The following is a 144,179-nucleotide window of genomic DNA, read 5'->3' on the forward strand; positions in this document are numbered from 1 at the left end:
TTCATCAGTGAAGATCTGTGGATACAATCATAACCTTTTGTGAAGTCTACAAAGGTAATAACATGTTTTTTGTCTTCTTTGTTAGTAAACTGTTAGCATTTTCAAAGTAATTATCTGTTCTGGGCAACTTCTCGGTTATTGTTCATAATCATCTATTTAATTTTTTCCACGATTCCAGCGCCTTATGCTGTGCTGGGGTATCCAGGGCGTTTGTCATCTTGAACATTTTTATGGCCTTCTTCGAAATGCTTATACCACTAGTAACCCTTTTTTTTTCTTATAGCAGAATTAACGTTTCGGAAATTTTGCTGCACTTTATTTCTTTCATGCAGCAAAATTTAATACAAATTCCGTATTCTATTTTTAAATGAAATAAATAACCTCCCATACTATAAAGCAACATTACTGACAGCTGACAACACAATTAACAAGTAGTCATTTACTGCCAGTACTTTCCAGACATGTTTACCAACATAACAATGAAAAAATCGCGCGGATCGGACTAATACGCGAAAACACAAAATTACCGTCAGAAACAGTATTTTCCCCCGCCAAAGCCACAGTTTGCAGGCCTGTGTTCACACTGTATTGCTTGATGAGTACCGGTAGCCGGCCGCGGTGGCCAAGCGGTTCTAGGCGCTTCAGTCCGGAACCGCGCGACTGCTATGGTCGCAGGTTCTAATCCTGCCTAGGGCATGGATGTGTGTGATGTCCTTAGGTTAGTTAGTTCTAGGGGACTGATGACCTCAGATGTTAAGTCCCATAGTTCTCAGAGCCATTTGAACCATTGATGAATACCGGTAATTTAATGCACTCATTGTTTTTGTATTGTGTAAATTGTAATATGGTCAATGGTTTGATTGTTTGCTGTTATTATTCTTAAATTGACTCAAAATTGTTAAGGCTTTCGTGGCCACTTGACAAATTGTCTTTCGGCTTCTGTCCCGGGTTCTTCGCCCGACATTTGTTTGATGATTTTGCTGACGTTTCGCCAGTACGAGTGGCTGACACTGTCAGAGCTACTTCAACCATTGTTGGTGGTGAACTGGAGTCGAGCTGAAGGCCGCAGAGTATACATCTGTACCCAAGGACTTTTCCGTGATCATTGAAATGATCGTATGGCATTGGTGGCCGGGAGGCCCTATGCGGGAAAGTTCAGCCGCCTTATTGCAAGTCCTTTTTTAGTTGACGCCACTTCGGCGACTTGCTAGTCAATGATGATTAAATGATGATGAACACATAACACCCAGTCATCACGAGGCAGAGAAAATCCCTGACCCCGCCGGGAATCGAACCCGGGACCCCGTGCGCGGAAGCGAGAACGCTACCGCAAGACCACGAGCTGCGGACTTCCGTGGGCATTAGATCTAATGCCCACGGATAAGTCCTTGGACGTTGGCGCGCCAGGTAAATATTGTAATCCGCGGCCGCGAGCTCGACTCCTGTCCACCACCACCAGCGCACGGTGAAGCTTTGACAAAGCCAGCCACTCGCGCTGACGAAACGTCAGAAAAATCGTCAACCATACATCGGCTGAAGAACACTAGACGGAAGACAACAGGCAATTTGTCTTAAATTAAGGGGAGGCCCGAAAAAGTATGTTCTTTGGGATTTTTTTTCTCGGGATGTGTCATAGATATCAATGTCAAATTTGGTCAAAATGTTTATTGATATTTCCTCCACAAACTGGAACAGGAGATGTCTAAGAGCAAAGGCGGAAGTGCCGTCGGAATGAAACAAAATTTAGATGTAAACCTCCAAGCGCGGTATGTCACAGGTCAAGGTGGATATGGTGTTATGGGCGCTCAACAGTGTAGTCTTTAGCGTCCGAACGGAAACGATAACGGACGAGTGTCACTAAAATGCAGCAAGTGCAAAAATAAGACTAAAATTAAAGGTGACAGTCTACATAGGCAGTGTGCACGTCAACAGTAGCAAAGTGGAAGGCAGCATGTAAAGAGGAGAACTACAAGAGAACGTAGGGTAAGGGGTTAAAATGAAACACATAGCACATGTTTGGAACTGGCCTATTACAAGAATAAAAAGGAGTGGTCAGCCACTCGGCAACACACTAAAAATTCCAACCTAAAATTTTAGGCTGAAGTCCTGAAACGTCACAGTACCTTAGAACTTTTTGACACTCGCCTCGTCATCGGCTAAAATCGAGGGCAGATACCCACTAATATTAACTTCCACCCTGACAGAACGATATAAATCACACGCAACTAAAACGTGGCGTACAGTGGTTGGTACGCCACAGGCATCACACAGCGGGGGTTCCTCTCGCCTAGTAAGAAGGCATGCGTAGCAGGACAGTGCCCTATGCGAAGACGTGTAAGGGTCACTTCGTCCCGCCTAGGTGATCGGCAGGAGGAACACCACGGCTGGATGGTGGGTTTCACCAACCGCAGCTTATTTTCCCTCACCGCCAGCCATTCCTCCTCCCACAATTGCATATACTTCCGCCGCAGCACAGAAACGACACCTTGCAAAGGAATAGAACATTGTGTCACCTCCGGTAATCTGCAGGGGTCCTTGTCAGCTCGATCAGCTTGTTCATTTCCTCGTATGCCCACATGCCCTGGCAACCAGCAAAAGGACACTTGCTTGCCCTGAGCGTTGGAGGATGTACAGTTGGTCGTAAATCAGCTGTTCCAACTTCTCCGCTGCGTACAGGTTCTGCAGTGACTATAATGCACTCAGTGAGTCAGAGCAAATTAGAAAGCGTTCGCCCTGAGTACACCGTATCTGCTCCAATGCCTTCAGGATCGCGTGAAGTTCTGCGGAAAAAACAGTGTATTCCTGGGGAAGGCGAATCCTGATGACACGTTCGGGAAACACTACTGAGCAGCCAAGAAAATCCCCCTGTTGGGATCCATCAATGTAGACTACTGTAAAATCATGATGCCTATCCAAAATATTAAAAAACAAAGATATGAAAGTAAAATCTGATGTACTGTCTTTCTTAAAATTTGTCAAATCTAAAATCAGTCTGGGCCTCGGAGGAGCCAAGGTGGATATCTGCTCCAACCTCGACGTGAAACATTAAAATTGACCGCACCCATCTCTAAAATGCAATCCTTTGCACGAATCCCATAGGGCCTTGTTGCTCGCTGCCGATTGCGAAAAAGCCTTTCCAGTGGAGGCCGAGCAACAGTGTGGTATGCAGGTGTGTATGGTGTGGATAATGTTTTATAGGCCTGGCGCACCATTAGTAGACGCCGCCGGAGGTGAAGTGGCGGTTCACCTGCCTCTGCACAGAGGCTCGGTATGGGGCTCGTTCTGAACGCCCCAGTGGCCAACCGAATCCCCTCATGGTGCACCACATCCAACAGCTTTAAATAAGTGGGTCTTGCAGACCCATACACCGTGCATCCATAATCAAGCCGGGACCGCACGAAGGCTCTGTGAAACCGGAGCAGACAAGTCCTGTCTGCTCCCCATGTGTGGTGACTAAGACATTTTAAAATAGACAGCGCCTTAACAGACAGTTTTTTCAGTTCCTTAATGTGTGGCAGCCACGTAAGCTTAGAATCAAAAGTGAGGCCCAGAAACTTCACCGTGTCTTTAAAATTCAGAACGGTGTCCCTCATCCTCAACTCAGGCAAGTCAAAAATGGAACGAGAACGGTTAAAAAGAACACACACTGACTTATCAGTTGAAAACTTAAAACCACTATTCGGTGCCCATTCATCCAAACGTCGCAGAGTGATTTGCAACTGACGGGTCGTCGTTGCAAGGCTTGAAGAAGAGCAAAATACAGAGAAATCGTCCACAAACAAGGAACACTGCACAGGACTTTTCACGACAGACGTAATACTATTAATAGCAATGGCAAAGACCGTCACACTTAAAACACTACCTTGAGGGACACCGTTCTCTTGTTCAAAGCGACCAGACAGTACGTCTCCGACTCGGTACCGAAAATAACGTGGCGATAGGAAGGACCGAATAAAATTGGGAAGACATCCACGAAAACCCCATTCGTGGAGCTGCCTGATGATAAGATGCATCCAAGTAGTGTCGTATGCCTTTTCAGTGTCAAAAAATATTCCCAACAGGTGGTGCTGGCGCAGCAAAGCCTGTTGTACAGCTGCCTCCAGGAGGGTCAGGTTATCAAAGGTGCAGCGATACCTCCTGAACCCACACTGAAAGCGACTAAGGAGTTGTCTGGATTCTAACATCCAGACAAGGTGGCAGTTGACCATCCGCTCCAAGGTCTTTCCAACGCAGCTAGTGAGGGCAACACTATGGTAGCTACCCAGGCACGTGCGGTCTTTCCCAGGTTTTAAAAGAGGAGTTAAAGTGGCTTCACGCCACGACTCAGGGAAGTGACCGGACAGCCAAAAAGATAAAAAAGTCGGAGGAGGATTTCTTCATTTCTCCCTGTGAGGCGCTGAAGCATGCTATAGTGGATTCTATCCTGACCAGGAGATGTATCACGAGCCCCACACAATGCAGAATCCAGTTTCCACATGGAAAATGGGCAGTTGTACTCTTCTGTATTTGGTGAGCGGAAGTCAGAACAGCTCCTCTCAGCAGCCACTCTGTGGGGCTGGAAAGCTGGATTCTCACTGGCGGTTGCCGTAATAGCTGAAATGGGCCGCCATAGACTGGGCAATATCTTTTGGGGTCGTTTGGAGAGTACCATACTACATTATAGCAGCCATAGGGCACCTCCCACCTCTCCCAGAAATCCTCCTGATGGTCTCCCATACAATGGAACTTCGTGTAGAACGATTAATGGTGTTCAGGAACTGCTGCCATGACCTCTTCTTGCTCTCTCGTATAATCCGACGACACTTTGCCCTCGCCACCCGAAAGGCTGCAAGGTTCTCTACAGTTGGCCGGCATTTAAACCTAGCCCTGATTGCAGAGCGGCATTCGTCGCTCCACCAAGGGACAGGCTGCCGCTTCAGTTGTCCCGTAGACTGTGGGATGGACGCTTCACTGGCGCGGTGGATCACTTCAGTAATATGATCCACCCATTCCTGGACACTGACCCGATGTTCAAACTGGGCTAGCTGATTATACAGTGCCCAGTTGGCTCTACCGAGCACCCATCGACGCGGTTTCCTTTCCGGTTCCACTGCATGTGGCAGGTGAATCCAGATGGGGAAGTGATCGCTGCCGTGTAAGTCATCAACAACTTCCCATTCAGCAGTGTGGGCGATGGCTGGAGAGCAAAGGGACAGATCAATGGCAGAGAACGACCAAGTTGCAATGCAAAAATGCGTGCTTTGACCTGTATTTAGCAAATAGGCACTGGAAGACAGAAGAAGCCGCTCGATTGCTCTACCCTGGAGCAAGTACTCACAGAGCCCCAAAGCATTTTGTGTGCATTAAATCACCACAGAGGATGAATGGGTAGGGGAGCTGCGTAAGAAGATCACTGAGAGCCTCTTCGTCGAGCACATCATGTAGGGGCAGGTAAAGCGAACATACTGTTAGCATATGACGCAGATGTACTAATATTGCAACTGCCTGTAAATTCGTCGTGAGGGAGAGAGGCGAGGAGTGGTAGTCGGTGTTGACGAAGATGCCTACTCCTCCTCGAGCTCTCTGTCCACTCAGATCGCCCTTTTTGTGGAGGACATAACCACGTAGCTCAGGGGTGTATGTTTCACTAAAATTTGCCTCTTGCAGACATACACACATAGGTCTATTCTGAATCAATAGACGTAGTTCCTCCACATGTGTCCTGAACCCTTGCAGGTTCCATTGTAATATGGGAGCCATCACGGTGGTTGTATTTTCTGCCTCTCTTTCCGCCGGGGTGGGGAGACCGCAGCGGGTGGAGGCTCAGTCTTGAGGCGAGACGATTGCCCCATATTCTCAGACTCTATCAGCTCTGGGGAAGAGTCTGACGAAGCGTCTGGTGGGACCACATTAACATGATCCGAGGGTTTACCAGCCGATTTTATCTGTTGGTGCTACTTGACGTGTGCTTTCCTTTGTTTAGGGGGCTTTGCTTGAACTGGAGCTGGGGTGCTTATGACCATTCTGGACTTTGGAACAGCCTCAGCCATCTGAGATGCCTGGGGCTCTTCCATGTTAGCTACTGTACCTTTCTCTGCAGTTCGAGGAGGGGCTACAGGCTCTGATACACTTGCTGCCTTGCAAGTGCACTGACATGTGCAGGTGTTCGTGCCAACACTAACAATCTCCGTCTGTGTAGATGCATCGACTTTTGGAGGTGGCTTCTGAATAATGGAGGCAAAAGACGTAACGAGTGTGGGGGGCTGCATGGCCTTAAAGATCTTTTTGGCTTCACTGTAGGGGATATGATTAGTTGTTTTTATTTATTGTATTTTACGTTCCTCTAGGAAGATTCTACAGTCCCTACTCCAAATAGGCTGGCTTTCAGAACAGTTTAGACATCTGACAGGAGACGAACAGTCAAGTCCGTCATGGGCAGCCTTACTACAGTTGCCACACATCGCTTCTCCTTTACACCCTAGAGTTGTATGCCCAAAACGCTGGCACTTAAAACAGCGCATTGAGTTTGGGACATACGACCGTACGTTTAGGCGAAGTAATCCTGCCTTGACGTGTTCTGGGAGTTTGTGGGGTATTGAAAGTAAGAATGAAGGAGTCAGATTTCACCAGGTTCCCATCCACCCTTTTCATGATGTTCTGAACGTCAACAATTCCCGCCTGAGCCCACTCACTCTTTAATTCTTCTACAGGAATGTCAGCGAGATCCCTACAGGTCACAACACCCTTACTGAAGTTCAGGGTGCTGTGAAGCTCTGTATCGGTTGTGTATTCCCCCAAGCTTTTAGCTGTTTGAAGGTTAACTGCTTGCTGAGAAGTTGATGTTTCAACAAGCAGTGTCCCATTCCGTAAACGCTTCACTGATTTTAAAGTTCCAGCTATTCCTTCTAGACCCTTTTGGATATAGAATGGCGAAACCTTTTCAAAGGAACCCTCTTTCCTTTTTATTAATAAAAACACATTCTGGTTGTCAGTATGTGCTCTGTTACTCTGAACTGCTGTACGTTTGCTGCGCCTGAGTCAGGAGGACTGGCTAACCTAGCCCTCTTGTTTGATTGGGTGGTAGTGCCTACCAGCGGTCCACCCGTCCCACTGGCCAGTGAAAAATTAGAAGGAGAAAAAGAGGAAGAACTCGTGGTATCCATGGTCGTCCCACGAGCAGCTAGGGACTCTTATGTCCATCCAGACAGAGCACCGCATGCCTGGATAAGCCTTGTACAACTGAGGTGCGGCAGGCTCCCCAGAGGTTGCCCGCTAGCAACTGTTCCACCTCAACAGCCATGCATCTTATCGGCGCGCAGCACACCTTAAGATTGAAGGGTTTTTTATAGAGGTATGTACCGTCCTCGCGATCCAGGCAATCAAGCCAAGATCCCAGGTCCCTGCGGCACACAACGTTCCACCGTTGCGCCACACGGTGGTCGCTGAAGCATGCCCAGAGCTTACGGTGTCAGAGGACTGGCGGCGCACACCAGTCCACAGCTCAGGGACCCCGGGTTCGCCAAGCCCGTACCCAGCAAATGAATGCTGAGTCCCCTGAGGGGGTCACAGGTCAGCCGGCTCATCTGAAATCAAAATTGAGTTGACATTAGCGAAGTATATAAGATTCTTCAGTGGTTGTACCTCGCTTAAGATATTTGGACCATAGGAAACAAAATGGCGGCCATTTGAAAAAAAATAGGGTTTCTTTCATCGATTTTTCGACTTCGTCGGCCAAGTAAAAATATTTATAGTTGATGGATCGGAATAAAAGAGGTACAATTCCTAGACAATTTAGTTAGCTTCGTCGGAAACAAAGAAACATGTCAATCGGTTCAGTAGATTTAAAGTTACCCTACCGCGTGATAAAAAAACGTCATTTCGAGAAAAACGCATTTGAAGATTTGACTACATATAAATGCAATATTATGCAACGTACGTTCAGTCTGCTATTCCGGGTCCATAAACTAGTCCTTCCTCTCCCTCACAGAGGGCGTTCTGCTCGATCTGGGCCATCCTACGCTGCTCCAGAGCCTCTCGTACGGCCGGTGACAAGCGGTTTTCGGCCACCTGGATCCCCAGTGGTCGTCCGAATGCTTGACGAACTGCGTCGAACAGAGTCCCAGGGTGACGTCCCTCGTTGTCATGGTCTACAGAATTGCTGAATACCCTTCGCTGAAGCTGCTCACTGCCAGGAAAAACGTAATCTCCACAGTCTTCGCACCAGAATGCAAATGCTTGGGGGCTAACTACCAAACACGCTGGTTCAAACTTTCATTTGAATTTTGTGTGTTTCTTCCAAAGCACCAGTACAATAACTCGTCCTCCGAAAGAAAAAAATGGTGCTTGAAAAAGGCCGATTTCAAGCAGGTGCATTTTTTTGTTCAACAGCGAATAACAAACATTTCCGTTCCGTATTCGGAAAAACCTTTTCAGGGGTGGATTCTAAACACTTTCATGGACCAATAAATGCAATTTAAAACAGATCGATTTTTTGAACCAAAAAATAGTAAATCTCCCCTTAATTGTATGACACATGTACTTCTCAATTTTTTTGGCTTAAACTTTTCAAAGGCTACACATGTACTTCTCAAATTTTTTGGCTTAAACTTTTCAAAGGCTTTATATTTTTCTGAACTGCAGTTTCTTAGTTGTTATGAAAAAGCAGTGTTCTAATTATTGACGTAAATAACTTATTATTACTATTGTTTTATTATTATTTGCATTAAAATACTGTATATACTTTATGGCAATTAAATAATTATTATTACTATTGTGTTGAAACATTTTGTATATTTTAGTATTATTATTATTATAAACATCCAAACTTGGAATCCCTGTCCTGAACCAAATCCCAGAATCCACACCTGCATGGCAACAGGCAGTGTGTGCGTGTTATCTGGCCACGTTGTGTTATGATTTCCACCTGAAAAGTTCAAGCAACATATTGTTTTACAGGTCAGGCAACCGCAGCCGGAGTTGCACATGCGGCAAAAATCGTCCCCATAGGCTGTTAAAATACTTTTATAAAAAAAGTCACGACCGGTTTTGCTTCAATGGAAATGCATCTTCAGGTGATGTGTGCAAGAAACTGAAAATTAAAGAATTGCAATGGTTTCAAAAACAGCTATGCCATACCAGAAAGCGCCATACATCAGTGAGAGCTGAGTACTCAGAAGTTTCCCTGTCTTTTTGAATGGTCATTTCGCGGCAGAATAAATGCTACGAGGCCGTTCCCATCGTTTATCACCAAGATTCATTTTTTTCCCTTTATTGTTACTTTAACACCTTTACAGAAGGTGGGCTGGCAGCAGCATCCTACGCCGCTCTTCAGCCACAGGTTTGACAATGAAAAAATATAAAGAAGACACAGAAAGGGACTGTGCAAAGTGGCGGGCAATAAACAGTAGACACAGAAAACAAAAAACACGAAGCCGTTCACACTTGACGAAAAACACACTAAAAGCTGTCGGCACGGCACACAAACACTGATTACTTCGACGGCACAGGTGAACCATCAATATTCTTTTTTTTTTTCTTTATTGTTATTTTTAAACCCGTACAACAGGCAGGCTGTCAGCAGCATGTTACGCTGCCCTTCAGCCATAGAATAGACAAAGAAACAACAGAAAGAATACATATAAGTTACATAACAATGGTTAATAAAACAGTAGACTCATAAAGACAAACACGGAGCCATTCACACTCGACGATAATCCACACTACAAACTGTTGACACGATGTACAAACACTGAAGATGTCGATGGCACAGGTGAACAATGGAGTGCGACGGTGAACACTGAACACTAAACACAATGGAACACAAGAGACACTGATGGCGACGATCTCCGGCGCGCGAATGTCCACGTAGCATGTGCGAGTCCGGGGACCTGCCAAGAGGGGAAGAAGGGTGAGGGGGGGTGGGGGGAGAGGGGAGAACAAAGATGCCAATGGCTAAGGAGATGGCAGGAGGAGTAGAGGGAGAGGGGAGGGGAAGCCCGGAGGAGGAGTGGGGAGAAATGGAGGAGTGAGGGAAGGGGGAGAGATGGGAGGGAGGGTGCCCAAAGGAGCAAACACAGGAAAAGGGAGGGAGGATCAAGGTTGGTAGGAGGGGTAGATGGAGGGGAGGAGGGCATCATCAGGGAGGGGGAGCTGGCGGAAGCCACCTTGGGAGAGGGTAAGGAGGGTGGAGAGATGGAGACCAGATGGGACATGGGAATACAGGCGTAGCAGCGGGCGGGGGTGGGAGAGGATGGGGGAGACAAGCGGGTGAGGAGGATCGAGTTTACGGGAGGTGTAGAGGATCCGGATCCGTTCAAGGAAAAGGAGGAGGTGGGGGAATGGAATGAGGTCGTACAGGATCCGCGTGGGGGAGGGGAAACGGATGCGATAGGCGAGGCCGAGAGCATGGCATTGAAGGATCTGAAGGGACTTGTAAAAGGTAGGGGGGGCGGAGATCCAGGCAGGATGGGCGTAACAGAGGATAGGGTATACAAAAGGTACAGAAGGGGGGAGAGGACTTGGGGCACACTGGCGGAGGGAAAAAAGGTGTAGGAATCCGTGTTATGGATGGTGACGTAGGAAGGACGGTGGCAGAGGAAGGAGCCGATCAGACGGACGTAGTTAATGGGAAGGGCGAAGGTTTGGAGCTTGAAGAGGAGACTGGAATGCCATACGTGGTCATAAGCATGTTCGAGGTCGAGGGAGAGGAAGATTACAGAGCGACGGGAATTAAGCTGTTCGGAAAGGAGATGAGTGAGGTGAAGGAGAAGGTCGTTGGAAGAGAAGGACGGCCGAAAGCCACACTGGGTAACGGGAAGGAGGCGGTGCTGGCGGAGATGCTGTTGGACGCGGCGGGTGAGGATAGATTCCAGGACCTTGCTGAAGACCGAGGTAAGGCTGATGGGACGGAAGGAGGAGACGGCGGACGGTGGTTTACCAGGTTTAAGGAACATCAGGATACGGGAGGACCAATATTCAACCAACAGCGCGCTAAAATAAGTTGTCTGTGGTCAAACTAACTGGGATCGCGCCGCACCTATAAGCGAGAGGAAGCCAGATAAAACTGTTTAAATTTCTGACTTCAGTGTAATGAACGAAACAACTAAAAACGCCACATTAGCGCATCTTTTCGAGAGAGAAGTGTAAAAGGGCCTTGAATGTCTAGGCATGCGTAGACATGGAAGTGTGCACGACGCCATTGCAAACAGTACTAGCCACTTGCGCAAGGTGGCGCTAGCGCGAGAATCGGTCCGAACTGACGCATCTATGGCAAGAAAGGTGGGGGTTGGCTTACATGTTTATGGTCATTAGGAATTTTTTTTTTAAACATTTATAGTTAAAAACCGTTAAAATACAAGTTAGTACACTACTGAAAAAACCTAGTTAATAACGTGAATGTTTTAAATGCTACATTGCGCCATATATTTTAGAACCAGCAAGCGTATAGCGTATCCGTACTATTGCACAGCACATAAAGAAGTTTTTGAAGCCAATTACGTTAACTGAAAATAAAAATAAACAAAACAATTCTTACGAAAGCAAAGTTACAACAAAGAATAACAGTCTCCTGTATGGATGCAACAGTTAGGTGAGCTAACTATTATCTATCAAAATTAGATAGTAGACGCCTGTGGCGCAGCTCCGTATGCACGTTAAGAGTAATTTCGGGGAACGTTTTTAGTGACCGATAAATTTCAGTCTTCTCTAAAACGTTGAGTATAATACCCTTATTTTCACAGTGCAGCACCTGCAAATTTGAATAGAGGCTACTAATTGAATGGCCTGTTTCACACAAATGGACTTTGAGCTGACCATATAACACGTAAAGTCAGCCCCCACCTCTGTTGTCATAAACCGCATCAGTTCGGTCCGTGACTCGAGCTAGCGCCACCTTGCACACGTGGCTCGTAATTCCGACCCTTCTGTACTGTTTACGCTGGCGCTGCGCACTCTCCTACGCAGTCTAGGCAAGGCAAGGCGTTCAAGGCTTTAATGCACTTCTCTGTCGAAGTTGAGAAATTCTAATGTGGTGTTTTTAGTTCTTCTCATAACTATACAGAAGTCATAAATTTAAAACGATTTGAATTAACTAGACCGCTCTGGACTGTTAAAATTCTTTATTGGAGAACACCACCTGTTTCGCAAATTGAAATTGAATCTTCAGGTGCTTCAAGACAAAAGTTTAAAGATTCTGTTTAAACTGGATAAAGCCACTCCCAACATTTACAGCCATGTATTTAAAACTTCTGACACACAAGTCTGCGAGCCCCCGCAACAGCATCGCTTCCTCCCCAGGCTGTCTACAATATAGGTTAGGGTTGGCCTTAACCCTTAACACATTTTATAATAGACGATCGCACTTTTGTGAGTCAGAAGTTTTATATACCTGAGATATAAATCTTGGGAATGGCTTCATCCGGTTTAAACAGAACCTTTAATCTTTTGATTTGAAACACCTCAAGATGGAAATTTAATTGGCGAAACTGGTCGTGTTCTCCAATAAAGAGTTCTAACAGTCGCAGCTGTCTTATTTATTCAAATCGTGGTATATTTCGGCTGTGGTTGCCCTTCATATAAAGTAGTGTGTAGAAATTTAGAAGTTTTACTCATCTTTCTCTCCCTTATAGGTGCGCCACAATCCCAGTCAGTCTGATGACAGGCAACAGTTGTTAGCTCGCTGTTGGTTTAATATTGACGATAAACGATGGTGATTGGCTCGTACCATGGCTGTTTAAAAAGATAGACAAACTTGTGAGTACTAAGCTGTCACTGATAGATGGCGCTTTGTGGTATGACATATCTATTTCTAAAGCCAAAGTAATTCTTTAACATTTCAGTTTCTTAAACAGATCACCCAAAGATGCAACTCCACTGATGCGGAACAAGTCGTGACTTTTTAATGAGAGTATCTTAACAGCCAGAGGGGAAGATTTTTTCACGATGTGCATTTCCAGTAACGTTCTGCACACGTAATAACAGGTATATACTCTGACCATCCGTAGGAATGTTTTTCTCCGTATTGAAACTGATATTACGTGGTCTTCATGCAGAAGACTGTTTTGATGCAGCTCTTTATGCTAGTCTATTGTGTAAAAACCTGTCCCGGCCGGGTTGGGGATTTTCTCTGCCTGGGGCTGGGTGTTTATGTTGTACTCATCATTTCATCATTATCATTTGTGACAGTGATTACATTGGACTGTGAAAAGAAAATTGGACTGTGTAAACATTGGGACTTTGTACGGGCGCTGATGACCAAGCAGTTGAGGGCCCCAGAAACCTAACATCGTCAAAATCATTGTGTAAAAACCTCCGCATCTCTGAATAACTACTGCTACCGATATGCATTTGGACTTGTTGCAGTATTCAAGCTTGGTCTCCCTCTCCACTTTTTACTCTCCCCCCTCCCCCCACTAATTAACCACTCCTTCATGTCTCAGGATGTGTCCCGTCAACCGATCTTTTCTTTTAGTCAAGTTGTGCACAATTTTTGCGCAAGTGTCATTCAGTATCTTCTCGTTAATCATTAGATCACCCATCTAATCTTCTGAATTCCTCCAAAGCTTTACATTTCCAAAGATACTATTCTCTTATTGTCCGAACTATTTATCCCCGCCGGCCGCGGTGGTCTAGTGGTTCTAGGCGCGCAGTCCGGAACCGCCGGACTGCTACGGTCGCAGGTTCGAATCCTGCCTCGAGCATGGATGTGTGTGATGTCCTTAGGTTAGTTAGGTTTAAGTAGTTCTAAGTTCTAGGGGACTGATGACCACAGAAGTTAAGTCCCATAGTGCTCAGAGCCATTTGAACCATTATTTATCCCCTATGTTTCACTTCCGTACAAGGCAACACCGTCTCTAGGCCCGAAACGACTGCATGTTATTCTGTTAAGTCGTAGATTTAGCGTCGCTGCGACGTGAAATACTATGACTTCAGCACCGCTACGTGCAATAAGCTAGGTTCATTTGGTTAGCATATTGTTGATGAAAAATTACGTCTTCGCTCCGGACCGCGGAGGCGATTTCCTGCAGTCAGGGCAGATAAGAAGCTTTACAGAACATTGCGGTGATAGAGCATACAAGCTATTACTCTGTGGCGCTGGTCACAGAATTTTGCTATGGATCTACTGCTCCAGAGAGCCTCGTCCCAACTTCTGCTGTGGTTCAGGCGTTGTGAAATAGGACATTGACAACAGCTTTTAAGGTGCCGCTGACGTCAATGTAAATGGTGCACCACTCCAAATTTCACATCGACCAAGCCTTCTAAAACCGTAACTACTGAAACAGTTACGGTGCAAGGTTCCAAAGACACAGTTTTATGAAAAGAACGCAAATACTCGTAATCAAAATCAGTGTACAATGCAAGTCTGTATCTGTCCTGCCAGCGACCAAGTCCAATTAGAAAATGCCACCTCTATCATGTTAGAAACATTGTCGTAGAGTATCAGTTCTTTTTCAGTCCAATGTTCGGTATGGCTGTCGCTGTGGCGGCTACTGCTGTGGACACTCTCGAAGACTCTTCGCTGGATAACACAAAAACACCGCTTAGGCCGCAGAGTACGACCTATACAATAGTGCGGAGTGATACTTCAGCTCCTTCTTATTCGCTGCACGTGCCAGCGACACAGGACATAGTCCCTGAATGTTGACGACCTCTGCAGAAGTCGGCTGGAGTACTGACGTACTAGTTTCGTCTGCCGTAAATGCAGTCTAAAAACTCCTCCCATGGCTGAAGCGTAATTTATGTGCGACTCGGGGTCACAACAGCTTTAATACACTACGGTGATAAAACTCGAATGATCACGATATGCACATACACAGATGGCGGTACTGTAGTGTACACGATGTATAAAAGGGTAGTGCATTGGCGGATATGACATTTGTACTTACGTGATCCATGTGAAAAGGTTTCCGACGTGATTACGCCCGCAGGATGGAAATTAACAGACTTAGAACACGGATTTGTAAATGGAACCAGACGCACGGGGCAGTCCATTTCGGAAACCGTTAGGAAATTCAATACTCCGAGATCCACAGTGTCAAGCGTGTGCCGAGAATACCAAATTTCAAGTTCTACCTCTCACCGTGGACAATGCAAGGGCTGATTGCCTTCACCTAATGACCGACAGAAACGGCATTTGCGTAGAGTTGTCAGTGCTAACAGACAAGCAGTACAGACCGCAGAAATCAACGTGGGACGTACGACGAACGTATCCATTAGGATAGTGCGGCGAAATTTGGCGTTAATGGGCTATGGCAGCAGGCAACCGACGCGAGTGCCTTTGCTAACAGCACAACATCGCCTGCAGCGCCTCTCAAAGGGCTCGCGACCATATCGGTTGGACCCTTGACGACTGCATAAACGTGGCCTCGTCACTGGATCTCGATTTCAGTTGGTAAGAGCTGATGGTAGAGCTTGAATATGGCGCAGACCCTGTGAAACCATGAACCCAAGTTGTCAAAGAGGCACTGTGCAAGCTGGCGGTGGCTCCACAGTAGTGTGGGCTGTGTTTGCTTGGAAAGGACTCGGTCCTCTGGTCCAACTGAACCAATCATTGACTGAAAACGGGTATGTTCAGCTAATTGGAGATCATTTGCAGCCTTTCATGGACTTCATGTTCTCAAACAACGATGGAATTTCTATGGATGACAATTAGCCATGTCATCGGGCCACAATTGTGTCCGATTGGTTTGAAGAACATTCTGGACAATTTGAGCAAATGATTTGGCCAACCAGAACGTCCGATATGAATGCCATCGAACATATGCGGGAGCTATGCGGGAGGTCAGTTCGTACACAAAGTCCGGCACCAGCAACAGTTTCGCAATTATGGACGAAAAATGGTTCAAATGGCTCTGAGCACTATGGGACTTAACAGCTATGGTCATCAGTCCCCTAGAACTTAGAACTACTTAAACCTAACTAACCTAAGGACATCACATACGTCCATGCCCGAGGCAGGATTCGAACCTGCGACCGTAGTGGATGCGCGGTTCCAGACTGAAGTGGCCTCAATATTTCTGTAGGTGATTTCGAACGACTTGTTGAGTTCATGCCAAGTCGGGTTGTTGCACTGCACCGGGCGAAACGAGGCCCGACATGATATTGGGAGGTACCAATGACTTTTGTCACCTGAATGTAGGCATTTAGACAGAAATAAAATGCAATTTTATAATATATTTCCTTTCCATTATCCTTAATCATCTGGTGTTTCCAAAGTTACGGAGAGTAGTGTACATGTAAAGAAAACACATTCTGATAATGTAAATCATTGAAATGGTTTCTGGTACCAGTATTCTTAAGTACATGGAACCAATTCAGAGTGTAAGCACTGTCTTAGAATTATTTTTCTTCTGCTTCACGCTGTGCAGCAGAACAGAGTATATTTGAAATAACTGGGGGAACTGTTGAACTACACGATTTGCTGAAACAACTGAACCTGTACTTGCCAGGCCTGAATACTTACCATGTGACAACGTTGAAAATAAATACACGCTTTTTTAAAATACGATATCATGTGTTAACAAATGATGACGATGAAGGCGACGGTGAGGGCACGGGTTGATTTCACTTAAATTCGCTATCGATGATTTCACAGTGAACTTTCCTAATTTTCCATGAAAAACAACCTCAGATATTTTTTCTGCAGTGCAACGTTGAACGTCATACGGTTCTCGTAGCTGCAGGCTAACAGCCCGCCAATAGACCTCAGCTGTTTTGTTTTTTTCTTTTCTTTACATTTTTTGTGCAGCTGAAAGTAACGACTGTGGCATCTCGATTAATCTTTTCCTGAATGTAAGGCAATGAGTTTTCTTCTTCTGAGGTTCAGAAAACTGCAACTGTTTTTAATTTCTGTGCAAGGATTTGTAATGCCTGATTTCCGGCATTCGTGTTGCAGTACTGCTTCTCCCCACAAACTTCTGAAGTCCTTGTGTAGTTCCAAGAACTCCATAAAGACTTGTCGCTCTGTTGCAACAGTCACCATTATGACGCACAGGCGCACGACCTTCTGGCAGTGAAGTGCGGAGCACAATTGACGAGCGTTATCATAGGACAGAGCTATGGTGCCGTCAGGCGGTCGGGTGGCGCGGCCGTTCGACAGTGACCCGACTAGGTACGAATGGCGGTTATCGCCGATACAACCAAACTGAATGTTAAAACCGCTCAAAATGACCAGTTTCTAAAGTAACGATCTTCGATTTTTTTATTTCTGCTATTTTCTGTAATAAATGTAGAAATCGAACAAACACTGAAAAATTTTGACTCGCTCAGTTTCAAGATACATAGAATCGAAATACTGAATTACTCGTAAATAGGCAATCAAAAGAAAACTTAGTCCGCCCACCGTTCACAGGTTTTCTGGAAAAGTAGGAAGTGACTGAATACTACAAATAATCACCGGTATTCTCCTACTGATTCTATTTTTTTAACTCTGCTCAAAAATCGTGTTCTATTCGGGGATCTTATTAGTATCTGGTCATTACGAATAGTCAGCATTAAAGGGTGAAAACTGATTCTGAAGAACTATTTCTGGTGATCATATGTCCGTTTTCAAAGGCTACAAGCAGATAAAGCCATACTGTGTACACACACCAGTAGATTAGCTACTTTATATTTTATTGTATACTATGAATTAATTGTTGTCAAATTTTTAATGTATTATTGATACCATAATATCCTTTCTCTTCTATTATTTTATAGAAATGGCAGACAAATCTAATCTTTTCAAGCAAATGAAGCACTGTACTTAACTGATACGTTACTTCATAAAATATTTCCAGTCGAGGGTTGGTGCCATTCTGCAACATAACGGATTTCCCGCGATGACCGTACAAAACTACCGTGCAGACTAGGTGTGGGCAGTCACGCACATTGCACGTACAAGCTTGCCTTAATCCATGACTCGCGGAAACATTGACATTATTGTCTGGGCAGAGCTGCACCGATTTTTACGCCGTGTTGTTGCTCGTTTCCGTCGCCCTTGTTATTAAAATAGAACGGATGGCTTTTCCCATTTTTTTAACGCAATACATCAAACTAATGCAAGTTTTATGAATCAAAATCACTCATTTAAAAAAAAATGTTTTATTTAAAAACGAAAAATTTTAGAATGCAGCTATAGCTAGCTGATAATTCGATTTTTTACGCGGTTATTAGTAAAAAATAAAAAAAAGTTTACTATAACCGAGGCCAAGCAAATATCTAAACATACCTGTTTTTCAGATTTAAAATGCCGGCATCAGCTTTAACTGGTTGGTTTTACCCATACCTACAACACAGCTACACACGACCCGACAATGCGTCTGTCTTGACCAAATGCGCCCCAACATCGTGCAGCCCGCCTCCAGTAGTGTCGCGACAGGCGTGAATGGAGGGACGAATGGAGACGTGTCGTCTTCAGCGATGAGAGTCGCTTCTGCCTTGGTGCCAATGATGGTCGTATGCGTGTTTGGCGCCGTGCAGGTGAGCGCCACAATCAGGACTGCATACGACCGAGGCACACAGGGCCAACACCCGGCATCATGGTGTGGGGAGCGATCTCCTACACTGGCCGTACACCACTGGTGATCGTCGAGGGGACACTGAATAGTGCACGGTACATCCAAACCGTCATCGAACCCATCGTTCTACCATTCCTAGACCGGCAAGGGAACTTGCTGTTCCAACAGGACAATGCACGTCCGCATGTATCCCGTGCCACCCAACGTGCTCTAGAAGGTGTAAGTCAACTACCCTGGCCAGCAAGATCTCCGGATCTGTCCCCCATTGAGCATGTTTGGGACTGGATGAAGCGTCGTCTCACGCGGTCTGCACGTCCAGCACGAACGCTGGTCCAACTGAGGCGCCAGGTGGAAATGGCATGGCAAGCCGTTCCACAGGACTACATCCAGCATCTCTACGATCGTCTCCATGGGAGAATAGCAGCCTGCATTGCTGCGAAAGGTGGATATACACTGTACTAGTGCCGACATTGTGCATGCTCTGTTGCCTGTGTCTATGTGCCTGTGGTTCTGTCAGTGTGATCATGTGATGTATCTGACCCCAGGAATGTGTCAATAAAGTTTCCCCTTCCTGGGACAATGAATTCACAGTGTTCTTATTTCAATTTCCAGGAGTGTATATACTATAACTGACATGTGATTACATTTTCACGCAATTTAGATGCATAGATCCTGAGAAATCAGTACCCAGAACAACCACCTCTGGCCGTAATAACGGCCTTGATACGCCTGGGCATTGAGTCAAACAGAGCTTGGATGGCGTGTACAGGTACAGCTGCCCATGCAGCTTCAACACGATACACAGTAGTGACTGGCGTATTGGGACGAGCCAGTTGCTCAGCCACCATTGACCAGACGTTTTCAATTGGTGAGAGATCTGGAGAATGTACTGGCCAGGGCAGCAGTCGAACATTTTCTGTATCCAGAAAGGCCCGTACAGGACCTGCAACATGCGGTCGTGCATTATCCTGCTGAAATGTAGGGTTTCGCAAGGATCGAATGAAGGATAGAGCACGGATCGTAACACATCTTAAAAGTAACGTACACTGTTTAAAGTGCCGTCAATACGAACAAGAGGTGACTGAGACGTGTAACCAATGGCACCCAACAGCATCACGCCGGGTGATACGCCAGTATGGCGATGACGAATACACGCTTCCAATGTGCGTTCACCGCGATGTCGCCAAACACGGATGCGACCATCATGATGCTGTAAACAGAACCTGGATTCATCCGAAAAATGACGTTTTGCCATTCGTGCTCCCAGGTTCGTCGTTGAGTACACCATCGCAGGCGCACCTGTCTCTGATGCAGCGTCAAGGGTAACCGCAGCCATGGTCTCCGAGCTGATAACCCATGCTGCTGCAAACGTTGTCGAACTGTTCGTGCAGATGGTTGTTGTCTCGCAAACGTCCCCATGTGTTGACTCAGCGATGGAGACGTGGCTGCACGATCCGTTACAGCCATGCGGATAAGATGCCTCTCATCTCGACTGCTAGTGATACGAGGCCGTTGCGATCCAACGGCGTTCCGTATTAACCTCCTGAACCCACCGATTCCATATTCTGTTAACAGTCATTGGATCTCGACCAACGCAAGCAGTGATGTCGCGATGCGTTAAACCACTATCGCGATAGGCTGCAATCCTTACACGAAGCATCACAACATCGTTTCACCAGGTAACGCCGGTCAATTGCTGTTTGTGTATGAGTTGGCCTATTCGGTTGGAAACTTCATGTCATCACGTTGTAGGTGTCGCCACTGGCGCCAACCTTGTGTGAATGCTCTGAAAAGCTAATCATTTGCATATCACAGCATCTTCATCCTGTTGGTTAAATTTCGTGTCTGTAGCACGTCATCTTCGTGGTGTAGCAATTTTAATGGCCAGTAGTGTAGTTCTAAGTTCTAGGGGTTGATGACCTCAGATGTCGCCGTAGTGCGTGGGTGGATGTTGTCCCTGAGTCCTCTATCCAGCGTTTTGCATGAGTGTGTGACAATTTTGGAAGACCTGAGATCCAAATTTGACGTCGAGTGGCCAGACAATGGCAAACCGTCACGTTCGAAAACCCTTAAGTACTGCGGTTACTGCAGGAGGGCCTGGTTTCTAAGACATCATTATGTGAAGGCCTTTCCTTTTCGTGTGAAGATGCGTCGAACACGATTCGCCATATCACGCTTTTGTGTTTCTCCGTTATTACTATTCGGTGAGGCTTATAGAAGGCGTCGGCTCAGTTCTGTGGTGGGCCAGTTCGATGTGTTCGTTTTGGATGTAGTTTGACATTTGAGCCTCGTATGCGACACTAAGGGCGTCACTCTTCTCCAGACGTCACTGCAACGCAAGGAAACGTTTCTCGGTGTTACTGAGGTTATTTGGAAGAATGACTTTCGATTTTCGCGGAAGACAGACTATGTATTTCGTTGATCCTCGACAGAATAGAAAGCGTGAAATTTCTCGTTGGTGTTCTGAATCTTTCGCACTCATTTTGCGACCTTGATCGTCGCATATCGCTATTATCCCAAAAGACCCTGACTGTGTTGTTAAATGCTTGGTATCATGGCAGGTTGGCGAGGTTAACGGGCTTAACCGATTTCGCTAAGAATCCAAACGATTTTAGAAGGTATTAAGGCTAGAGATATGCATGGCACTCCGTGGGAAGATTATCATATTCTTCTGCCAAGTCGACCAGTTGAAAATTAGTAATGTGTTTCGTTTAAAATTCTTGAGGTACGGCGGATAGGTTGAAAAGGAATCAAAACTCTCAATCGCAGTAACATCATTATGAGCATGGCGCCATGAGCTTCTCAGGGTCAGTCAGACAAAACGCCAAGTGTGTGTGTGTGATGTAGCAAATGAAGACTCAAATGTATCGATAGTTAGTGGATGATTTCCAGTGACTTCTAGTTTTAAGTAATCGATCAACAATCTACTGATAAAACTAGACTGGTTGCCTCGTCTAGAATGCAGCATGTGAGTCTACATACTCTGGCGGGCCCTATTACTGCATGCATAAACAGATGAGTCAACATTTTGAACATAATAATATACTCACCTCCTCACAGTATGGTTTCAGATCTAGCCTTTCTACAGTCAAAGCAGTTGAGAATATGATAGCAAAAATATACAATTGTTTTGAAAATAAAGATATTATCTGTGCAACATTGTTGGACCTCAGGAAAGCTTTTTATATGGTCTCTCACAATATTCTAAAAATAAATAAATAAATAAATAAACTCTACCGCTATGGAGTGAGAGAGAATGCTCTATGTATAATGCACTCACACTTGGACAATAGAAAACCGTTAGTTAAGGTAAATAATCAAATGTCAGAATGTCTCCCAGTTGTAAAGGGTATATCTCAAGGCTCTGTTCTTGGACCTATCCTTTTCATTATTTATATAAATGATTTACCTGCAGTTGTATCATGTGATGCAGTGCTATATGCTGATGACACAACACTCATCACGTGTGTTATCAATCTTGAAAATGTGCAACACAGCATGGCAGTGGCAATGGAGAGGTGCACTACTTGGTTTAAGGCAAATGTACTGCAGAAGAATGATAGTAAAACTGAAGCTATTGTATTCAAACTGAATGCTCCCAGTCATTGTAACACAACAGTAAAATTATTAGGATTTCATATAGATCATAAGCTCAGCTGGGATATTCACACGGGGAACATATGTGACAAATTGGCAAGTGCCATATATCTACTATGCGAGCTGAGGAGCAGTGTCAGTAAAGAACTTGTGTGGTATGCATATCACCTAATGGCAAAGAAGGGAGAAAGAGAACGACCCATGGGAGGAATATGTATCCTACTGAAACCCTGGATGACGCCCACCAAAAAAATCATAAAACAAGAAAATAGTATGCTAATAGAAGCGGCAAACATAAATATAATTGCAGCCTATTTTAAACCGCACACAAATGCTGTAGAAATAATTGACGAAATAGTCACACTCATCAAACAATGCGACAACAAACCCACCATTATTGCAGGCGACCTCAACTGCAGAATAGACACAGAAAACTATAAAACAAAACTAGTCGTTGAAACCCTAGAAGAAGATGGTTTCACCCCACTTAACGATAGACAGATACCTACATACATATGTCACAATGGGAAGAGCACCATTGATATCGCATTAACAAGAGGAGACATAGAAGGAAGTATTCTACCAATATGGCATGACTCCATTACTCCTATACGAAAGCACATACCAATGAAGATAAAAATAAATATCGTCACGTCACCGCCAGCGAGAAAGACCACCGAATCACACAAAGAAGAATTGATATAGAAAAATTAACAAACGAGCAAGAACAATTAACAGAAATAGAAACTTTCATAGAGGAAGGAGCCCTTGAAAAAGCAACAGACCAAATAGAAGACGTCCTAAAAAATTCAGTGATACAAACAATCCCCAAAACAAGGACGGCCAAAAGATGGTTCGATGCTGAATGCTACAGCAAAAGGAACACTGTTCTAAGAATCCTCCACAGACTAAGAAACCAGCATGACGAGGAAACATACAAACTGTACGCAGAAGAGAGGAGAATCTACAAAAAAACTAATAGAAGGGAAGAAAAAAGAATACATAGAAAGCGAGGCAAAAAGAGAAGCGGATGAAGCAGAGAAAGACCCATACATAGCAGCAAGACCAAGAAAAATGGCTCATACACCAAATATAGACCTGAAGGAATGGGAAGACCACTTCAGTAAGATACTGAACAAACGAGGACTGAAAACACCCCCAAAGAAAGAGAAACAACATCAAACTAAGGAAAAAGACGATACATGGGTACCCCTAAATGAAGATTATGTGGAAGAAGTAATAAAAGCACTGAAGAACAAGAAAGCAGCAGGACCTGATAATATACACTCCTGGAAATGGAAAAAAGAACACATTGACACCGGTGTGTCAGACCCACCATACTTGCTCCGGACACTGCGAGAGGGCTGTACAAGCAATGATCACACGCACGGCACAGCGGACACACCAGGAACCGCGGTGTTGGCCGTCGAATGGCGCTAGCTGCGCAGCATTTGTGCACCGCCGCCGTCAGTGTCAGCCAGTTTGCCGTGGCATACGGAGCTCCATCGCAGTCTTTAACACTGGCAGCATGCCGCGACACCGTGGACGTGAACCGTATGTGCAGTTGACGGACTTTGAGCGAGGGCGTATAGTGGGCATGCGGGAGGCCGGGTGGACGTACCGCCGAATTGCTCAACACGTGGGGCGTGAGGTCTCCACAGTACATCGATGTTGTCGCCAGTGGTCGGCGGAAGGTGCACGTGCCCGTCGACCTGGGACCGGACCGCAGCGACGCACGGATGCACGCCAAGACCGTAGGATCCTACACAGTGCCGTAGGGGACCGCACCGCCACTTCCCAGCAAATTAGGGACACTGTTGCTCCTGGGGTATCGGCGAGGACCATTCACAACCGTCTCCATGAAGCTGGGCTACGGTCCCACACACCGTTAGGCCGTCTTCCGCTCACGCCCCAACATCGTGCAGCCCGCCTCCAGTGGTGTCGCGACAGGCGTGAATGGAGGGACGAATGGAGACGTGTCGTCTTCAGCGATGAGAGTCGCTTCTGCCTTGGTGCCAATGATGGTCGTATGCGTGTTTGGCGCCGTGCAGGTGAGCGCCACAATCAGGACTGCATACGACCGAGGCACACAGGGCCAACACCCGGCATCATGGTGTGGGGAGCGATCTCCTACACTGGCCGTACACCACTGGTGATCGTCGAGGGGACACTGAATAGTGCACGGTACATCCAAACCGTCATCGAACCCATCGTTCTACCATTCCTAGACCGGCAAGGGAACTTGCTGTTCCAACAGGACAATGCACGTCCGCATGTATCCCGTGCCACCCAACGTGCTCTAGAAGGTGTAAGTCAACTACCCTGGCCAGCAAGATCTCCGGATCTGTCCCCCATTGAGCATGTTTGGGACTGGATGAAGCGTCGTCTCACGCGGTCTGCACGTCCAGCACGAACGCTGGTCCAACTGAGGCGCCAGGTGGAAATGGCATGGCAAGCCGTTCCACAGGACTACATCCAGCATCTCTACGATCGTCTCCATGGGAGAATAGCAGCCTGCATTGCTGCGAAAGGTGGATACACACTGTACTAGTGCCGACATTGTGCATGCTCTGTTGCCTGTGTCTATGTGCCTGTGGTTCTGTCAGTGTGATCATGTGATGTATCTGACCCCAGGAATGTGTCAATAAAGTTTCCCCTTCCTGGGACAATGAATTCACAGTGTTCTTATTTCAATTTCCAGGAGTGTATATAATGAACATATAAAAGATGCAAAAGAGGCCCTCCAACACATATGGACCAAACTGTTTAACAAATGCCTGGAACTTGGAAGAATTCCGACACAATGGAGACACTCGACAATAAAAGTTCTCTACAAAGGTAGAGGAGACCCAATGGACCCAAACAAGTACAGAGGCATAGCCCTGGAAAATACTCAATTCAAGATGTTTTCAAAGATAATAACACAAAAAATCCAAGCCTCTGTGGCAGTCATCTCCCAGAACGACAAATGGGTTTCAGATCTGGAAGATCAACACTTATGGCAGTCAGGCTTCTTCTAAACAACATCGATGATGCGCTACAAAAGAAACAAATGTTCTACACAGTGTTCATAGACTTTACCAAAGCCTTTGACCTATTGGAAAGAGAGCTCATAGTCCGAAAACTGGAAAACACAATGGGAGAAGATAGCGTATGGGCAAGAATGATCAAATCAATCCTCGAATACAACTTAATTACAATATCAGACAACCTCTCTTTTTCGAACCCCATACTGCAATCGAACGGAGTCTTACAGGGTGACCCAATAAGCCCTTTGCTGTACATTCTTGCCACTGAAGAAGTACTCCAAATTGGAGAAAATGAAGAAGATGTGTATGTATGTGCATACGCTGACAACATAGCCATAGGTTCAACAGATATACAGAAGCTGCAGAGAATCATTGAGAAAATAGACAGATGGTGCAATGAACACAAACTACACAGAAACATAACAAAGACAGAAATGGTAACTTTCAGAAAAGGAGGCAAAACACCCAAGAATGCGGAAATCAGTATCAGAGGACAAAAAATAAAAATCTCATCAGACTTTAAATACCTAGGAGTGACATTGCAACCAACAGCCAAATGCTTCGCAAAACATACAACAGAACGTGCAGCCCAAGCAATAATAGCAATACAGGACATCAAAAACATCCGCCTACTCAGTCTAGAAACAGCCATGAAATTATTCAACACAAAAATCTTGCCAATCCTGGCCTATGGGATGGAGGTTATATGGGACCACCTGACAGAAAAAAATTTAGAAATACTAGAAAAGGTAAAATTGACCTATCTAAAAAGAGCACTAGGTCTCTCAAAGACAACAAGATCTAGACTAGTGTACCTGCTAGCGAGAGAGACATTCCTAATTGAAGACATCATCAGACTTCGATATATGATGCCACACATCAGGGCTTCCAGAAAGCAACTGAAGATCATGGAGGACAAACGAGAAAAAATATGTCCGGAGTTTTATGGCACCAAAGCAATGACGAACCACTCATGGACAGCACCAAACTTTGAACAGCGACATGTCGTAACTAGACTTTCTATTCACGGCTTTCATCATCTAATCTGCAAAAACAAAACTTATCACGACCCAACCACAACATGTGTATGTGAACTGTGTAACGAAGCCTGTGAACGATATCACATAGAACTGTGCAGTAAAAGAGTGAAATCGAGAAATGATTATACAAAAATGTAAAATGTAAATGTAAAATGTTAAGCAAAGTAGTAGACTTTCTATTCACGGCTTTCATCATCTAATCTGCAAAAACAAAACTTATCACGACCCAACCACAACATGTGTATGTGAACTGTGTAACGAAGCCTGTGAACGATATCACATAGAACTGTGCAGTAAAAGAGTGAAATCGAGAAATGATTATACAAAAATGTAAAATGTAAAAGTAAAATGTTAAGCAAAGTAACTGTATATGGCTATTTGGCTGCAATTGTATTAAATAAAATATTTTGCATTCTTCCATTCACACCTGAGTTATGGAACACTATTATGGGGCAATTCCGCAGGCTCAAAATTAGTGTTTCAATGGCAAAAGAAAGCCATAAGGTGCATAGTAGAACTTAGCCCATACGAATAATGTCGTGGTTATTTTATGAAACTAAATATAATGACAGTGCCTGGCCTGTACATTTATAACTGACTTGTCTTTGTTAAAGAGAATCTGAGTAAATTTGACTTAAGGAGAACAGTTCTTGACCCTAACATAAGAAGTGGACATACAATTAATATGCGATATGCTAGGCTTGCAAAGACACATAACAGCTACAAACATCTTGGTCCTATCTACTTCAACAAATTACCTGAAAATACCTACACAGTGCCAGTAAATATATTTAAAACTAGTCTATCGAGGTGGATCAAAAGTAAAGTAATTTACACTGCTCAAGAGTTCCTTGAGTACGTGACAAATGACCCACTTTCCTTATGAGAATGAACTATAAATTAACTGCAAACTACACGTATGCCACACTGTGCAACTATTTTATTACTGTTTCATGTACTTATCATTAATGATCTGTTTGATTATTTATTTCTCATTCACTGAACTATGTAGTTCATTCATCCTGTAATTGATCTATTAGGAAACTTCTTGTTGGTATTTACATTTGCACAAATATGTATTGCATCCAATCTGGATTATTATATTGTAGTTAATAACATTTGTCTTGTCGAAGCTTATATTGTTATGATTATTATTATTATTATTATTATTATTATTATTATTATTATTATTATGTAAACACTGATGACACCAGTCACATGTAAATATGCTCAACGATGGAATAAAACACCTGAATTTATGTGTATCCTAGATATCCAATGTTCACATTTCCGACAAAAATTTTTTTCGGATGGAGTAACTGGCGAAATAGAATGTTCGGTATTTGTACAGACTGACATTTGATAACGTTTCTTGCAAAAGAGACAAAGCGATTTTCCTTTCTATCTCTAGTCTTTTGCTGTACAGCCCTTGTCGAGGAAAAGAAAACACCTATTAATCGATGTCAAAATTTTGAGGCGGTCCTGAACAAGCTTGACTGCCTCCCAGTGACCACGCTGCTTGGAAAATACACAGTAGGTTCCTACCTCCAAAACTGACTTACATATTGTATCTCCTGACTTAGAGTGAGCACTGGGGCTTGTGTATCACATGAAGTAACCTGGGAGTTTCCCTTTGAATGCTTTGTACCATCAGCCCTCCATTCACCCCATCTGACAAGAAATTCATTAGTTTTAGAATGTTTCCTTCAGACAATAGTACGCTTTTGATATGGATTGTCCAGCACGAACATTTATCCTCTGGAAGGCACGAAGTATTTTAAGGACTAGCTCTCAACCATAAGATTCTACACTCTCCCCAGGCGCCTATAGAGTTTGGATGCACCAGTTACATTCAATAAATAATAAGTTCAGAGCTTTCAGGGAATCGGATGTTACCAGATGTTTCATGCATGTTGGCTTCCAGGTAATCAAGATATACCTGAATAATTCTGGCCTTGCGCCATAACGTGTGAACAAAATTTCTTTAGTGCACTTGTACTCAGCTGTAATTCACAAATTACTTCTATCAAACTCTTGGGTTCCTCCTCAAGAGAGCCTCAAAGAAACACCTGATTATTGACAACTGTCAAGTTTGAGTCTGCCTCAATGGAAGATTCAGACTGTTCCCAGAAGCGAGCCCAATGCTGAAGTTCTGGAGAATGACTCTAGTTAATCTGTGGTAGTCAAACACTGTTCAACGACTGTGCAGAAACCCCCAACATCGCCCTGACAGCCATGACATCTGAAATTGCCCTTAGGATAGCTCGCTTTTCCGAGTTTGTGTAATCTTCTTACGCTGTCTCCTGCAGACAATTGCTAACATGTTCCACCTCATTGACAAAGGGGTAATGTCAGAATGCTGTGTTCCTCATCTACATTTTAGCTTGGAGAGACAATCTGCTGTTTCAGTATTCATGGCCATGATCCGTGACAGTACTCTGCAGGCTTCTGTATTGACCTTCTCACTAGAGATAAGCTATGCTTGTCACAAATCAATTATCTCCAATGTTCTACTCAACTATTACTTCAACTACTAGTACGTGGGCAGTAATGTAGTATGTTTCAGTAATCAATAAAGGAAAACAGAATGCCACAATATGTGAATGACTTAGCTGGAGGAGAGCACTGCACATTACGTGAGAAGAGATGCTGCTGTGTAGTAAACCGCGTAGTCACTTGGAACTGGTGCATGCTCGCTCAGTAGATCTTCGACATCCCTGTGATTCTGAAAATTCTCTCTTTGTTGTGGCCTTCCTATGTTTCACCACCAGAAAATGTTCAGGAACAGTAAGCGAATTTAAACATCAGATACATGTACCTTTATTTGCACAAAGCATCTGTATCACAGAGATTACATAACATGTAATTGACAATTCACAGACATAAGGCAATGTGTAAGCATCATTTCAATGATTCTCCATATGGGGAAATAGGACGTACAGTTTAACATGGAATCTGAATCATGTGCAGTTTCTAGTAACTCCTCTCATCACTGGGAGGTGAAGGATTGGTTAAAATGAAGACTGAAAAGTCTGGCCAAGATTCAATCTCACAACCTCTTGGTTTCCATGTACATGCTTTACTGCTTGTACACAAGGACCAATAAATATATACATAATTCATCTACAGGTTTTGATGAGTAAGTTTGCAAGTATCAAAATATGTGACATAAATGACCATATCTTTTGATTGCATTGCTTTAGGCTTAAATTATTTGCACCCCCAAGGTACCTTAGACCTTATTATTTGACAGATTTCAATTTCATACCTCTATCCATTCTTGCCAAAAAGAGGTCTTCTGATTGTATTGACTTTGAAGCTCAAATTTTTTACACTGCCAAGGCCCATATAACTCAGTATTTCACATAAATTTCAACTTGATACCTCTACCCATTTCAGGGGAAAAGGGGTCTGAACAGACGGGTAGACAAAGGGAGACAGAGAACAAATGGTAAAAAATGTGATACAAACACAATTTTCAGATTTTTCCTTTACTTTTACCATGAAACCTTACTTCTTGCCAAATCTTATGACTCTAGGTCAACAGGAAGTACCCTATAGGTTTTGATGAGTGTCTTTGTGAGTATCAAAATATGTGACATACATGGCCACATCTTTTGATTGCATTGACTTAGAAGCTAAAATTTTTGACACCATCAAGGGATCATATACCTTAGAATGTAACACAAATTCCAACTTCATTCCTCTACCCATTCAAAATGGAATCTTAACAATTGGACTGACGGACAAACAGACAGAAGGACAAGAAAGTGATCCTATAAGGGTTCCATTTTTGTTGAATAAGGTATGGAACCCAAAAAGAGAACAACAGTATACACAGTGTGAAATACTATTTGTAAAATTGTATCTTCACTTTATCAATGAATTCAACTAAAGTGGAGAGACATTATGAGCAGAATTTCATATTAATTTTTTACATTCAGTTGTATATTTCCAGTTTTGTGGCTTCTTGTTGGTTATCAGTTCTATGAATGATCCTAAGTTTTGTTTTGATTCTTCACTGTGACTCAATTATTCTTCCCTGTCCAACATGCTGTATTACCAACATAGGAGCCTAGAAAATAAGAATATAAAATATAGAACAAAATAGATAACTAATCAGTGACAGCGCAGTAAAAATGTTCAAAATTGAAAAAATAACTATTAATACTGTTTCTGAAACAAGAAAGGGCAGGCAATAACAATATACTAAATAGTACAATACATTAGCCCTTGCTAGAAATGTTTGAATTATACACTCCTTGACTTCATTCTGGCTGAGCAGACTGATTACAGAATGTGTACAGAATACCATTATCACTTATGGTCTTCCAAATTACTGTTTACTTAAATAAGAGATGCTAGATCATGAAAGATACCTTACCTCCAAAATAGCAGGCTGTGAGAGTACATACACAACAGCATCTGCAATATGTTCTGGTTGAAGATAGGAAAGTTTGGAATAAATCCTTTTCTTGTCAAGTATCTTCAGGTTATCCATTATCTCAGTTTTCACTAATCCAGGACATATTGACTGAAATAATGACAAATTAATTGCTCTCATAGAATTAATCATCAGTTTACTAAGGTAGCAAAGGTCTTATAAAAACAGTTATTCTTTGCATGTATCTAATGAAGAAATAAAAATAAAACCAGAGGTTGCCATTGGTGGGGAGGCTTGCATACCTCAGCAATGCAGATAGTTGTACCATAGATGCAACCACAACAGAGGGGTTCTGTTGAGAGGCCAGACAAGTATAAGGTATCTGAAGTTGTTACAGAGCCAAAACTCTGGATGATTGACTGATCTGCCCTTCTAACATCGACCAAAACGGCCTTGCTGTGCTTGTACTGTGAACGGATGAAAATGAGGGGAAACTACAAACTATAAAGTAGTGCATGCAGCACTACTGTATAGTTCAAAGATGGTGGCATACTCTTGAATAACATATTCTGGAGGTAAAATAGTCCCCCATTTGGATCTCTTGGTGGAGACTACTTAGGAGGACATCGTCATCAGGAAAAACAAAACTGATGTTCTACAAATCAGAGGGTGGAATGTCAAATCCTTAATTGGGCAGGTAGGCAGAAAATTTAAAAAGAGAAATGGGTAGGTTAAAGTCAGATTTAGTCAGATTTTGTGAATTTTGGTGGCAGGAGGAATGGGACTTCTGATCAGTTGAATACAGGGTTATAAACACAAAATCAAATAGGGGTAATGCAGGAGTAGGTTTAATAATGAGTAAAAAATTAGGAGCATGGATAAACTACTATGAACGGCATAGCGAATGCATTATTGTAGCCAAGATAGACAAGAAGCCCATACCCACCACAGTAGTACAAGTTTATATGCCAACTAGCTCTGCAGATGAGGAGGAGATTAGTAAATGTATGATGAGGTAAAAGAATTTATTGAGATAGTTAAGGGAGCCAAAAATTTAATAGTCGTGGGGGCTGGAATTCATTAGTAGTAAAAGGAAGAGAAAGAAAACTAGTAGGTGAATATGGACTGGGGGAAAGGAATGAAAGAGGAAGCTGCCTGGTACAATTTTGCACAGAGCGTAATTTAATCAGAGGTAATACTTGGTTTAAGAATCGTGAGAGAAGGTTGTACATGTGGAAGAGACTTGGAGACACCAGAAGGTTTCAGATTGATTATATAATGGCTTGACAGAGAGTTAGGAACGAGATTTTAAATTGTAAGGTATTTCTAGGGGCAGATGTGGACTCTGACCACAAGTTATTTGTTATGAACTGCAGAGAATAACTGAAGAAAATGAATAAAGGGAAAAAATTTCAGGAGATGGGACATGGATAAACTGAAAGAACCAGAGGTTGTAGAGTATTTCAGAGGAAGTATTAGGGAACAATTGCCAAGAACAGTGAAAAGGAATACAATAGAAGAAGAATGGGTAGCTTTGAGAGATGAAATTGTGAAGGCAGCAGAGGATCAAGTTAGAAAAAATCTGAGGGTTAGTAGAAACAGTTGGGTAACACAAGAGGTATGGAATTTAATTGATGAAAGGAGAAAATATAAAAATGTAATAAATAAATTGGGCAAAAGGAATACAAATGTCTAAAAAATGAGATTGACAGGAAGTGCAAAATGGCTAAGCAAGAATGGCTAAAGGGCAAATGTAAGGATGTAGAAGCATATATCACTAGGGTTGAGATAGACACTGGGTACAGAAAAATTAAAGAGACCTTTAGAGAAACGACAACCACCTGTATGAATATCAAGAGCTCAGATGGAAAACTAGTCCTAAGCAAAGAAGTGAAAGCAGAAAGTTGGAAGGAGCATATAGAGGGTCTATACAAGGGACATGCACTTAGGGCTGTATTACAGAAATGGAAGAGGGTGTAGAGGAAAACTGGGAGATATGATACTGAATGAAGAATTTGACAAAACACTGAAAGACTTAAGTTGAAACAAGGCCCCGAGAGTAGACAATATTCCATTAGAGCTACTGATAGACTTGGAATAGCCAGCTATGACAAAACTCTTCCATCAGGTGAGAAAGATGTATGAGACAGGTAAAATACCCTCAGACTTCAAGAAGAATATAATAACCACAATTCCAAAGAAAGCAAATGCTGACAGGAGTCTAAATTACTGAACTATCAGTTTAATGAGTCACGGCTGCAAAATACTAACATGAATCCTTTACAGAAGAATGGAAAAACTCATAGAAGCCAACCTCGGGGAAGATCAATTTGGATTTCAGAGAAATGTAGGAACACACAAGGCAATACTGACCCTATGACTTTTCATAGAAGGCAAGTTATTGAAAGGCAAACCTATGTTTATAGCATTTGTAGACTCACATAAAGCTTGTGAAATTGTTGACTGGAATATTCTTTTTCAAATTCTAAAGATAGCAGTGTTGAAATACAGGGAGCAAAAGGATATTTACAATTTGTACAGAAACCAGATGACAAGTTATAAGAGTTGAGGGGCACAAAAGAGGAGCAGTGATGGGGAAGGAAGTGAGACTGGGTTGTAGCCTATCCCCAATGTTATTCAATCTGTATACTGAGCAAGCAGTAGGAATTGAAGTCCAGGGAGAAGAAATAAAATTTTGAGGTTTTCCGATGACATTGCAAATTCGTCAGAGACAGCAAAGGACTTGGAAAAGCAGTTGAACACAACGGACAATAACTTGAAAGAAGGATATAAGATGAATATCAACAATAGCAGAACAAGGATAATGGAATGTAGTCGAATTAAATCTGGTGATGCGGAGTGAATTAGATTAGGAAATGAGACACTTAAAATAGTAAATGAGTTTTGTTATTTGGGGAGCAAAATAACTGATGATGGTCAAAGTGTGGAGGATATAAAATGTAGACTGGCAATGGAAAGAAAAGTATTTATGAGGAAGAGAAATTTGTTAATGCTGAGGATAGATTTAAGTGTCAGGAAGTCCTTTCTGAAAGTATTTGTATGGAATGTAGCCATGTATGGAAGTGAAACACAGATGATAAACAATTTAGACAGGAAGAAAATTGAAGCTTTTGAAATGTGGCGCTACAAAAGAATGCTGAAGATTAGATGGATAGACCACATAACTAATGAGTAGGTACTGAATAGAATTGGGAAGAAGAGAAATTTGTGGTACAACTTGACCAAAGGAAGGGATCTGTTGGTAGCACACGCTCTGAGGCATCAAGGGATCACTAATTTAGTACTCAACGCAGGCTTTTAGGGAAATATCATAGAGGGAGACAAAGAGATGAATACGGCAAGCATATTCAGAGGGATATAGGTTGCAGTAGTTACTCGGAGATGAAGAACTTGCACAGGATAAAGTAGCATGGAGAGCTGCAACAAACCAGTGGCTGGACTGAAGACCACAACAACAATAACAACAACATTATAATGGTTGTCCTACTTTTACAACCGCTTCAGCCTTTATAAAAACTATATCAACTTATATCCTATTAAATACAAGGTCAGCTTTATACATAATTCACTTCTGTGAATTTGGAAACTGTATTCCCATGCATTTAAAAGGTAAAAGTAGATTTTAAACCATTTTCTTTCTGTTCCAGCATATCCACAAATGCCGGAATGAAAAACCGGCATGCAATAGCAGAGAAGGCAGTGAAGAAAGGGCAGCCAATGGTGCATGGAATTGTACTGCTCTGCACCAGACATGTCCCCTGCAGCAAGTGAATATAAACGCAGCTCCTGCTAGCTTCAGCCACTTAGATCAGTCCAAGTCTGCAGCATGTTCAGTGCTTCACTATCAGACTGTATTGTTTTCGTGTCACCTTACACTAGCAACATTTGCTATAGTCAAGTTAAGAATTGTTAATTTGCTTTTTGAAAATAAAGCTACTAATGTTATTTGATTGAATTGTTGCATAGCATTCCGAGAACACTGCATCCCGTAAGCACCCTATTAGCAACATGTGGGCAAGACACCACACTTTCCTGCCATTCTCTTCCCTCTGAAGCACACATAAGCTAATTTGTAATGATTTCTGTATCTAAATGCATTAAAAACATGTGAAGGAAGCAGAGACTCCATCCACCTACTTGAACTTCCTGTGTTCCACATTTAGCTGGAAGAAGGCAGAGGCCCTGAATAAACTGGTGCAGAAACTCTACCCATCTGCCTCTGTGACCAGGTCTATTGCATATATGGCCCGATATACTGTTAGAAGTAATGGGAGTAATGTGTCAAATCCAGTCATTCAGCCAATGACAAAATTGCAGTAAGTTATAATTAGTATAGAGCTATTTCATAATAAACATTCCAGATATGGTCATAGATGGAGAAGACTGTTAAGACTTTTTATTAACAAAAAGTTAAATACAATTTACATCTGTCTTCACACAGCAAATATACTCAAAATATCAAACTGGCTATTATACACTCATGTATGCTTATTGTTAAGAACCCTCTTGACACTGTCAATATTATTGATGTAAATGTACCTCATTCCAACATGCCTCCTTACATTTATATTGCAATCAAATTACATCCAACATTTCTCAAAATTTTACAGATTTACTCGTGCACATGAATTTTGTTAAAGTGTCTGCTACATTGGTTTCTAAATCCACTGTGCAAATGTCAGTAATTCTGTTCCTGTAACATTCATTCTAAAAATGGTAGTGTACTTCAACACATTTCAGCTTTTTGTAAAGTTACCATATTTAGCAATACCAACTGCCCCTCAGTTGTCTTCATATACTTTTAAAGATTCATCAGACTTTGCATCAAAATATCCAGAATCAACTTAATCTCAGTGACAGCTTCTGTCAGTGTTACTTACTCAGCAAAAGTAGAAGATTTTGTAACACTTCCCTGTTTCTTACATTTCCAAAATATTACATTTTCAAAAATCTAATTACATGGCCTGGTGTAGACTTATACTATATAACTCCCCAATTTGCATCTACAAAACAATCTTTGATGAATATTTTCAGTTCTTCCATATGTTAATTTCAGACCTTTTGGTAGATACAAATATTTGGTTACTCACAAAGCATTGTAACAATTTTGAAATATACTCAAATGGTTTTTTTGTCAGTAATCTCTGTCTTGCTTATTACCCTATCTCCCACCTTTAAGATCTCAGGTTTTCAAATCTCATCCAGTGCATTCTCCAGCAATCAGCCTTTCCTTCTCATCCTATCTGGTAAGTCTCCCCTGACCAGAGTTCTGGGCAACTTTTCTGAACTCTACCTATTTCCTGAACCTTTCCAGTCATTTTCTTTCATCTCCCATCCTTTCCCTTCAATTATTCTGCCAGAAGAAGAAGCCACTGGCTAAGAAAGCTTGAACATTTCTCTAACCTTCATATATATTTTCTCCTGCCATTACTTGGTGAATAGATTTTGTATCTATTCAGTTGCATTATATTTTCTAAAAGATAGACATTTAGAATCTGTACTAATTCAAAATAAAATTTTAGTTGCCACTGCTAACATACAAAATTGCAAATTATCTGGCTTCGAGAACTGAATGCTCCTGTTAGCTGCATGTTAAGTTGCAATGTTTATTATAAACAGGCACCTTTGTTAAAAATGATGATAGTTCTTATTCTCTTTTTTGATATCAAATTAATTGTCTCTTGTCAGTGTACATGCTAACTTGATGTGCAGCCCTGAAGTTCTCCTTTATGGTGGAATCTATGGAACATGATAAATGATTTAAATCAAACTAGCCCACATTATGAATGTCACCAGATTGAACTGCTGTGAACAATAATGTATTGAGGAAAAAAGTCACAATCACCTATCATATATTTTTAACACTGATACAATATTATAAAGTATTGGATGGAATGTAAATAGTGAAAGTAGTAAATGTATTCGCTTACTGTATAGTTTAGACTTTACTAATAAACACTGCCTTAAATTTAATAGAAATAAACTTTTCTTTTGTAACTAGTGATACACAGATATTTAACATATATTTTTCTTTTTGAGCTCACATGTTACAAATTTTTAATTAAAATTTCATCTGCAGAATAGGAGTTTTGGAAGAAATGAGTTTAGTTTTCCCATGACACCCCTGGCCTCAGCATTCACTAGCTACATAGCCTTTTTCTCTTCTCTCCTCTCTCAATCTCCCTCCTCCCCCCCCCCCCCCCACCCCGCAACGCAACCCAATGATTCACCTCCCTATCCTGCCCCCACCATACTCCTGCACACTTCCTCAGGCAGCACTAGCATGTTCCCTCATGTCTACACTGCTATCAGTCTCCCTCTCCACCTCATGCCTCTTAATCGCCCAGCTACCCAGCTAGATTTCTGCTCATGTTAGATGCAGTTGCAGTCTGGCCTTAGTGCCTGGTAACAGTGGCTATATGTGTGCCAGTTGTTGTTGTGTGAATGTGTGTGTTTTTTCTACTTCTGAAAACGGATTTTGTCCAAAAGCTGAAATACAGTATTTCTGTTACCATGGCATGAATGAAAAATATAACATTTTTGCTAATAAAGTGCTTACCTTATTCGAACACTGCTTTCTCCCAAAACTTACCAAGGTTAGAGCAAAGTCTACAAAGAAGCCATGGATTACTCGAGGAATAGGGGTATCTTGTAAAACCAAAAGAAAACTGTATCTGTCAATCCGAAACATTTCCAATGTTGATGCTATAGCACATTATAAGAAATACTGCAAAATATTAAAGGCTGTAATACGGATGTCAAAGCAAATATATTACAAGGAAAAGATAGTCATATCAGATAACAAAATAAAGACAATATGGGATATAGTGAAGGAGGAGACCGGTAGAACCAGACATGAAGAGGAACAAATAGCATTAAGAGCAAATGATGCATTGGTGACAGATGTGTATAGTGTTGCAGAACTTTTTAACAAACATTTTATAACTGTTACTGAAAAGATGGGGTTGTCAGGTTCGGTAGATGCTGCTATGGATTACCTTAGACCAGACATTTCAAGTAACTTCCATAATATGAATTTGACCCTCACTACCCCAACAGAAATAATGTCCATCATAAAATCTTTAAAATCAAAAACAACTAGTGGGTATGATGAAATATCAACAAAGTTAATTAAAGAATGTGATTCTGAGCTAAGTAAAATATTAAGCTATCTGTGTAACCAGTCGTTTATCAGTGGAATATTTCCTGAATGGCTGAAATATGCTGAAGTTAAGCCACTGTTTAAGAAGGGAGATAAAGAAATAGCATCAAATTTCCGTCCAATTTCACTGTTGCCAGCATTCTCAAAAATTTTTGAAAAAGTAATGTACAGTCGTCTTTATAACCATCTTATCTCAAATAACATACTGTCAAAGTCACAGTTTGGATTTCTAAAAGGTTCTGATATTGAGAAGGCTATCTACACTTACAGTGAAAATGTACTTAATTCATTAGACAAAAAATTGCAGGCAACTGGTATATTTTGTGATCTGTCAAAGGCATTTGACTGTGTAAATCACAATATCCTTTTAAGTAAACTAGAATATTATAGTGTAACAGGAAATGCTGCAAAATGGTTCAAATCTTATATCTCTGGCAGGAAACAAAGGGTGTTATTAGGAAAGAGACATGTATCAAGCTATCAGGCATCATCCAACTGGGAACTAATTACATGTGGGGTCCCACAAGGTTCCATTCTGGGGCCCTTACTTTTTCTTGTGTATATCAATGACCTTTCATCAGTAACATTACCAGATGCCAAGTTTGTTTTGTTTGCTGATGATACAAACATTGCAATAAATAGCAAATCAAGTGTAGTCTTAGAAAGATCAGCCAATAAAATATTTGCGGACATTAATCACTGGTTCCTAGCCAATTCTTTGTCACTAAACTTTGAAAAAACACACTACATGCAGTTCAGAACTTGTAAGGGGTGTCCCAAGAGTATATGTCTAACATATGATAACAAGAAGATAGAAGAAGTGGACGGTGTTAAATTCTTGGGATTACAGCTTGATAATAAATTCAACTGGGAGGAGCACACCACAGAACTGCTGAAGCGTCTTAACAAATCTCTGTTTGCAATGAGAATTTTGTCAGACATAGGGGATATAAAAATGAAAAAGCTGGCATACTATGCTTACTTTCATTCCATAATGTCATATGGGATTATTTTCTGGGGTAATTCATCAAGCCAAGCTAAAGTTTTCCAGGCACAAAAACGTGCAGTAAGAATTATATGTGGTGTGAACTCAAGAACATCCTGCAGAAGCCTGTTTAGGGAACTAGGGATACTAACTACAGCTTCCCAATATATTTATTCCTTAATGAAATTTGTCATTAAAAATATATCACTTTTTCAAACCAACAGCTCAATTCATGGAATCAATACTAGAAATAAGAATAATCTTCACAAGGATTTAAAGTCACTTAGTCTTGTACAAAAAGGTGTGCATTATTCAGGAACACACATTTTCAATAACTTGCCAGCAGCCATAAAAAGCTTAACAACCAATGAAATTCAGTTTAAGAGAAGCCTAAAGGATTTATTGGTGGCCAACTCCTTCTACTCCATTGATGAATTTCTTAGTAAAACCAACTGATTTGTATATAAGTACAACATAACTTCTGCACAATTTCAGTGCAGTAATGTGTTCACTGAAAATTTGTGTGTGTGTGTGTGTGTGTGTGTGTGCTTGTGTGTGTGTAAGTGTGTAAGTATAATCTAACTTCTGCACCATTTCAGTGCAGTAATGTGTTCATTGTAAATAAGTATTACAGTAGTTGTATTACATGTTTCTTACCTTATAAATAAATAAAAAACTTTTTTATTTTAAATTCAGTGCAATAGTATTTGTAAAATGACTCTTAGTGTTCATTAAAAAATGACGATCATTCCACTTGGGACCTGTGGAATGGTACATTAGCTTATTTGTTTTAGTTGTAAATATTTGTCATGTATTGTTGTTTTTCTGACATGTTCCACATCCTGGAGGACCTCCTCACTACGGATCAATTGGAATGAAAGTAAATCTAATCTAATCTAATCTAATTTCTTCATTGTGACTCTTTGAAACTCAACGTCTATTCTATGTTGTGAGTTGCAATCTAAGCTATCCATGTTGTTGTTAGAAATTAGTTTTATATTACAATATGATTTAATATTATTAAAAACTAATATTATTGGGCAACTGATCAAAGAGTTCTGTGACTATATTCTTTTCCAAGCCACTGACAACTACAGCAATGAGTAATAAATGTTATTTTTTATTTTACTGTTGTATTACAGGATATTAATATTCTTGCCAAGTTTTGATGGATTATTTATGATGAATTCCAGAAGCAAATATGTCTATTGTGAAGGACCAGCTAAAATACATAACTCCTTGGTTAGGTGACAATTTTCTGTGAACATCACATGTTATTCTGACTGCTCACTTTTGTCTAATCAGTACTTTCATTCCACAAAATATTTGATCAGGTGAACATCACCAATTGAGGAAAGTATTTGTAGAATAAAAATCCACTTCAGTTGCTTCTAATTTTCTAAATTTAAGCCACAAGCAGTTTCAAAGCTTGAAGCTTCACCTTCAGGTGCAACGAAATAATTATGAAAACATAAATGTGGGGCAATTGGGCCAGTGAGTCATTGGGGATCACACCCACATCAAACAAATCCATGGAGCACAGGATCAGGAACCATAGCACTCACTTGACATCATATCAAATCTACTGCAGTCCAACAGTTCTGTCATGCCAAAACACCATTTGATATTGCAATGAACATAATCCAATATGCAGTGCATATACACAACATTTTTGTCTGAAGAATGCACTGACATGCAACCTTCACAGCTTTTCCAACACCTCTGTGCCCTTACAGAGCCCATCACAATGCCCAAACAACTATTATTCCCAAACTAGCCCATGCACCTGGCCACCACAATCTGCATGGCACCTGGCCACATATGATTTCACAAGCACTGATGAGGCAGACACTTTAAAAGACAGAGTCTTCTACATGATCGCCTGCCTGCCATGCCAATTCAGCTAACCATCATCCACAAGCATTGTGAGCTTGGTATGTACAGCTTTCTTGATGCCAACACCCATGATGGTTGTCTGCCTGATAGCCCCCAGTGCACATGCCTGCAAAAGGCACACCCTTCCCTCCCCCCAATCCTTCCCCACCCCCACCAATTAAGTGGTGTCTACCAAGACATTTGTGACCATTGTGGTCTCTGCTATTCTCTGCTCTACTGATACCCCAAACATTTCAGTAGCAATGCCACACACTGTTCAGCACTGTGCTCATGGGCTCCAAACATTAGTGGTGACCAGCAGTAGGCACCGCTACTTTCTCTCTATTCCTCACTGCAGCTAATGGCTCAGTTATCACCACCTACTGTACCCACACCTGATCTGTTGACCTAACCCTCAGTCAAAATTTCCTATGAAATTTTCACCACTGACAATAGCATGGGCCCTATACTTGGTATCGATTTCATTTCCCACTATGTCCTGCTCCTCAACCTGGTGATCTGCCGCATTGTGGATGGCACATCCCACTGTCACATCCCCTGTGAATACTACACAGCCACTCACTTCACAATCCAATGGCTATCTTACTCTGGTCATTTTGCCAATCTTCTCACAGAATTCCCTCTTGCCACACACACTTCCTGCCCCTCCCTAAGAGGTGCACCGTGACATAGTGTACTATATAGCAACAATGCTGGGCCCTCCAGTTTTCCACCATTCTCACTGCCTCCCACTGGACAAGTGATGAGCTGTTTTTTCACACAGATCAAGGCAGTGACCATCAGTGGTATGCTCCACCCCTGTAAATGTCCATTGGCCTCTGGCCTACTCATGGTCCCAAAAAAAGATAGGACATGGTGCTGTTACACTCCATGCACCACCTTTGAAACTACAGTGACAACCTCTCCAGCACAACAGTCTTCATTAAGATTGATTGTGCGGAAGCATTCAAGCAAATCCTGGTCACCCTGGAGGATTGATAAAACAGCAATTATCACACCGTTCAGCCTCTATGAGAAATTTTTATGCTGTTTTGGTTCCACAATGCTGCTCAAATCTGGCAGTGATTTCTAGATAACGTTCACCATTGTGCCCTGCAATGCTATGCTACCCTTGCAGTCTCACAGAGCACTGTCGACACTCCATATATTACTCTTCTGCTTCCGATGGCAGGAGTTATAATTAACCTGGAGGAGTATGTTTTCGGAACTCCAGAAATTGAACTTCTGGAACACACCACTCGCCAAGAAGGGCTAGGCAATAGCTGACTTTCTGTGCTTCACAGCCTTCAAGGAACTCTATCGGTTCCTCGGCATGGCAAATTTTTCCTACTGTCATGTACAAAATGCTGCAAGTGCACAAGAGCCCCTCACTGCCACTACCAAGCAAAAGAAAATAAGCCTGTGCTTTGGAGTGTCCAAATGATGGACAGTTTTGTGTGAAGGAAGTGTGACCTGTTTGATATCACCCTTCTGACCCACCCCCACCCTACCTGCAGTCATCACTGATGCCTGATAATCTACCTTAGGCACCATCCTCGAGCAACACATGGATAAACCTGGCAGTTGGTAGCCATCTTTTCAGTGAAGTTGTCCAAGCTACAGCAAAAATGGGCCATATATGACCGCAAGCTCCTCATAGTTTATGAGGTGGTCAAATACTTCTGTCCCTAAGTTGAAGGATGACCCTTCACAATCTTCACTGACCACCACCATCTTATGATAGGATTTTGTCAGAAGGAAAGTCCCCAGACGTCCCCCAGATTGTTGCACCAGTAAGAGTACATGGTGCAGTTCATGTCAGACATCCAACACATAGTAGGCATTGAAAATACTGCTGCTGACTGCCTCAGCCCCTCCTGTGTCCTCATCTCCCACCTAAACTATCCTGGCCTCCTCCAAATCTTCTGACCCTGAGTTGCACAAGTTACAATGTGACCTGAACATTGGCCTTGTCTTCCAACCACAAGAAGTTGCTACCACCAACCTTCATATCTGATATGACTTCCTTACAAACCTTGATCAGTCAGATGGCTCAGCAGACCAGATCATAACCGTCCTTACTCCCCCCCCCCCCCTTCTGACTTGTGCAAACTGGCCTATGACTATCTCTATGACCTGTCACACTGCAGTGTCTGTCTGTCGGTGGCTCTCATGCTGAACCACTTCCTCAGGCCTTGGATTCAGCAGGATTGCGGTAACTGGGCCTGTGACTGTTACTGTGCCAGTGCACCAGAGTTAGCCATCATATGCATGCTTTGATTAGGCTGGTTTTCCCCCAGTGGAATAATGTTTCTCGCATGTAAATGTTGACAACATTGGCCCACTTCGATGGTCTAATGGCTACCGATACATGCTCACCATAGTCGACAGGTTTGCTCACTGGCTGGAGGCTGAGCCAGTGCTGGGCATCTCATAAGATATTATTGCTAGGTCTTCATTGAGACATGTGTCTTGCTTTTCGGTTTTCACCTGTCACTTAACTGCAGACTGCAGTCGACACTTTACGTCCTGTATTTTCAAACCACTGAGACTTGTGGCACTTTAGTTCACTTAACTGCAAGCTACTACAACGCCACAGATGAACTGGTGGAGTGGTTTCACATGACTTCAAAAGCTGTCCTCACCTGCCAGACTGTCACATGATCTGCCACCCTGTCACTGGTTCTCCTTGGTTTGCTTGTGGACCACAAGGTCAAATTGAGGAGATCCACCACTAAGTTTGTATTAGGGCATCTGCTTGCTGTGCCAGGTGGTTTTGTCAAGGCACAGCCCTTGTCTATGGCCACCTGTGCTTATGCCCAATGACCCCACAGCACACAGTCTGTTTGTACAGCAGAATAGTTGTACTTGCTTGTCATGCTCCCCACAGATGCCTACCAGCCACAAGCAACTCACAGTACTTGGGCCCTCACTCATTCTCAAGCATCGAGAAAAGACCCATTTTCTGTGCTTCAGTGGCCTCCATTGACTGGTTTGAGCTGGTGTATACTCCCAGTCTCCCTAGCCTCTCTGCACCTCCAGTCAAGGTCAAGTTGGCACCAGACAATGACGATACCACCACCAATGCCACCAGCCCTGCTGGTAGCACTGACCCAATGGGCAGCTCTTGAGACATGAGTATCAAAGCCACCCTACCATTCAGTCTGCCACTACCTGTCCCAGAGGAGCTGCCAGCAGTATCTACCACCTCACCCCACCACCTGACCTGACCCCAGATGCCCCCACCCACAGTGTGTCATGCTGCCCCTGCACCTTCAGCACCAGTGTACCAATCACCTTCTCTGCAGTGCCATTTGAACCCATTGGCACACTAAACCCAATATCAGCACACAACCTCCACAGTGACATGGGAAGAGATCTTCCAACAATATGCAAAACAGCAGCTACCCATGGCACAAGTATGCACCGATACACATTTAGCACACACACACCAGTGCACTGCTGCCCATGCACAACCCGCACAGGTACTAGCTTACCAGCCCACAACCCCCACATGACTCTGTGACTGTGTTGCCATGGACCTGCCCATACCCCTGGCCACAGGACAACATCAAACCCTGCCACAGTTGGCAGTGTAGAGTGGCACCGCCCCACATCATCCTGCACTTTCTCCACACTGCACCCATGCCATGCACCAAGCTTGCTGTGTGAGGTATACAAGCTCACCACATATGACATCACCACCTCCTTTGTTGCAGTACTGGGCCACCAGCCTACACCACTGGCCCTGACCTGACAGTGCTGTTGTTATCATATGCCCTGGTTCACTGCCAAGAACTCTACTTAAACCTACACCCCACCATTTCCTTCTCACAGGGAGAGAGGAAAGGAATGTGTGGTGACATGCACCCTCCAACATTCACACCTGCCACTCATTTTCCCTTCAGATGAAGCAAACACTTCAGCAGAAGATGCATGGGCATGTGCCAAATATGTAACCAGCACCGTGGCATCATAGACTCTCTCCCTGGCTGCCTCTTTGCCATAGGCAGGTTTTTCTTGGGCCAGGTGTGGCTGTAAGCTTTTTCCCCACTGCGGGCACTCTTTCTTGTGGACACCGATCAAATGAGTTCAGACACCACTGCTGAATGATGTACAGTGTTTCACCATATGACAACAGAACTTACAGGCTTGCTGTATAGTGCTACTAGATAAGTGTATGAGCAGCCAGAAGGCTACATACTAGTAAGTTGGGCTTATGTGACTACATTGCGCAAGCATTGCAGGCTACTTGTATAATCAGTGAGAGCCACTGGGCCTACCCCTCTTAAATGTAAGCAAGCACCTGCAGCCACTCTTTCCAGAAAGTTATTCCAGGTGCAACTCCAGGAATCGCTTCTTGATTACTGCCACATTAACATTAGCCGGGACGGAAGATCAGTGTTCCAAGACCTGCCAAATGGCACAGCTTACAGGCCCAAGCAAGTATGTTTGAGAGTCCTCACATATTTTTGACAAGTCAAATATGTAATTGTGTGTGGGCTATGAACATATGAAATAACATCATTGTATTAACCCTTTCACACAAAATTATAGTTAGAATAATTCACTATCTAATGTGTTTATGGCTGAACAGTGTGTCCTTTTGCTCTGTGTAAATTAAATTCATGTAGAGATGACCCCCCAAAAACATTGTGAGTGAAATATTGTATATAGTGTTTTCAGTGTGTAAACGCAAGTCATGTAGGAGGTCTCATTCATAGCACCAGTTTTGTTCTCTGCCCTGCAAGAGTGAACTTGTGACTGTGCCTTTATTTCAGCTCTTTAGTGATTTTGTTTCAAGCCAAGACATGGTAGTTCAACCATTTTACATGTGTCTTTCCTTACACTTTGTATAATCTCTTGCTGACATCACGAGTAGGATGCCTGCATGTTAATTAATTTTATATCCCCTGTAGTAGCTATCTCTTATTCAATAAATACTGTTTACATGTCAGTGCAGTTTAATTGTATTTCCTCTTTCCCTACCCACAAACTTGCCCTTGAGGAATCCAACTGTGATGGCAAGTAGAAAATCAATTCCTATAGTTTGTATCAAAGTTTTTAATATGTCAATGTTCCTCCAGGTACTGATGGAGTATCCAATTAACCTTATTGTCTAGTTTGTTTGTTAGGCTAGCTACAATATCATGACAGGTGATCTGTGCCTTCAGTAAGAAAAGACTCCACCCAATCTTGCCCAGATTACTTAAGAATAATTTGAAGAGCAGTCCACAGGCTTGTATGGTCCCTCTGGTTACCTAGTCTCAGTCGCATTGAGCACATCCGTAATGAGATGGAGCAAAATCTGTGAACATTGGTCCCAGCCCTGACCAACACCGTGAATTTTGAGGATGCAAGTAGTATTAAATGGTCTTCATTTTTATTTTCATAGAAATTTTATTGTTTTAAAATAATTATTTTATTTTTAGAATATATGTAATTTGCTGAATAATTTATTTGCTATGAGTTTACAAATTGTTAGGTGCCCACATTAATTAACTCATTGTGCCACACAATAACAACAACAATAAGCTCTTTGATTACAGCAATAATAAATTGGGATAAAAGATACATTTGATGAAAGATAAGAAGTCCTATTGGAAATAATACTGAGAAATGAGTACAGCAGCATAATCTTATTTACTAACCAGACTCATTTTTCCACTCTTTTCATACTTTTTTTTTTTTTTTTTTTTTAAAAGTATCCTCAAATAGTGTGTAGAGCTTCTTTATGGTTAATAACTTGTAAATAACATCTTTATCCATGATAGTTCGAACTTAACAGTGATAAAAAAAAAAAAATACAGCAGCTATGTACAATTTCATGATTTACTTTCCTTTAAATAATTTTCAAGTCTAGTTCCATCCCAAAATGGCAGCCAAAATGTAAAAGTTGTATAACAAAAATATGACACACTCTGAAGATGCTATTAGACCTGAAAGAAGTTACCAGAAAAACATCATTCATATAGAAAAATTATTGTCAATTGTTAGGTCATTTTTAATTGTTATATAATTTTCTAACATTTTCCATTCGTTCGTTCAATGTGTTCCATTGGTCTGATCAAGTAGAAGAACTTTCCCAGATGTGCAAGAAATAAAGGCAAGGTAGAAGCAACACTTGATAGCCAATTGGGAGAATATCAGAGTGGATTTAGAAAGGGAAGATCTTTCTCAGAACAGACTTTCAATCTGAAGTCCATAATTAATCACAGACTTACGAACTCCAAGGATATAGTTGTAACTTTTATAGATTTTAAAAAGGCATTTGACTCAGTTGATAGATCAAGTGATCAGAGAATTTGGCATCAAATCTAAATTAGCAAACCATATTCATGAAATTCTCACAGAAACCAAATCAAAAGTAAAGTTTCAGGGTGAAATATCGAAGCCATTCAACATAAATCCACGTGTAAGGCAAAGTGATGGCCTGTTTCCACTCCTCTTTAACTGTGTGCTGGAGAAAATAGTAAGAGAATGGAAACAAAAATTAAAAGAACAGAAGCTATCACCAATCAGACTGGGAATTAAAAACAAAGGTACTGAAATTCACTGTTTAGCACTTGCAGATGATTTTGCCATTCTTTCTGAAAACTTAACAAATGCTGGAATACAGATCAATCTCTTAAACAAAGCAGGTTTAATAATATATGTAGAAAAACAAAATTTATGACAAATATAAAAAATGCTCCTGAATCCCTAGCAACAGATATTGGCCCGATAAAGAGAGTAAATAAATTTAAATATTTGGGAGAAATTATCAAAGAAAATGGCTTCAAAGAATTTGCTGTAGAAGAAAGAGTACATAAAATGGAGAGAGCTTATGGAATAACTGGGAATGTCTACAACAAAAGGCGTCTGTCTAAAAATTTTAAGAAACAGCACTACAACACAGTAGTAAAACCAGAATGACTCTATGCAAGTGAATGTTTAGTACTGAACCACAAATTACACAAACTTGAAGTCCTAGAAAAAAAAAATCATTCAAAAAGTACTTGGGCCACCAAAAAATACAGAGGTATGGAAATTAAGAAGCAATGAAGAAGTAGTTGTCATAACATATGTAAGATAAATAAAACACTAAGAAAGAGGTGACTGCTATTTTTTGGACACTTATACAGAATGAACAGCAACAGGTTAACCAAACAGATTTTTAAATATCTCTGGGACAATAAGTCAACAATATCCTGGATTCAAGAAGTTAGGAAAGATTTGGAAAGAAACAATATAAGTTAAAAACATACAACAGAAAGAGAGATTTTCAAAAGGAAAACGTTAAAAATGAAAGGATTACAAGGCAGGAGGGAGAAGAAGACAGGGTCAGAATGAACCAAAGAAAGAAAAAGGATACATAGTAGAAAAGATGGAAGAATACTAGAGGAAAAAGGAAGAAGAACAACAAAGAAGGAAGCATTGAAATTGGTGCAAGGTCCTTAGATGACCCAAACAAAGAAAGCAGAAGAAAGGCATAAATTTACAAAAGACAAGAAAACCCTAGTAGTTTAATTTGTATGCTGTATTTACAAGAAACTGTCACTATATTGCCTAATGTTATTCATGCTTATGATATCTAAATACAATCAAGTGAAGTACAAATAAAGCTGCCATTTTACAAAAAGCTGCTGATTCCTTAGCTACACGCTACAGCTGCTGTTTAATTGCCATCATTGGGTTTCATATTTACTTGCTTATATAAAACCCACTCTATGGAAGAAACCATATTTGACCTCAGAATAAGAAAAATTATTGCAATGACACATTCTGTTACATTCTCTATATCTGTCCTGTGACAATTTACACAAATCTCTCAAACAAGTACACAAAGGCTTGCAGTAGCAAAAAATGAAGCCTGTAGTAACCATTTTCAATTAGAACTAATACACTCCTGGAAATTGAAATAAGAACACCGTGAATTCATTGTCCCAGGAAGGGGAAACTTTATTGACACATTCCTGGGGTCAGATACATCACATGATCACACTGACAGAACCACAGGCACATAGACACAGGCAACAGAGCATGCACAATGTCGGCACTAGTACAGTGTATATCCACCTTTCGCAGCAATGCAGGCTGCTATTCTCCCATGGAGACGATCGTAGAGATGCTGGATGTAGTCCTGTGGAACGGCTTGCCATGCCATTTCCACCTGGCGCCTCAGTTGGACCAGCGTTCGTGCTGGACGTGCAGACCGCGTGAGACGACGCTTCATCCAGTCCCAAACATGCTCAATGGGGGACAGATCCGGAGATCTTGCTGGCCAGGGTAGTTGACTTACACCTTCTAGAGCAAGTTGGGTGGCACGGGATACATGCGGACGTGCATTGTCCTGTTGGAACAGCAAGTTCCCTTGCCGGTCTAGGAATGGTAGAACGATGGGTTCGATGACGGTTTGGATGTACCGTGCACTATTCAGTGTCCCCTCGACAATCACCAGTGGTGTACGGCCAGTGTAGGAGATCGCTCCCCACACCATGATGCCGGGTGTTGGCCCCGTGTGCCTTGGTCGTATGCAGTCCTGATTGTGGCGCTCACCTGCATGGCGCCAAACACGCATACGACCATCATTGGCACCAAGGCAGAAGCGACTCTCATCGCTGAAGACGACACGTCTCCATTCGTCCCTCCATTCACGCCTGTCGCAACACCACTGGAGGCGGGCTGCACGATGTTGGGGCGTGAGCGGAAGACGGCCTAACGGTGTGCGGGACCGTAGCCCAGCTTCATGGAGACGGTTGCGAATGGTCCTCGCCGATACCCCAGGAGCAACAGTGTCCCTAATTTGCTGGGAAGTGGCGGTGCGGTCCCCTACGGCACTGCGTAGGATCCTACGGTCTTGGCGTGCATCCGTGCGTCGCTGCGGTCCGGTCCCAGGTCGACGGGCACGTGCACCTTCCGCCGACCACTGGCGACAACATCGATGTACTGTGGAGACCTCACGCCCCACGTGTTGAGCAATTCGGCGGTACGTTCACCCGGCCTCCCGCATGCCCACTATACGCCCTCGCTCAAAGTCCGTCAACTGCACATACGGTTCACGTCCACGCTGTCGCGGCATGCTACCAGTGTTAAAGACTGCGATGGAGCTCCGTATGCCACGGCAAACTGGCTGACACTGACGGCGGCGGTGCACAAATGCTGCGCAGCTAGCGCCATTCGACAGTCAACACCGCGGTTCCTGGTGTGTCCGCTGTGCCGTGCGTGTGATCATTGCTTGTACAGCCCTCTCGCAGTGTCCGGAGCAAGTATGGTGGGTCTGACACACCGGTGTCAATGTGTTCTTTTTTCCATTTCCAGGAGTGTATTTTAATTTAGATTATGAACTTCCAGTTATGATACTGATAACAAAAATTTCATGCATGTCTAAATAGTGGTGCCTATGACCTGTGATTTGAGCAGCTAAGTGACGTAGACATTGTGAAAAAAGTGTGAGAGCAAATACAAGACAGTTAAAAAATTCATTATAATGAACCCTGAGGTACTGAAATTCATTGATCTGTTATGAGTACATGCAGGACAAAATTAATTTGACAATACTGATACTTTGACTCACTGGCGAATGAGAACTGTCTCACCAGAGAAAAGGTGAAATAAAAACAAGAAGAAAGAAACCTACAATTTTCCCAAATGCGGATCAAAAGCAAGAGATATGAAACACATTGTGCATTAAGTGTAATTTTCTAATTAAGTTGTTTGTTTCTGGCAAGTAACCTGTAAGTAACACAGTGGGCTTTCAAATGTGACTTGTAGCTTGTTTTGGAAATGCAGTAATTAGCAGCTTCCAGTAAACACATGTATGTTTGGAATTATCCGTGTTTTTTGTTATCTGGGATGTCTTGGGTCCACCTTAAGCTTGATAATCTGGAGTGTGCCGTAACATTTATCATTTATGGAGTAAAAACAAAAACCCACTTAATAGTTGAGGCACTGGGTCTTTGGTAGATACATAAATAAGACTGAGGGCTTTGTTATCTTTTGGATGAGACACACACACACACACACACACACACACACACACACACACACACACACACACATTATAGTGCAACACACAGGGTTAAAAGATGCTGGCCAAATTCCTTATCTCAGCAGCCTGATCTGTAATAACAGGGGTGTAGATGATGCAGACATCACCAGTAGAATTAGAAAAGCTTCAGCGGTCCTCCAACAAATGTGATTAACATGGCAGTAAGACTCTACAAGTATGTGCACAACATTTTGGCTGTACATCTCTATCATCCTACTGATAACCATTTATGCATATGAGACCTGGAAAATGTCACAAAACCAGTAAATAAACACAATGTTTTTCACCAAATGTGCTTGAGATAAATTTTGGATGTCAACTGTCATGACTACATTTCTGTTCTGAAAAGAAGTGCTCTATGCAGCCTGCATAAAAGCATTGCTGAAAGAAGACTGGAGCTTAAGGGGCATGTTATATGCATGGAAGAAGAAAGAATCCCCAAAACAGCACTGTTTTGGAAACCAACAGATGGATACAGGTGTACAGAAAGACCTCACAACACCTGGAAATAAACTTTTGCAAAAGCAGCTGATCAGGTTTGCAGAAGGAAACTTGTTGCTCAATATGCTACCTCGCATTTGAGGAACTAAGTAACTGTCTAGCTTGATAATAAGTAATATTGTATATATAATTAATTTAAACATTTATCTTTTATCATTTTCTGGATTATTTTCTGTATTTACATTTTATACCAAAAGGATGAATGTCTAGTTCCAAAAGTTTAAAATTGCATTGCCGTTTCACTAACCACATTCATTAATCATAGTGTTGTCTCCTGTGCTATGACACTTTTTCTTAAAGTCTTTAATTTTCCATTATACACAAATGTGTGCTTTCAAATTCTACACAAGGGTTATATCAAAGACATTTGTACTGTTTATGGACTCCCAATGTACGAGTAATAAATGTTGCTGAAGATTTTCGGGTATTGCATTTAATGATGTTTCTCAAGCTTTGCAATATTTTGACGTAACATTTGGTCATAATCCCCAGATGGCGGTATCAGTAGTTGTACTTTTATTAACAATTAATAACACCACCCACTTAAGCACAGGTGCCCCATTGAAATATAGCAGTCTCTCAGATTTTCATGTATTATACTGCCTCAGTATATTCCAAATATCAATAAAGCTGCAAAACCAAACCAAAAAGGCTTCACTACTTACTTCATGATGTGACATTACTATGTGGAGCTATAACCCTTGGTATTCTTTCCCCTACTTTGCTCTGAAAAGAATTCAACTCATAAGTAAAGAATGTTTGAAGCTCTAAAGCTGATATCATACCGTGACTCTGATTCCAGATTTTTTGTCAGCCAAGTCTTTTCTGAGGCCTTCAGTGAGCACCTGAACAGCATGTTTACTTGCACTATACATGCAAAGGCTTGGAGTAGATGGTGAACGAAGACCACCAGTGCTAAAAAGTTACACAAATCTTGGTACTACAGGTTAAATATTAAGTGCATGAAAATTACAGTGGGCTATAGAAACTAGGTTAAGACACTTACAGCACTGAACATTTCAGGACAGAAACAAGAAACAATTATGAAAATTCCACATTGGATACAACAAACATTAATAGAAATTCCATGATGGAAACAATAAACAATATTGGATATTCCTACATGGAAACAGTAAGCAAAATTAAAAATTTTAAAATAGAAACTATAAGTCATGTTCGAAATACCCAGATAAAACCAATAAACTGCAATAAAAATTTCAAGAAGAAAACAGTCAGCTGCAATATAAATCTCAGATGGAAACAATAAACAATAATGGAAGGTGCAGAAAGGTTACAATAAATTGTTGTTGTTGTCTTCAGTCCTGAGACTGGTTTGATGCAGCTCTCCATAATAAAGGAAATTCCACAATAAACGCAATGGTCACTTTTCTGAAACCCCATCATTTTCTTCCATGGCAATGCGGAAGTGTGAAATTTGTCTCAAAGGTGCCTTAAACCTCCCTCTATATTGTGCAAAAGCATGGTGCTCTGTGCTTTTACCCTCAGGCTCAGCAAGATGTTGGGACATGTGGAAAGAAAGCTAGAGCTCAGAAGTTCACATGAGGTGTAAGGTGCGTTGATCACATCACATTGGCATCAAATTCCACCACAATTCTTCCCAATGTCACCATGGATATGTCACGTGATGGGAACATCATCACACCCCTCCCCTTACCCACACCCACCCCTTCTCTTGGCACCTCTGTGATGGAGGTCATAACTGTGATGCCCAGCACTGAAAAAGGTGGTTTTTTAATGGGTGACTGAGGAAAACATTTCAGACACACTGCTGCCCAGAATCAACACAAATAGGCCCCAGGAGGGAGCATAAAGGGTGTCAATGAAACCACCCCTTCCTTGGAACCAAGCAAGGTGGCACAGTGCTTAGCACACAGGACTTGCATTCGGGAGGATGAGGGTTCAAACCCACTTGCAGCATCCAGATTTAGGTTTTCCATGATTTCCCTTAATTTCTTCAGGCAAATGCCAGGATGGTTCCTTTGACAGGACAGGGCTGGTTACCTTCCCCATCTTTCCCTAATCTGAGCTTGTGCTCCATCTCTAAAGACCTCATTGTCAACAGGGTGTTAAACAATAATCTCCTTCTCCTCCTCCTTCCTTGGATTATTCTTTTAAACATATTTTGTGATAAAAAATGACAGCTTACAGTACCATGTGCACAGAACACTTTTCTTGAAATCCTTTGGTGCTGTTGATGCCCTGAATGATTCAACCCTTCTCCAAGCACATTGTGAGGCTGCAACACCACTGAATATGATCTGCCCCTTTAATGTGTATTGCAACTGCAATTTTTGCTCTGGTATACAGTGTGGAACCACTAGGGACTGTTCAGAACCACTTGACAAAATCTGAATATGATCCAAAGCAGCAAAGAGTGCTTACACTTTTTCAGCCATCCTGTTTTGCACTCTCCTGTGGCCTGATCACAGTGGGATGTGACACTGACATGTGCAAAGAGTCTCTCTAAGACTTTCCAGTTTGGCAATGTCCTCGGTGCCTTGTATGCTCCTTTGTTGAGAACTTTACAAATTTGTCTATACAGAGACAACCTGTGACCAATTGTTAGGCACCTGCATGCAGGGAATCACTTGAAACTCTTCCTTCAAGTGGTACTATGCTGTTGCTCTAGTGCCTCCTTGCAGATATACAGAATCTGAGTGGTGTCAAAGAGATTGTCTGTTTGCAGGTGCATAGGAATCGATCAACAGTTGTCTGTGTGCAAGGACGTTTTTTAAAATGCTTGACAAAGGTGTATGGGTTGTACTGAGGGTGCTAATGAATTGAGGGGTCTTAGAGTGACCCTTTTCTGTTTTATTCTTGCAGTGATTATATCACAGGAAGGTGTGAAACAGGAAGCTTCAAAAGCATACTCATCTTTGCTGCTTCAGATCACATTCAAAGTTTAATGTATGGTATTGTAAAGTCCACAGTGATTCCACCCAGTATACCAGAGCAAAAATTGTGGTCATACTACACTTCAAGGGATTCAGATCACATTCAATGTGGTTGCAGCCCCACAGTGTAAGGGTGGATATGATGGCCTTCCCATCATGTGACACATTGTGGTGGCATTTGGCAGAATTATAATGTGACATCATTAACTCACTTAACACCTCACATGAACTTTTGAGCTATGCCCTTTTTTCCCAAGTTTTGACATCTTGCTGTTTGAAGACCATTGAGCTCAAGGATACAATGCACAAATTTCAGGCTACTGCATAACAGCTGAAGATAATGACTGCATTTCGAAAAAGTGATTCAACAAGTCTTTTGCACAGTGTAATAAGTTAATAAATTTCAGTAACAAAAGTAGAGATTTTGAATATCTTGTAAATGGTATGTGTTTGAACAATACTGAAAACATACAGTACAAAATATAGTCATTACTTTCAGAGCCCTAGTCAAATGCTGAGCATCTCAGGGAACTAGGTCATTTGTGGCTGCGTTCATGTTTAAGGAATTCAGAGAACATGAGCTGGGATCTTTTGGCTGTTGAGGTAGCAGTCTTTCTTCAGATTAGCATATTTCTCTCTAATTTGTGTGATTAAATTCAGCCTGCATGAGTGTGACTAGTTTTAAGTGGTGTAGTGGAAGTTTCCTGTTAATATGTAATACATATTAAGGTTTTATTATTTCCTTGGCTTTTCTTAAGTATACATTGACTTGTTGCACATCCCTGGACATCCCCCTTCTTGATGGGGTTTGTGAAACATGATGACTGAACATATAATGCTCAACTGATGACAAACCTCTAAAATTTTAAGCTTTGAATATGCTTTTGTGACCCCATGTGCCACAACAGTGAATTGCTTGTCATACAGTACATGTCGCACGAATTAATGGAAAACAAACTATGTTCATTGAAACTGGCTGTCCAACCAGGACACACAGTTCCTTTCAGTGACTGAGAATGGTGACTGAAGTCCAGTTATTTCACCTTTCAAGACAACATTGCATGGTTTCCTCCTCTGGTGAGATGATCCTTCAATGTTTCATGCCTGTGTGGGAGGGGTACACATTAATGGGAGAATGAACTGGAAGGGAGAGATTGTATTTCAGTTTTACATTTTACAAATATATTAACCAAATTTATATGGAAATATTTTAGTAAAGTCATCAAAAATCAGCTACTGAGCACCCTATACCTACAAGTAATACCCTGATATGTGGAAGCTCTTGTGTCTGCAGAGCATCTCCAACCGACACAACTGATAAAACTAGTTACAAGGTTCCAAAAGTTATATTCCATAGCATTCTCAGGAGCAGGGTACAAAGATTTGTTTGCTGATGGAGACAGTTTCTATACTGGCTTTCATTCTGATTGATAGCTTGGTAGTGATCATACCAATACAAAATTTTAGATAAAATATTTATGTCATGTCAAAGATTATATCTACATTTTAAACAGGTGCCAAATGCCTGACTCTTTATGTTTTGTCAGTGCTGTGAGGGAATATGTGATACTGATGTACTACATATAATTAGGTTTTGTAATGGAGTCAAGACTTACAGGCTGTAGCTAAAATGAAATAACTCTGTGATTCACAGATTGCAGTTGTGGGAGGCAGTGTTCCCATGTACATTCAGACAAGCTTGGCCAAGTCTGAATTTACCTGTAAATCTGGCAACACAATGAGCATATGCCTCTAAAGAAAGAACTATGACTGACTGGTGGTTGGCCCCTACCACTCCACTCACTAAAATGTCAATTACAACATCGTTTTAACTTAAGAATAAGAAGACACGATCATGAGTGTGGTATGGCATAACAAATCTGCCACAGGTGAAAGCATATTTATGTGCCTCTGAGACTCCTGGTAAAATACATATAGCAAATAAAGATTTGTTTCTTCAGCAGCTGTTGTCAGAGCATAAACATGCTGTGGTACACCACTTGCGCAAACAATGATTTGAAGGATAGTGATAATTAATTTTGCAGAGTGTTATAAGGATGTTTTGTACAGTTGACTTCATCTCAGAAAATTATTTGAATGTAACTAACTTGATATGTGCTCTGATTATTTTATTGTATGTTTAGAACAGTGTATATTTACAAATATTTATGGAAGTTCATTTATAAGCTTTATAAGCACAGATAGACTTCAGAAACTTCTCTTCAACAATATATACCTGTTAGAATACAGTACTTAAATTGTTTCTGATAGATCTCTATCTCTGAATATCTTGACCTATTCACTTTCTTAAAGGTTGATCTCTTTGGTAATATCTACATACTATGATGTTTTATTGATGAATGAAAAGAATCTACTTTATAACAAAGGTCTACACTTGTGCTAGTTATTGGCAAGGTTAAAAAATAATTAATAAAGAGGGTTTTGTGATATTTGCACTTCAAAGTTGATGATTGTACTCAGTAACCTAAATTGCTTACCTACTTATGTTTATAATGAAACCATCATTGACACCCCTCTGGAACATTCCTTGTACAGCCTCCCTTGTACAAATGCTTAGTCCGAGGACATTAATTTCAAAAGTTTTTCTCCACTCTTCTGTTGGTGCAGCTGAAAATAAATATTATTCTACAAAACGAACATGCCAACCAGCACTTGCAGGAATAAATAGAAATTAATTTAATGTTTACTATGAAAGAACTGCATTCTAAAATAATTTTACTTGAATATTTTAATGAAGAAGAATTTAGGACCATTTTTACAAAACTCGCTTTACACATTTTTCAATTTTTTTTCTTAACAAATACTGTTCAACTTTCTCTACAAGCCTATGCAGCAGATTTTAGCAAAACATGTTTTATTCCACACTCACAGAACACAAAATACCACCTGTTTTTGCAAGGGACTGATGACCCTTTAGTTTGGTCCCGCTACACACCAAATCAACCAATCAAGAGGTATAATCATACATTAAAGGTTCAACATAAGAAGTCATGTATTAAAGTTTGACACTGAAGTTTCTTGCAGATCAACCAACCAGGTTTTTGCAAGTCTCACCTCATGCATATGTAATGGTACTTCCAAACCTCACTTTATGCTACTTAGCTTGCCAAATCCATTATAGGTATTCCTGAATATATACTCTGAAGACACTGAAGTTGTCTTTGACATACAACAAATTAATCTCTGCCACAGATCTCTGTTGGAGAAGTCTTTTACGCATGACAGGTATGGTTCTATAACCTTACTGAGTTGATACATGAACCAAAACAAGGTACTCATAACATTTCTCAGTATATTTGGTGTGAAACAGAAGCTGGAAGAGGTGCAAATGAAATTACATCTCTGCTACAAAATTTTCTCCTAGATTATTTGGAAGAGGGGATTAGAGGTATTGGTAAGAGAGACCTGAAACCTGAGCTGTTTTCAGACCTGTGCACCAACCAGAACAAGAATTCTATAGTGCTCTTTATGCTGCCACATTTTATGGAACACACTACAGTCTTCTCCAAATTTACTCACTACTTTTCTATTCGCAGATATAGTTTCATGCTATTGGATCATACAGTTGGTACAGTTTGGATTGACTATTGGAAGAAGGAAGAGATCAAATCACATTGTGAAGCTTGGAAACTCACTGGTGTGGAGAAAAGACTGATATTCCTACAACTTCTAATTGAATCTCTAAGGAATTATTGAAATCTACCTTGCCTTTTAAAATGATGGATGTACAATCAATAACTTACAGAGAATGTTAAGATTCAATGTGCTGTTAAAATTACATATTTATCTGGAGCAGAAGTATGATGTGATGTTTCAAGAAGAACTTTCATTCATTCAAAACCATGAAACATGCTGTGATTATTCCCAAGAGAAATAATTGAGTGCAGAAAAGGATATAATGAACCTCATGCATTTCTTTACCATTTCTAAGGATGCAGCAAGTTTCTACAGTGATACACTCTCTGCAGGTGGTGAAGAGTATCAAGATCATAACAGCTCATAGGGAATTTGAGGATGAAAGGTCCATTGAAGTGGTGCAGAAGAGAAAAAAGAAATATTATTTAAAAACTTTAATGTAAAAAAGAGGCATTTAATATTCATACATCACTGATCTAGTTTGATCATAAAGTGAGTTTTGAAAAAGAAAACTGTTTTTCTACACCCAGCCATTGATAAGCTATAAAAATTTTGTGTATATTCAAAGACTATCTTAAAACATATTTGAAACTATACAAAATTTGCTAATTGTAAAAAAAAATTCTTCTCAACTTGCTTCTTAATTAAATAAATGTGTCTCCCATAAAATATTTATTTCTTGCATAAAGGAAGTGTTGCAAAAATGGTCCTCAATTTTTCTGTTGAACAGAACACCAGGTCTTTCTACTTCCACAGTTTTTATGCAGTAGTAATGGGACTGTATTGCCTGTGTTAGGAGCACATTATAATTTGTCACTTAGTTTGCTGTCATTACAAAGAAGAATAAAATATATCCTGCAGAATAAGATGAAAAAGGAATCTCTTAATTTCACCAAAAGCTTATCCAATGTAATTTCTGACACAAGAAAATGTTTTAAATCTGCCATGAGTAGAGATAAATAGGCATACACTACAAAAACCTCTGATAATGAAATTCCTAAGCATCCAAAAGAATAAAAGTCTATGTTGGCACCAGCATGTAGATAAGTTAACCAAAGAACGTAGTTCTTCCTGCTTTGCATTTACAGTTCTCTCTTACTGAGATGAATTGCAGACAAAGTGGCTAATGTGCTTTTACTTGATACTATTTTATTCTGTTTGAATGTAGGTAATGCCACAAAAGCATTTATTTTTACAGAATCTTGTGATAAGAATATTGTGCTAACATCTTGTGGAACCTTCTTCAGGAACCTTGAAATTCTTACTACCATATCACATGCCAATATGTTAAGTTCCTAATGATATTTGTCATTAATAGTTTTAGTGAATTTAAAAAGAAATGTGAAATTCACAAACACAATATTAGAAGAAAAGTTGTGTAGTGGCAGTTAAGGAGCCCAACGGATGTGACTGGCACAGTAGTAGAGTTTTCTGTTTTATACAAACGAATTTACTTTAGCTCCTGTTTTTCACAAACTTCTGTAGGGAAGTGAATTGTTTCAGTGTATTTTGTTACATAGACTAGTTTTTACTAACTTACTATAAGCTATCTGCATAAACTTCAGTGCATTATCTTTGTGTGAGCTGACTTTGGAGTGCGGTTAAAAATAAAAGTAGTGTAGTAGCTAACTTAGATTGCAATCAGTGATTTCTTGGGCTAGTGTTACATTACTTGTGGTACAGACAAAAATTAGTTAAAGATGGGTAGGACTACACCTGTTGTGTATTTCTTGGGCTAGTGTTACATTACTTGTGGTACAGACAAAAATTAGTTAAAGATGGGTAGGACTACACCTGTTGTGTACAGACTCAGGGGGAAATGGCCATGGTCTGTAAACAACTGAATACTATGTTGGCCATGGTTAACAGGCTTCAGGCTGCTACCCTGGACTACAGTGGAATTGGGGCACCTGAGATAAATGCTTTGACACCTCCATCACCTATAGCATAGCCTGGGATCTCTGATGCTTTCACATATCCCGGCCAGTCAACACTTACCTGCCGACAATTGGTGAACAGTGGGTACTAGCCATATGACTGTCTCCTTGCATCTTAAACACAGGTTTGAGATATTGCCTACTGCTGAAAGTACATCTGAGCCAGGATGGGATGCACTGCCTGTTGGAATGGTTCGATCTTCTTGAGAGGTCCGGACAAGCACAGAGAGTAGACTGCCTGTCTCTGGGATCTCCATTGTCAGGTGTGTGATGAAGATTGTCACAAAAATTGTGGGCAGTTTGGTAATGAAGGCCAGTGTTCATTCTGTTTACTTGCTGGAGAAGAGGGGGGAGGTTAATTTCATCCAAGTTGGTCAAAGTTGTGGAGAAGACTCTGTTGGCAATGATTGAGCACACTGGGTGCACCCAGCTGCAAACTGTGGCTTGTGTAGGTATGAATGATGTCAGGCACGTGGGTACAGAGACCATCCTCAATTCTTACAGGCTGCTGGCTGATTTGGTGATGACAGATAGCCTTGTCTGTGGGGTGGAAGCATAACTATCATTTTGTATCACAATCCCCAGAACTGATCATGGTCTTTTAATTTGGAGCCAAGTGGAAGGCCTAAACCAGAGGCTCAGATGACTCTACGATTATCTTGGATGTGGATTCTAGACCTCCACTGTTGGGCAGAGAGCTGTAGAATCCCACTTAACAGGTCACACATTCGTTACACATAGGAAGTCGCTAACAAGTGAATCTTTTAGGACTGTGATTCCTCTGCAGGCCCAGTAAGATAAGTTCTGTTTTCAGACAGGATAGCATTCATCACAGCAATTTGGAAAACAAAAATGCTAATACAGTATTAATTAACTGCAGGAACATTTTTGGAAAGGTCCCAGAATAGTCTTGCTTATAAATAGTGACAATGCCCACATAGTACTATGGACAGAAAGCTGGCTCAAACCAGACATTAACAGTAATTAAATTTTAAACACTGACAGGAATGTATATCACAAAGATAGGATGGATCCTGGTGGTGTAGGTGTGTTTATAGTCAGAAAAATGTGATATCTAATGAGAGAGTAGCACAGATTCTGAATGTGAAATAATTTGGGTGAAAACAAGTATTAAAGGTGGCTCATAGATGTGTTTCAAATGCTTTTATAGATCCCCGTCTCAAGAGCAGTAGTAGCAAAACATTTGAGGGGAAACTTGAAATTTTCATGCAAATTTCTCACTCATGTTGTAGTATTAGATGGGAATTTCGACTCAGCAGATATAGATTAGGAGACTCAAGAAATTGTGGCAGGTAGTAGTCACAGGAAATGAGGTGAAATTGTTCTGTAGGCCTTATCTGAAAATTACTTTGAGTAGTTAATCAGAGAACAGATCTTACATCTGCTGGTGACAAACAACATGAACTTCGCAACTCAGTTAGCATAGAACAGGGTATCAGTAACCATAAGACCATTACAGCATCGCTGAATTTGACCATATATAGGAATACAAGAAAAGGTAGGAAAATCACTCTGCTTAGCAAGAGTGACAAGAAACAGATTTCGCATTACATGAGCAGCCAGCAAAAAAAAATTTCATGTCTAGCTGTAACAATATTCAGTATCATCAGAAAAAGATAAAGAGCATTGTAAAATATGTTATACTTTAGCCAGGTATTGATGAGCAAAGTTGTGAGGCATGGCAAAGACTGGCCATGGTTTGACAGCTGTGTTAGAAAGCTGTTATGAAAGCAAAGAAAGCTGCACTGCAAATTTAAACATAGCCAAAACCTCACAGACAAATAAAAACTAAATGAGGCCAAAATCAGCATAAGGAGAGTCTAAGCTCTCTCCCCATAATTTTAAGAGAAGCGCCATCATATATTTTGCTCACTATTTTGTCAGTAACTCCTCAAACAGTACATGCATTGAGTATAATTTCTGATAAACCCTGAGCAGTTCTGTCTCTACAATCATTGTGAAAACCAATAAATCTTTCTACCAGACTGTCCTGTGTACAAAATTTGAGAATAATACTCATTTGTGACTTACAAGGAACAGCCAGTCTTTCATCTACCTGTACGCTAACAAACTCTTATGACTATAACTTCTTTTAATGTTATCATTAATAACATTGGTAGCCAATTCAGTTAATTCTTCTGAATTGTGCTTGACATTCCTTTAAAGCCAGAAGTGCAATGCAAATGAACACACATAAAAACTGTTCCTGTCAAGACAAAAGTTCCACTAATTCAAGGTAATTGTCTTTGTTGTTGGAACTTCCATCTTCAAAGTATCCTCTGAATGCAAGCTCTTGCTTGGCCAAGAAACAATTAAAATCAATTGTCTCTCAATTATGAATCTATTTTGTTTCACATTTGCATTATGTTTTATGGCTGTAGGTCTGGCTCCTTCAGAAATTGAATGTTCAGCATGTCCATGACACAACAACTGAGAACTGTCTTGATTCTTAAGGTGCCTTTTGAATTTTGGATTAAATCACAAACAGGCAAAAATTCTCAAATCCTTGGACTGTAAGGAAAACCAAGGCCCAGATACAGACTCAGATCACAACTTAGTTATGATGAAGAGTAGACTGAACATCAAGAGGATTGTCAGGACCAATCAATGTGGAAAGAAGTGAGATACTCAAGTACTGAGACATGTCTGATGTTCTGTAACGCTGTAGGAACTGTGACAAAAGATACCGTGGTTAGCAGTTCAGTTGAAGGAGAGTGGGCATCTCGAAACAGGACAGTTACAGAAATAGGACTAGCTACCAGGAAACACAGAAATACAGCAGTCTAAGTCACTTAGGAATGAAATAAATAGGAAGTGCAGTAAAGTCAAGGTGAAATGACTGTAGGAAAAATGTGAAGAAACTGAAAAAAGAAAAGGGATGTTGGGTGGGCTCATTCAGCATATGGAAAAATCAAAGAAACTTTTGAGAAAATTAAAAGCAAATGTATCAACATTAAGAATGTGAGATTAATTTGACTGTTAAAAACAGAGCAGAGAGTGGAAAGAGTTCACTGAAGGTCTCTAGAGAAAGAAGGAACTGTCTGATGATGTGAAAGATAAAAAAATGTGTGTTGGTATGAAAGGCATGGGGGATCCAGAATTAGGGCCAGAGTTTAAGAAGATCTGGAACACTTGCAACAAATAAGGCAGGAAGTATAGATAATATTCCTTTATAATTTCTAAAATCATGGGAGATGTGGCAACCAAATGACTGTTCATGTTGGCATGCAGAATGTGTGAGACTGGAGCCATACCATCAGACTTTTGGAAAAATATCATCCACACTATTCCGAAGATACTAATGGCAGATAAGTGCAAGAACTATCATACAATCAGCTTAACTGCTCATGCATGGAAATTTATGATAAGAATAATATACAGGAGAATGGAGAACAAAGTTTAGGGGTTGTTAGGTGATGATTGTTTGGCTTTCAAAAAGTTAAAAGCACCAGAAAGACAGCCCTGACATTGTGCTTGATAATGAAAGCAAGGCTTAAGAAAAATAAGACATGTCAATAAGATTTGTCAACCTAGAAAAAGCATTCAATGATGTAAAATGGTGCAAGACATTGGCAATTCTGAGAACCAGAGGAGAATGCCATACGGAAACACAGGTAATATACAATACGTAGAAGAACCAAGAGGGAACAATAAGAGTGGGGGCCAAAACAAACTGATCGAGTTAGAAATTTGGTAAGATAGGGATGCAATCTTTAATCCCTCCTGTTCAATCTACAAACTGAAGAAGGAATAACAGAAATTAAAGTTTCAAGAATGGTGAAAGGATATCACATTTTAAGAGTGATGAAAAAGTAGCAGTGCAAAGATCTGCTGGTAACCCTCAGTGAAAGTGAAGAAGAATTACAGAGCACACTGAATGGAATGAAGAGTCTATGAGTACACTCTACAGATTGAGAGCAAACCTGAGAAAGATTGAAGCAATCAGGAGTAGCATAAATGAGGTTGTTGATAAATTTCAAAGTTGGTGACCAAGAAGTAGATGAAGTAAAGGAATTCAGATTGTGAGGGAACTAAAAAAGTAGAAAATTAAAGTGTTTGATGTGTGGTGCTCTAGAAGGATGTTGAAAATTAGGTGGAATGATAAGGTAAAGAATGAGGATGTTCTCCACGGAATGAGCGAAAGGAACACATGGGAAACAAAGGCAAGAAGAAGGGTCATGATGACAGGATATATGTTAAGATATCAGGGAATAACTTTCATGGTAGTAGAGAAAGCTATAGAGTGTGAAAATTGTAGGGAAAGACAGAGAATGAAATACATCCAACAAATAATTGAGGACATAGGGAGCAAGTGCTACCCTGACTTGACACAGGAGAGGAATTCATGGCAGGCTGCCTCAAACTAGTCACAAGACTGAAAACTTCAGAAAAGAAGGAATTGGTCAGCTGATACAAATACCTGAGCTTAACAACCTTAGGGGTAAGAAATAGAATGATCACATGGCTCAGCTGTAGATAAAGTGATTGACAAACTTGTTCATTGGTAGCATGATATATAAATGCAATCAGTCTATAAAGAAGATAGCTTACAAGACACTGGCATGGCCTATCCTAGAGTATTGCTTGTGGAGTGCATGGGTGCCACATCAAATAGGACTAACAATGGATACTGAACATTTACAAAGAAGAGTGCCATGAATGGTTACAAGTTTGTTTGACATATGGGATAGCATAATGGAGATGCTGAAAAAACTGAATTGGCATGATTCAACTAACTACAGCATGCTTGGAGACATTTTAGCAATCATTCTACCTGCTCTCCATTTGTCAATGGAATGGAAAAATGCACTGATATCTGGGAATTACCCTTTGCTATGAACTTGACATTTGTTTGCAGAATATGGATGTAGATGCAGGTGTAGAATGTTAGGTTCTGGGCCTAGTTCTGTAACTGTTCTCAGGTGGATACTAACTTATTACATTCTTTTTGTAGTGTATTAATTTTGTAACATTTATATAATATGTAAATATACTTTACACATACCCGTAAAATTTCTAATCTCCATGTTGAGTCAGATGCAATTGAATGATGTTCATTGTACGTTGCACTGATCTATCCACATCCTATGCTTTCACTGTAATGTAACTGACATTTAGCCCACAGCTATCTATTTCTAGTTCAAGGATTTCTTGGGATTTTAAACATAAACAGTTTCCTGGACACATTCAAAGGAATGTGTATTTTATAGAGTGATGTAATGGGTAGGCAGACTATTACCTGTAAGGTCTGAATCTTGAGCAACACCAGCATTATTAATCAGGATATCAACACCACCAAGGTGGTCATTTATCCATTTGAAAGCACTGAGAATCTGTTCTTCATTTCTTACATCACCCTCTAAGGCATACAGTTTCCCAGGTGCATCATTACTTTCCAGAGCCTACAACAGACATTTACTGTAAATTAATGTCTACATATGTGCAAAAAATAATTTAATATGAGCTTTTAATTCTGAATATATTACAGTGGTTGCTCTTCACCTCTGGATACAAAAAAGGTTCATGGAGAGTCATGGTAGGATAATCACTTCAGGCATACATAAAAATAATACAATTAACTTTGATTACCATAAAAAATTGTATACCAGTTCTAACCCAAGAATGCTGTAACTTATTGCTCAAACAGTAGGTCCTATACACACATGGAAGAGAAGGTACAACACAATTCGTGATACACAAGTTGGTAGCTGAGTATTCTACGATGGCCTATATAGTAATTAGTTCCAACAGGGGCTGCAACCAGCAGGCTTTGCATGCAACTGCTGTCATATTAGCAGGCTGAATGGCTTCTAGTGATCAAATTAAGCGCAAACTTCACATGTGAACTATGAAGTGGCACACACACCGAACTGGTAGTTACAGCACTCCTCTTCCTTTTCATGGGAGTGAGCACTGTGCTTCTGTCCATTTGTTTTGTGGTTCATGTAGGCTGACAAGTCATTCAGCACACTGCCATCAATGTGTAGGGTCGGAAGTGGGGCGAGCACAGACAGGTGCGGCCTCTTCTTAATACAGCAGTCAGGCGTAATAACATGAGACTTGGGGGTGCGCTGATGACAGAAAGCATGGGTCACATTTCAGTGGTGTCGGTGGAGTCTATCAGCAGGACGGGTTTCACTAGACATGGCCTGCACCTCAACAGATATGGGAAGGGGAGGTTGGCAAAGCTTATTGGTGACAGCATAGGTGGGTGTTAGAGCTGCACCTTTTTTAGATTGAAGTCAGCTGATAGGTATTCCTGCTTAAGGGAAGTCTCTCTAACAAAGGAACCACTTTTGACAAAGCTTAGGTATCAACGTAATGAGGGAATTAGTATATTTCATCAAAATATACAAGGTATTAGAGATAAAGTTAGTGAACTGCTTATAGATGTTGACTCTGAAATTATTGGTTCATCTGAACACTTCTTAAATAAGGAGATAATTCAGAGGATACAGGTTGGCTGGCAGCTTTTCGAGGAGCTCTTTGCGGTGTGGAGGAGTAGCCATGTATGTGAAAAAGGCATCCCTTTTGAGTCAATTGATGTTTCAAAGTACTGCACTGAAAAGGTGTTTGAACATTGTGCATGTGTGGTTAAATTTAATGGAGCTAAACTTCTAACTGTTGTTATTTATAGATCCCCAGACTCTGATTTCACAACATTTTTGCTAAAGCTAGAGGAGGTTCTTGGTTCACTATATACGAAATACAAAAAGTTAGTTATATGTGGTGACTTCAATATTAATTGTATAAGTGATTGTGCAAGGAAGAGGATGCTGGTAGACCTCCTTAATTCATATAATCTTATGCAAACCATATTCTTTCCAACGAGAGTGCAAGGGAACAGTAGAACAACCATAGACAAAATTTTTGTTCATTCCTCATTACTAGAGCCACTGTTAGCAAAAAGGTGAATGGCCTTTCAGATCATGATGCACAACTTTTAACTCTAAAAGATTTTTGTGCTGCAACACGTGTTAAATATAGTCATCAGCTGTTTAGGAAAGCTGATCCAGTTGCTGTAGAGACCTTTGTAAACCTTATAAAGGAACAAGAGTGGCAAGATGTTTATAGCAATGATACAGTAGACGATAAATATAATGCTTTTCTCAAGACTTTTCTCATGCTCTTTGAAAGTTGCTTTCCGTTAGAACGTTCAAAACAGGGTACTGGCACAAACAGGCAGCCTGGGTGGCTGACTAGAGGGATAAGAATATCTTATAGAACAAAGTGGTAATTATATCAAAACGTTAGAAACAGTCAAAATCTAAATGCGGCAGCCCATTACAAACAGTATTGTAAGGTGCTTAAAATGTTATTAGGAAGGCAAAAAGTATGTGGTATGCAGATAGAATAGCTAAGTCTCAGGATAAAATTAAAACCATATGGACAGTCGTAAAGGAAGTGGCTGATCTGCAGAGACAGGTCGAGGATATTGAATCAGTGCATAGTGGGAATGTCCGTGTTACTGATAAGTTGCATATATGTACAGTGTGGTGTCACTGCCAGACACCACACTTGCTAGTGGTAGCCTTTAAATCGGCTGCGGTCCGCTAGTATACGACGGACCCGCGTGTCGCCACTGTCAGTGATTGCAGACCAAGCGCCGCCACACGGCAGGTCTAGAGAGACTTCCTAGCACTCGCCCCAGTTGTACAGCCGACTTTGCTAGAGATGGTTCACTGACAAATTACGCTCTCATTTGCCGAGACGATAGTTAGCATAGCCTTCAGCTACGTCATTTGCTACGACCTAGCAAGGCGCCATTATCATTTGCTATTTATCTTGTGATGCATGTACCGTCAGACCAATGTTCACCAATTATGGATTAAAGTTAAGTATTCCAGCAGCAACGTACCTTATTGGCTATATTAATTACATTGTCCTGTTCCAGACCTCACGCCAGCCTGCGTGAGCTTAAACGCGTGCTTTTCGGCTACCAATCATAGTGGCTTGGCTATCTTGCCAAGTCACAACATACAGTAATTAATAATCATTTTCTGAATATAGCAGGTGAACTAAACAGAAACCTAGTCCCAACAGTGAATCGTATAGCGCTCTTAGAAAAGAGTGTTCCGAGACTGTTACCTGAAATGCTCCTCCATGATACTGACAAGTGGGAGATTGAGTTAATAATTAAATCACTAAAGACCAAGAACTCTCGTGGATATGACGGGGCATCTATCAGAATACTGAAGTATTGTTCTATGTATGTTAGCCCAGTACTTAGCAATATCTGTAACTTTTCCTTTAGGAGTGGTCTGTTTCCTGACCGATTAAAGTACTCGGTAGTGAAGCCACTTTATAAAAATGGAGGCATTGATAATGTTGACAATTTTAGACCTATTTTTACGCCATTGGTGTTTGCTAAAGTTATCGAGAAGGTTGTATATACAAGGTTACTGGAGCATTTAAATTCACATAATTTGCTGTCAAATGTTCAGTTTCGTTTTAGAAATGGTTTAACAACTGAAAATGCTGTATTCTCTTTTCTCTGTGAGGTTTTGGATGGATTAAATAAAAGGTTGCTAACGTTAGGTGTTTTCCTTGATTTAACGAAGGCTTTTGACTGTATTGACCACAAAATATTACTGCAGAAGTTGGACCATTATGGAGTAAGTGGAGTAGCTTACAATTGGTTCGCCTCTTACTTTAAGAACAGAAAGCAGAAGGTAATTCTCCGCAATATTGAGAGTAGTTGTGATGTTCAGTCCCAATGGGGCACTGTTAAGTGGGGCGTTCCCCAAGGGTCGGTGCTGGGGCCACGGCTGTTTCTTATTTATATAAACGATATGCCTTCTAGTATTACAGGTGAATCAAAAAGTTTTCTGTTTGCTGATGACACCAGCTTGATAGTGAAGGATCTTGTGTGTAATATTGAAACAGTATCAAATAATGTAGTTCATGAAATAAGTTCATGGCTTGTGGAAAATAATTTGATGCTAAATCACAGTAAGACTCAGTTTTTACAGTTTCTAACTCACAATTCAACAAGAACCGATATTTTGATCAGACAGAATGGGCATATTATAAGCGAGACGGAACAGTTCAAGTTCCTAGGCGTTCGGATACTAAATGCTGCTCTATTTACCATTAGAACAGAATCTGAAATAAGTGACACTTCAACACGAAAAGTAGTCTACTTCGCATATTTTCATATGCTTATGTCGTACGGTATTATTTTTTGGGGGAATTCTTCTGATTCAAAAAGGGTATTTTTGGCTCAAAAACGGGCTGTTCGAGCTATATGTGGTGTAAGTTCGAGAACCAATTGTTGACCCCTATTCAATAGTCGGGGAATTCTGACATTGCCCTCACAGTATATATTTTCTTTAATGTCGTTTCTTGTTAGCAATATTAGCCTATTCCCAAGAGTTAGCAGCTTTCACTCAGTTAATACTAGGCAGAAATCCAATCTGCATGTGGAATGCACTTCCTTGACTCTTGTGCAGAAAGGAGTGCAGTATTCTGCTGCATCCATTTTCAATAAGCTACCAGAAGAACTCAAAAATCTTAGTAGTAGCCCAAACTCTTTTAAGTCTAAACTGAAGAGTTTCCTCATGGCTCACTCCTTCTATTCTGTCGAGGAGCTCCTGGAAGAGCTAAGAAATTAAGCAAATTCCAGTGTTACATTGTTGATTTTCTTTATTTAAACTTACGACTTGTCACCTGAATATGTTTTTTTAATATTTCATTTTATCTGTTTCTAATATCGTGTTATAATTTTATGTATTGACTCGTTCCATGACCATGGAGACTTCTCCTTAATTTGGTCCCACGGAACAATAAATAAATAAAAAATAAAAAAGTGAAAAAAAAGCGGTTCTAGGCGCTTCAGTCCGGAACCGCGCGACTGCTACGGTCGCAGGTTCGAATCCTGCCTCGGGCATGGATGTGTGTGATGTCCTTTGGTTAGTTAGGTTTAAGTAGTTCTAAGTTCTAGGGGAATTATGACCTCAGCTGTTAAGTCCCATAGTGCTCAGAGCCATTTGAACCATTTTTTTGCATGTACATATAGACATATGGCAGGCCAACTGCTATACGTATATCTAGAATTAGTCAATAGATGGAGGTGATGTTTCAGCTAATTTGTATTGGACAACGTGGCAGATTTTTTAACGGTTATAGGTGTCGAATAGTCACACAGAGGTTTTGTTATTGGAACTACTACAGGGCTATTACAAATGATTGAAGCGATTTCATAAATTCACTGTAGCTCCATTCATTGACATATGGTCACGACACACTACAGATACGTAGAAAAACTCATAAAGTTTTGTACGGCTGAAGCCGCACTTCAGGTTTCTGCCGCCAGAGCGCTCGAGAGCGCAGTGAGACAAAATGGCGACAGGAGCCGAGAAAGCGTATGTCGTGCTTGAAATGCACTCACATCAGTCAGTCATAACAGTGCAACGACACTTCAGGACGAAGTTCAACAAAGATCCACCAACTGCTAACTCCATTCGGCGATGGTATGCGCAGTTTAAAGCTTCTGGATGCCTCTGTAAGGGGAAATCAACGGGTCGGCCTGCAGTGAGCGAAGAAACGGTTGAACGTGTGCGGGCAAGTTTCACGCGTAGCTCACGGAGGTCGACGAACAAAGCAAGCAGGGAGCTAAACGTACCACAGCCAACGGTTTGGAAAATCTTACAGAAAAGGCTAAAGCAGAAGCCTTACCGTTTACAATTGCTACAAGCCCTGACACCTGATGACAAAGTCAAACGCTTTGAATTTTCGGCGCGGTTGCAACAGCTCATGGAAGAGGATGCATTCAGTGCGGAACTTGTTTTCAGTGATGAAGCAACATTTTTTCTTAATGGTGAAGTGAACAGACACAATGTGCGAATCTGGGCGGTAGAGAATCCTCACGCATTCGTGCAGCAAATTCGAAATTCACGAAAAGTTAACGTGTTTTGTGCAATCTCACGGTTTAAAGTTTATGGCCCCTTTTTCTTCTGCGAAAAAACCGTTACAGGACACGTGTATCTGGACATGCTGGAAAATTGGCTCATGCCATAACTGGAGACGACAGTGCCGACTTCATCTTTCAACAGGATGGTGCTCCACCGCACTTCCATCACGATGTTCGGCATTTCTTAAACAGGAGATTGGAAAACCGATGGATCGGTCATGGTGGAGAACACTATCAGCAATTCATGTCATGGCCTCCACGCTCTCCCGACTTAACCCGTGCGATTTCTTTCTGTGGGATTATGTGAAAGATTCAGTGTTTAAACCACCTCTACCAAGAAACGTGACAGAACTGCGAGCTCGCATCAACGATGCATTCGAACTCATCGATGGGGACATGCTGCGCTGAGTGTGGGAGGAACTCAATTATCGGCTCGATGTCTACCGAATCACTAAAGGGGCACATATCGAACATTTGTGAATGCCTAAAAAAACTTTTTGAGTTTTTGTATGTGTGTGCAAAGCATTGTGAAAATATCTCAAATAATAAAGTTATTGTAGAGCTGTGAAATCGCTTCAATCATTTGTAATAACCCTGTATATAGGGGAGAGTGGGGGAAATACACGCACCTAAGGAAAAATCGATGTGAACCATTATTTACGTCATTAAAACCTACGAAAATAAGTACATACCATACAATGGACATTTCTCCACATATTCCAATCGTCTATAAATAGTTATAAACAGTAGCTTAATTTTGAACATTAAAATAAAAAAAAGTGGAAATGCGTGGTATTCCCCACCCCTGAGGGTAATGACACGCAAAAGTACTGGGTAATAACATGTTAAACAAACAAACCTTAAAAATGTACATTACTTGCTATTTTATTTGTTTATTAGTTACTACAAATAGTAAACAGTATATTTAAGAACGAAATAATGTAATTCTACAAACATCTCTTATAATTTTCGTTTTTTAAATTTTTTTTTTTTTTAAGTGAAAAGAGTTCATTTTCTCATACCGTACAGCAAAGATCGCACTTGGAACCTTTTGGAGTGTTCCAGCCACTACATTCTTCCTGACTGCATCTGCTATAAGAAATACATCGGTGCCATAGTTCTCCATCCTTCCCAAACTCTCTACAAACTAAACAGACATCTTCTGAAATCGCCACGTTTTTACCCCTTTCCCAAGACGTGGCCCCACCTATTTGTTTAACACCTTTAGGAGCCAAAATTCTCTCAGGCTTTTGTACAGTATTTGTGCCCATTTCATCGAGGTTGAACACTCGCCCATCTTTAAATTTATATTTATCAAAGACATGTTCTAAGTTTTTAAAATATGCATTAACCTCTTCTTCATTAAATGCCTGTATTCTGTTAATGCTAGTTACTTCAGGTTTTCTCATGCTAATACTTGGGTTTCTTTTTAAAAATAGAGCTAGCCAATCCTTTCCACCTAACCTAGATGACTTATCAAAATTGTTTGCAATGTTGTTAGCCTCTGCACACTCTAATGCAATCTTTCGCAGCTAGACGCATGTAATGTCATTGTAATAACATGATCCCTAATCTCATTTTCCTGTTCTGTCGAAAATGTTGGGTTTCTTCCAAGTTTTGGACCCTCGGTATTTTTAAAGTTCATTCTCGTTTGCAGAGTAGCTTCATCAATCCCGAAAGCTCTTGATACTTCTCTTATTTTTCTTCCAGATTTGATGGCATAAAGAGCCTTACAAAGTTCCTCTTGCATCCATTTTGCTTTCTGGGTTTTTCGTTTATAATATCTACCCATCTGAAATTAAAAAAAAAAACTCGTTAGTATTGAAAATATAACCTGCAAGGAGGAATACCACGCACTTCAACAGCTGCGTGGCATTACCCCACTAAGTTCGATGACTAACCTAAGCATAACTCGGCACCTAATTCAAATAGCGGGGCAAATCGACAATTAAATTAAAGGTTTTATCTAGGGTTAGTAGTTGATATGCAAGAATTACATTAAAGCAACTTATAGTAGCATTTACCTTGCAAAATACAGCTGACCAAAATTACATGAGACACGCCGAAAATAAACAATACTTCACTGCTCCAACAATGCCACTGGAAAATGGCTGGCATAAACCGCGTAGTAGTTGTTAACACCAACTGGGAACAGCTTGCGCCATTCAAACTGCGTAAATCAGCCTGCGTGGGATTACCCACATGCGTGTAATTCCCCCACCTTCCCCTACGTTCCTGTTGCTTTGAAAGAGTCTTTGAACAGCACCTCAAAGACGTAACATGTATGGAAACTGATTAAATAGTAACGAGATAATGGTTCAAATGGCTCTGAGCACTATGGGACTCAACATCTATGGTCATAAGTCCCCTAAAACTTAGAACTACTTAAACCTAATTAACGTAAGGACATCACACAACACCCAGTCATCACGAGGCAGAGAAAATCCCTGACCCCGCCGGGAATAGTAACGAGATAACAGCGTCGCAAACCACTGTCCTGCCGTCAGAAGAGGTCCACAAACCCCCTTTACATAGAAGCGAACACTAGCGAACATGCAACAGCGAACGAAAATTATTCCCTCTGGTGCAAGCGCTATGGGCGCTTTTGCAAACGGTATTCAGTCGTGTGTTCTCTTCGCATTCGCTTGAGTTTGTTCGAGGTTCGCTGGTTGTCGATCTTTAAGCGAACGATCAAAGGATGTTGGTGTGCTTTACGCTTCGGTCCCGACAGTGCAGAAAGCTTTCGTCTGCCGACTAATCCTCTATGGTTGTTGTTGTTGTTGACACGAATTGCGCCATCGATGGAGTGATCTGAAGAGAGTGTAATCTTGCTACTAGAAGAATGGACGAGGGCTATTCGGAAAGTAAGGTTCGATTGCTCGCGAAATGGCAACCACAGTGAAAATCAAAAATGTATTATTTGCAACAGTTAGCTATAACTTCCAGTTAGTTCTCTGCATACTCGCCGCTCCGACTGAGACATTTGTCTTAGCCTTGTATCCACTTTCCAATACCCTCATCATAGAAGGCAGCCGCCTGTGTTTTTTGCCATTTCTCTACCATGATCTGCAGCTTGTTGTCTGTTTCAAAATCTAGCCACCGGTTCTTGTGAGCAGTGATAAAAATCAGAGGGAGCCAAGTACGGTCTGTATGGTGGGTGACGAAACACTTACCACCAAAAACGCTGCAGGTGCGTCCTCATTGCCTGCGCTGTGTCTGGCCCCGAAATGTCATGAAGAAGGAAATGCATGGCAGTTACGTTATGTGGGCTGCACAAAATCGGGTGAAACCTCTCACAGGCACTCTTACTTGGCGAGAGATACGATTTTCTAGGCATCTTTACGTCTCATTGTGCGCTCTGTACGCGATTGGCGGGCGTATTAGAAACGCTGTTCAACACATCTATGCAAAGTTTCGTCGGATGTTCACAGTAGTTTCCATATCTCTGGGGTTCAACAGATCCACAGTAAAAATGGCGAAGCAAAAGAAATACGATTGGCAGAAAATTAATGAAGCGCTCTAAGGTCCTACTGGGTATGCACAAGAAAGAAAATAAATTCATGGGTGCTTGCACCAAGCGGGAACGTAATGGAGAAGCACTTTTACTAAAAAGAAAGGCACATTAAAATTCCTTGATAATGAGAAGGATGTATTATGTTGATTACAATTGAAAATACACGAAGGGCATGATATTTCTCGTTGCTGGCCTTCATGGTATCTTTAATTACACGGCTTATGTATCACTATTATGTTAGAAATTTTGGATGATACATAAAAATGGGTTACTCGGAATTATGCTGTCTGCCCTCTAACAATTTATATAGCGGAATTTATAAAGTGACAGATCATATTTATATTTCTTATTCCATTAATCATATTTTATTGACATTATCTTCCTTTACGTGATTTAATAAAATCTTTGAAGTGCTTAGCATACCTCATCATGTTACCTTCCTTTAGGAAAGTGGGTGCACTCAGCGACTGTGATATAATTTATAAATTATAGAGCACAGAAATCAGTCGTCCTTTTCTTTGCAGGTTTTATTTAGCAAATCCAGATTTCGGCTAGTGCCTAGGCATTATCAATGCACTACTTTCTAGTCTTGATGCATGCCAAAACCCTGTTGTTCGGGCGTCAGTCACTGTTCTTTGAATACAGTAGACTAGAAAATAGTGCATTGATAATGGCTAGGCACTAAACTAAATCTGGATTTTCCAAATAAAACCTACAAAAAAAAAAAAAAGACGACTGATTGCTGCATAGTATAAATTACTGCAGATATCAGAAAGCAACTGATATACTCATATAGCGGCTACTGGAATGCAACATAACCACTAACGAAAATGTCTCCGGTTGCTAATAATCAGAGTGTAAATGTTGGCCTTTCTTCAGGTTATGTTGGTCGTCGGTAATTTAGTGTTCCTGTCGGCCGAAGTGGCCGTGCGGTTCTAGGCGCTGCAGTCTGGAACCGCTAGACCGCTACGGTTTCAGGTTCAAATCCTGCCTCGGGCATGGCTGTGTGTCATGTCCTTAGGTTAGTTAGGTTTAACTAGTTCTAAGTTCTAGGGGACTAATGACCTCAGAAGTTGAGTCCCATAGTGCTCAGAGCCACTTGAACCATTTAGTGTTCCGCTTTTAAATTTCCCGCTCATTTGTAATGAGAAGCAATCGGAAAGCGTCAGCTGACATCTGTGCAGAAGAAATATGGAGCTGCAACTCAGTGTTAGATGCACTACCTACTACATTTGGCTTGTTTCGTCAAAAAGGGCTCTCACCTTGCAAAATAATCCTCTCCGAACATCAAAATTTTGCATCGTGGCTCTAGCCGTATAATGTTGTATCACGTGTGCCGATTATTAGTGCCAAAAAATATAACGCAGCGTCCACAGGCCATGTCCGTTATATCTCGTGTTATCTTGCTTTCCCTCCCGTGTAAATCCTAGTTCACACGTGCAAGCGAATGGTATTGTCTGCGAATGCACGTATGCTTGTGACCGCTTTCATTCTCCCTGGTATAACGGGGGCTTCCGTGTAACAATAGTGTAAGCAAACCCGTAAGTTCGTCTGCCTACCCGTGCGCCTGAAGGCTATATCAGTCTGTGCTCTGCTATTGTACCGATCAGGCTACTTACTCTTGAAGCTATACAGATTTCCACAATGTCAGTCGAAAAAGTGTATACGGTTCTGCTTTACGAAGAATTTCGTCAAACCGTTAGAGCACTGGTGCCAGTGTATGTTGAACGATGCTTATCGTGCCAATCCTTTACTGTTACCCTTCCGTATGTTCATTTATTAGCCGTTCAGCATGTTTACCATACAATTGGCTTCGTCAAAATACATTTTACATATTCATAAAAGTATAGTTGTTACATTTGCAAAAATTACTAAAGAAAAAGAAAAATCAGGAAACTGGAACTGTGGAGCATAAAATACGCGAACTAAAAGAGCTGCAACTGATGAGGGAAATGCAACAATCATTTTAGCAAGGGTCGCACACTATCTACATGTCAGTACGAGAAATCTTGAATCTGCGAGTGGGATCAGTTAACGGAGTGTTCTGCGAATACTACATTCGCACATGTTTCATCCTTTCCACATTTCACTCCCTCAACAGCTTTATGGCATTTAATATCAAAATCAGTTACAGATTTAGAAACTATGGGCAAATCAATCTTCGCAATATGCTATAGATCTCAATCCGCGCTGGCTGAGAGATATGTATAAACAACGATTTTTTTTTTTTTGTGGTGATGGTGTTTACAGCTCCTAACGCATATGTGTGACTGGAAGACAACCTGCTGGGAATAAGACAATTCATGCAGTAATAACTCGAAGGATGTCTCAATCATTCCGCGCAGATAATTACAGACCTTATCTACACTGACCGTAAAAAAAATCGCAATTCCAAAAAATAATCACTGTAGAATAAAGAAATTTCGGGAATACATTTGTGTAGGAAAAAATATTTAAGTGATTAACATTGCAAGATCACAGGTTAATGTAAGTGCGAGATAAACCATTGTAAATGTGAAATGCAGGTACATTAATAACCGGAGTAAACACCAGAATGTTGAATGTAAGCATGCAAAAGTGCCTTCATTGTGTTGTTCATGTGCCGGATGCCAGTTTGTGGGATAGAGTTCCATGCCTGTTGCACTTGGTCCGTCAATACAGGGATGGTTACTGCTGTGCTGGAGTTGTACGATTATGTCCTATACGTGTGTGATGTCCTTAGGCTAAGTTAGGTTTAAGTAGTTCTAAGACTAGCTGACTGATGACCTCAGATATTAAGTCCCATAGTGCTTAAAGCTATTTGAAGCATTTAATACAAGTTTGCCTCTTAATGAGATGATTATGACAGCATTTTAAATTTATAAATTCGGGCAATACTTACATGAAATATTGAAAATCAAATATTTGTTATGCCTGGAAGTCGTTAGGTAGGGAGCCTGCTACTAGGGCTGTACGCCATGAACGGGATTAGCCATTTAGAGATATACGTAGATAAACCCTACATATGTAAACTACGATCTCAGTTAACCTTGCAGTCGGATATTGTCGGGTATATTCTTTTTGTAATAGGTGTTATATTGCATTATTGCAAATTGGAGAGCACTATCTTTCATCAGATCATGTCGAAATTTTGTCCAAGTCATTCCCCATTTCCTTATGAGTGTAAGATAACAGGATCGTCAGGGAACAGTCTGATAGTGCTGCTGGCTCTATGTGATAAGTCGTATAGTTATTGCGAACATATTTCTACTACGATTACTTGAGGGGCATCCAATGTTAACTTGGTTTCTGTTGAACATACGCTTTGCAGTATAACACACTGAATTATATTGTTAAAAAATTTCACGGAGAGAATCGCAAATCTGTGAATATTCTCCGTATGACTGCATGTTGGTTATTAATCGACGATGTGGTGGCACAACGTCGAACACCTTTCGGAGCTGTACCCCTTTGTCCTGCATTGACTGTTTGCACAAAAAACAGTTCGTAACCTCCCAACAGTTTATTTACGTAACCTCGCAATAAAAATGTGACTAACCTCTCAATAAAATTGTGACTCATATATAACCTGTCAATAATTAACTGACTGTGAATCTAAACTGGTAATCTGGACGTCAGGAATGCTGCGTCATGGCTCTGAAAAGTCATTCTGAATAGACTGAAAATTCTTACCTCAATTATGTCGCCGGATAACGCGTATATATCTGCTCCTATAAAAAAAATTCTGCCACAGCCCAGTGCAATGCTGGCCGCTAGATTTGTCATGTATAAAAAGAAACAACTGATTTTTCATTACGATAATTGGGATAACCATGGATAGGAGATATTTGTAAAATCTTTAAATTCAGATGAATGATTGTCAAAAGTTAGTTTTCTAAGAAAGATTATTATTAAAAGATTTTTTAAAAACATTTACAAGGGACTTTATATAACAAAAGTACAAAATCAGTTGTTACAAATTATATATGCGCGCGGCTATAAATAGTAATTTTTGGTTTTATCTTATACTACATCGCACAGGCACCGCCATCGCTCTTCACGACCGGCCCCCGCAACTCCATACCAGACACCAGTGTTCTCTGTGAGCTAAACAACTACACAACTGCTCTCTAAGAGCGACCTGACCCAACCGCCCAACTACGAGCTACTACTATTACTACTACTACTGCTGCTGCCGACACTGCCCTCTGGTCTGCGATTCTATTGTAGCTTACATATCGCAGGCTGCGCGTGAGCATTCCATCGAAGTTACATCTGCTCGAGTGCGCTAGTAATAAATTCCTCATTCATGGACTTCTTACAAGTGAATCAGTAATTGTAAAAACAACAGTAGTCCAAAAAAGTAAATTTTTCAGAAGAAGCAAAAAACTGTATACAGGCTAAATAATGGACAGTAGGATAAATCCATTAATTTTAATATTGACTGTGTATGTTAGGTATGCTTTAACAATAAAACAAAGTACTTTAACTGTAATAACTTTGCATGAACGTTTTTTTTAATTGTACGGACTTATGTTGTTATTGCAGGATGGTCATTTTGGACTGACACTTTAACACCAACATTTGTTTATGTTACCAAAAATTACTTTATTGTATAAATTTAATATACAATATTATTTGTACATTGTCTAATATTGTTTAACAGAGAAATTGAAAATATTGTTAATGTATGCACACACTATATGGAAAGACTAAATATATGACATTAGGAATTAAATTTCTTATTTCACGTCACAGGACAATGAAGGATTAACACTACACTATACAGGTTATTTTACACCAAAAATTTATTATGAATCATCTTCAGGAGTGTCCACAGAAGGCCACTCAGTCAATTCCAGATAAAAGGCTTTGTGCTCATCAGGAATATATTGCATTAATTGTCTCACATCTTTCAATTTTTTGACATTGATTGCAACTTTGTTATTATAAGCAATTTCTGCAGGCAACTTTGATTCTGTCTGTAATGAATGTCGCAATGAAAGGCGGTGTTTTACGAGCCTGTCAATATGATAGTAACAGTCAACTTTACCTGGAAACATTTCACTGTGATGGAAGCTCATAAATGAGGACACTGTGAATTTCACTTTACTGCTTTTGTCCACATTCGTCCCATAACTGTCGTCAGACAAACAGGATCGATTATAAAATTTGGGCTACCATTTTTTGTAACCCAAAATCTCTTCCACGGTAACAAGCTTTACATTAATATTTTGTTTTTTGGATGATGTTACCATACATTGAACGTACTCATACAAAGAATATATCCTGTCTTTTCTTCTTATCAACCACTTTATGGAAGCAAATGTACGATCACATGGTAAAAATGAATGGCCACGCACAGTAAAATGCTGGAATACATTTTTGAATCTGCCAGAACTTACAAGGCAGTTCATTACCCTAATCACTGTGTTGTTCTTAGTTTGCGCAGGGCACCCATCCGAGAACAGGTGTAATTCAGTAACACTATCAGGTATCTCCGTATTGATGTAATCAACCAAAAACGAGCATACTTTGTTAGGTCCTTTGTGGGCAGTACCTTCGTGGTACAGATATACCTTGGATTTGTTGCTCTTTAGGTCTGTAATACAGAATGCATTAACGTTAATTTGCCGTAAATAAAAAGCTTCCTGTACTGGGAGCTTAGGCAACTGCAGATTTTGCATATAATCGAAACACAATGCTACCACATGGTCATTTTCTGCACACTTCTCCTTAACAGCACCCATCTTTAAATAGAATTTTTTTCTTATTCTTTTACGTACCATGGGTTCCGCTACGGCCACACGCTTTGCAGTGTCGTTCAATGATGGACTCTTAGTCTTCACTGGAAGTGACTCACAACAGCAGCAAGTATCGATTTGCGGCCGCCCAAAGCGTAAGTTAAAACGCTCATTGAAAACCCTTAAATAAATTCCATATGACACTCTGGTATGAGGATATAACTTCAAGAACAGTTCTTACATACTTTTTACAGATAATTCAGGATTTAAGTAATACATTTCTTTGCTTGAATAATGAGAGATTTTAGTAGGGAATGTTTTAATATGATCCTCAATTATCGATAGGACTATATGTGGTGTTGCAATGGTTGAAGCAGTACATCCTCTACTGTCACGTGGGCGGACATTATTTTTCACACAGTTACAAATTCGTCGCACACGCTCATTTGTAATGCCAAAAAGGCTACAAAATGCCTTTTTGCACACTTCGACCTGCCCAGCATCTCCAGTTACCACGTGATATCGATAATTTAGTGCTCTTGGCTTAGGCTGGCCATCACTTTTCCGGGGTCTTCTGCGTACCACGTCTTCTTTTTTGATCAGCCCTGCAAGGTAACCATCTTGTGTCTTCTTACTCTCAAAATCGTGAAATTTAGTGGATACATCTATCTGTTCATGTTCAGAGATCCTCTTGAAACACAGTTTCTTACATCTGAAACACTATTAATACACGAATACCATTGTCAGAAAATGTAAAAGACTCGCAAAAAAGTTACTTACGTAAAATCAATTATTTTTTATTGATAGAGTAAATTATCCATATGATATTTACGTACCATAAAACTTAGAACAGATGGGAACCTCTAAGAAGTAAAAAATACACAGACAAGGGATTAATTCACATAGCCTTTGAACTTACCCACAGTCAGGTCCTATTTTTACAGCATTAATTTCTCTTCCACTGTGATTCACGTAACCAATTCCCTTCGTTCTGGTAGCTTTTATAACATTTCTTTTATATAGTTCCGGTGGCGCACCTCTCTTCTTCGACATTGTGCATAGATAATCCAAAGAAACGTGTTCTATAAACAAAACTAAACGACAACGTATACGCAGCTGCTACAACAATGCACACAGGTAACAAGATCACAGGCGTCAGATGTGCTGCCATCTGGCATGCATTCTATTCACTACATGAAACAAGATCCGAGTATGTTCGTTTGGTGCTGCCTTCTGCCATTTCTTGCAATAATAAGTCCTGGACTCATGTTGTTACTGCAAAGAACACGAAAAACTGTATGCCTGTAAAAGCACTAATATGTGTAAGACAAGTGTGATTTTTGCATAGATGCTGCACCTAAGTATCCTGAAGGCTTCTCTGCATACATCTAATTTTTGCCAAAAAGTGGACATGTTTGCGTGGTAGAGTAATTATTGAGTGCGATTACGTGGAGACAGAGTTTGTGCAGCCATCGACGACATAGTGTAACTGAGGCGGAATAAAGGGAACCGGCCTACATTCGCTGAGGCAGATGGAAAATCGCTTGAAAAACCATCCACAGTCTGGCCGGCACACCGGACCTCGACACTAATCAGCCGGGCGGATTCGTGCCGGGGACCGACACGCCTTTCCGCTCAGGAAACAGTGCGTTAGACCGCGCGGCTAGCCGGGCGGGCTCCCGTAATACATAGTTGAGTGAAACGAGTGCTACTTCAGATATATGTGCAGGAGAACGCCTGTAAAGTTTTAAAAGCAGAAGAGAGGTTGAACGAACGTGACTTTTCCCACTAATGCCGTAGTGTTTATTAACACTTCTTCTTAGTCACACAGATAGTTCCAGCCCACACAAAATTTCTGATATAGTTTATAAAGCATCACGAATAGCAGCGCACTGTGTGAGTTTAGTGACGTTTTCAGACCTGTGGCACCTTGCTTTGGGTAAACACTCGAAAACAGTTGTATAACTCATTGTAAGAAGAGGTTTCAACAAATGATACAGCCTCACTGGAAAAATGTCACCGTCATTCAACATATTTATGACTGTGATGCCCGTTGTGAAGAAGATGTAGGAGAGAGGTACTGGCAGAAATCAAACTATGGAGCGGGGTTGTCGGTCGTGCCTGGACACAGGTGATAAAAACATTGCTACGCAAGGCAGTGTTTCGGGTTTCATTCCCAGGTCCTAACAACAGCTTCAGTTTGCCAAGAAAGTCGCTTCATCATGTAGTCCAGTCAAAATGCATATATACCTTGCAAAAGGTGGGGTAGAAGATTTTATTTTTTTAACTCGTTCATATTATTGGAAAGGTTACAAAACCAAGTTTTGCCAACAAAATTTCTCTTGGTAAAACTTTCTGCAGTCAAAAAACTTCTAAAATTACGGACATTTTTCAGTTTTTTCAAAATATCTCAGTTTCATTTGCTCCTATCGCTTTAACGTCTATTTTCTTTTTCAAAGAGCACAAAATTCTCTACAAATTTGATTCTTACCATTTTTTTTCTACTCCCAGTATCTAAGGCGCTACAGCGCGTCAAAAAACACCAATTTTTCAAATTTTGAGCATAGTGGCAAGATACATTATTTTTGAACACTATTTTTTCAGTTTCTGTTTGTGTAGTATAAATACAACATGCATCATGCTATATGTTGGAATTTACCACCTCACTTTCAGGTATTCAATTTCTCTGTATGCAACATGAGGATTGCTGGGCACCCAACTACTGTGATTCTTACATCACTATCTGAAGTTCACTATGGGCCACCTCAGCCTTGGCATTTGTAAAACTATAAATATAAAAATACATCATTAAGATACATACACAGACACAAAATAAATTGTCTCACGAAACTGAACTATTATTAGTGCAATAGGCAACCTAGTTACGTAGGTAATTATTCTTGTGTATAAAGGCCACACAGTTGACATTAAAAATAAGTAGCTTTATTACAATTAAAATGCATTGTCAGTTACTAAAAAATGTTGACAGTTCTGGGTGTGTAATACTTGTAATATCGCACTTTAGCGCACTTGAGACAGGTATGAGCATCACTTCCAACGTTTTGATGGGCCAGGTTCCTCAGTGTCACCAGAAATACCTTGAGTTACGGATTCAGGATACATAGAGTTGATCCCAGATTGACCTTTTCTTTAAACAGCGAGTCAGCCTCAGCAAATTCGTTGATCTTGTCAGCGGTTCCTCAACATCCTCCATAACATCTTCTTCACTGTCTTCACATAAAAATTTTGGCACGTTTTGACAGTTGACCCTAATACATTTCTTGCAAATTGAAGAACATTTCAAACCCGCTTTTCTGCAGGAGCACACTCCGCCACAGTCCAGCTTACATGAGCGTGGAACAATGTGAAGAAGTGCTTCAGGTGCTGGATGTTGGCTCATTATAACGAATATTGGACCGTGGTCACTGTGATTTCAGCCCCATTTCTCAGGAGGTTCCCAGTTTCCCATCCAACTTTGGACTTGTTGGTAAGTCGGCAACGAATGATGTTGTGCAGCATCTTGTGTAGGTGGCAACCGTGCAAGATTCAGTTTGCTTTTTGTGGCAGACTTGGCGAATAGCTGGTACCGCAAATGGTCTAGTGTGTGGGAACTGCTGACACCTCCACTATACAATGCGATAGTAACCTGTTCTCCTGTTGTTATTATTTCTTCAGGCGTAGCATGTGGTTTATTGAACGTGCAAAGCGCTGAGGTTAGGTGTTCATTTTTCGCAACAATATTGCAGCACTTAATTTTTCCTTGACCAAAAAAAGCGGATGTTGCATCACATCCGCTAAAGACGTGAGTGAACGGAATATATTCACTGTCATACTTGTAAGATGCAGTGGAAAACCACTTGTCTTCTGCTTTTCCTCTTCCTGGCTTTAAGAAAAATAAGTTTTCAATGCCTTGCCCCAAACCGGTCACGAGCAAAAGCAGATCAACATCTTCTCCTACAATGACAACACTTCCAAAATCTTTGGTTCTTGAAATGGCAGATGTTACAATCATAACGTCAGCATCTTCTTGTGCCTGGCTTTGAAGCTGTTTCAGCTATCACCACATCGTCACCATATTTCTGGAAATGGCGAGCCTTGACAGTTCGAATATCAGGACGAGGTAATGTGGGTATTTGCTCTAACAGATCGTCCATAGAAAACTGACATTCTTCCGTATTGGTTTCCAGGTAGGCAAATATAGCCTCCATGCCTTCATCTACTTGTGTTGCAGGTCGGTAACCTCGATTCTGTCCAGTAGCTGAAACACGGTGAAAGAACTTTCTGTAGCAAAATCTGTGGTATCACCCATCTGCAGCAACCAAATCATTTACATTTTGAATCCGCTTTATCACTTGTTGACCAAATTCATCACCACGTCGTTTAGCCTGTTCTAATACTGTCGATTGCACTTCCAGTTTCATTACTTTGTAAACAAAATTTCGTTTGGCATATGGCAATCTTAACTGCTTGGTTAAAAAGTCATCAGAATTCCCTTTTGCAAATAAGAAGCATTTCTCTTTGAAATTGAACTGACCTTTTTCCTGCGACCGACGTAGCACGCCTGTTGGTTCCTGAGGCTGTCGAAGGGTAGCTGCTATCATTCTCTCATTAATGTACTTCTTGTAGCCTGCTTCATGCAACATCACTTCACTGAGCGTTTTCAAAAAACGGGTGTGGGCAGACTCCCTGCGTTTAGCACTACAATCGATAAGTGTGCTCTGAGGGGACTTAACATCTATGGTCATCAGCCCCCTAGAACTTAGAACTACTTAAACCTAACTAACCTAAGGACACCACACACCTCCATGCCCGAGGTAGGATTCGAACCTGCGACCGTAGCGGTCACGCGGTTCCAGACTGAAGTGCCTAGAACTGCACGGCCACACCAGCCGACTTCTTTTTCACATTGCGTCCCACTCACCACAGTTTTTTCGCAAATGAAACACAAATTCATGTCAGACATACTCATTTTCAGCACCACAACATATACTGAATGGAAGCCACTCCAAACTAAAGTCGAATATCATGTCGTTTTTGGAAACTCAGAATCTACTATGTAGGAATCAACATGGATTCCGGAAACAGCGATCGTGTGAGACCCAACTCGCTTTATTAGTTCATGAGACCCAGAAAATATTAGATACAGGCTCCCAGGTAGATGCTATTTTTCTTGACTTCCGGAAGGCGTTCGATACAGTTCCGCACTGTCGCCTGATAAACAAAGTAAGAGCCTACGGAATATCAGACCAGCTGTGTGGCTGGATTGAGGAGTTTTTAGCAAACAGAACGCAGCATGTTGTTATCAACGGAGAGACGTCTACAGACGTTAAAGTAACCTCTGGTGTGCCACAGGGGAGTGTTATGGGACCATTGCTTTTCACAATATATATAAATGACCTAGTAGATAGTGTCGGAAGTTCCATGCGGCTTTTCGCGGATGATGCTGTAGTATACAGAGAAGTTGCAGCATTAGAAAATTGTAGCGAAATGCAGGAAGATCTGCAGCGGATAGGCACTTGGTGCAGGGAGTGGCAACTGACCCTTAACATAGACAAATGTAATGTATTGCGAATACATAGAAAGAAGGATCCTTTATTGTATGATTATATGATAGCGGAACAAACACTGATAGCAGTTACTTCTGTAAAATATCTGGGAGTATGCGTGCGGAACGATTTGAAGTGGAATGATCATATAAAATTAATTGTTGGTAAGGCGGGTACCAGGTTGAGATTCATTGGGAGAGTCCTTAGAAAATGTAGTCCATCAACAAAGGAGGTGGCTTACAAAACACTCGTTCGACCTATACTTGAGTATTGCTCATCAGTGTGGGATCCGTACCAGATCGGGTTGACGGAGGAGATAGAGAAGATTCAAAGAAGAGCGGCGCGTTTCGTCACAGGGTTATTTGGTAACCGTGATAGCGTTACGGAGATGTTTAACAAACTCAAGTGGCGGACTCTGCAAGAGAGGCGCTCTGCTTCGCGGTGTAGCTTGCTCGCCAGGTTTCGAGAGGGTGCGTTTCTGGATGAGGTATCGAATATATTGCTTCCCCCTACTTATACCTCCCGAGGAGATCACGAATGTAAAATTAGAGAGATTAGAGCGCGCACAGAGGCTTTCAGACAGTCGTTCTTCCCGCGAACCATACGCGACTGGAACAGGAAAGGGAGGTAATGACAGTGGCACGTAAAGTGCCCTCCGCCACACACCGTTGGGTGGCTTGCGGAGTATAAATGTAGATGTAGATGAAACTGTAGGACCCTTATTGTTGTATGCTAATAGCTGTTAGCGCGCTGTGAACACTCACCAGAGATAATCGCCTTCCGCCCGCCAAAGAATAAATACGCTTTTGTCCGCTAAAGAACAATTCCTACATACTTTTTCTTATAAATGATCATTAACGTCAATCAACTGTAGAAAATGTACGGCACCAGCATGCAATCGTATTACTTATTGTAACATAAATAAACTTCACGCAATCCGACGTGAATGTGTTCGTAGTTACTGAATATGACGCTGTTTGTTCTGGCCCTGCAGCAGAGTGAGATGGTAAATGCCAATGAATAACATGATGAGTAATATGTTTATACTATACAAATAGAAACTGAAATAACAGTGTTCAAAAATTAGGTAATTTGCCACTTTGCTCGAAATTTGAAAAATTGGTATTTTTTGACGCGCTGTAGTGCCTTAGATACTGGGAGTAGAAAAAAGGTAAGAATCAAATTTGTAGAGAATTTTGTGCTCTTTAAAAAAGAAAGCAGACGTTAAAGCGATAGGAGCAAATGAAACTGAGATATTTTGAAAAAACTGAAAAAAGTCCGAAATTTTCGAAGTTTTTTGACTGCAGAAAGTTTTCCCAAGAGAAATTTTGTTGGCAAAACTTGGTTTTGTAACCTTTCCAGCAATATGAACGAGTTAAAAAAATAAAATCTTCTACCCCACCTTTTGCAAGGTACAGGCTTTTTTTCTGACAGTTTCACTGGACTAATGAGTCATTCAACATTTTCGTATCTTGCTCTTCACGTTATGTTACGAATCGCATCTAAAAAGCGTCATTATTTATTTTACACAGTTTGCCCTTTCCTATACCTGGCAATGTTACTTCTCGAGTTGCAAGGAGGCAAGGGTTTACCGCCAGTATCAGAAAAACTTCTAGATGAAAATGGTGAAACCATCATTTGGGTTGTAGCTGCATTACTTTTTAAAGAAGAATGAACACTCTGAACGAGTCGACTGCACTTAGGCCAGGGGCGGGCAGGAATCCTGCACGTGTGCGGTGCACTTGCACCCGTGCAGTTAACAGTCGTTCTGCGTGCACACAGGGGCAAGCTGGCCACCCGCTTACCTCCCCTCCCCTCCATACCTTCTGTCCGCTCATTCCCCTGCAATGCGTTTTGTTTCCTAGCTTGCTTTATTGAATGAAGGAATAAGATTAGTAGGAGTGCTTGAAAGATATCGTGGTTTGAAAGAGTACCTATTACCTACGATACGTTTTATTTAATTATCACAGTTGGAGTGGAACAAAATAAGGTTAGTAGGAGTGCTTGAAAGATGTGTTTTGAAAGAGTACCTATTACCTACGATACGTTTTATTTAATTATCACAGGTGGAGTGGAACAAAATTTCTACATACAGACAAACGCAAACAGTTACTTAAATTTTCATCACTGATGTTTCCTCTTAACCGACACTTACTAATTCAGCAAATGGTTTTCCGGCTCTCGCTATATTAAGTGTAATGTTATAACTTGCACCTACCGCTGGGCTATTATTGTTGTCGTCCTGAAAAATTGAAAACAGTGCTCCATAAAATGTTAAATCAGTTAGATGAGAGACATGACGAAAGGATGTCGCAGATCCCTCGTGACCACAGCAAGTACGACAGATTCATCTAGTATCGTCAGATCGCTCTTCTTAAGCTCAGTCAATTTCCCCATCCGCTCAGAATCCGACAATAAATTGTACTCGTCCTTGTGAAATTTGTTGTAATGGCCTTCAATACTAAACTTCCGCTGACCAGCGAGAATACTGCCACATATTAAACATTTAGAATTTTCACGTTTTTGCACAAAGAAAAAAATCATTCTCCCATTACTTTTTAAAAGATAGCAAATCTCCGTTTCCTTGTTTCACTCTGCATTTTCCGGTTCTTGAAATACAACGTTCACTACGTGGTGGTCGCTACGCATCGACGTCCGCGGCTTAGCCTGGTACTACACTGCCGCAACCTGCCGGCTGTCGCCACTGCCCCATTCGACGATTGCACGCGAGCAGCACACGTGCAGCGCTGTGCGCTCATGAGCCACGTGCAGCGCTGTGCGCTCATGAGCCGCGTGCAACGTTTGCCCGCCCCTGACTTAGGCCCTACAAGTTAGAGTCAAAATAGTGGCGCAAAGTTGGGATCTTTCACTCAACTCTCTCGTGCATTTACATAAAGATACTACACTTTTTCACGTAAAACTACAGTGCATTTCTTATTTCTTGAAGTTGAGTAGATGTGAGTTCTATTTAAATATGTACATTTAAGCTCTGAAAGGGGTACACCCAAGTCTCCCAAAAACAGAGAATGAAAATGTCAACCAAAAAAGACTGCCCATATATCACTGCCCACGCACCAGATATTTTCGTAAACCTAGTGTAGTTTTACTGCCGTTGCCTTGTAAGTAGTGCTCTATTATGACATTGCGTTCCAGCAATTTTTATTTAGAGTACATGCCGGCACGGTAACTCTGCGTGTTCGGTCAGAGGGTTAACTGCCCTCTGTAATAAAAAAAAAAAAAACTGAGTTAATGGATCAACGACGGCCGGTCGTGTGTGGCCGAGCGGTTCTAGGCGCTTCAGTCCGGAACCGCGCGCCTGCTACGGTCGCAGGTTCGAATCCTGCCTCGGGCATGGATGTGTGTGATGCCCTTAGGTTAGTTAGGTTTAAGTAGTTCTAAGTTCTAGGGGACTGATGACCTCAGACGTTAAGACCCATAGTGCTCAGAGCCATTTGAAACCTTTGATCAACGACGAACTGAACGGGTGTCTTGCGACGTCCGCCCCGAACGAAAACGAACAAAATGAGATTAAAAAAAAAAAAAAAAAGATAGCTGAATGGTCTGCTTGAGGATTGCCGTCCTACGGGCCCGGATTCGATTTCCGGCTGGGTCGGGGATTTTCTCCGCTCAGGGACTGGGTGTTGTGCTGTCTTCATCATCATTTCATCCACATCCGGCGCGCAGGTTGCCCAATGTGGCGTCGACTGTAACAAGACCTGCACCCTGGCGGCCGGACCTACCCCGCAAGGGGCCTCCCGGCCAATGACGCCAAACGCTCTTTTCCATTTTCCACACCATTACAACGTTCCTTTTCACAGATCGCGGCTTCCCGCTTATGCAACCGAAGAGATAACAAAAAGCAACAGACAGCACAGACAGAAATGTCGTAGATTGTTAAAAAAATTGGGAAAAAAATCGAAGCGAGGGTAAACCACAAGTATCTGAAAGTAAAACCGAAAATTTTTTCGTGGTATAAAATGCAAATGCCCACAGAATAGTGAAAAATAGAAACAGAACAATCGCGGATGACGATTCTTTTAAATTTCTGTAAAATAAGAAACTAGCGTTGCCGGAGTATCTGGATAGTCTGTTATAAAGATTTACTTCATCACATACTATTGCTTTCGGCACCTCACGCACTAGGCAAGACCGCAACATGAGACGTTGATGAGGTTGATGTGCTGTGAGAGTTTGCATGTACAAATGCTGGACGAAAAGCTCACAAATACGACCCATAACTAAGGAGGCACGCTTTTGCTTGTTTCGGATAGCATAAACAATGGCCTACCTTTATCCTGTCGACTCTTCTTGCGAGGCCTACCACAGTGACGCCATGCCGGAGCAGAGCTTGCGTTATGGCAGCGCCTATGCCCGCGCTGGCGCCTGTAACCAGTGCAACGCGACCTGTGTACCTCTCCATAGCGCTATCGCGGCTCATCTGGTACGACTCTGCAAAACACACCCGACTTGTCGCTCTCCGTATTCCGAAACAGCTGACCTTGCATGCACACTGGCAACTTTCTGGTTCGTCGCTGCTTATGCAGCGTGAAATCCTAATAGAATTATGTAGCACACTTCCCTCACTTGTTCGGTATATGGGATCCTGTTAGCTCACCATATACTAGTAGTCTTGGTATCACGGGGACTTTCTACGTTATTTCATGCCGTCCTATATTTGACTCTGCTACTTAGAAAAAATTGCTACCGAAGCTGGGTCATCCCTTTCCTCTATCGGAACATGACTTGATTTTATTGCATCTCATGATGCAGTTAAAATGCTGCGAAACTAGTCGTGCCTATAAATAAAAAATGGAAATGAGCGTTTGGCGTCATTGACCGGGAGGCCCCTTACGGGGCAGGTCCGGCCGCCTTGGTGCGGGTCTTATTACATTCGACGCCACATTTTTCTTATCTCATTTTGTTCTATCTTGTTCGTTGAATTTGTTCGTGGCGGACGTCCGATGTCACTCGTTCAGGTTGTTCGTTGATTCGTTCACTCAGGATTTTCTTTTTTTTTAATTGCATAGGGTAGCTAAACCCTCTGACCGAACACGCTGAGCTACCGTGGCGGCTATATTGGGTGACTTTCGCGCCGGATGGGGATGAAATGATGATGAAGACAACACAACACCCAGCCCCTGAACGGAGAAAATCCCCGACACAGCCGGGAATCGAACCCGGGCCCCGACGGCAGTCCGTCACGCTGACCATTTTTTTTTAAATCCCATTTTGTTCTATATTGTTGGTTGAATTTGTTCGTGGCGGACGTCCGATGAACCCGTTCAGGTTTTTCGTTGATCTGTTCACTCAGTTTTTTAATCACAGAGCGTAGCTAAACCCTCTGACCGAACACGCTGAGCTACCGTGCCGGCGACCATTCAGCTATCGGGACGGACGTGCCTATAAATAGAGGACTTACAACTGAAATGGTCTTGTCTTCAAAGAGATAGAACTATGGCGCAATAGCATTCGAGATTTAGAGCTTTCTCTGATAGAACCGAGTCTTAGTAATATAAAATAAAGGATAAATTTTAACAAAACAGTCGCCGCATTCTGTGACGACTCTTTCTTCAATACAACATGTGTTAGTAGCACAGTGATGAGCGTCACAACACTTGAACTGCTCTGCGGAAATACTACATTCTGCTTGAATACAATAGTGAAGTTCAAGGGCATGTAGTATGCAGTAATTATACACAGATGAAGAAGTTTACACAGGAGAAACTAGCGTGAGAGCTGTATCAAACTAAATTTCGTCCTGGAGACCACAAACAACAATATAATATAGCAATGCAATTATACACGGAAGTGTCAGATAAACTGGTATAGGCATGGGTATTCAAATACAGAGATTTGTAAACAGGCAGAATACGGCGATGCGGTCGGCAACACATATATAAGGAAATGGTTCAAATGGCTCTGAGCACTATGGGACTTAACATCTATGGTCATCAGTCCCCTAGAACTTAGAACTACTTAAACCTAACTAACCTAAGGACAGCACACAACACCCAGCCATCACGAGGCAGAGAAAATCCCTGACCCCGCCGGGAATCGAACCCTGGAACCCGGGCGTGGGAAGCGAGAACGCTACCGCACGACCACGAGATGCGGGCATATATAAGACAACAAGTGTCTGTCTTCAACGTGACAGAAGTGCAACCCTTCCACAGATTGCTGCAGATTTCAATGCTTGGCCATTAACAAGTGTCAGCGTGCGAAACATTCAACAAAAGATCATTGATATGGGCTTTCACAGCCGAAGGCCCACTCGTGTACACTTGATGACTGCACGACACAAAGCTTTACGCCTCGCCTGGGCCCGTCAACACCGACGATGGACTGTTTATAATTGGAAACATGTTGTCTGGTCGGACGGGCCTCGTTTCAAATTGTATCGAGCGGGTGGACGTGTACGGGTACTCAAGCAACTTCATGAATCAATGGACCTGCATGTCAGCAGGGGACTGTTCAAGTTGGTGGAGGCTCTGTAATGGTGTGAGGCGTGTGCAGTTGGGGTGATATGGGACTCCTGATACGTCTAGATACGACTCTGACAGGTAACGAGTAAGTAAGCATCCTGTCTGATCACCTGCATCCATTCATGTCCATTGTGCATTCCGACAGACTTGGGCAACTCCAGCAGGACAATGCGACACACCACACGTCCAGAATTGTTACAGAGTGGCTCCAGAAATAATCTTCGTGTTTGAAACACTTCCGCTGGCCACCAGACTCCCCCCGACTTGAACATTATTGCAACGTGCTTTTCAGAAGAGATCTCCACCGTCTCGTACTCTTCCGGATTTACGGACAGCCCTGCACGATTCAAGGTGTCAGTTCCTTCCAACACTACTTCAGACATTAGTCGAGTGCATGCCACGTCCTGTTGCGGCACTTCTGCGTGCTCACGGAGGCCCTACACGATATTAGGCAGGTGTATCAGTTTCTTTGGCTCTTCAGTGTATTAGAGATTGAGAGGTCGGTATTCGGCATTTATGGTCAATACACGCTAGAAAGCTAGACAGTAAGCTATTTATTGTGTTCCTCGAAGAAGAATTGTTTCTTGAAAATACTGTGGAAAACTATTTCTGGTTATTCACAGTTATGTGCTAGAATGGTGGAAGTAGGGGATCGCACTACCTGGCCTTAGCTCAGGACCTTTAGGTGTATGTAGTTTGTCCCTGATCAGTTGGGCAACGCAGGTAGTAAGATGGGGTACTAAAGATAGTGAATGCGTAGTTCATGCGCAACATAACAGTGAGGCAACAGCAAAGTGGAAGAACGAAGGAATAAAAAATACTGAAAAAAAAACGAAAGGTCAAATGTTTTGTAGAATGAGTCGTCTAAAAGTAAGAAATGAAGCAGAGTAGAGGAACATTTGGCACTCATTGGAGTGATGCTCGAAATCAAGTACAGCAATAGGATAATTGTTACTCTATCCTACAGTGAACTTTAATTTCTGTCACCGCCTCATTTACTGTATGATTTAGAACGTCATTCAAAGCCACATAAATGTTTCTCTCGTCTGCTTTATTTCTAACGTTTAGGTAAATCATTTCACAACACATTTGACAGGTATTTTTTTCAGTTTTTTTTTTTAATTTTCACGTTTCGTTCAGAAAGCATGAAGTACATAATATTTTATTTCATTTTTAAAAATTTAGCATCTGATTCAAAGGCACCCAATTCAAAAATCAAATAACACACCAAAGCAACCTTTTGCAGGCAAAATAACTAGCCTTGGACATGTGAACGCGTGACACCATTTGGTTTCCTAGCATCTTCTGTTCTAGAAATATCCTGAATGTAGTACGAACTTGCTTCGCAGAAAGCCGTTTGGATAGTTAAATACCACACTAATGTAACTTCTTATGCGAAAAATAACTGGGCCTTGAGGAGAAAAACTTGTTGACACATCGTCACACTAACAGCACCCGTTCGTGAAATATTTTTCCCTCTAATCACTAATTAAATCTTTCTTAATTACTCTGAATACTTTCAACCAACTTTTTTTGTTTAAAACCAGACTTCACGATAGCCTAGTCTGATACCCCAAGTGTCCACTCCCCACTCTTAGCTTGGATACGAAAATTCGGACAATAATCTACAGGGCAATTTCTTGGGAGTCTTGATCCGCTGCGTTCAAACATTTGACAAAAAATAATAGTTCATCTTCCAAGTAGCACACAACAACCACTGCTTGGCAGAACAAGATAAGGTTGCAGTGTATATATACACAGACGGGAACGTTGTGTAACGTGGACTCAAACGAACTCTCTCTCTCTCTCTAGCCAAGGCCGTTATGCATCCAATTGCTGTGGCGCACGCTCCAGAATCTGCACATACATCTAACACCGCAAGGCACCTTACAGTGTACCAGTTTCACGATCCCTTGATGCCTCAGAGTGTGTCCTTTCAACCGATCTCTTCTTTAGTCAAGTTCTGGCAAAAATTTCTTTTTTCTTCCAAAATCGATTCAGTAGCTCCTCAGTAATTGCTCAGTCTGTCCACCTAGTCTTCACCAGTCTTCTATAGCACCAGATATCAGAAGCTCCTATTCTCTTCTTGTATGAACTACTTATCGTTCAGGTTTCACTTCCAAACAAGGCTACACTCCAGCAAATACCTGCACAAAAGAATTCCTGATATTTAACTTAATATTAGTCGTTAACAGACTCCTCTTTCTCAAAAAAGCTTTTCGTGATATAGCCATTTTGCGTTTCATGTCCTTCTTCTACCATGCTCACTTATTCTCCAGTCTAAATAGCGAAACTGATTTACTACTTTTGGTGTTTAGTTACCTAATTGATATCCTTCACCTTCGTCTGATTTATTTCGCCTACATTCCGTTACCCTTGTTTCCATTTTGTTTATTTTCATTTTATAATACCTTTTCAGGCACTTTCCATTCCGTACTGCTGCTCATCAAAGTCCTTTGCCGCCGTTGACAGAATTACAATGTTATCGGCTAACTAAAAAATGTTTATTTCCGTTCGCTGAACTATTATTCCCTCTCCAAATTCCTTGTCGGTTTCCTTTACTCTCTATAACCTACAATTTCTTCAGTTTTTTTCCCATTGTGATCTTTTCACTAGATACACGAGGGACGTTCATTAAGTAAAGCTACACTTTTTTTTCTGAGAGCAGGTTGGTTTTATTCACCATTCCAGTACATCATATTATTACATCTCTTTAGGCTACAAAACCTTATTTTTCAACATAATCTCCGTTCAATGCGACGACTTTACCCCACTTTACTGGTAGGGGCCGTACTGGTGGACGTCAGAACCAACGTCTTGCTACATTAGTAACCTCCCCATCATCCACATAAAGCTTCCTGCAGAGTGCATCCTTCATTGGGCCGAAAAGATGGAAATCGAAAGGTGCGAGGACATCAAACAGAATAACCGCTTCAGAGTCCCAGAAGACGGTCACTATGACTTTACAAGCTGAAGGTGCGGCTTTCAACTTTTTCTTTGACTGGAAAGTTGCACAGGTCACACCAATATTCGAGAAAGGTAGTAGGAATAATCCACTAAATTACAGGCCCATAACGTTAACGTCGATATGCAGCAGGATTTTGGAACATATATCGTGTTCGAACATTATGAATTACCTCGAAGAAAACGGTCTATTGGTACACAGTCAACATGGGTTTAGAAAACATCGTTCCTGTGAAACACAACTAACTCTTTATTCACGTGAAGTGTTGAGTGCTATTGACACGTGATTTCAGATCGATTCCGTATTTCTGGATTTCCGGAAGGCTTTCGACACTGTTCCACACAAGCGGCTCGTAGTGAAATTGCGTGGTTATGGAATATCGTCTCAGTTATGTGAATGGATTTGTGATTTCCTGTCAGAGAGGTCACAGTTCGTAGTAGCTGACGGAAGTCATAGAGTACAACAGAAGTGATTTCTAGCGTTCCCCAAGGTAGTGTTATAGACCCTTTGCTGTTCCTTATCTACATAAACGATTTGGGAGACAATCTGAGCAGCCGTCTTCGGTTGTTTGCAGATGACGCTGTCGTTTATCGACTAATAAAGTCATCAGAAGATCGAAAAAAATTGCAAAACGATTTAGTAAAGATATCTGAATGGTGCTAAAAGTGGCAGTTTACACTAAATAACGAAAAGTGTGAGGTCATCCACATGAGTGCTAAAAGGAACTCGTTAAACTTAGGTTACACAATAAATCAGTCTAATCTAAAAGCCGTAAATTCAACTAAATACCTAGGTATTACAATTACGAACAACTTAAATTGGAAGGAACACATAGAAAATGTTGTGCGGAAGGCTAACCAAAGAATGCGTTTTATTGGCAGGACACTTAGAAAATGTAACAGACCTACTAAAGGAGACTGCCTACACTACGCTTGTCCGTCCTCTTTTAGAATACTGCTGCGCGGTGTGGGATCCTTACCAGATAGGACTGACGGAGGACATCGAAAAAGTTCCAAGAAAGGCAGCACGTTTTATATTATTGCGAAACATGGGAGAGAACGTCACAGAAATGATACAGGATTTGGGCTGGACGTCATTAAAAGAAAAGCGGTTTTCGTTGCAACGGAATCTTCTCACGAAATTCCAATCACCAGCTTTCTCCTTCGAATGAGAAAATATTTTGTTGACGCCGACTTACATAGGGAGGAACGATCACCATGATAAAATAAGGGAAATCAGAGCTCGTACGGAAAGATATACGCGCGCTATACGAGATTCGAATAATAGAGAATTGTGAACGTGGTTCGATGAACCCTCTGCCAGGCACTTAAATGTGATTTCCAGAGTATCGATGTAGATGTAGATGTAGATGTAGATGTAGAGAGTGGGTGTGGCGCCACTCCATGGACTGCCGTTTTTGTCCAGTTCGAAGTGATGAACCCATATTTCATAGCCTGTACGACATTCGACAAAAAAAATTGCCACGATCAGACTCGTAATGCGCAAGCAGTTCCACACAGATGTTCCTTCTTTGCTCTTTATGGTCTTCTGATGCGCAGCGAGGATCCCAGCCGGCACACATCTTTGAATATCCGCTCTGGTGGGCGAATGTGTCACCTCTTCGAACAGAGGCGCCCAGTTGAGCAGCGAGGTGTTTGAGTCTGATCCGTTGTTCACCTCGAATGAGAGGGTCCGCAAATTGCAACACTGCAGGAGTCACAACTGAAGGGCTTATTTCAATAGTGGTAAAAGTACATTTTTGTTCATATTGAGATACAGAGTCCTAAATGACCGCTGAAAAATCTCCAGTTGAGATAGCCTACCATAAATATTCAAGCATATGGTTTCTAGCTAGAGATGAACCTTTCTCTCTGTTTGTTTGGCTCATTAATTTCAGAAGCATTATAGACAGAAAAGTGGAGGTAATGGACTTGTACCACTATTGAAATAAGCCCTTCAACTGTTACGACCGGCTGGCACGTCAGAGATCGGTTATGTTTACGCGGCGGCTTTGTGGCAATGATGAAAGATGCCTCGCCCAACGACTCACCGTGATTTTGTTCAATAACCGGTCTCCAAAGAAATTCTGCAAGAGCCTATGAATATCTGTGGTGCTCTGGTTTTCCGGCAGAAGAAACTCAATCGTAACTTTCTGCTTGGAACGCACCGCCGTTACAGACGTCATTTTGAAAGCTACGTGTAGCGCCAGCAGCTATCGGAACTTCGTGAAACTGTAGGGGCTGAAGCGGAAATATTCCACGATGTGTTGCTTTACATATTGAACGCCCCTCGTATGTGGGATAGATGTTGCCTGGCTCTTCTTAAGCGTCAGCTCTTGTAATTTTTTTGAGATACATCAGTCTGACGTACAATACGTAACTGGTAAGATTCCCACACTGACTAACAAACTAATTCCACCTGGTACAGTTGCCACAGTGATAAACAATACCCAACAATTGGTCAAACGAGGGTTTTGTCGTGGGTCATTAAAATTTTCTTAGGATTCTTCCAATGAATCTCGGTCTGGAATATGATTTTCCTGTAATTATTTTTATGCGGTCATTCGGCTTTAGGTCCCTCTGTATGGCTAGTGCCAGATATTTTACAGTTGTTAGCTACTACAAACAGCATAGTGAACGCATTATTGTGGGCAAGATAGACACGAAGCCCACGGCTACTACAGTAGTACAAGTTACATGCCAACTAGCTCTGCAGATGACGAAGAAATTGAAGAAATGTATGACGAAATAAAAGAAATTATTCAGATAGTGAAATAAAAGAAATTATTCAGATAGTGAAGGGAGACAAAAATTTAATACTCATGGGTGACTGGAATTCAAGCATAGGAAAAGGGAGGGAAGGAAACGTAGTAGGTGAATATAGATTGGGGCTAAGAAATGAAAAAGGAAGCCGCCTGGTAGAATTTTGCACAGAGCACAGCTTAATCATAGCTAACACTTGGCTCAACAATCATAAAAGAAGGTTGTATACATGGAAGAAGCCTGGAGATACTGACAGATTTCAGATAGATTATATAATGGTAAGACAGAGATTTAGGAACCAGGTTTTAAATTGTAAGACATTTCCAGGGGCAGATGTGGACTCTGACCACAATCTATTGGTTATTAACTGTAGATTAAAAATGAAGAAACTGCAAAAAGGTGGGAATTTAAGGAGATGGGACCTGGATAAACTGACTAAACCAGAGGTTGTACAGAGTTTCAGGGAGAGTGTAAGTGAACAAATGGCAGGAATTGGGGAAAGAAATACAGTAGAAGAAAAATGGGTAGCTTTGAGGGATGAAGTAGTGAAGGCAGCAGAGGATCAAGTAGGTAAAAAGACGAGGGCTAGTATAAATCCTTGGGTAACAGAAGAAATATTGAATTTAATTGATGAAAGGAGAAAATATAAAAATGCAGTAAATGAAGCAGGAAAAAAGAAATCAAACGTCTCAAAAATGAGATCGACAGGAAATGCAAATTGGCTAAGCAGAGATGGTTAGAGGATAAATGTAAGGATGTAAAGGCTTATCTCACTAGTGGTAAGATACTGCCTGCAGGAAAATTAAAGAGACCTTTGGAGAAAAGAGCACCACTTGTATGAATATTAAGAGCTCAGATGGAAACCCAGTTCTAAGCAAAGAAGTGAAAGCAGAAAGGTGGAAGGAGTATGTAGAGGGTCTACACAAGGGCGATGTACTTGAGGACAATATTATGGAAATGGAAGAGGATGTAGATGAAGATGAAATGGGAGATATGATACTGCCTGAGGAGTTTGACAGAGCACTGATAGACCTGATTCGAAACAAGGCCCCGGGAGTAGACAACATTCCATTAGAACTACTGACGGCCTTGGGAGAGCCAGTCCTGACAAAACTCTACCATCTGGTGAGCAAGATGTATGAGACAGGTGAAATACCCTCAGACTTCAAGAAGAATATAATAATTCCAATCCCAAAGAAAGTAGGTGTTGACAGATGTGAAAATTACCGAACAATCAATTTAATAAGTCACGGCTGCAAAATAATAACACGAATTCTTTACATACGAATGGAAAAACTGATAGAAGCCGACCTCGGGGAAGATCAGTTTGGATTCCGTAGAAATGTTGGAACACGTGAGGTAATACTGACCCTACGACTTATCTTAGAAGAAAGATTAAGGAAAGGCAACCCGACGTTTCTAGCATTTGTAGACTTAAAGAAAGCTTTTGACAATGTTGATTGGAATACTCTCTTTCAAATTCTGAAGGTGGCAGAAGTAAAATACAGGTAGCGAAAGGCTATTTACAATTTGTACAGAAACCAAATGGCAGTTATAAGAGTTGAGGGACATGAAAGGGAAGCAGTGGTTGGGAAGGGAGTGAGACAGGGTTGTAGCCTCTCCCCGATGTTATTCAATCTGTATATTGAGCAAGCAATAAAGGAAACAAAAGAAAAGTTCGGAGTAGGAATTAAAATCCATGGAGAAGAAATAAAAACTTTGAGGTTCGCCGATGACATTGTAATTCTGTCAGAGACAGCAAAGGACTTGGAAGAGCAGTTGAACGGAATGGACTGCGTCTTGAAAGGAGGGTATAAGATGAACATCAACAAAACCAAAACTAGGATAATGGAATGTAGTCTAAGTAGGGTGATGCTGAGGGAATTAGGTTAGGAAATAAGACACTTAAAGTAGTAAAGGAGTTTTCCTATTTGGGGAGCAAAATAACTGATGATGGTCGAAGTAGAGCGGATATAAAATGTAGACTGCCAATGGCAAGGAAAGTGTTTCTGAAGAAGAGAAATTTGTTAACATCGAGTATAGATTTAAGTGTCAGGAAGTCGTTTCTGAAAGTATTTGTATGGAGTGTAGCCATGTGTTGTTGTTGTTGTGGTCTTCAGTCCTGAGACTGGTTTGATGCAGCTCTCCATGCTACTCTATCCTGGTCAAGCTTCTTCATCTCCCAGTACCTACTGCAACCTACATCCTTCTGAATCTGCTTAGTGTATTCATCTCTTTGTCTCCCTCTACGATTTTTACCCTCAACGCTGCCCTCCAGTGCTAAATTTGTGATCCCTTGATGCCTCAAAACATGTCCTACCAACCGATCCCTTCTTCTAGTCAAGTTGTGCCACAAACTTCTCTTCTCCCCAATCCTATTCAATACCTCCTCATTAGTTACGTGATCTACCCACCTTATCTTCAGCATTCTTCTGTAGCACCACATTTCGAAAGCTTCTATTCTCTTCTTGTCCATACTAGTTATCGTCCATGTTTCACTTCCATACATGGCTACACTCCATACAAATACTTTCAGAAACGACTTCCTGACACTTAAATCTATACTCGATGTTAACAAATTTCCCTTCTTCAGAAACGATTTCCTTGCCATTGGCAGTCTACATTTTATATCCTCTCTACTTCGACCATCATCAGTTATTTTACTCCCTAAATAGCAAAACTCCTTTACTACTTTACGTGTCTCATTTCCTAATCTAATTCCCTCAGCATCACCCGACTTAATTCGACTACATTCCATTATCCTTGTTTTACTTTTGTTGATGTTCATCTTATATCCTCCTTTCAAGACACTGTCCATTCCAATCAACTGTTCTTCCAAGTCCTTTGCTGTCTCTGACAGAATTACAATGTCATCGGCGAACCTCAAAGTTTTTACTTCTTCTCCATGAATTTTAATACGTACTCCGAATTTTTCTTTTGTTTCCTTTACTGCTTGCTCAATATACAGATTGAATAACATCGGGGATAGGCTACAACCCTGTCTCACTCCTTTCCCAACCACTGCTTCCCTTTCATGCCCCTCGACTCTTATAACTGCCATCTGGTTTCTGTACAAATTGTAAATAGCCTTTCGCTCCCTGTATTTTACCCTTGCCACCTTTAGAATGTGGAAGAGAGTATTCCAGTCAACATTGTCAAAAGCTTTCTCTAAGTCTACAAATGCTAGAAACGTAGGTTTGCCTTTTCTTGATCTTTCTTCTAAGATAAGTCGTAAGGTTAGTATTGCCTCACGTGTTCCAACATTTCTACGGAATCCAAACTGATCTTCCCCGAGGTCCGCTTCTACCAGTTTTTCCACTCGTCTGTAAAGAATTCGCGTTAGTATTTTGCAGCTGTGACTTATTAAACTGATAGTTCGGTAATTTTCACATCTGTCAACACCTGCTTTCTTTGGGATTGGAATTATTATATTCTTCTTGAAGTCTGAGGGTATTTCACCTGTCTCATACATCTTGCTCACCAGATGGTAGAGTTTTGTCAGGACTGGCTCTCCCAATGCCGTCAGTAGTTCTAATGGAATGTTCTCTACTCCCGGCGCCTTTTTTCGACTCAGGTCTTTCAGTGCTCTGTCAAACTCTTCACGCAGTATCGTATCTCCCATTTCATCTTCATCTACATCCTCTTCCATTTCCATAATATTGTCCTCAAGTACATCGCCCTTGTATAAACCCTCTATATACTCCTTCCACCTTTCTGCCTTCCCTTCTTTGCTTAGAACTGGGTTGCCATCTGAGCTCTTGATATTCATACAAGTGGTTCTCTTCTCTCCAAAGGTCTCTTTAATTTTCCTGTAGGCAGTATCTATCTTACCCCTTGTGAGACAAGTCTCTACATCCTTACATTTATCCTCTAGCCATCCCTGCTTAGCCATTTTGCACTTCCTGTCGATCTCATTTTTGAGACGTTTGTATTCCTTTTTGCCTGCTTCATTTACTGCATTTTTGTATTTTCTCCTTTCATCAATTAAATTCAATATTTCTTCTGTTACCCAAGGATTTCTATTAGCCCTCGTCTTTTTACCTACTTGATCGTCTGCTGCTTTCACTACTTCATCCCTCAGAGCTACCCATTCTTCTTCTACTGTATTTCTTTCCCCCATTCCTGTCAATTGTTCCCTTATGCTCTCCCTGAAACTCTCTACAACCTCTCGTTCTTTCAGTTTATCCAGGTCCCATCTCCTTAAATTCCCACCTTTTTGCAGTTTCTTCAATTTCAATCTGCAGTTCATAACCATGAGATTGTGGTCAGAGTCCATATCTGCCCCTGGAAATGTCTTACAATTTAAAACCTGGTTCCTAAATCTCTGTCTTACCATTATATAATCTATCTGATACCTTTTAGTATCTCCAGGATTCTTCCAGGTATACAACCTTCTTTTATGATTCTTGAACCAAGTGTTAGCTATGATTAAGTTATGCTCTGTGCAAAATTCTACGAGGCGGCTTCCTCTTTCATTTCTTCCCCCCAATCCATATTCACCTACTATGTTTCCTTCTCTCCCTTTTCCTACTGACGAATTCCAGTCGCCCATGACTATTAAATTTTCGTCTCCCTTCACTACCTGAATAATTTCTTTTATCTCGTCATACATTTCATCAATTTCTTCATCATCTGCAGAGCTAGTTGGCATATAAACTTGTACTACTGTAGTAGACATGGGCTTTGTGTCTATCTTGGCCACAATAATGCGTTCACTATGCTGTTTGTAGTAGCTAACCCGCACTCCTATTTTTTTATTCATTATTAAACCTACTCCTGCATTACCTCTATTTGATTTTGTATTTATAACCCTGTAATCACCTGACCAAAAGTCTTGTTCCTCCTGCCACCGAACTTCACTAATTCCCACTATATCTAACTTTAACCTATCCATTTCCCTTATTAAATTTTCTAACCTACCTGCCCGATTAAGGGATCCGTAGAACGCCAGTTTTCTTTCTCCTGATAACGACGTCCTCTTGAGTAGCCATGTATGGAAGTGAAACATGGACGATAAACAGAAGACGACATACGGTCTGGAGCGGGCAAGAGTTCCATGTCGGAGGACAACTGGTCACGGGAAGCGATCAGTGGCGCAAGACCCAGGGAGGCGCCCGGCGGTTGCAGCGACGCGTCCACTGCGGGCGTCCCCGGCGGGAGAACAGGCGGCGGCGCGTCGCCATGGGGCAAAATGGAAGGCAGTGTCGGTAACACCTGGGGCTGAGGCGAGCCAGTAGATGGGTCCCCAGGGCGCCGACCGGACGGCACCGTCGCTGAAAGCCGACGGGGAGCGGCAGATCCCGTGCGACGACAGAGGCGCAGCTGTGAGATGCTGTCGCACTTCACCAGAGGCCCCCAAAACCAGATACATAGTGCGGCCGAGGCAGCGGAGAATGCTCCCTTCGAGCCAATGCCGTGATCCTCGATAGTGGCGGTAGTAGACAACGTCGCCTGGGGCAAAAGCAGGTGTCTGCCGCTGCACAGGAACCGGATGCGGCGGATGTAGCAAAGACATCAAGGTTCGATGAGGGCGACTGTGGAGCAACTCAGCCGGCGAGCGACCATCTCGGGGCTGAGAGTGATACGAGGACAAAAAGAGAAATAACGCGTCCTCCCGAGAATGCGACTCTTTCAACTTCAACATCTGTGACTTGAAAGTCCTGACCAATCGTTCAGCGGCACCGTTTAACGGTGGCGAAAACGGCGCGGACGTCAGACGTTGAATACCATTGGCCTTACAGAATGACTGAAATTCTTCGGACATGAATTGTGGGCCATTGTCGGAAACAATAGTCTGTGGAAGACCTTCAATGCAAAAGATAGCAGATAACGCTTGGATGGTGGCAGATGACATCGTGGAAGACATCCGGACAACAAAAGGAAAATTACTGAATGTATCTACCACAACCAACCATCGAGCATTCCAGAATGGAGCAGCAAAATTGATGTGTAAGCGTTGCCAAGGAGAAGTGGCTTTTGGCCATGCAAAGAATTTCCGCGGTGGTGCTGATTGTTGTTCGGCAAACACCCTGCAAGAAGAGCACATATTCGTAATCGCGTCATCGATTCCGAACCAAGTACAGTGCTGACGAGCAAGTTGTTTCGTTCTCACTATACCCCAATGTCCTTGGTGGAGAAGCTGTAAGACAGAGGACTGTAACGAACGTGGGACCACGATCCTGGACTGATCATTATCAGAACGCAACAGCAAAACACCACGTCATACAAAAAGTCTCTCCTTGTGAGCAAAAAATCGGCGAACCAACGGATCCCCGATCCGTGACTTTGACAAGGGCCATTGCGTAGCAACAAAACGCAGAACGGTAGCATGGACTGGGTCGGCAGCTGTGGCTGTAGCTACAAGACGAAAATCAATTGGAAACGATTCGACCACATCATTGGTTTCCGAATCAATAAACATGCAAGCAAGTTCGGAGGAATCGAATGCTCTATCCTCAGCAACAGGCAAACGGGACAACGCAGCGGCGTTTCCGTGCTTAGCAGTGGACCGATACAAGATATCGTAGCGGTACTGCGAGAGGAAAATAGACCAGCGAATGAATTTCTGCGCTGTACGTGGAGGCACAGGCTTGGTCGGATGAAAAAGCGATTGCAAAGGTTTGTGGTCTGTGATGATGGTAAAGTGACGACCATACAAGAAATCATGAAACTTTGTAACACCAAATACGAGAGCCAATGCTTCTTTCTCGATCTGTGAATAATTTCTTTGCGCAGACGAGAGCAATTTGGACGCAAAGGCAATAGGGCGATCGTGCGAACCATCTTTGTGCGCAAGCACAGCTCCGATCCCGAAATCCGATGCATCCACCATCAACAAAAGGGGCTTCCGGGGATCGAATGGCGTAAGGCAAGTATTGGAAAGCAACGCCGATTTCAACTGGCGAAAGGCGCGTTCGCATTCCGTCGTCCAGACGAACGGAACACCTTTACGGTGTAAGCGATGAAGCAGAGGTGAAATGGAAGAGGCCTGTGGAACATAGCGATGATAATAGTTAATTTTTCCCAGCACACTCTGTAGCTGCTTCAAATTCTGTGGCGAAGGTTAGTCTTGTATGGCACGGAGGTGCTCGGGACTGGGATGTATGCCTTGGGCATTGAGTACATGTCCCAGGTAGGGTAAGTCACGAGCAAAAAACACACATTTGTCCTTCAGCAAGCGAAGACCATTTTGTCGCAAGACCTGAAATAATGTGGTTTAATACAATTTGTGTTGTATCCAAATGCGACCCGTGCTTCAATCAGCTGATGTGGCAATATTTTGTCACCTGAAATCTGAATGGAGAGATGCTGTATATAAGCGGAAATACAAAACTGGCAACAATGATGTAACAAAAACTGTATTTGGTCCATTGCTTGAGACTGTTTTCAATGAAAAGGTTACTCCTGAAACAGTGAAAAGTGGTTTAGGAAGTGTGGTCTTTTCCCTTACGTTCCTGATGCTAGATGTATGTCCAGCAAATCTAGACGTTGTGCATGTGTTATAACATGTGGTAATGCAATAAAACATCATCATTTGGTGTTGAACAACTTTTGCATTTTGGATCTTTAATGAAGAGAAACTGAGCAATAGAATTCCATGCAGCAGAGAAAATTCGATGGGAACGTGATTCAGGAGCAGAAGAATTATTTCAGGTCTGGCGTAAAATTCGTGCTACATGTATATTACGTCCTACAAATAAAACTACAGATGCTAACATGCCACCTCTGCACTTAGTTGGTACAGAACAATCCATCCCCATATCAGAAAATCCAGCAGGAGATCCTCAAGTCTTACTTACAGCACAATATCTTGTGACTCAGAAGATGAAACAGGAGCTCAAGATACAATACAAGAAAATGCCAGTTCAGATCTTTCTGAGCCATCTCCAGTCAACACTGAAGCAGATACTCTAAAACACGATTCATCTCAATCATCTCAGAAAAACAGAATCAGTCAACATTTTGCTAATCATTTTACCTGGCCTACTGAAACCTCTATCAAAGTTGGAAGGAAAAGGCAGTACATACCATATGCAACAACATTCACACAGTGGCAAGAGTGGAATAAATCAAAAGAAGACCTAAAAGCCAACACAGAAGCTGCCAAATGACTTAGAATCAAACAAAGTAAAATGGCAAAACAGATGAATGCGAAAAAAAGACAAGTAAGGAAACTGTTTCCAGAGACCCGAGACCAAAAAAGAAACCTGTAAGAAAAGGCAATTCAGAGTCAGAATTCCGCAGTGATTAATGGAGTCCTAGTCAAGACGCATCAGAAAATTACCCTGGCAGTAATAAAAACCTTCGTACCACTGAGAAGAGACATAACACTGGAAGACCTGTATTCAAAGAAGGAAAGTTTGCTTTGATCCTGTTCCCAGGCCAGAAAAATAATAATAAGTATAAATTTGTGTGCACTGTTCAAAGAGTTACTACAGAAGAGGGCATTGAGGTAATGGGTTTTAAAAGCTGTGACGAAAGAAATACATTGTTTAAAACTGATGCGGATGATGTAAGCACAGTTCAGTCTTCACAAATTTTAGCAATATTTCCATAACGCTCTATTAATTCTACAGGAGGCACACTGTGTTACAAGTTTCAATGTCTTGTTGATATTGGAAAACTGAAATTAAACTGAACAGACTTGTGTAAAGTTTATTGATACGTGTTATATTGTTTTATTTCACTGAAAAAGTTCTTCAATATGTTAATGATTTATGTAAGTGTTTTAAAATTAAGTTCCCAGGTATAATTACATAATGATCATCATTTTGTGAAACTGTATGATCAACTATTGGTAATTCTTGTCCACTGTAACTGAAATTCAGAAAATGTAGGGAACAATCATATCAAGGTTAATGTATGTATGTAATTCTTTACAGGAAACTTTTCTCTGAGATATTACCAACTTAGTCCTTCATAGATGTTCTACAAATCAAATAAAGGTAAAATCAAATTGTTAATTGATCAACTAATGGTTGTATCGCCCTATATGTGGAGTGTAGGTGAGTGTATTGGATGTGTGTGCAATGTAAGGTTCTGTTTGGGCCGCATAATGATGATGATATGGAACAGGGTGAAACCCAATGCCAGCACATAGGCTATTCCTCTCGAAAAGTACCAAAGGGCTACTGAGCTTAATGTCCCCATCCAGTGGACGCATCACCATCAACAGCGTCACATGTCTTCACTTCATGGATTTGTAATTTAATTCAAGACATTGGCACAAAGGTTGGTGATCAGGAACTTTACACCACCTCTTCTTCTCTTGCTGACTATATATCAGTAGTGAAAGCTTCATCCTCCCTCAGGATTCAAACTTGCACACTTCCTACTCAAGTGTCACAGCACCAGTACAAATACACTCCTGGAAATGGAAAAAAGAACACATTGACACCGGTGTGTCAGACCCACCATACTTGCTCCGGACACTGCGAGAGGGCTGTACAAGCAATGATCACACGCACGGCACAGCGGACACACCAGGAACCGCGGTGTTGGCCGTCGAATGGCGCTAGCTGCGCAGCATTTGTGCACCGCCGCCGTCAGTGTCAGCCAATTTGCCGTGGCATACGGAGCTCCATCGCAGTCTTTAACACTGGTAGCATGCCGCGACAGCATGGACGTGAACCGTATGTGCAGTTGACGGACTTTGAGCGAGGGCGTATAGTGGGCATGCGGGAGGCCGGGTGGACGTACCGCCGAATTGCTCAACACGTGGGGCGTGAGGTCTCCACAGTACATCGATGTTGTCGCCAGTGGTCGGCGGAAGGTGCACGTGCCCGTTGACCTGGGACCGGACCGCAGCGACGCACGGATGCACGCCAAGACCGTAGGATCCTACGCAGTGCCATAGGGGACCACACCGCCACTTCCCAGCAAATTAGGGACACTGTTGCTCCTGGGCTATCGGTGAGGACCATTCGCAACCGTCTCCATGAAGCTGGGCTACGGTCCCGCACACCGTTAGGCCGTCTTCCGCTCACGCCCCAACATCGTGCAGCCCGCCTCCAGTGGTGTCGCGACAGGCGTGAATGGAGGGACGAATGGAGACGTGTCGTCTTCAGCGATGAGAGTCGCTTCTGCCTTGGTGCCAATGATGGTCGTATGCGTGTTTGGCGCCGTGCAGGTGAGCGCCACAATCAGGACTGCATATGACCGAGGCACACAGGGCCAACACCCGGCATCATGGTGTGGGGAGCGATCTCCTACACTGGCCGTACACCACTGGTGATCGTCGAGGGGACACTGAATAGTGCATGGTACATCCAAGCCGTCATCGAACCCATCGTTCTACCATTCCTAGACCGGCAAGGGAACTTGCTGTTCCAACAGGACAATGCACGTCCACATGTATCCCGTGCCTCCCAATGTGCTCTAGAAGGTGTAAGTCAACTACCCTGGCCAGCAAGATCTCTGGATCTGTCCCCCATTGAGCATGTTTGGGACTGGATGAAGCGTCGTCTCACGCGGTCTGCACGTCCAGCACGAACGCTGGTCCAACTGAGGCGCCAGGTGGAAATGGCATGGCAAGCCGTTCCACAGGACTACATCCAGCATCTCTACGATCGTCTCCATGGGAGAATAGCAGCCTGCATTGCTGCAAAAGGTGGATATACACTGTACTAGTGCCGACATTGTGCATGCTCTGTTGCCTGTGTCTATGTGCCTGTGGTCCTGTCAGTGTGATCATGTGATGTATCTGACCCCAGGAATGTGTCAATAAAGTTTCCCCTTCCTGGGACAATGAATTCACAGTGTTCTTATTTCAATTTCCAGGAGTGTAATGTTACTTCTGCTTATTTCACTCTTTTCTGTTCCAAAGTTAGAGTCCCTAGAAGAAATGCAGATGATTCTTCCTTCTAGTAATGTATGTCAGTTTCTCTACTACTCTTTAAACACACTGTATTTTTAACAACAACATTTCATAAGAAAATAAATCTAATCTGTTAATTAATTTCCAATCACTAAAACAAATAGGCCTACCTACAGGATGACCAAATATGGTCCCACACAAAATTCTCATCACTTTATTTTGTGCAATGAATACTTTTTGCCAAGGTGATGAGTTACCCAAACATATTATCTCATAGGACATAACTGAATTAATATATGTTAACTACCTGATTTCCAGAACGAATTTTCACTCTGCATTGGAGTGGGCATGGATTTGAAACTTCTGGGTGGATTAAAATTTTGTGTTGGATCGGGATTCAAATGTGGGACCTCTGCCTTTTACAGGCAGGTGCTCTACTGACTTAAGTTATGCAAGCATGACTCATTATCTGCCCTCACAAATTTATTTCTGCCAATATCTCATCTCCCACCTTTGAAACCAGACAGAGGTTCTCCTTCATACCTTGTGGCACTAGTACTCTCGATTTCTATGTTCCCAAAGTTGTCAATTCTTCTTTCAGCATGAGTACCTGAAGCTAAATGTTTTAACAAGCTTTTTGAGTTTAAGCTTTCATTAATATGCACACTAAGAATTTTGATCTATCCACCCTTTTTTGTTGGTAAGCTACATTAATGATAAGTGAGGTACTTTTATGATACATAACTGGAAAAGGTGCTTCTTTTCCAAAATTTAAAACTAGTCCACTCATGAAAAATATGTTAGAGCTTTAAGATCATTTTTTTCTGTGTTGATGCTTCTTTGCTCAGCCCGACTATGTTTGTATGCTCTTTGCAAAAGAAACAATTCTGCATTCTGATTCTAATAAATGCCAGGTCAGTAACATAAAGCAAGAACAGTACTGGGCCTGTTTGAAATTTAGAGAATGCTCATTGTGATTTCTCCCCATGCAGATTATGTCATGTCCCTATTTGCATTACTTGAACATCAGAGTGTAACTTTTTGCATCTCTTTCAAAATGATGGAGCACAGCAATCAGTCATTTCCTTTAGGTTTTATTCATCAGATCTAGATTTCAGCTAGTGCCTAGCAATTATCAATGCACTATTTCATAGTTTCAAAGCACGTCCTAGTACGTCAGTCCCGTATTGTTTGGGCTTCTGCCACAGTTCGTTCAAGATTCATTTCTTAATGTGGAGTTAAACCAGGCATATAGTGAACAATGTATCCCATAAGATCTTAATTTTTATAATATAACATTATGATTCCTGCAATCGAACACCTTCAGTAAGTCACAGAAGATACTAACTGGTAATACGTTATCAATTATTTATTTTATTATGTACTCAGTGATACCATAAATAGCTGCCTCAGCACAGTAGCTCTTTTGGAAGCCAAACTGTGATTGCCTGCAGAACACCATTATGGCACAGACGAGTCGTAACCCTCAGATACACTAACTTCTTAACAATTTTGGAAAACATTGTAAGGGGTGAAGTCAGACTGTCTGTGGAGTCACCTGTCTTACAGAGAGATCCATCAATGACATATTTTAATCTGTCTCTGGAAATGCCGTAAACTGAAGATGTATGATACATGTGACAATGAACATCACATATTATTGGGCCATAGATGTTTAGTGTCTCACCAGAGGTTACACAAACTTCATATGAATTTTTACTTTGGAAGGTCATTATGATATTTGTTATTTTGGATGGGGAAGTACATGCAGGGTAGCTGACAGCACCAACGCACTGCTTCCTGGACTCGAATGAGCCTGGCAGATTAACAAGGCGGGCCGGTCTGCCAGCCAGCCTGGATGTGGTTTTTAGGTGGTTTTCCACATCTCACTATGTGAATACTGGGCTGGTCCCCACATTCCGCCTCAATTATATGACTCACAGACACTTGAAAATGTTCGCACTATTCCATGGCTTACACCAGAAGCAGACAGTTGGGTACACTACTTACAACCCCAGGGGTTCTGGGTGGCGTCAGGAGGGGCATCTGGCCACCCTCTGCAACTAACACTGCCAAAACCATAATAATAAGGCTTACAAGTGGGACCAAGGCCTCACGAAAAGAAGAAGAAGATTTTGGATGTGGAAATGTGATTTCACTAAATTTGCTTCTTTCATGTAATATTGTCCTCTATCTTCTGAAATTCTTGAACCAATGTTAAAAATGATTTATGAAATGTATCTGAAATACACTGACTGTCTTTGATAATTCCTCCATTCTCTTTAGTTGAGGAAGTGTCATATTCTATGACTTCTTTCCATGTCTCTGTTTTGACAATATTCTGTGTTCATCTAATTTAAATTAGATAATGCTGATGGTATTAGATTAGGAAACAAGACACCAAAGGTAGAGGATAAGATCTGTAATTCTGGCAGCAAAGAAACTGATGACCCAGAAGTAAAGCGTATACAACATAGACTGCAATACCAAGAAAAGTGTTTCTGACGAAGAGAAATATTTTAATACCCAATATAAATTTAAGTGTTAAGTAGTCTTTCCTGAAAGTATTGCCTGGAGTGTAGCCTTGTACGGAAGTGAAACAACAGAAATGAAAAGAATAAAAACTTCTGAAACTGGTGATGCACAAGAATACAGTAGATTAGATGGGTAAATTGGATAGCTAATAAAAAGGTGTTAAATTGAGTCAGGTAGAAAACCTCTTTATGGCAAAACTGGACTACAGCATGGGATGGGTTCATAGGACACATTCTGAGGCATCAAAGAATAGTTATTTTGGGAATGGAAGGAAGTGCTGGAGCTAAAAACTGTGGATTGCATTAGTTATGTGGAGGTGAAGAGACTTGCACCTGACAGACTACGTCAAACCAGTCTTCAGATTGGAGACCAATAGACAGTGCCAAAATTGACAACATAACATAACACAAATATTAAATAGTTTCTCTGACCATGACTGGCAGCTGTTGAAAATGCATTATGTAAGCCTAGCTAACAGGAGTAATTTTATCAATAGATTTGTAACATTAATCAATAGTGAAAACCTGCAAAATTTTGGTAGGCATTTGCAAAAGCTAGAATAGAGCACAATAAACCAATCTAAAATTGTCAACAATAAATTTACCCTATTCTTGAATGCACTTGCTACCCTTTTTGAAGGTTTATTTCCTACGTGAATTTCAAAAAGTACCAACTTGAGAGGTTGCAGAAGACAACAGCTTGTCATGGAAATTAAAAAATCCTGCAAAACAAAAAGAGAAGACTTTGTACTTCACTCAGAAATTCTAGTACATATCACGATAGGGAGCACTAGAAATTGTACTGTAGCATCCTAAAGAGAGCGGTCAAAAAGTCAAAGACTCTGTTCATTAAATCTGAAATCAACAGTTAAATTAAAAACAATCTGGAAGGTGGTAAAAAAGGAGACAGGAAAAGTTCAAAGGATACAGACAGTACTGAAGTTTGTCATAATTTCTGCATGGAAAATGAAATTGTTGCAAATATCTTCAACAAACATTTTTTGCCAGAAGCTGTTGAAACTGGTTGCAGAGGTTCTACAGCTGAAGCCCTGGGCCTTCTACAAAAATCAGTTCAGAACAAAATTATCCAGATAAATACAGCCAACATCACAACTTATGAGAATGTCAAGGTGATGAGACAAACGAAAAACAAAAATGACTGTTGTGGACAATGTATCATTCACAGTATGGAACAGCACTGTAAATTTATTATTAAAACTCCATGTCACATAATTAATGAATCTCTAAATCAAAGTGTTGCCCTCAATAGACTCAATTATGCAGTTTTCAAACTACAGTTAAAGAAATGGTAACTTACCAAAATCTTTATTAGCCAATTCAACAATATGATAAGTCCGGTATGCGATGATGTCTCTGTCGACGAAACTTTCCAGGCCAGGAACGTTGGGAATACCAGTACCACCATGCACAATGGCTACAGTAAGCCATCCATTACCTTGTGCAAATGTATCATTATTGTCTATACTGAAGTTAATTTTGCAACCATGAAAGATACATGGACCATCGACCAGTGCTGTTGCAGCAATAGTTCTTATGGCATTTTTCTTCTTGTCTGCGACAGATGTGGTTAACTCAATGTTCTCAATTGTTTTGTAAACTGTTCTTCGCGCGCGGCGGCGGTAGCGTCTGTACGTCATCGTAGCGGCGTCCAATGCCGTTGCTTGTGCGGCAGCTGGCACACGACTGATAAGTGCGCCGCTACAAAACAATTGAGAACATTGAGTTAACCACATCTGTCGCAGACAAGAAGAAAAATGCCATAAAAACCATTGCTGCAACAGCACTGGTCGATGGTCCATGTATCTTTCATGGTTGCAAAATTAACTTCAGTATAGACAATAATGATACATTTGCACAAGGTAATGGATGGCTTACTGTAGCCATTGTGCGTGGTGGTACTGGTGTTCCCAACGTTCCTGACCTGGAAAGTTTCGTCGACAGAGACATCATCGCATACCGGACTTATCATATTGTTGAATTGGCTAATAAAGATTTTGGTAAATCCTCATAAATGTCTACCTCTGCCCTATCCTTGTACACACGCATTTCCAACTACCAGCCAATTTCATAGTTTTTCTAAAATCCTACAAAAGTTGACATATAAGTGGCAGCCACATGAAAATGAGACACAAGGGGAAAAAAAGTAAGTGAACTGTTTATTATTTCAAAAGTATCCACAATAACTGTTAATACGGTCAATGTTACAAAAAACTGTTTGTGGGTGCCTATGGAACCATGATTGTATCCTGGCATGCACCTCTTTGTACGATGCAAATTGACGGCCACGAATGTCTTCAGGGCCCACATGCTGCAAGAGGTGCTTCAACTACGCCACAGAAGTTTCTATCCTCCATACAGTCCTGATTTCTCCCCAAGTGATTTCCACATTTTTGGAGCCCTGAAGAAAGACATTTGTGGCTGTTGATTTGCTTTGGATGAAAAGGTGCACACCTGGGTACAATCATGGTTCTATACGCAACCGCAAACATTTTTCCAAGAAGGCACTGATCACCCCGTTTCGCAGTCAGATAAACTTATTAACGGTTGTGGCAATTACTTTTGAAATAATCAACAGTTTATTCACTTTTTTCCATTTGTCTCATTTTAATTTGACTGCTCCTTGTAGAAGAGGGTCATGAGTCATCTTAATAAGCCTAATATCCTTAATAAAAATCAGTTTGGATTCCAAAAGGCTATTTCAACTGAATAGGACATTTTTTTCATTTGTCAACCAACTAATGGATCCCATAAACAATAAAATGGCACTACTTGAAATCTTTTGTAACCTGTCTAATGCATAAGACAGTGTAGATCAGAAGTATTAACACTATGGCTTAAATATTAAAGCAGGGGTACAGCTCAAGTCATATCTAGATAACGGGAAGCTGAAGGTAGCATTGAATAATTCAGTGACGGCACCTCCCTGCTTTGAATGGGCACAGTGAAATGTGGAGTACCACAAGGCTCAGTGCATAATCCCTTATTATTCTTTATCTTTTCGATAACCTGCCATCATGTATGAGGCTAAGAGCACACTTTACCCTAATTGCAAAAGACCTAAACACTGTAACTGACAGAACATCCAAATGCAGTTTAGATAATATCGCATCCACTGTATTCAGAGAAGCTCTAGATCAGTTCATTTCAAATCACCTGTCCCTCAGTATTAACATGATCCAGTTCCACACAGCGCACAAGAAAAAGTGAAGATAATTAAATATCATGTGGTGGCAAAGACACATTAAGAGTTGAGGATTACAAATTGCTGGGATTATATATTAATATCAAACTAAATTAGCCAGTTCAAATCCTTGACCTGTATGAAAGAACAAATTCAGCAGCATTTGCTGACCGAATTCAACAGCATTTGCCATTCATTCAACTGCATCTGTTTGTGACTTGGAAACAATCATAGCTGCTCACCTTGGATATATATATAGGCTCATTTTAGACTTGCCTCAGTTAATATTTTTGAAACTTTCTCCAAAATCTTCCACTCTTTTGTCATTAATCACCCTCACTGTTTTCTTTGAGAGGTTCCAGACCATAAATGCAGCTAAGTTGTGTAATGTGGCTACCTGTACAACATGATACAGTAATCCATCTGGCCTTGGATATGCATTTGTTTGTTCAACGTCTGCTTGTCAGATGATTATATATCAGCATACCACGAGCTTGATCAATTTAAGTAGGGAAGCTTATGACTGATAACAAATTGCAAATGGTTGGTAGCATCTCTGTCACTTTTGCACTTTTAAAACACTTATCTTAAAATCACCACAAATCAATACTACTACCATCAGTAAACGTAGACAAGGAGACAACATAAGATAATACCACATTATCACTATGAGTGCCCAGCTGCAGAATACTTACAACAAAAAATTAATACTAATAAAACTGCATTCTTCAGATAAATGACACAAAATGTAAATAAATTTCTTTATGGTTTTACGACTGAGGTACATATCCACTGGTGCTGAAATATTGACAAAATCTGTCACGAACATCTATTGCACTCAATGACACTTGGACTTCTCTTTGTTTCTGGATGCTTTGCAAAATACAGTCCTTATTTCAAGAAGCACCTTCTACTTGCCCTTGTCCAGTATTCACAAAGTTCATGCTCGACAGATACATGCTGTCTGCTTCATCTATCAAGAAATTATGCAATAGACAGAGTGTTTGAATAAGCAGTTCAGTTTTTCCTGTAGGTAGCCTCATTGTACGTAACACAATTCTGAAGCGGTGAGCGAGAATACCAAAAGCACTGTCAACTACATGTCTTGCCCTTGATAATCTACTATTGAAAATTTTTGGCTTTTCACCTTCACAGTGCTTGTATGCTTTCAAAATGTATGGCTGAAGGCTAAAAGCATCACCCGCTACTACTACATAAGGTACTGGAATACTGCTACCATTAAGAACTTTTTCTTGAGGAATATGGAGCCAATTTTCTTGTAGTGCAATGCCAATTCTACAATTAAAGAATACGTCTGTATCACAACCTAAATTGCTACAAATCGTATCCATAAGTGTGAAACGATACCGTGCAGCCACAACAGCAAGCAAAACTACGCTATCAAATTTCTTACTATCAGAAGGGCCAACACACTGTGATGGTGAAAATGCAATATGTTTCCCATCCAGAGCACCTGAAAATAAAATACATGAAACATGAGATGGTTATAGTTCAATGATTAGTTAGATTAGAATACAATGATTAGTTAGATTATAATACAAATTTGACCAAAAAGGTTTCCATATACTGCACTGTCTGCTCAGTAACTGGAATTAAAAAAACACTTTTTCACTTTGCATTCATTTGTACACCTAGTAGCTCACCTATGCAATGTGGAAACTGCCATAAATCATCAAACTCTCTTGCAATTACTTCCCATTCTTTTTCTGTTGTTGGAGCCTGCAACATAGTAGAAATGAAAGAGTAACTCTTGCATATTTTACCTGCTGATTCCGTAAGACATAGTGCATACGTACCTTTAAATATTTCCCTTTCAATGTGGTACAAATTGCGGAACACACTTCTGTAACTATTTTTGAAATACATGGTACAGAAATTCTGTGAGCAACTGACAAACTCTGGTAGGTCTCCCCTGTTGCCAGATACTGCAATGTTACTGCCAGCCTGTGGCACCATGAGATAAAAAATGTATCAGCACACCAACTAATTTAAAAGCACTTAGAATTTTTTGTGCGGAGTCATCAACATGACAGCTTTTGCAAATGTCAAATACATATGGGTCTTAGTATTACAGGCAGTAGCTATAACAATCAATACAATGCATGTGAAAATACATTACAGTCTTTAGACATATTAACAGAACAAGAGTCATTAATTTACCATGTACCATAAATTCTTAATTTTATAAAATCGTCTTGGTGGATTATTAAAAAATTCTGAAACATCTTTAAAAAATATGGCTCTGAGCACTAGGGGACTTAACTTCTAAGATCAGTCCCCTAGAACTTACAACTACTTAAACCTAACTAACCTAAGGACATCACACACATCCGTGCCCGAGGTAGGATTCGAACCCACGACCGTAGCTGTCGCGCGGTTCCAGACTGTAGCGCCTAGAACCGATCGGCCACAAAAGCCGGCTGAAACGCCTTACGCCTAGCTTGCATCACTGGGCACTTAATGTTTACTGATTTAAAATTCGTTTCGTGAATACAGGCACTTTCCAATGAAAAGCTTTTTTTCAGTTTTGGTATGAAATGTTTTTTGTAACTAGTTTTTGGGAATTTGGCAGACTCGTCAGCCGATTGGTGTGTGAGCTCCTCACTACGTGCCTAAACGAAGAAGGGAATTTAACGTACCTGTGGCTCGGTGAAATTGAGTCTCTCATGACTGTGTCTGCCTTGCGAATATGACGGTCAATCAATGACAGTAACTTGTGAAAACATGCACAATCCATCCCCACAAATCTGGAGAATTCAAGAGAGTCTTCTGGTCTCTCCCCATTCATTAATGCATTATAAATTTCTCTTCCTTCGTCTCCTCTTCTTTGCAGCCAAGGTTGCACCCAACAACGTTTAGTTTTCTTTCGACGATCTTTCCTCCTTTTAACTAAAATGACTAGAGCTAATGCCGCTGCCGCCAAGACTTTTTCTGTCATCTTTTCTTCTTCTCTAAATGCATGTAACTGAAGCTTTAGGTGTTGTACGGTTAAAACCTGGTATCAGACATGCTAATCGCAACTTATGTTAAACTAAAGAATACACGACAAAAGAAATTAGATCACGGCCTGTAACACCGTTCATTCACGAGAATGTTGTGTAAACAAGTTCGTGCTTTGTTTACAAACATTACCAACCAGGGCAGGCAACGTCTATGTACTGAAAATCTTTATTTGCACCTGTGCACCTCGTAATCACGGTGCGGATGTAGTATGTCCCACACAATTAAAGGCACTCGTGTATGTGCATGTCTCTTCCTCAGCATGTGCATGCGAGTGATTTCATTCACATCTGTGTTGACACTGGGCGCATCTATTTTCATGTGGGGCGAGCTGCAGCCGCACGGAGATGAGCCGCAAGTCCCACAGGCTTGCTCATTACCACTAATGCCTGAGTGAGCAGGGATTCACAATACGTTTACCCTATTCCTTTCCCGTAGCTCACAAGGACTTTGTGGCATTCTACCACGATCTTTGATCTTGTTGCAGAGGCTGCCAGTACTTTCAGGGCTGCTTGGCTGTCTGGATAAATGAAAATGCTACAACCTCTGTAGCACCTCCACACATTCTCCTCCATGCACACCCTGATAGCACATGTTTCTGCTTGAAACACAGTGGCCATCTTCCCTAGAGAGATTGCAGTCTTGAGCTTGGCTGCACCCCATACACCCCGGCCCCAACACCTTGGTCTGTTTTCGAGGTGTCAGTGAACCAGACTATGACCCCAGTATGGTGTCGAAATTTGTTCTCTCGGGGCTCTCTACTTCCAATCACTTCACTGAAAGGCTTGTTGAAGCAGCTGGGAGTTATTATATAGTGAGCCGGCATTTCCCCAACCATACCTATGTCTATTTTAGTGTGAGATTCTGGATACCCAGTGAGTTCCAGTTTTTTCCAGTCTTTAACCTGTGTGCTCCAGATGCTGCCTCCATCTTTATCCACAGGTGTAATGGGGGCATGTCCAGCATGGTTTCCATCCCAGCAGTGGGTTTACTGCTAATTCTGCCTGTAATTGCTAAGCAGGCCAATCTCTGCACCTTAGCAAGCTCCTTAGCAGTTACCTGCTGTTCTACCTTTTTCCACCACACTGTAGCCCGATAAGTGATCACAGGTCATACTACCAGGGTGTATACCCAGTACATACTCTTGGGACTTAACTGGGTGTTGTGTGATGTCCTTAGGTTAGTTAGGTTTAAGTAGTTCTAAGTTCTAGGGGACTGATGACCATAGATGTTAAGTCCCATAGTGCTCAGAGCCATTTGAACCATCTTGGGGCTTAAGCCCCAGTTTCTACCACAATCTCTCCTGGTACTCAATAGAGTACCTTTCGCCTTGGAACAGGTGCTCCTTACATGAGCGGTCCATAGTAGCTTCTCGTCCAGGGTTATCCCTAGATATTTCACTATCCCTTTCACTGGTAGAGTTTCATCGAGAATCTTGAGATTCCAATATATGTGTTGGATCTGGTTCCTCGTAACTGGTACTACAACAGTCTTCTTAGGACTGACCCTTAGATCCTGTTTCCTGCACCAGTCTTGCAGAATGTTGAATGCTACTTGTGCCATACCTCTGACAGTACTTGAAAATTTGCCAAGTATTACTATGACCACATCGTCTGCATATCCCTGGCAAAAGTACCGTCTAGAGTTTAATTCTACAACGAGTTCGTTCACCACAAGGTTCCACAGTAGAGGGGACAGGGCCCCTCCTTGTGAACAGCGTCTGGTGGTGTTGATTACCACTTTTCCTTGCATCATGGTGGCTTCTACCTTTCTACCACTAAGCATGACTCTAATCCTACTGCAAATGGTGGTCTCCAAGCCATGCACCTCTGCTGCCTTCACTATGGATTCGAAGTTATTGTTGCTAAAAGCTCCTTTGATGGCCAAGAAGATACAGAGGACTATTTCCTGAAAGTGTAGTGCTTTCTCCACCTTCCCAACAAGCTGGTGGAGTGCTGTTTCACACGATTTTCCTGGTTGGTATGCATGTTGGTTTATGTGTAGAGGGACCCTAGTTAACCTCCACTCCATAACATGTATGTTGACCAGTTTTTCTGATGTTTTAAGAATAGAGGAGGACAGACTGATTGGTCTCGTATCCTTGGGCTTGGTATGATCAGTTCTCCCTGTCTTTGGAATGAAGACAATCTTCACTGCCCTCCAGACATTATGAGTGATTCCTGCTGCTAGGCAAACTCTAAATAACCTGCATAAGAATCTTAATAGGTTCACCCCTGCTTCTTGCAGAAGCACTGGAAAAATTCCATCTGGGCCAGGTGACTTGAACGGTTGGAATGTCCATACTGTCCATTGGATTTTACTATGGTCAACACATTCTGTGGCAGATTCCCAGTTCTCCCTTCGAATGCCTGAAAACTGATACCTCACAGGGATCTCGCCCTGGACTATGTTGTCTGTCATAGTACATTGAGGAAAATGAATCTTGAGGAGTGGTTCCATCGATTCGTGTGCTGTCCTTATATACTTCCCATCCCCTTTCCTTAATGTTCCTCCTGGATTAGTTGGTATCATAGTGAGGATTTTGTGAAGTCTGGCCTGAACAGCCATACCCTCCACCTCCTCACAGAATACCCTCCAGGACACCTGGTTTTCTGCTTAATTGCAAGATTGTATTAAGGGCCTCCCGATATTCTGCCCATTGTTCTTTCCTTCTCACAAGGTCAAACAGTCTTCATATTTGTTTCATCTGTGATTCCAGGTTCTTGTTCCACCAAAATACATTCCTATTCGTGCACTTCTTGGTGATTGAGCAGTTGTCATGGTACAAGGTCACGATGGCAGAGGTCACTGCCTCTGCTATCTCCTCAAACTCTACTGGGTCGCTTATTGAAGTACTGACTTCTGACAGGCTTGAGTCAAGGTTCCTGCTATACATCTCCCAGTTCGTTTTCCTGGGATTCCTATAGGACATGGTCTAGACAGACCCATTTCAACCTTGAACTTAATATACATGTGGTCTGATGAGGCTGGCTCTAAAACCACATGCCACTGTTTGACATAACTAACCATCAAAGTGGAGTTGGGTGTTATTTGGGGGAGGAGACAAAACTGCAAGGCCATTGGTCTCATCAAAGTGGAACTGAAGGTTATGTCAGTTAACTCTTCCCTTATTATATTCCTAAATGTAGGTTCCTTGCTCCTATTGAGGATCTCTAAGTTATTAGCTAGAAGAAATTCTAGAAGGTTATCACCTCTACTGTTGGTGTCAGTGCCTCCCCACACTAAGCCGTGGGCATTAGCATCGCATCCAACCAATAGCTGGTCGCCCTGTTGTTCACAGGCTTCCGCCAGTCTCCTCACCTCCTGAGAAGGAGGAGCACTGTACTCGTTATGGAGGTGTGCCGAAGCCATTACAAACTCCCTCATGAGTTTCCACATCCTGATGGTCACTAACTCCCTAGAACAAAAGTCCACCATTGGAATGAACGGGATTCCATTTTTTACATAAATACACGTTCTTGAGTTTCTTATATTTTTAGCACAAACCAGCTTACCTCCAGTGCCGCCGAGGCGTGATACATCCCCTTTATGGCAATAGGGTTCCTGAATCAGGGCCACGTCCACTTCCTGTCTTCCCAGAAGACGATTCATGACAGCAGTGGCCCCTTTAGTGCATTGATGATTTATCTGCAGCGCAATCAGTCTCCATCTTGCTGCCACTGTCACTTCTGATGTCTTTGATTACCCAGACGGCAATCTGTGAGAACCCCAAGAATAGTCTCAGATCCTGTTCCTGCATTGCCTTCAGGGACTTCTCTCCGACTTCCACCACAAGGGTTTGGCTGTTTGATGCAACCTTCTGGTTGTTTATCTTCCAATCCTCTGTCGGGACTTTTGGGTTTTGAGACGCTATTTCCACAATCTTCTTGAAGAGAGCCATCTGTACGAGCTCCTCCCGCTGCGAGGTGATCTTGACCTGTGGACAGCCTTGCTGGATAACCGCCATTCTAAAAACTGAGACTGCAGTACTATAGGTCTGTTTCCCTATTTCTTTCCTCAGCTTTTTCTGGGTATACTTATCCTGAGAAGAGGGAGTCTTAGATTCCTCCCTTGTTCTCTTACTGTCTACCCTCAATGTAGAAGGGGTTTGTACACCTCCTTTGCCCTGGGACAGTCGTTTTTTGGAGGTCTTGGGCTCAAGCCCTTTTAGTTCACTGCACTTTTGTTTAGTAAGCTACTCTCTTCCTCCCTTTAACTTTTGTTCTCTAAAAGTTTCCTCCTCTGTGCGCCAGACAAGTCTTTGATCTTAATCTGGACCAACTTCTTAGTAACCATTTCCACTTCTTGAACAAGTCTGTCCGCCTGTTTAATTGAGAGGATGTTTTCCATCGGTTCCAGCCCAGATGTTTTGGTGTCTGAAGTCTCAATTTGTCCCTCAGTATTGCTGTTCTCTTTTGTGTCCATTTTGGTCCCACGAGAGTTGGGGATCTAATAGGTCCACATGATGGAAACCCCAAGTGGTGCAAGGCTAATTACTCAGGGAGGTCGCCCAGTATCCCTGAGGCTCCATTCAAGACACATCTTCCCATATGTCAAGCACCCCTTGGCATGGATCACTTGACACCTTGTGTTGGTTATTTAGGAATTGGGCAAGGACAAGGACTGGATGTGGGATGACAGGTCGTTGTGGGGGACAGTCTGGTTCATTGGCCTAGACCTTACCGACCATAGGTTCCCACAGCCGGCTTAGCCCTCAGCTTCATGTGAGCACAAAAGCCTCTCCACCCACACCTGTCCCCTGGAGAGGAAACATACTATAAAAGTGACCAGTGAAATCAATGTTGATAATGCCTTACAAAGCAGTGTTGAAGACAGCCTGATACACAGTGCTGTGCGGCTGGTCCCAGCGGAAGTTCGAGTCCTCCCTGGGGCATGTGTGTGTGTGTTCATCCTTAGGATAATTTAGGTTAAGTAGTGTGTAAGCTTAGGTACTGATGACCTTAGCAGTTAAGTCCCATAAGTTTTCACACACATTTGAACATTTTTTGATACACAGTGTAGTGACTACCATTCACCTATCTCCATCCAACCAACACTGGAACTGCAGGAAAAATGTAACTATGGTATGCGACATGATGGCCAAGGTTGCAGCATCTCTTACTGCAAAACTGAAACATCTGTATGCATGCCATGGCGTTCGTCAAGCCTGGTGCGTCATTTGTAGAAATTAATAAATTTGCAAAACAGAAACAAGTAAGCTGCCTTCCACTGACTTATTCAATACTGCACATTGGTGTGATCTTGTACGGTAGACCTGTGTCAGCCAACAAGTAAGAGCAGAAAACGAAAAGTTCTAAAAAATACATATTCATTTCAAAAATGCTCGAGGGATAAACGTAAAGGGCATTGGATGCAAATATCATAGTCGCCATGGTTTACAATTAAATGGACTGGAAGAATTACTAAAGTTGGTGGCCTTGGCCAACGACGCAGGAAACATGTGACAAACTTCATAATTATAAAAAGAAAATGCTACACTGAAGCGCCAAAGAAACTGGTACAGGCATATGTATTCAATTACAGAGATATGTAAATAGGCAGCGTATGGCGCGCTGCAGTTGGCAACAACTATACAAGACAACAAGTGTCTGTCACAGTTGTTACATCAATTACTGCTGCTACAATAGTGAGTTATCAAGAATTAAGTGAGTTTGAACGTGGAGTTAAAGTCGGAGCATGAGTGATGGGATACATCATCTCCGAGGTAGCGATGAAGTGGGGATTTTCTCGTATGACCATCAGGAATCTGGTAAAACACAAAATCTACGACATTGCTGTGGCCAGAGAAAGATCCTGCAAGAATGGGACCAACAACGAGTGAAGAGAATCATTCAGAATGACGTAAGTGGAACCCTTTCATAGATTGCTGCAGATTTCAATGCTAGGCCGTCAACAAATGTCAGTGTACGAACCTTTCAAAGAAACATCATTGATATGGGCTTCTGGAGCCGAAGGCCCACTTATATACCCTTGATGACTGCACAACACAAAGCTTTACGCCTCCTCGTGGCCAGTCAACACCGACATTGACTGTTGATGACTGGAAACATGTTGCCTGGTTGGACGAGTCTCATTTCAGATTGTATCGAGTGGATGGACGTGTACAAGTATGGAGACAACCTCACGAATCCATGGACCCTGCATGTCAGAAGGCGACTGTTGAAGCTGGTAGAATCTCTGTAATGGTGTGGGCGTGTGCAGTTGGAGTGATATGGGATCCATAATACGTCTAGATACGACTCTGACAGGTGGCACGTATGTAAGCATCCTGTATGATCACCTGCATCTACTCATGTCCGTTGTGCATTCTGACGGACTTATGCTATTCCAGCACGACAGTGCGACACCCCACGCGTCCATAGTTGCTAGAGAGTGGCTCCAGTAACACTCTTCTGAGTTTAAGCACTTCCACTGGTCACGAAACTCCCCAGACATGAACATTATTGAGCATATCTGGGATGCCTTGCAACGTGCTGTTCAGAAAAGATCTCCATCCTCTCATACTCTTACAGATTTATGGATAGCCCTGCAGGATTCATGGTGTCTTTTCCCTCCAGCACTGTTTCAGACATTAGTTAAGTCCACGCCACGTCGAGTTATGGCACTTCTGCATTCTCACGAGAGCCCTACACGATATTAGACAGGTGTACCAGTTTCTTTGGCTCTTCAGTGTATCTAACGTATCGTAAAAATAGAAACTGCCGTAGCAACGGACGTCACGACACACAGAATGAATTGAAAGTAAATGTTTATCGTAGAAAATGGAAACTATCACCGGAAAATATACTTTCTACTATATTCGTCATGAGCAGATTCTGATACGCAGTTACAGATATATGAACTGTTCGATAGTAAATAGAAACGTTACTGACAAGACTCAAAATGTGTTAGGAACGATGTACCGGGATAGTAAGAAATTTAGAAATTTACAATTTATCAGAAAAAATCTTAGGAAATAACGGAAAATATACGTTGGCACGATAGCTCAACAGATGCTTTATTGGTCAGAGAGTCAACTGCGATTGAAAATACAATGCAACTCTTAGGCTGTGGTCATAGTGGCACCGATATCAGTGAATTCCGCCGACGACCAACATCGGTCAAAGATAGTTGATCTTTTCAAATCAGTATGCCACTATGAGCGCGGTCAGAGTGTAGCCAATCTCATTGCCCTAACGTATAGACTTTGGATGACAATCAGTGAAGTTCAAATCTGTTTGTTTTCTTCAGTCAAATCGACTGACGTTCTCACATCTGAGCTGTGAGAAACTGATGAATTTGTAGCATTCTGAGGATAAACATATCGTACTTTGGATATAGTTTGGAATCTGTCTACAGAAATGGCAGGTTTGTTGGAAAACCACTAGTAGGCAAAATCTTTATCGGAAATTTTAGTTGTGAATTATAACAAAAAAAAAAAAATAATTTGTTCAAATGAGAATGATGGAGTATCTTATGCCTAAAGTTATGTAGTGGATCTTTTTTGTGTTATTGGAGGTGGACAGTAGCTGTCTACAAATTATTAACACTGCTTACATACGTTTTTATGCTAGTAGGGGGGGAATGTGAATGCCGTGTCCCTAGGGCCTCCTATCGGGTAAACCGTGCTCCTGGTGCAAGTCTTTCGAGTTGATGCCTTGCATGTTGATGGGGATGAAATGATGATAAGGACAACACAACACCCAGTCCCTGAGCGGGTAAAATCTCCGACCCAGCCGGGAACGAACCCGGGCCATTAGGTATGACTTTCTGTTGTGCTGACCACTCAGCTACCAGGGGTGATCAGTAGGGGGAGGGGGGTGATCCTGTTACATGAAATGGTTCACTAATGGTGTGTTATGTGGGTCAGTTTTCAGTGCTGTGAGTCCAGTTTTCAGTGCTTTACGTGTTCGTAGTGTCTTATTCTAAGCTTTAATTATCTTTCACGCATATGCTAAATAACGGTCATTAAAGGTTAACTAACGTATGCCTGCGCAGCTTCAAATAAATTCAGCAAAACATAGTGTTTGTAATCTTACTTTTCAGGGTCATCACTAATCACATTGAATATGTAAAGCTGAAGACTCATACGGGAAACACTTTCGGATAACAAAAGCTAATTTTGAATACTTGTAGAGCTGTGATTATAGCCCAATTAAAAAATCTGATACATTAAAGATGCAGTTCTGACTTAAGTAAAAGTAGATGTGACACTTTAGTGACATCTGGGAATTACATCTTTCCACTATTCAAGCCATACCACATTTGGAAAAGCACAATTTCAGAGTTTTCGGTTGTTACCTTAGATGCTATTTATGATGCCCTAAGAGTAGTTTAAAAGCTAATATCTTCCCTCTTGCACTCCAAATACTGCGAAATTTTATATTTATTCTATACCAAATGCATTATGCAAGTGCACTAAAAAGACAAAGTTATAGAAAATTTCCTTTAGTAATAGCTAAACTCAATCTGAAATAATACTGCTATTAGAAACCTTGATACTTCCTTTCTCAAATCCACTGTGCAAGTGTTTAAAGAGAATTGAAGTTTCCCATACTAAAATTTGATATACTGCCACCATTGCATTAATTTTCACCATTTTTAAAATAAAATGAGCTGCTGTGAGACCACAAATCTATCTTTCATTGATTGAATAATTCATACTTATTCTCACAGAAATTTTATCTGTGTATCATACAACAGAAGCAGCATCTACTTTTACTATGTAACATAACCATTATGTGCTCATTACCTCATTGGCAAAACCTTCATACATAGAAATCGCACATCCTACCTCTGTTGCATAATAAACCATACTCCTAAAAATGTGTTTAGGAGAGAGTCTTAATGTGGTGTATCTTTGAAACTACATATTTTGGTACTATATATATATATATATATATATATATATATATGCATGTATGTATAACTATGAAAAACGTCAAGAACAGCATTTTAGATTCAAAAGTGGTCACATAGTTAAAGCATTTTTAACTTCTGTAGCATGGCTTTTTCCCCATCATCTCATATTCATAAAACTAGTCACACACCGAAAATTCCAATAAATGATGACAGAATGTACAGTACGCTACATATTGTTTCCAGAACAGATATGGATTAATTAGATGCATTCGGCAATCTTTTTAATAGCAAATGCAGCACTGCAGCACTGTTTTCCAAGCACAAAGGTGTCGTGTTGTCCATCCCACGTTTGGAGATAATAATCTAACCTATATTGCAAACACAGAATAGATTCTAACCTAACCTAACCTCATTGACTCTGCCACAAACTGACGAAGGAGATTAGACGCACAGTGACCAAGCTGTTGGCCGATGTTATCATGTAGCCTCTGGTGGCAGAGTCTGATGATCAGTGTCAGTACCCCTGTGAACACAGCCTTATATGTCAACTAATGATGGAAGCAGCTCTTTCTGTGCACAGATACCAATTTGAGGAGCAGGGAGTGGAAGTCATTCTATCTTCGTCTGTTGAAGAAGGTTATGTTAGATTAACTGGGCCACATTCATTAAGAGTGTACATTCTGTGTCGGTGGTTTTTACGTGTTGTGTACATGGTGGTAACAGTGTGATGAATCGCAGGAAGTGAAGACGGCCAATCATAAGTCAGATGTAGTTTGCGAATGATGTCACTGCTTACGTGTGTCAGCTTATGTGTGTCCAGTTTTCACTTGTTCCTAGTGTCTTATTCTAAGCTTTATTTATCTTTCAATATATGCTAACTGGTGGTAATTGAAGGATAACTAACGTATGGGTGCACAACTACAAATAAATTCAGCAAAATGTAGTGTCTATTATCTTGCTTTTCAGGGTCATCGCTAATCATATTGAGTATGTAAAGCTGAATACTCATACATCAAACGCTTCTGGATAACAAAAGATAATTTAGAATACTTGTAGAAGTGTGATTTGATCTCAGTTAAAACTCTGTTTCACTTCGTTACAAATCTCAGCAATTTAAGCTGTGCTGCTAGGTTCTTGCATAACCACAACATCGAAAATCGCGACATATTTGTAGAAAACAATAATGTGTTTTCAACAAGCAAGACTATACGCATAATTGCTGTGAGTGAATATTCCTGTAAAACCACATCATCAGAAAGCTAATGGACTAGTATCTTCTGCCCAAGAAAAGAAGTTATATTCAGTTATTATCAGTAGCTACCAGTACTTAATACTTTGATGACATCCGAATAAATCACGAGAATATATTAGAATCTAAAATGTTTTCGTTACTCTGAAATCTAATAGCACAATGCTAATTATGAGGGTGGTTTGATAAATCTGGTAAATTTATTTTAAAGAATGGAAACATTTTTGGTGGGCCTTCACGATTATTCCAAGGATCATACAAATAATTTCAACAATGTACAGTTCATTGTTGACTATCTTCTTTATTGCTCGACATGTCAACTGTGACTGAAAATGGAGGAATTCCATTTGAAGGGTTAGACTGCCACACAAATCAAAACAGAATTGGATGAAGTGCATGCGGAATCTGCACTGTCACTGAAGACCATTAACTTTTTGGATTAATGAATTTAAATATGTTTGGATAAGTACTGAAGACAGAGCACCATTAAGCTGTCCAACTGGAGTCACTGCTGAGATTGTAGGCGAGTGCACAATGTCCTGCTTAGAGAACTGGCTATGAAGTAGCTGTGTGTGAGGCGAGTGTCATGATTACTCACAGTCTACCAAAAGTGCATCCAACAGACCCAAATCTATGGGGGGAAAACCAGGGCATCTGCCCTGGGCAGCAATTTCAGGGGTCGCCAAATTCTTATCCTTGAAGAAAGAAAAAAAAAATCCTTGTTTCATAAAGCGCCTAGCACCCAGTGCACATTAGTCTATCGATTATTCATATGATTTTGAAATGCATCCCTCTCGGTTTTCGAACATGTTTGAACACATTCTAAGTTGATTTCTGAACTAATCACAAGTTGATTTTTGAATGTGTGAATGGTGTATGTGATTTCTCTGAAAGGAGAATCCCCTTCACTTCTAGAAATAAAAAGCTTTCCATCAGACAAAAGGGGATGGGGCCATAAGAGCTGAGCTTAATACACCTTAATGGGTGGATGCGAATCGCTCTTTATTTATGTGGTTGATTGTGTGTGCGAATGATAAGCGGTAAGATAAGCGATAAGATTACATATTACCTTCACGGTGCATCCAAGATAACGAAATTTTGACAAACGATTTTTGCCACATTGCTACACTACAAGAGCTAGTTGTACAGCCCCGGTTAGAGGCCGCTTAAGATCAATTCTCGAAAAGCGCGGAAAACTCGTTGTACGAACCTGTAATAGTGGCTAACCAGAGAATAGACACGGGACAACTGAACTAGTGATTCCGGCAAGGTTAATGAAGTTAACTAGAGAATAAGTTTTGACAGTGACATAAGTAGTTACGGAATTAGTGATGACAAGATTGTTTGTTAGAACTAGGAAGGAAAAGGAACGGGAACTTTGCACAAATTTTATGGAATAATATGACGATTCCAAATTTATGTGAAAATTTCGTACTATTACTACTTTTCTATCACATGCTTGAGAAACTGGAGCCTAGGAATGAAATGTGAAACAACTTCCTAACGTCAGACTTCTTGCTTGTAATATGCCCAATAGGCATTTGATACTGGTTATTCGTGAATTATATTCTGTCTTGTTTTTTATGTACATGCGGTAGCTGAAAGTGACCATTTGTGCAGAAACAGTCCCGCTTATTTGGCGTGTGTTCTGCTGCAGTATTAGAAAGTCCTATTTCGTTTAATCTAGAACACAGTGACAAAATATACTAACCAAATCAATAAACCACATCACTCTTGGGTGCTATTCGTAATAACAGATTTTTCAGTATTAGACAACGACATTTTGATTTTTCACCTAGCAAAACGGTTGACGAACTTTGTTGGCGTAACAGATTCTTTTGCAAAAAGGAAATCTAGCTGTGTAAAGCTGTAGTAAGATTAATGAAAAAAAAATACTGGGGCCTAAGGATTGAAGAAATGTACTGTATTGTTTGTCTCCTGTCTTTGCTGCTTATGAGTTTCCTATACTTAATTTTACGTCACATAAAAGAAAAAGTTATTAGCCAGTAGGGAATAAAGAATACAAATTTTCTGAAGAGTTCTTATTCTCCCTGTCACAAATAATCACATCCAGTATTAACTGTGAATTTTTTAAGGGGGGGGGGGGGGGGAGGCGATGTCAAACCAGCTGACTGGGCGCAGGAGAGGTACCACAGGAGACCTTAATTTCCAATGCCCTGAATATTCGTTTGATGGCTTCCATTACAAGGCAAATACGTTTGAGTTCCACAGAGTAAAATACAGTGATGTGCGACAGAAGAATGCTGAGTGGAGAGGCTTGATACTGCACTTTGGCACACATAAGACCAAATAACGTGTCTTACATTTCGTCGAACTTACATGTTTAATATGTAAAACTCTTCAAAATATGTGCGCTACAAAATGAGCATTTTTTTAAAAAATCGTATTTTTTTTTTTACAATTTTTGACGTCTTATCTCAAACCGCTTGAGGGATTGAGAGAAGGGAGGGGATAGGGCGCAGGTGCCACTATCAAGTATTTGTCCCAGGTCGGAAATAGCGTAGATCCAGGGCTGACATCTAGCACAGCAATTCTTCACAATGTCTGGTGATGTTTAACCACAATCGGCAAGACTTTTTGTGCTGATATGAGACTGTTGATGAAACTGTGATCCCCCATTACATACCAGAGTCAAAAGAGCAGTCAGAACAATGGACAAAGGCTGTTGAAAGGACACTGAAAAAACCAAGACCATTTTGCAGTTCGTAAGATGATGACCACTGTTTTTTTGGGATTCCCAAGCAATAATTCTCATAGATTAATTAGAAAAAGGCAGAACCATAGCTGGAGCCTGTTATGCTTTATGGTTGGATCGTTTGAAACTTGCGTTGGCTGAAGAAAGACCAAGGTTGGCACTCCAAAAAGCACTCTTTCACCAGCATAATGCACCATCCTGTAAAGTGTGCCTTGTCTGCTTCTGGGGGTAACTTTGCTCCAGCTCTGATGAAGCACCTGTTCTAATACACATTCCGAAACATTTTTGATTGTGTCCAACTGTTGACAGTAGCTACTACCGGTAGCTCATGTGTTTCAGTTATTTTGTCACTCGCCATCTTGGATATTTTCTGCTAATCAAATCTGTATGACTACTGCATTTTTGAGGTGATTTTTGTCAAGAATAAGTGGTACTGAGCTACCAGACAACTGTTTAAACAGTGGCATTCAGTCATGTGTAGAAATTAGTTATCGCCTAAATCATACTCGCAAATTCGTATCCATCGTGTTATTTATCCCTGTATGATCAAAACAGCTGTGAAGATCAGTTTCCGGGGAAACTTTGTCCCACTGATAAAGTGGATCAAAATAGCGCCACAGTATTTTCATTAATTGCTTTCAGACTTGATTTAGCCTGGGATGAATCTCGTTACGTTCAAAGTCAGTACTGCTAATGGCCAGTTGTACAATCTCTGTTAGTAGCCGGTTCAGCACTACTCTCGGAATAGAGCGAGAAACGCGTTGTACGAACCCAGATTAACAGCTAACCAGAGAATAAAATCGAGATAACTGGCGATTTCTGACCGGTTAGCGAGCGTAACAGGGGAATAACTTTTCAGGATAGCAGGGATAGTGGCAGATGCAGACAGAGACGACGAGGTTGTGACTGAACTGTTCATAAGAATGAGGAAGGAAAGGGACGCCGCCGATTGCGCATTTATATTCAGATTTTACTTACCAGAGGAAGCTGTACTTCATCTTGTCAACCTTGCACATGGGAAACTGGAGCATGACGGACAGGTGAGACTATTTCTCAGTTTTTTAAAATAATACTATTTAACTGTAGTAATATTCATTCGATTCCAGTACCTAGTAAATTCCGTCGTGTTATTTATGTAAATCTCAGCATATTAAAATGACGATTCATACAAAAATAGTCTTGTACGCTAGCGTGTGTTACAATTTCTGCAGTAGCGGGAAGGACTCTCTGTTTTATGTAGCAGACAGTTCCAATAATAGACTTAATCAGATAGAAAAATCACACGTTATGTGTACTATTTGTATCAACCACTTTTTCTGTTTCTGACGAAACAGATTTTCTCGTGTTGCAAAACGTTTCGATAAAACAGCAGTGCCCCAGTTCCACCAATAGCAGAAAATATTGTTCCGTTCTGTTTTCTACCGGGAATTCCACGTTTTGTAAACTACCACAGCAGTGCCATAACAACGTTTCTCCTTTTAGTGAAAATATTAGGATCACAGGCCCATTAATGCATGAGAGCACGAACATTGTCATCCACCTACCATTATTTACTGAAGCCAGTATCTATCGTTCTTACTCGGGCTACGTTTAACAGAGGAAGATTAAGAGGAAAATTAGTTTTTTCCTTTTGTTCTTCTTCTTCACTTTTTTTTTAATTTAAAGATGATGCTTACCCAGCTATAGAACGTAACTGTTGTTCGGACATGGAGGTAATACCGAGAGACAGCAACTGTCGATGGCATGCCTCACTCAGGCCGCCCAAATGCTACTACTGCCCTGGATGACTGCTCGGTCATGGCTCAGAGCAACCCTGGCAGCAACGCCACCATGTTGAATAATGCTTCCTGTGCAGCCACAGGACGTCATGTTACGTCTCAATAGGCTGCATGATGTGCAACTTCACTCCCAACACCCATGGCGAGGTCCATCTTTGCAACCATGACACCGTGCAGTATGGCACAGATAGGCCCAACAACATGCCGAATGGAATGCATAGGGTTGGCATCATGTGTCACATATGCCTTCAACCAGACAGTCGTTGGACACATGTTTGGAGGCAACCCGGTCAATCTGAGTGCCTTAGACACACCGTCCAGCGAGTGCAGCAAGGTGGAAGTTCCCTGATGTTTTGGGGTGGCATTCTGTGGGGCCAATCTTCGCCGCTGGTGGTCATGGAATGACTGTACAATTTGCGAATTCCATCCTTGGACCGACAGTGCAATCATATCGGCAGCATATTGGTGTGGCATTTGCCTTCAAGGATGAAAATTCGCACCCCCACTGTGCACATCTTGTGAATGACTTTCTTCAGGATACCGACATCACTTGACTAGAGTGGCCTGCATCTTCTCCAGACATGAACCCTATCAAACATGCCTGGGATAGATTGAAAAGGGCTGCTTATGGACGATGTGACCCACCAACCACTCTGAGGGATCTACACCAAATCGCCATTGAGGAGTGGGACAATCTGGACCAACAGTGCCTTGATGAACTTGTGGATAGTATGCCAGGACGAATACATACATGTATCAATGCAAGGTGGTGTGCTTCTTGGTATTAGAGGTACCGGTGTGTGCAGCATCTGGACCACCACCTTTGAATGTCTCACTGTATGGTGGTACAACATACAATGCATTGTTTTCATGAGCAATAAAAAGGGTGGAAATGATGTTTATGTTGATCTCTGTTCCAATTTTCTGTACAGGTTCTGGAACTCTGGGAACTGAGGTGATGCAAAACTTTTTTTGATGTGTGTATTGTTATTCACATAACCACAACCTTATTCATCATAGAGTAATTATCACTGTGTTTCAAGAACATAGGTACTTTTCATTCAGCTGACAGGAATCTTTAGTTATTGAATCTGCATAATCATAACAGTGGAAGGAGTGGCTGGCAAATTATATTTTTAAATTTCTCTTGAATTGTCTCCTGCCATTCTTCTTCTTCTTTTTTTTTCTTTTTCTTTTTTTTTTTTTAAAAAAAAGGCTCTGTTCCACCAATGAACCAGCTACTATAGACACTCAGATGTTTTGCCTTTGGTGATTTCTTTGTGCCCATTGGAGACTTCACTGGTATTTGCAGTGAGACAGCCAGCATGATTATGACACTGGACAACATGAACAAGAGGCAGTTTTTCCTGTATTTCACTGTACACAATTTGGAACTTACATTCCACATGTGGAGTGCCACCAATCCGTTGCCTCTGCGACCTTTTCCGTGAATAATATTTACATGTTTCTTTCCTTAAAATAATAACAAGAAGAAGAATAATCATACGTCTGTTATAGCTGCTTTGTTGCTCAATGTGAAGTTGTTTGTGAATGGAATCTGTTTCATATTTTTTCTTATATTTTACTCGAAAATCTAGAAAGATCCTTTACTGGTCAAATAACAAATACCTGATCATTTAATTAATGTCAAGATACACTGTTATACATACCAGTACCCTACCAATTTAGTTAAAATTTTGCACCAATATTTTCATTGAATGATCCTGTAGCACTTTTCGTGTTTTTTGCTATACTCTTGAACTCATTTCCAGTATCTAGAAGTCACAAAATTTACTTAAGGGGAACGTTTTGTGATCTGAAATGCATGTCACTCATGTTTAACATGCTATTTCTGCAGACAGTGACTAACTAAACATTAAATGACATACGCAAAAATATTCAGAGTGCTCTTCCGCTGTTGCCAACTTAATTAGACATGAATGCTATTCCGAAAATAGCTAACAAAGGTATAAAATGGCGATGTACAAAGCGCACTCAAAGTTAATCAATGATTAGCCTATTCCTCAGTTAGTGTCTGCCTGTTTAGCTGGGTGGCAACATGCTCACCTCCCATGCAAGAGGGCCCGGGTTCGATTCTTGGCTGGGTTGGAGATTTTCTCCACTCGAGGACTGGGTATTGTGTTGTCCTAATGATCATTTCATCTTCTTCACTGGCATGCAAGTTGCCCAATGTGGCGTCAACTGAAATAAGACTTGCACTTCGTGGCTGAACTTCCCACATAGGACCTCCTGACCAACAATGCCATATGCTCATTTCATTCCCTCTGGTACCTAGCCCCTGATTTATCTCAAGATTGTACAACCGGCCCTAAGAAAATTAAAGTTGTTATAGTATGGTGCAAATTTAAACATGAGCTAGAACTTCAACAATATGCAGTTTACAGTACTGAAAATTTGAAGGAATGCCTGGAATCCATATGAAGTAGAACACTTGCTTGAAATGTCACCAAATGATTCCAAACCAGTGCCAGGTTTTCTTAAAAAAAGAAAATAAAAAGAAGGGGAAACTCCAGACAGAACTTGAAGTTCACACAAAGATTGAGAATCAAACAGAAAAAATTAAATGGAAGTATTAGCAGCATATGTGGAATATTAGGAAAGCCTATCAAAACCACAGAAAAAACTGAAATCAATCAGTAAGCAAACTGATGTGTTGGTGGCTACACAGTATGAAAATAAACATTACCTTGGTGTTGTTGAAAGTTTCATCAAAGATGTTGCCACAATAAATACCATAGCGCATCTCTTGATGCCTGGAAATGGCCAGTAAATAGAGATATACTATTTCACAAATGGGATGATGTGACTGAAGGTGTAAGACCTTCTAAATACTTGTACAAAAGAGGTATTTTGGTTGGTTGGTTGGATTAAAGAGTTGGAAAGGGAAAAAACTGCTAGTTCATGGGTCCCTTGTTCTTATTAAAACAATTCCACAAAGGCGAGAATGAAACAAATGAGACTTACAACATAAAACTGCAAGAAAGGGAAAAACCACAAGAATGGCAGAAGAGCAACAGATGCTACAATCGACAAAATAGGACAAGAAAAACACAGAGAGATGCATAAAACAGGCAGAAGGAATTAAAACAAGAGAGCAGATGAACATGGCTGGCTGATCACGAGAATAAAAAGCATAAACCAGACACTCTGCAACACATTAAAACCTTCAGCCTAGAAGCATTAGGATGGACAACACAGAGGACGTAGGGCATGCGCAGAAACTTAGATAGAATGATAAAATCCACCCTCATGTATAAAACGTAAAACTAAATCAGCTGATGAGGTGTTGTCAGCTAAAATTAATGCTAACAAGTCTGGTAATCAAAGATCTCATCACAGGGCAGTCAAAGTAGGACAGCACAACAGAAAATGGGCCACTCACTGTCAACTGGGCACTGCACCCACACTGAGGTGGGTCTTCATGGCACAGAAGATAGCCGTCAGTCACCCAAGTGTGGCCAATGCGGAACCAGCAGACAACCATAATGTTCCTGTGAGAGGCCCGCATGGAAGCCTTCCAGACATTTGTAATCTCATTAAGGGGACCACACCCTGCCTATCTAACCCATGTTAATTTAGGCAAGCATTTGACCCATTTCCGAAAAAAACTATTTGATGCAGGACCTTAATATTTTTACTATATGTTACATGATGATAATAGTCAACTGTAATAAAATCTACTTTATCCATTTTAGAATAATTATGAAATACTTTTTTAAATTTATTAACAAAAAATTAAGTTTTTCTGCAGAAAATATTTTTTGTGAACTTCCTAATGGGGAAATATTAATGAATGTCGTACCAGAGGTGGCTTTTTATGCTATGCAGAGTCTCTGAAAATTTCATTCATTTATCTATGAGAGTTTCTGATATAATGGGGCATATGTACTGAAAATTTTAGTTTGCGGGAAATTGACTTTAAAGAAAAAACTTTTGAAATTTGTTGCTTACAGTTAATTAAAACTGTTCTGTTGCATATGAGGGCCCTTCGTTGGCCTCTAGCAGGTCTTCCAGCTTCTTTTTCACCATCCTGGATGTTTCTCTTGCTTTCTTGGCCACATTAGATGCAGACCTGTCAGCTTCAGCTATCCTCATTTTATCGCAGTGTTGCAACCCAGTGATCATATTTTCACCAGGATTAATTCCCAGCTTTTTCAGTACCCAACACTTTCCAATATTACCACAATGGAATGTAATAACAGCATTGTGATCTCCTAGTTTCATTGTATGCATGCCTACAAATACAGTTTTAGGAAGGCGGTTACAAATTGTGCTGTTGAAACATTCATTTGGGTTCTGTGTCTGCCCATGCAGACATTTCCTTAGAAAGTCAGGATGAGCCAAGTCTCTGAAAATAGGCTTAATTGCTGTAATAACAGCAGCAGGAAGAGAATGCTGGTGAGAATAAGATTCTCCAATTGCCTGAGCCCTATTGTATTTGCACCACGAATTTTCTCCTGATGGACACAATCCATGACATGTCTTATCATCAGTAGAGGACTTATGGAAGATTATGGCCCAAACATCTCTCTTCATTATCCCAGATTTTCTTTACTTCTCCTAAGTGCCTGTCCATAGTTTCCTATTTCAGTTTTAGTTAACTGACCCTGTCCGGTCAAAATTTTTCATCTTCAAATTTTTTTCCTCTCCTATCAACAGTTAGTTTTCTCAGCCTTCTTCCCAAATGTTTTTGAACGTGACCTACACATTCTATTTTGCTAATCATGGCATCTCCATATGGCTTAGAGTTCGCCACATTGTTGTATGCCTTACCGTCACAATTACCCAAATATTTGGTGTACCGTACTCCTCTTGTTTCTATGGAGTAATGAAATATTTGTTGTACTCCATGAACTTCTATACCACCATTTGTTCCTCTAAAATTAGCCACACAGTTGTGTTCTTTATGTTCATTGACTTTACATCATTTGCAATATTTATACATTATCTCCACATCTAACACTTTACCAGTGTCTACACTCATGGCAATCACTACTCCATTCAGAGAAGTATGTCCTCTTTTTTGCCAACTTCCATCAAGTGCAACTACAATATCCGAACATCCATCATTTTCTTCCTCTGCTTCCCTAACAGCCTGTTTCACGCTTTCCTCACTGACTTCACATACAGCTTTCTCTAATATTGCAGTCACTTTTTTAGATTTATTTGGTGGTTGATGTAAATTCATCACTGAACAAAATGTTCTCCCTGCAGCCATGCCCTTGCCAATGGATTGTAAGGCATAAACTAATCTAGTATTGATTTCATAGGGCCACTCGCATCTGGTTTTGAAGAACTTATAAATGAAGTCACAGCTGAGTATTTAGTGCAAATTAAATCCAAAGCAATTGCTAGGCCTTTTCTCCCACTGGCACTCTCACAAATTTTCACATTCTGTGACTCACCACACTGTCTACATTGTACAAATTTAGAAATCACATCTGATAATATTCTCAAATTTATAATAATATTACTGCACCCCTTGTCACTTACAGTAAATTAATTTTAACTCTCTTGAAATGGTGAGAGCTTCTTTGATGATGCACTTGTTGAAGAATTACAATTAAAAACATCATTGCCAGGAGACATAACCTCTTGTACAGAAAGCTTTCTAAATTTGTTTCCTCTAAATTGTAGTTTCTTGAAAATGCCTTTACGTTTCATCATCTTCAATAAACACAACAAAACACACATAAACAAGCACTGCAAACGTAAGTATAACAACTACTCGCAATCACACTTGAACAAAACTATCCGTGTGTTTGAAAGCGTATGGTTTACAAACAGCAGAAACAAAAGACTACTGACCATTGCATTTCAAGGAAAGCCAACACACTCAGGAGTAAAACAAAAATGCCTAACGTGCAATGTAGGGGATATAAAGATCTAAAATATATGCAGAAAAGTAGGTGACAGAAAAGTGGGCGTGGCACATAAACACACGTGCTAGGAAAATGCTCTTTAAATATTCGAAAAAAATTTTTGCAGCAAAATCCTTTTCAGAGCATTTAAATAAAACCTTAATCAATCGAAATATGATGAAAACCGAAAATCAATCTTTTTCAACCTGAACCATGGTGTGGTCCCCTTAATGACATCCAGTTTGTTGTGCATACTGAGGTTATGCCATTCTGTCTCTCAGCATAATAATGAACACATGTCAGTTACAGGGATGCCGACTTCCAGAAGTGGTTTCCATGTAACCTGTTTGGCCAGCCTTTCAGCAACTTCACTGCCTGGGATGCCAATGTGTCCTGGGGTCTAGACAAACACCACTGAATGACTGGATCATTCTGGAGCATAGATGGACTCCTGGATGGTCGCTACCAAAGAATGGCGAGAGTAACACTGGTCGATAGCTTAGAGGCTGCTCAAGGAGTCAGTACAGAGAAGAAACGACTCATCATGGCATGAGCGGATGTGCTCAAGAGCATGAGACATGGCCGCCAGCTCTGCAGTGAAAATACTTCAGCCATCTGGCAAGGAGTGCTGGTCAATATGTCATCTGTGAACGTAGGCAAAGACAATGTGACTGTCAGCCATTGAGCCATCAATGTAAACCACTTCAGAGCCCCAGGTCATGTCAAGAATCAAGAGGAAGTGACAGCAGAGAGCTGCGGGTGTAACTGAGTCCTTAGGGCTGTGTGTAAGGTGCAGATGAAGCTTTGGCCTAGGCTTACACCATGGAGGTGTATGTGAGTGGACCTTGAGTAGAGGTGGTAAAGGGAAGGACTCCAGTTCAGAGAGAAGGGATCAGATGTGGACCTCAATCATAAGTCCTGACCTGGGCCATCAATGCAGGAGATGAACCGCCATGGTTGGGAAAAGGAGATGGTAATTTGGATGCTTAGAAGCGCTATGAATGTGTGCAACATAACTAGTGAGCAGTTGTGCATGTCTGATCTGCAATGGAGAGACTCCAGCCTTCACCAGTAAGCTGATCACTGGACTCATCCTAAAAGTTCCTGTTGCTAGTGGCACTCCACAGTGCTGCACTGGGTCGAGTAAATGCAATGCTGAGGGCGCTGCTGAACCATAAACTGGACTCCCATAGTCAAGGCGGGATTGAACAATGGCTCTGTACAGCTGTAGCAGCATAGAGCGATCTGCATCCCGGTTGGTGTTCCTCAGGCAGCGGAGGGCATTGAGGTGCTACCAGCACTTCCGCTTAAGCTGACAAAGATGAGGAAGCCAAGTTAAGCGGTCATCGAAAACCAGCCCTAAGAATCGATATGTCTCCACTACCATGAGTGGATCATCAGTAAGGTAAAGTTCTGGTTCTGGATGAATGGTATGACGCTGGCAGAAGTACATGACACACAACTTCAAGGCTGGAAACTGGAAGCTGTGGGCTAGAGCCCCTGACTACACCTTGTGGATGGTTCCTTGTAGGTGCCACTCAACAACGCCAGTACTGGAGGAGCAGTACAAAATGTAGAAGTCTGCATACACAGAACATGAAACCGATGGTCCTACAGCTGCTGCTAGACCATTAATGGCCACTAAAAATAGAAAGTCACTCAATATGGAGCCCTGCAGTACTCCATTCCCCTGGGTATGGGGGGGGGGGAGGAGCTATGGGAAGCACCAGCTTGGATTCAGAAAGCAGGGTGGGACAGGAAGTTTTGGATAAAAATCGGGATTGGGCCCCAGAGAACCCCCTCATATAAAGTGGCTAGGATATGGTATCACCAAGTTGTGTCATAAGCTTTTAGCAAATCAAAAAAGATGGCAACCAGCTGTTGGCACCTGGAAAAGACTGATCAGATGGCAGACTTGAGGGACACAAGATTATCACTGGTAGAGAGACCCTGGCGGAAACCGCCCTTGCATGGAGTCAGTATGCCCCGTGACTCCAGGAGCCAACACAACTGCTGACTTACCATACTTTCTAACAGCTTACAAAGAACATTGGTGAGGATAATGAGTCGATAGCTATCCACATCAAGCGGGGTTTTACCAGGTTTGAGCACTGGAATGATGGTGCACTCCTGCCAATGCAATGGAAATATGCCTCGCACCAGATCTGGTTCAAGATGACAAGGTTATGTCACTTGTAATCTGATTAGAGATGTTTAATCATCAGACTGTGGATCCAATCTGGCCCAGGAGCTGTGTTGGGGCAAGGTGCAAGAGTGCTGAGGAGCTCTCACTCTGTAAATGGTGCGTTATAGGGTTCACTGTGATGTTCAGTGAACAAGAGGACTTACTCTCCCATCTGCCATGCTAAAGGCTGCGGGGTAATTCTCCAATGCAGAGGCTTGAGCATAGTGCTTAGCAAAGTTCTCGGCAATTGCATTTGCTTCGGTAGAGAACACACCATTTCTGTTAATGCCAGGGATACCTATCGGAGTCTATTACCCAGAAATATGTCTGATCTTCTTCCAGACTTTGAAAGGTGACGTATGGCACCCAGTGGTCAAGATGTGCCTCTCCCAACACTCTAGTTTCCGTCTTTTAATAAGCTGGTGAACGTGGGCATGGAGCCATTTGAAAGCTATTAGGTGCTCCAGGGAAGGATGCTGCTTATGTCAGTATAGAGCTCGCCGACACTCTTTAATTGCCTCAGCGATTTCCGGCGCCACCAAGGTACTGACTTTCGCCATGGGAAAACTAAGGTACAAGGGTTTTCGTTTTCTGCCACAGAAATGATCTTTCTAGTGACCCACTCAACCATCACGTCTATGGTACCATGTGGGGGAGATTCAACGGTGACAGCAGAGGTGAAAGCTTCCCAGTCTGCCTTGTTTAAAGCCCATCTGGGTAGACATCCAGGGGAATGATGCCGGGGGAGTGACAGGAAGATGGGAAAGTGGTCACTACCACACAAATCTTCGTGGGCTCTCCAGTGGACAGATGGGAGAAGTCCTGGGCTGCAGAGGGACAGATCAATGGCTGAGTAAGTACCACGAGCCACACTGAAATGTGTGGGGGACCAAGTATTTAAGAGGCAGAGGTCGGGTTGAGGCAGTAAATTTTCGACATCTCTACCTCGGCCAGGAAGTATTCTACAATGGGTTATGGGGGTTAAAATCTCCCAAAAGTAGGAAAGGTTTAGTTAGTTGATGAATAGGTGCAGCCATTACGTTCAGGGGTACTGCACCAGCTGGAGGAAGATACACATTGCAGACAGTTATTTCCTGCGTCATCCATATTCTGACAGCCACAGCTTCAAGAGGGGTTTGAAGGGGCACAGGTTCACTACATACTGAGTTCAGAACATAGACGACGACTCCACCTGACACTCTATTATAGTCGCTACAGTTCTTGTAACATCCCCTATAGCTGTGGAAGGCAGGGGTCTGCATTGCTGGAAACCAGGTTTCCTGGAGGGCAATGCAGGAAGCAGGTGTAAAGCTTAAAAGTTGCCATAGCTCAGCCAGGTGGTGTAAAAAAATCTGCCGCAATTCCACTGGAGGATGACATGATCGTGAGGCTTGGAAGGCATGAAACGCTCAAGGAGGCAGTTTACGCCTCAGGGTCACTTGCTGCCACTGATTGAGTATTGGTGTCCATTCCTATTGCAGATGAGGCATCAGTGAGATTCAGGCCCTCAGGGAGAAAAGAGGTATTTTCTCAGTGCCACAGTTGGCAACGGTGATGAATTTGTGCTAACTGTTTTTCTGGCATAATCACTGACATTTTGACGCACCAGCATACTTAATGAAACATTGACCTTTTCTTCAACAGCAAAAAAATTCTGAATTTTGTTCATGTTCGTTACTTTTTATTTACAACTTAAACAAAAAAATTGCCGAACCCAAGATTTTTATTACTTTTGTGTCTTTAATATAAAAAAAGTGCATAGATAATGGTTTATAAGGTCCTATATGGTAACACAATAAATTTTAAAGAGGCTGACATTGCCCAAGCTATTATCCTGTCACAAAATAATGTTTATATTAAGTGGAGCAAAGTAACTAACTTTAGAGGCTACTTTGCTGCAGTCTAAAAAAAATTATAAACAGGATGCATTTCACACTCAGTATCATTTAGATTCATTACTAAATGGTCTGTTTTATTTTTAAGTCATGTTGTGGTAGGAAATTGCTAGATATTTACAGTTGGTTATATTTGCACCATTTTTAGAATTATGAGATGTCTGGCTAGTTTCAATGAGGACATGTGTTGGTGATTTGTGCCTCTGATTTTGTGCTATAAGCTGTACCCTTCTTCTCTGCAGTAAAGGATACCAAAATTCCTCCTGGAGTGTGGAAGTCTTCTTTGTTCTCAGCTTCATTAGTCTTGTGGCTGCTGCTGGACTGCTGCTGGAGATTTGAATAATTCTATGTGTCTAGATTCCAATGGGTTGAGTGCACTGTGTGCCACTGGCACTTGATATTGCTCTTAAGTGTGGTGTCAAATCAGTTGACAATAATTCTTCTAGTGCTGAGAGAACTGGATTTTGTACCTCTGTAATCAAACCTTTCATTGAATATGCTGCACAAGATGCCAATTTAGATAGTTCAGGTGTTGATATTTCTCTGTTTTGGTATCAGCAATAGCATGCAAGATTTGTCTACACAGTTTTCTCTTCTGCTTAGGATTGCTAGACGACCCATGTCTTGTGAAGTGTTCCCTAAGTGAACTGTTTATTTCAATAAATTTAACATGTTTAAAACTGTTACAAACTTTTCTTAGTTCCTGATTTGCTATTTTATTTTCTGGTTTACAGATGAGTTGTCTGTTAGGTTGTACCGATCAGAAATATTAACTATAAAAGTGGTCAAGTGAGGAATTCAGATGCAAAATATAAAAAGTATCCAGTGACACTACAGAATACAGCATAATTACAAGTAAACAATAAACTATAGAAACACAAAAGGCCTCAAAAGGCTAATAAATAGCTAATAGAAACTAAAGTTATGCAAATCACAATTAAAAGGTAACATATTTGTGTAATGAACTGCTTTTAATTAAAATGGATTAGATTTAAATCCATTAGTCTCATGTACAAAACTTCTGTCATGTGTTGGCATAAATTTTATTGTCTAGTCACATGTACATGTGAAATGACATTTGATCACTGTGTTTTAGAACTTGCAAAAGCTTAGCAACATAATGTATGAAAGTTGTAGAATGTTTGCCTTAGACTTTAACAATAATGAAATATCCTGAAGAATACACATTGCTTTCTTAATCTGAAGAGAGAATCACTGCTGAAGATTTCATTTTTACACCTTTTCTATAGGCCTACTAGGTTTCTTCATTTTATCTTCTTGTGCTAATCTAACTTCTTCTTCAAGACTCATTTTTAATGGAAGTGTATGTCAAATCATTGATATATGTTTCTTAGTTTGTATTCTTCCTGGTGGAGGGATTTTGGGGTGAGACCAAGTGTCATCTGGTGATATTGCCTCAGTTCTTTCTCCACCAACCTTGCTTCTTCAGAAGGTTTGTGAATGTTGAGATTTGCATTTATGGTCTAGTCAGAACCATCAAGAGAGGAACTAGGTGACAAATCAATTAATTGATCAGAGTGAGTTGGCAAAAGTCAATTAGTCAAATGAGCTGGTTGATAGTCTTCAGGCTGTAAAATATTTGAGTTCACTTGTTCAGTACTGCATGCTGTAAAACAGCTGCATATATTAGGTTGGTGAAGGCAAACCAATCAACCGACATCATAGATTGTGACTGATACCTATGTGCTTGCCATAAGCTCACAGGGTGCTATATTATAGAATTTCTTGAAAGAAGAAAACCTCCCAAATCCAGAAGCTGTAGCTTATGGCCTGTGTGAGGTGGCACAGTCAGCAAAATAATAGCATTGTATTTTGCATATGATATTGCTGCTATGCTTGTGTGGCTTTCAAGACTGTTCAGAATCATGTGTGTGCCTTTCCTGTTTGACAAAGTCCACTGTTCATCCAGTCTGAGATTCTGGTTCTATTCTCAGAGCTAGGTGGGACAATATGCAACATGTGATCTAGAAAGAGCAGCTCATGAAATCTAACAGCTAGGACATTTCCTCTTCTTTAAAGCTTGTTAGCAACAGATTCTCACTCAAATTAATTAATTGAAAAGCAAATGACTTGTCAACAGCAATCCTAAGCACAGCCAGGTATGGACAGCATAAGTAATACTACACTTTGTGAACTGTTATGATGAAATAAACCTGTACAAAGTATCCCTTGTGCCTCATGTGGACACTGTAATTGTCAGGTATGTTTGAATGGTTCAAATGGCTCTGAGTACTATGGGACTTAACATCTGAGGTCATCAGTCCCCTAGAACTTAAAACTACTTAGACCTAAGTAACCTAAAGACATCACACACATCCATGCCCAAGGCAGGATTCAAACCTGCAACCGCAGCGGCGCGTGGTTCCAGCCTGAAGCACCTAGAACTGCTTAGCCACAGCAGTTGGCAGGTGTGTTTGAAACCATACTATATACTTGTGGTACATATGGCATTCCAGATAAAGTAATTGAACACAGCAAATGTATTGT

General features: G+C 41.3%; 1 protein-coding gene across 1 annotated transcript; it reads right to left on the reverse strand.

The window, feature by feature from the left end:
- Window positions 1-29,012: 29,012 nt before the first annotated feature.
- Window positions 29,013-89,742, reverse strand: LOC126145073 (dehydrogenase/reductase SDR family member 11-like). The gene is made up of 6 exons (XM_049915530.1): window positions 89,611-89,742; window positions 64,867-65,029; window positions 56,511-56,640; window positions 51,883-52,012; window positions 30,524-30,673; window positions 29,013-30,214 (listed from the first exon to the last, which is right to left on the reverse strand). The coding sequence occupies exons 1-6, from the start codon at window positions 89,740-89,742 to the stop codon at window positions 30,158-30,160; spliced, it is 762 nt and encodes a 253-aa protein (XP_049771487.1). The 3' UTR covers window positions 29,013-30,157.
- Window positions 89,743-144,179: the final 54,437 nt, after the last annotated feature.

This window comes from Schistocerca cancellata, chromosome 2 (genome assembly GCF_023864275.1).
Source record: "Schistocerca cancellata isolate TAMUIC-IGC-003103 chromosome 2, iqSchCanc2.1, whole genome shotgun sequence".
NCBI lineage: Eukaryota > Metazoa > Arthropoda > Insecta > Orthoptera > Acrididae > Schistocerca > Schistocerca cancellata.

Coding starts and splice junctions, on each gene's coding strand:
- LOC126145073 (XM_049915530.1), bottom strand. CDS start 89,742: ATGGAGAGGTACACAGGTCGCGTTGCACTGGTTACAGGCGCCAGCGCG. Junction 65,030..89,610: donor GAAGAGTCGACAGGATAAAG/GTAGGCCATTGT, acceptor TGTCTGTTGTAG/GCTCTGGAAAGTAATGATGC. Junction 30,215..30,523: donor CACAGCCTGCTATTTTGGAG/GTAAGGTATCTT, acceptor CTTATTTTCTAG/GCTCCTATGTTGGTAATACA.